General features: G+C 44.6%; 1 protein-coding gene across 1 annotated transcript; it reads right to left on the reverse strand.

Annotated features, from left to right (window-relative positions):
* Nucleotides 1-10,405: 10,405 nt before the first annotated feature.
* Nucleotides 10,406-116,724, reverse strand: LOC147608763 (SNARE associated Golgi protein family). The gene is made up of 8 exons (XM_086788136.1): nt 116,312-116,724; nt 115,503-115,961; nt 85,790-85,842; nt 84,375-84,467; nt 31,076-31,299; nt 11,459-11,525; nt 10,963-11,073; nt 10,406-10,843 (listed from the first exon to the last, which is right to left on the reverse strand). The coding sequence occupies exons 1-8, from the start codon at nt 116,430-116,432 to the stop codon at nt 10,817-10,819; spliced, it is 1,155 nt and encodes a 384-aa protein (XP_086644262.1). The 5' UTR covers nt 116,433-116,724; the 3' UTR covers nt 10,406-10,816.
* Between the last annotated feature and the right edge of the window lie 27,455 nt (nt 116,725-144,179).

A 144,179-nucleotide genomic window follows, 5' to 3' on the forward strand; every position in this document is an offset into this window, starting at 1 on the left:
TTATGATATTACCACTTTTATATCACCTCATGGCATTTTGTTATTACAAAGGCAATATGGCTTGTTGTCAAGTATGGTATGACAAGATATAAGCCTATTCCAATGCCATTGGAGAAAAACACAAAGCTTTTCATAGATACATGTGAGCTTTTGGAGGGCTCCACTATGTATGACAGACGCATAGTGGGTAGCTTGATCTATATAATCATTACTAGACCAAACTTGAGCTATGATGTTGGACTTATGAGTGCAAGCCCCCAGGAAGCCACACTTAGATGTAGCTAGCTGGATTCTTAGAGATACATAAAGACCACTATTAATTATGAGATTTTCTATGAGAGAAGCACAAAGATACAACTACATGGATATACATATGCTAATTAGATTGGTAGTGTCACAGATAGGAGATCTACTATCAGTTTTATGTTTTCTTTTGATAGTGCTTCTATGAGTTGGAGTAGCAAGAAACAACCATGATAGTTGCCTTGTCAAGTACAAAGGTAGAGAACAAGGGTGCTATTATATCAACTCGTAAGGTAGTTTGGTTTCAGAAGCTACTTGTTGGTAATATGGATGAGGTTGATAGGGTCGTTGTCATCTATTGTGACATGAGTAGAATCAGTTACCTTATCGATTACAGAGATAGAGTACATGGGTGCTCTTATGGCAACTTGTGAGGTAGTTTGGTTTCAAAAACTACTTGGTGATATGGGTGAGCCCATGGATAGAGCCATTGTCATTTATTGTGACAACATGAGTAGCATATAATGGCTATGTCTAGTAATCCATTCTATCATGCTAGGATGAAGAACATTGAGGTGCATTATCACTTTGTGAGAGAGAAGGTTCTAGTAAGGTGATGTCGATTTGGTACATATCAACATAGAGGATCAAGTGGCTAACATCTTCATAAAGGCTTTGGATATAAAGAAGCTCTGCAGGTTTAGGAGTTTACTTGCAGTGTAGTGTGTGGAGTTGAGTTCGAGAGGGAGTGTTGAGATATCAAGCTCGAGCTCACTAGTGTTACAGATATTGATGACCTGCTTAGGTGATAGCTTTCGCACTTCTGCTACTACTAGCACGGTTAGTGAGATTATAGTTGATACGTCACTAATGGTCGATAGAAGGATAAATGCCAATCACATTTGGATTACTTGATTATGGCATGGTTATAGTTCCAGCTCATATAGTTAGGCTTACACTATGGACCGACCTTGTATTTCCCTTATAGTATACACTCTTATCTTTATGATGAGAGAGAAAGATTGCAAGCAAGAACTGAGCGTTATTAGCTTGAGGTTGCAGAGTACAAGAGGGAACGCCAAGAGCGTGAAAAGGAGAGGGAGAGGGGGGGTGGCATGGGGTCTCCATGAAGAGGGGAATCGGCTCGAGCAAGATGGCCTGCTGGTGGGGGGTGGGGAGGGGGGGTAGGCGGGGGTAGCAAAAAGGGGGTTGGAAGAGGACACTGAGAAAGAGGGAGGAGATGCAAGAGGTGGGGCGAACAGAGCGAGGTCAGGCAGGCAGAGAGGGGGGCGGGGTGACAGAGCGAGGTGAGGATGGGGGTGCAGGCGGAGTCGGGGGGGGGGGGGGGGGGGGGGCCAGGGGAGGGGGAGCGCATCTGGTCAGAACGCTAAGGTTTTTGTCCAAAAATCAAAGATTAAATATCATGATGAATGTATTGGGAGAATGTATTGGTAAGGTCCAAGATAGACGGAGAGAATGTGTGGCATTGAGTTTGCCTCTTGGTCGTCTTCCCTTTGGTCTTCTTGTAAGCCACTGCATAGCAAACCAAGCACAATCATCACTAATGTCATCAAACATGAGGTTTAAGACCACGTACTCAACTTCTAGGCATTGATGAATGCAATAGAGGAAGACACATGGCCATTCAAGATGTCATTGAGAGGGTTGGTGTTATTCAATATATTTGTGTTGAAGAGGAGAGTGTAAAGAACCAATTTACAAGGGGCTAATATAACCAAAAGTTGGGCTTTATTCCAAGTTCAACTTTTGGGCAAGTTCCCTTTGGAATCATTAGTGCAACCAAAAGGAGAAGGACCAATAGTGTCATGGCTAGCCATTGGAAAAAGGACCAGCTGATGCACCACTTCATAGCCATGACCAATCAATCAAGGTTAGTGAGCACCCACCAATATAGAGGAAGGGGGGGAATGTGCCCATTAAAAGCCAAGCTTATTGCTGAGCTTGGTATATAGGCATATTCTCCTTGGACTCATGGTGGAAACCACATGTTTTCTCTAGACCCATGTTCCCTTTGAACTCGTGGGGGAGGACTACCCCCAATGCACTATTTTAGATCATGCCTAGCAAATAGGACAAGTTGTCGCCACAATTGAGATGCATCACTAGACATTCTAGATGAATTTAAAGGCTTGCTAAATATGTTGACCTCAATCCACACTTCTCCCTTTAGGTTTAGAAGTGATTGCCATTAGAGTCAACGCATGTTTGCTCTGATGAGTGCTCACATCTACTTAGGTTTAGCATGTTGACTTCGGTATCACGAATAGCCAATATGTTGGAATGGTAATCATAATTTGATGCATTCAAAAAATGCAATCAAGGAGCATCTAGCTTTAACAAGCCTATGCATTTGCAAGTTTGTGCAAACTTAATTGATCTAATATCTGAGTGAGCCAACTCTCATTAAAGTAAGCAATCCTTTCTATCTTTATGTCTTCTAAGTTTTCTGAATATTTTTTAGTACTTTTTTTAGAGACAGTAGCCAGATGTATGCAAGATATATGGAATTCATGAGCTTAAGACTATGGAGCATGCCATTCTTCAATGCCCGAAATACTACAAAATCAAGAGTCGTTTCCATTGTCCATTAGATTTGCAGTCTTGGAGTACGAGGACCAGTGTGTGTGGCACTTTTCGTCATGAAATACACACACACACACACAACTTGTTAAGGGGAAAAGGGGTGAGAGGACCATGGCCAAACACTCATCACATCTATTTTTTGGAATTTCAGGCACAACACCAAGCCAGAGAGCTAGATGATGAGGAGAAGACACAAGGACACCCAACCAACTTACACCATGAGAGACACCCCACCCTAGGGTGTTCTCATCACAACCTCTAGGCAATTACCTACATCTAGACACCCGTGGATTTATCTCAAGGCATCTCAAAGACCAACATCATCTTATATACCGAGGATGTGAAACCACATCCCATGTTCCATAGATGAAATGTATGATTTACCACATACCATCAAAGGACGAGGTCCTCGCCTACCTCTGCAACTCCAGGGCATATACACAAACGTGAGCTTTTAGCTTGGGTAGTTTCACACTTACACAAGAGTTGAACCACACCCATTACACAGTGGTCATGAACATGTTCCACATACATCTACAGTTTACTACAGTCCCTCCAAGGACAAGGTCCTTACCTAGTTCTGCAACTCCCAGGTCTCTACAAAGCTTGAATATCAGCCCTAGCAATGGTATACTTGCACAGGAGTCACTAACTCAACATGCAGTAGTTCATTTTTCATTCTGTAAAGAAAGTCCCTGCAGATCCTTTGATAGATTGTGTACACAGTATTGTCCTATTGTGGCCTCATAGGCCACTATGACCTTCAGCAGACGTTACTAAATGTTTTTCTTTTCCTTCATGTAGTAAACAAACAAATAAAAAGGCAATAGATGTCATCCAACTGCCTCCAGTGGTGATTGTAAGGTAGTAAGATGTCTCCAGTGACTGCCTGAAATTACTGTGAGCTTGAGGGTTTGCATTTATCTACCATCATGAAATTGAGAATCACATGTGGAAAATTGAGTGCAATGTCATCTTGTAGTTTAGATTTGCTGTAACTCCACATGCTCTCTCTGGTTTGCCAGAACCTTCTGCTACCATCAACATCCTCTGCAGGCAAACCTACCATGTGATCCCATACATACTTGGCTTCTTGTCAAAGTCCAGTCCTGAGGCATCCATTATGTTTTGACCTGGTACTCCACAACCACGCCTTTCTCCAGTATCTGCAATGGATCTGTCAGTTCCATCCATCATAAAGAGAACAATGAGAACAAGGCCACCAGCCATGAGGGCAGTGATTGCGGGCAGGTAAGGAAGCTCAACCTCCAATCAAGGTGAGGGTGATGGAGGGGAGTCTCCAATTTCGGCGGCACCATTCACACCGTTGAAGGTTCAGATTTATCTTCGAAACTCATGCCAACCTCCTCCTTACACTACTAAGACTGAAGAGTTAATTAAGAGGGGAAAAGAAAACCATTTGCTGAGTTTGCCACAGCAAAATTTAGATGCCAAATCTGCCCATCAGCATTTTTCATGCTTCTAAAATGGTCTACTACTGCGAATGTCCTAAATAGGAAAAAATGAAAATGAATGCTATAAATCCCAAAAATGCTTAGAGGCTAAAGAGTGTGCCACTAGCATGACACCATTTGGAGATGACACCTATCCAACACCTCCTCTTCAGGTCCAGATGGGAGGACCAACGCCAACGCATTGAAGAAGATAATCCAAGGTAGGTCGAGGAAGAGGCTTAGTAAACAAATCAGCAACATTATCTTTGGTAGGACAATACTCAAGCTGAATGCGACCTTCAGAAATCCAATCACGAACAAAATGAAAATGAACATCAATGTGTTTGGATCGTTCTCGAATAACTGGATTTTTGGCTAAAGCAATAGCACTCTGTGAATCTGAGTAGATGAGTGTCGGAGTAGATGAACATCCAAGGTGATTCAGAATTTACTGAAGCCAAAGTGCTTCAGAAGTGGCATCAAGATATGACTTGTACTCTGCTTCTGTCGATGAAGAAGAAGTAATTTGGTGCTTTTGACATTTCCAGGAAACAAGTCCTTTACCAAGCATAAAACAATAGCCTGACATGGAACTCCTAGTATCAATACACCTGCCCAATTAGAATCTGAGTAACCAATAAGTGTCTCTCTACCTGCATAAGAAATGCCATACTCAAGAGTTCCATGAAGATATCGAAGAACCCTCAAAGCTGCCTGCTAATGAGATCGACGAGGCTGTGAAGAGAATTGGCTGAGAATACTCATAGCATAGGAGAGATCTGGCCGAGTGTTAACCAAATAAAGTAGAGAACCAATAAGTTGGCGATACTCTGTAGAATCAACCTCAGGGGAATCATCATCTTTGGATAATTTTGAATTAGGATCCATGGGACAAGTGAGTGATGCACAATCATGCATGCCATATTTCTCAAGCAACCTTAAAGTATACTTCTTTTGACAAAGAAAGATGCCAAAAGCAAATTGCCACACTTCTAAACCAAGAAAATAGTGGAGTAGTCCAAGATCAGTCATGGCAAATGATGTTGTGAGTTGAGTTTGAACCCATTTGAGTAGGTCCAAATTAGAGCCAGTGAGTGTCAAATCATCCACATAAAGCACAAGAATGCATATATCATCATACACAATAAGCACATAAAGATTAGGATCTGGCATGAGTCCTCTCAAAATATAGAGAAAGGAGAAAACTGTCAATCTTCTGATACCAAGCTCGAGGAGCTTGCTTAAGACCATAAGAGCTTTCTGTAATAAATACACATCATGTTCATGACCCTGTGCAATAAAACCTTCAGGTTGTGCCACATAAACTTCCTGCTCTAAATCTCCATTCAAGAAGGCAGATTTAACATCCATTTGATATATAGGCCAGGCATAGTGTGAAGCAAGAGCAAAAACAATACGAATAGTAGAATATCTGGCAGTAGGAGCAAAAGTTTCATCAAAGTCTTCACCTTCTTTTTGAGCATAACCTTTAGCAACAAGTCGTGCCTTCTTGTACTTATCAAGAGTACCATCAGAATGAAACTTGACTTTGAAAATCCACTTAACACCAATGACCTTTTTATGTGAAGGTCGTGGAACTAACTGCCATGTGTTATTAGATTCAATAGAAGAAATCTCTGCTTGCATTGCTTCACACCAATGTGGTAAGGAAAGAGCTTCCTTAACCGTTTCAGGCTCAAACACATCACCAATATGAGACATCAAGGCAATATTTACTGAAGGGCGTGTACGTAAGACACGTGTAGTAGATTGTTGAGCATCTGAAAGTGATATACCTGAATCCTGAAGTAGAGAGCGAATCCATTTTGGAGGACCAGAAGTCCGTGTAGAATCCAATGAAGTAGTAGGTGTCGCAATCGAAATGGATGAAGGGGATGAAGTAGGAACTGATGGTGTAGATGAGGATGAGATTGTAGGGAATGAGAGAGGCTCAAGCTCAAGAGATGGAAATGGATCTGAGAGAGATGTAGAAGGTGGTAACTCATCAAGACCAAAAACATGCTCATCAAAGATGGCATCACGTGAAAGAACAATATCCTCACGAGAAAGATCCCAAAAACGGAACCCTTTGGAGCGAGAAGCATATCCTGTGAATATCATAGGTTTGGACGTAGCATCAAGAGTCCTCCTCTTAGAAGAAGGCACATGCACATGAGCAACACAACCAAAGACATGAAAATGAGAAACAATAGGCTTGTGGCCTGTGAAAGCCTCCTCTGGAGTCATGCCGTCCACTGCTTTCGTAAGAGAGCGATTGAGAAGATAAACTGAAGTAGCTATAGCCTCACCCCAAAAAGAGGAAGGTAGCTTCGCATGATGTAAGAGGGAGCGGGCCATTTCCTTCACCGTTCTATTCTTTCTTTCAACCACACCATTCTGCTGAGGAGTGTAGGGTATGGTGGTTTGTCGTTGTATGCCTTTTGAAGCTAGAAAATCCTCAAATGCTGTAAACTCACTTCCATTGTCAGTCCTGAGAAAAGATACCTTTTGACTTGCTTGATTCTCCATTTGGGCAAGCCAAACCTTGAAATGAGAAAGAGCATCAGACTTCTTAGGTAAGAAATAAACCCATGATTTGTGAGAGAAGTCATCCACAAGAAGCATGTAATACTTGGATCCACCAAGCGATTGTACTTCCATAGGTCCTGCAAGATCAGCATGAATAAGCTCAAGTATGCGTGTGGCCCTATGAGTAGCCTCCTCTGGAAAAGAAGCCCGATGTTGCTTTCCTTGAGCACAAGAAGAACAAATGTGATAGCGAGGTTTCTGAAGCTTTGGTAGACCTGTAACCATGTCATGTGAGACAAGATGTTGCAAAGTAGCAAGAGGAACATGGCCAAAGCGGAAATGCCATAGATCACTATCTTCATTAGAAACAAGTGCTTTAGGAGAAGCAAATAATTGATGAAGATGAGACTCATGTGGTGGCAACTGTGCTGTAAAAGAGCTTATATGATAAAGCCCAGCATTTTGATAACCATGTGCCACACAAGAAAGTGATTGTCTATCAATGATTTCAATCACTTCATCATTAAAGTAAACCCCAAGACCTTTGGAAGTAGCCTTAGAGATAGAAAATAAGTTGGCAGACATCTTAGGCACATGCAAAACATCATGTAAGATAGCATCTCCAAAAGAAACATCACCAATACCAATCACAGGGAGAGACGAAGCATCACCAATGTGTACTGATGAAGAGATAGACTTATGGTTTTCCAATAAGGAAGAACTATTCGTCATGTGAGAGGTAGCACCACTATCGGCAATCCACTCATCCACAGTATGCGTATCAAGATCTTTGATTACCACAAGTGATGTGTCACATGAAGAAGTAGAAGACATAGCAACATATACAACCTTGGCGTTACCGTCTTCCTTCTTTTCTTTGTCTTTGTCGTCGTGAGAAGATGTTGATGTAGAAGAACCCTTAGATTTGGATTCAAGTTCAGCTTTTACCTTCTTGGATGCCGCCTTCTTAGCAAAACAACGATCCTCCGTATGGCCACTACGACCACAGAAAGTGCACTCCTTGAAAGAATCCGATTTGTTCTTGTGGCCTTTGGTTGAAGAATCTTTAGCATTGGAATTAGAGCCTTTGCGTTAATCATTCCCCTTGCCTTTGCCTTTGCCCTTGCCTTTGCTTACAAAAGCCGAGTCCTTTTTGTTTTGCTTGCGAGTAAGGCACTTATCATGAAGAAGACCCATAGTCTCTTCAAAGGAGGGGAAAGGAACTCAAAGAAAGATGTTATCTTTGAACGATTCAAAAGAAGAAGGCAATTTACCAAGTTAGCTTGTGGACTGGATTGCTTACCAATGTACCAAACTCTTCAAGTTGCCACTTAATTCGATTGAATTCTCCAAGCTTCTCCACTATGTTGTCGGATTCAGAGATAGAAAGCTTATCCAAATCTTCTTTTCCAACTTAGCCATCTTAACCGTTGAAAGTCTTCCATATTGTATTTGTATAGCGTGCCATAATTGTTGAGCCGTACTCCTTGTAGAAAGAAATCGAGACACAACCGATGTAGACATGCCATGCACAAGTAAAGCTTTGGCCCGTGCATCATAGTTTCCAGAAACGGCGTTTCTGGACCACCGAAACGTGGAAACGTTTCGGAAACGTTTCCAGAAACGGAAACGGCGTTTCCAAGATTTTTTTTTCCAAGGTTTAGAAACCCGCGTGCTCTCTTTCGCCGGCATTTTGCGCCTTCTTTCCGCCGCTTTCCGCCGCCTGTTTGGAGCTGCTCTACCCATCTACCTTGCCCTCTACTCCTCTACCTCCACATCAGCCCTCTACCACGCCCTCTACCTCTCTACTTGGGGCCTCCACCTTTGCCATCTAAGCTCTACCAAGCAAGGAGGAGTCACACCTTGCTCGCAACCTGCAGGACCAGAAAAACAGCCTTTGTAATGTTTTTATTAATTATATATGTATGTATTAAACCCTAAAACCGAAACTCCGTTTCCCCGTTTCTTCCCGAAGGTCGAAACTCCGAAACTCCGTTTCCCGCCGTGCTCCGCACCCCCGTTTCCGAAACTCGTGGAAACTATGCCGTGCATCCATATAGGTTTGATATTGAGAAGGCACCATATGAGGAGAAGTGATTATAGACCACACCCCAACGCTTTCCAAAAGAAGTTGCATAAACAAGGACCAAGTGTGGTAGTTGTTTGGGATAAGCTTTTGTGAATCGGAAAGACTTGGAAGGCTCAAAGATTGAGTGAATGGGTTAAAGGACTGATATGATTGAGTGGAGAGTGGAGTAGTAGTGGAAGTAGTAGAAGGAGGAATCATAGTAGATGAAGTTACCATAAAAGGCATAGATGATGTAGGGGGATATACCATAGAGAGCATAGAAGTATGTGGATAGGAAGGCATAAAGGACAAAGAAGAAAGAGAGAAAGGATCCGTAGAAGGTAATGGATATGACGGAAAAGAGAAAGTAGAAGCACCTACCGAAGAAGGAATTACACCAACTTCCGTTGTAGTAGTTGCCGGTCCAACCGTCATAGGAGATGTAGGATCCATAGTATCTTCAAGTTTGCCTTTGTTTTGGAGTAGAGGACTTCCGAGATCCCATAGGGAGAGGAGGGTGGGAAAACACAAGGGAAGAAGTGTCGTACCTCCAAAAACGCAGCCAATAGATGGGCTGTCTACCAAGGAAGTATCTCCAAAATATGCACAAAGATAGTGCAAAAACACAGCCACAAAACGCAGCCGATATATGAACCAATAGACTCCGTAGAAACCACCAAAAGAGGGCTGAAAATGTAGCCTTAGGTAGGAGTATGGAGGAGTTGATTGTCCACAAAAACGCAAACACAAAGTGTGTAGCAAAGTGGAATTTTCAGCCGGTAGAAAGGTGTAGAAAAGAGGATGAATATGTACCTCAAAACACCATGAAGAGAGCTGAAGTTGATGATGAAAACGCAGCCAAGAAATGGCTACACATCTCTCCACAAGAAGCCTCCAAAAAACGCTACCGCATGTAGGGAAAACTAGTTGGCAATGTTTTCACCGCAAGTAGAGTTGTAGGACTCGGATTGAAGTGCTTTAAAAACACACTTGTAGAAGATGGCAAGGGACTGGTTTGAAGCCTTTTGCATCATTAAATGAGTGCAAGGATGATGAGTAAGGGCTTCTGCAAAAAATGCAAGCAAAAATTCTGCATGCAGGCAGTCTGCGAAGAATAACTCAAAAACGGTGAGGGATTTGCGAAAACTTTCTGCTATAAATCCCAAAAATGCCAAGAGGCTAAAGAGTGTGCCACTAGCATGACACCATCTGGAGATGAAACCTATCCAACATACTTGTGGGCGGCATAATTTTCCTTTCTCATCACCTCCCTTACACATCATCATCCCTAGAACTACAGAGTGGCTAGGGATAGGGCTTGGATGGGGGAGATTCTATAGGAGAGCTATCTTGATAGGCCCCCTCCTCGAGCCGAACTTATGTGCAAAGCCCCCTTGATATCCTGAACATATGAGGTATTTGACAAACACAAAGAAATTGATTAAAATAGGAAATATCACATTAAAGGACAATGCTCCAAGCGTCTGACCTGGAAGGGCCAGAGGACTGACTCCAATAAATATTTAGAATAAAAACAAATCTCAAGTAAAATATCAACCAATTTTTCTTACACATTCAGCAGCAATTTGGAATATCAATGTACAAAGCGTTTGCTCCAGAATTGAAATGTTCCTTTATACACCAGCATAATGAGAATTCATTATGCATTGGTGCTCTCCCCCTTGATTTTGATCTCATGTTGCACATAGTACACTACCATGCAAGGTTAAATGGCAACTCTTTGATGGACTCTTCATCCAACAACAACCAATCCTCTCTTCAGCACACTCCATCTGTATCACAATTTTACTAGTATTCAGCTGTGCTGAATAAATTAGCATTCTTTCCATTCTAGAGAAATGAACCAAGGTAAAATCTGGTGGTAGCCATGCACATCAGCTAGTGCCTGCACCGCTACTCAATCATCAATGCCCTTTATAGCATCCTACCACCCCCAGGAAAACAAAACAAATCAATACATATTGTACTGCATATATCAAACCACAGGCATCCATTAGCATGAAAAAGAGACCGCATCAGCAGGGAAGAGCCAGCCACACTTACTTTAGCTAGACGAGTGACATATGTTGCAGCAACTACTGTTACCAGAAGTCCAATACCTAAAGTCCAGAGCTGCTCGGGTCCTCCGCTTAAACCATTCTCTGCCTCTTGTTGCTGCAAAATGCCAAGCAAGTCAATTTCACAGCGACTTCATCATGTATCATACACCTAGTGTGTGAATCTAAACCTGCAAGGAAAGATAAAGAACACAGCACTAGCATTCCTGCCTTATCCAAACAAATTGTTCCTTGTTTTAATGATATGCTACATTTATTCAATAAGATGAAATTGAGCAGAGCCTTTGCTTGTGCATGGACATGTGGCCGAGCAGTAAGGGATGAGTCCCATGGCAGGGACTCAAGTTCAAAAGCCTCCCAGCCAACATCCACACTATAATTACAGATCATAACTACCATACATGTGTGGGTGTATGTTGTTACAACAACAGAGATGAAATTTCCACAATGCAAACAATACAGAAGTTAAGAATGGGGAGTACAATGATAGCTCTTCCAACGGCACCAGCACTCACGTATGCCCATGTTCCAGGAAGCATACCCAGCCAGCTGCACAAAAAGAAGAACAGCATCAATGGTGAGCTTTTTACTCCACACAATGGAGAGTTCATGTTCTGAAAATACAGTGCAGTTAAAGCTCAGCCCTTCAAGAAGTATTTGTCACTCATATCATTATTGTGTGAATACATGTGCAAGTATTTCTCCCTCTCTCTCATTCGATTTGCTTTGTGTGTGTGTGTGTGAGAGAGAGAGAGAGAGAGAGAGAGAGAGCTTCCATTGCCCCATAAATTCCTATGTGCCTACATTTAGTATCAGAGCAAAGGATTCTTGTTGTTTTTAGGGTTTTTGCTATTTTAGGATTTTTGCTCATTTTAGGGTTTCTGGTCAAAATCTGCCCAAACCTTTCATACAAGGCACATAACAACACACCCCAAATCTGCCTGTGAAGCCAAAATCAATAGACCCTAATTTCAGAACTGTACGATCTGCTTGTACAGCTGTATGACCAAACCCTAATTGAGTTTCGTCTTCACAAGTTTGTTTGCTTTACTCTTTACATCACCTCTGCAAAATCTGAACCTCTTTGGAGGTGGTCTATAGTGCTAGTGCTGACATGGCATTTTGTAACTGCACACACAAAATTCATGCTGCAAAAATTACCAAAATTTGGGGCTTTTTTTTATTTTGGGGAAAATCAAGGCTGTTTCCCATACTTTCCTTCAGCTTCTTGCAACAGGTTTGCGCAGGCAGCTGCATTTGGTGGCAATCTGTGCTGATTGTGCCTAGTAGTGCACATAAGTGCATATTTGGGTTGCATACAAGATATTTGTGTCTCTTGTCAATTCTTGTTAGTCGTGCATTTTGCAAAATGGTATAGAATGCAGCAGATGTATTTGCTATTTTGTCCCAGGAGGAAAAACTTGATGGGAGCAATTACTCCTTCTGGAGTTTTATGGTCAAGAACTTGCTAATTGCCAAGGGTCTATGGGGGTACGTCAATGGTGATGAGCCCCATCCTACAAACATTGCACCTGCCACTCTTGGCAGAGGTGCTCATCACACTCTAGCACCTACTCCTGACACTCAACAAGAACAGAGAAAATGGGATGCACGTGATGCTCATGCCATAGCTTTGATCTGTCTGTCTGTCTGTCAAGAGATCAATTATTCTACACATCTGGTCATGATCATGCATGGGATGTTCTTGAAACTATGTATCAAGAAAAGAATAAGGCCAAAGTTGCATACTTCAAGAAAGAACTTGAGAACCTGGAGATTCATGAAGGTGAAGGTATGGTCATTCATCTTATTAAGATCTAGGATCTTTGGGAGCAGTTGCTTAATATTGATGAGGTGATTACTGAAAAGGAACTTCTATCCAGGACATTGCAATTGCTGCCACAGTCTTACTTGAGTTTCCACACTTCTCTTACTTTGTCTTTGAGGGTAACCCAAAGCCTCTACAATTTGAGGAGTTGGTCCGTTTGTTATTACAGGAGGAGAAAACTAGGAAGAATAAATTTTCCATCATGCGTGGTAGTGACCAGGCCTTTGCTGCCAATGACAAAGGCAAGGGCAAGGCAAAGGGTGGCTACTATCAGTCTAAGGCTGATTCTAGACAACCATCACGCAAAGCAAAGAGTCCAAGAAGAAGGGCAAGTGTCATTATTGCAAAAATCCATGACACTACATCACAAAGTGCAGGAAGAGACAGGCCAAGGAGGAGAAGAAAGAATCTCTTTTGGCACTTCACTCTTCTAATGCTCCTACAGGCAAAACTGATGATTCAACAAACTTTGTGCCAATATGATTGGGCTTTTTTGGTTTGAAGTTATGATGCATCACAAGAGCACTTATCTCTCAATGTTAGTGAGAAACAAGTTATATGGTATTTTGCCATAAAGCCTCCAAACATATCACCTCCAAGAGGGATTTGCTTCATTCATTAAGGGCTGCCCCAGAAGGGAAGAAAGTCACATGTACAAATAGCTCTTCTTATCCTATCAAAGGCATTGATGAGATTATACTCATAGCTGCAAATCATTCAGACCTATCCATTGTAGATGGTTCACACCTATGCATTTCAGATGCACTTTATGTGCAAGGGATAAAGAAGAATCTGTTGTAAGTCTCCTCTTTTGCCGAAAGAGGTTACGTGGTTAACTTTGAGGATGCCAGGGGCACATTGAGAGATAGAGAGAAAGACTATGTGATAGTCACTTTGCACCAAGGCACAGAATGCTTGTTTGGCTACTACTTCTACTCCTTCCATGCGAGAGGCAGAGTTATGGCATGCTAGATTTGGACATGTGAATTATGATAGCTTGTTGTTGCTACAAAGGCATCAAATGGTGCAAGATATGCCTCATGTGGAGTGAAACTGGCCTCTAGTAAAAACCAAAGTGCGGTAGACTAGCAGTCACCCTTCCACTTGTAGTCCAGATATAAAAACAAATTTGATTGGAGCTAGAGTGCCCCAAATCTGAAATAAAACCGACACCTGTTGGCCCCAAAGCTTGGCGCCCCTTTTGGTATTTCTTTATTCAAATTCAAAATGACGTAAAGCTGAGTACAACAAGACCAACCAGGAGAATACACCTATATGTCCAATCTGGCAGCCCACAAGACCTCTTAGCACAGAGGATTCTCACACAGATCTGTGTCCCACAAAAGCCACACTCTGTGCTTCCCTCTGATCAGCCAAGACCATTCAGCAGGACAGCCTTGAGCACACATCTGGCATATCTCATGTACATGGTTTCTCAACTCAGCACAAACATACATCCACTGCCCAATCTCTGTTTCCACTCTTTCAATCTGCCATATCCCTCCTTTCACAAGGGGCCAGATGGCACAACTCTGCAGCAGACATAAGCCAATGGAAAGAAAGATAGATGGACTAGTTCAGAGCTTACCAAGTCAATGCGTGATTATGCACCGTGGAACAATTCGTACCAGTCTGCACTTAACAACGATTGTCTGTACTCTTTCCCTTGCTACCACTTGACTATTGCACCAACCAAGCTCTGGAAAAGCTCTGCTTGCAACTGGAGATGCTGTACCTGTCCGTACAGGTCAGTAATTCTCCACTGTACCTGTCCGTACAGCCTCTGCACACCTCACTGAATCTGTCCGTACAGAACTGTACGGACCGTGCTGCTCTCGCCTGAGTCCACCTATGCGCCTGTTGTACCCGACTGTACTAGTGCCTGCAGTCAGCCGCCTGTGTCAGCAATCGTACAGTCACATGTACCTGCTGTACAGTTCTCTGATGGCTTCACCTGCACCAGCCAGCAACAGAGCAGCAACTGCCTGACCTGCGCCGCTTGTACCTGCAGAAGCCGGCTGTACCTGCAGCAGTAGTTCTGTACGGGCAAACTCCACCTAGGCTGTACGGCCTGCAACAAGTGGACTGTACGGCCAGTTTAGCAGTCAAAAACAGCAGCCAGCAGTCGACGTTGCTTCTCCTCTTCTCCACGCTTGCAAACTTGCACATAGGTTACATACCTCCCAAAAAGCTAGAGAGAGAGAGAGAGAGAGAGATGAGAGAGGCATGCAACTCCAAAAGTGGAGTGGCCTCTCTCCAAAAATGTCCTAGGGCCCCAACTTTAATAAACATTAAAGTTCCCTAGGGGCCACTAAGGCCTAAGGGCAACCATAAATAAAACATTAAAATATTAATGTTCTAGTTTCCCCCTTCACACCTGTAGATGTCCATACATCATTCTCTCTGTCCGGGCACCCCAAATGTGAATCATTTAATATTTGTTGCTCAGCAACCACCATGCCCACACTTGTGCTGTTCCATTTTCACAGGGCCATGACATACCCCCCTCTTGAAAAATGGCAAGCGTCCTCGATTGCATTCTGGTGATACAGCAAAATATCCAAAGTGAAATATACAATATGGCAAGGTCAGTGTCCCAATCTCTCTAAGCCATGCACATGTAACATCATTCACTGCAAACCAATGGCGTAGTAGTAGTCCAAGTTGTATACCACACTGTGAACCATACACAACCACAACATCTCATGTGACTAGTACACATATATCATAGAAGTCCCATAAACAGATGTACTGTCAGCCATCAGTACCTTCGGCTGAGATAAAAACTGCACCAAGCGACCTCTAGATGTCATCTGAGCCGTCTGTATCAAGGGAGTGGAGGTGCTACCCCGCTCTTGAGCATCAGGTAATGCTCCAGACCCATGCTCTGCTGAACCTGAATGAGCCACAACAAGAGTCGGCTCTAACTCAAAGGCATCGAGATAAAGCTGCAAAACCTGAGGTGAATCTGTTAAGTCACCTTCCTCCATCCACTTCGCATCCATCAGTGAATAGTTCTTGAACTTCACAAGATAGCGACGGGAAACTTTACCTCGTACCTTTCTTTCCTTATGTGCCAGTATCTGCTCTGGAATAAGAACCTCATCAAGTTCCTCAACTTCCGGTTGAGCCTCATCTGATACATCCTCAGGCACATCCCCACGGAAAGGTCTAAGGAGACTCACGTGAAAAGCATTGTGAATCCTTCAGTGATCTGGTAGCTTCAAACGATAGGCTACCTCACCAATCTTTTCCAATACCTGAAAAGGCCCATAATAAAGCATGCTCAACTTAGGGAATAAGCGCTCTTTACCCTTCATCTTCTTGAGTCTAGCCTTTTCAAAGCGCAAAAGAACCCAATCACCCAATGCAAACTCTAAAGCACGTCTGTGACGGTCTGCGGCTTTCTTTTGCTTCTACTGAGTTTTCTAGAGTGCCAACTTAACTCTCCGATAAGCTTCATCCATATTTTCCACATACTGATCAGCCTCAAAGATCTTATCCTTTGTGTGCAAAATGGGTGGTACCTTCTTCCCTCCTTCCACAATCTCAAAAGGCGCCTTGCCTGTCGAGATATGAACAGTGTTGTTATATGCAAACTCCACCAAAGGAAGATACTTTTCCCATTGTTGCTTGTGCTCTGACACATAACACTTGAGAAGATCTAACACTGTAGAGTTAGCCTCTTCCGACTGACCATTTGTTTGTGGATGAAATGACGATGAAAACTTGAGAGTTGTACCCATGTTGTCAAACAACCCTCTCCAGAACAAACTCGTCATCCGTGGATCACGGTCACGAATGATAGACGTAGGCAAGCCATGATACTTGAAGATGTTCGCCATGAACAACTTCACCATATGATCCACTTTGATCGTCTTACGCACGGGAATGAAATGAGCCTGCTTACTGAACCTGCATATGATAGTCCAAATGCCATCATTGCCCGTTTGTGTCCGTGGAAGATCAAATATAAAATCCATGGCAATGCTCTCCCAAGGTCTATCTGAAATAGGTAAAGGTTGTAGTAACCCTGGTGTCTTTTGACGGTCAAACTTTACCTTCTGACATATGATGCATTGCCTAACAAAAGCATCAACATCTCTTCTCAAGGTTGGCCAATAAAAGAAAGTCTCCACTGCTTTTACCGTGACATCAATACCTCTATGACCTGCATACGGTGGAGCATGACTTTCAATCATAACCTTGAGGCGCAATGGCCTGGTAACACACAGTCTGCCATGCATCAATAAAAACCCACCTCTGAGAGTATAATGCTCATGCCGCTGACCCTCAGACATCTGATCATACAACTTTTCAAAGTCCTCATCATGGGCATACTGCTCTTTCATTTCATCAAGCTCATGATGATAAGCAAGTGAAACTGCTGAGACTTGTGGCTTGCGTGACAAAGCATCTGCCCACTACGTTCTTTTTGCCTTCCACATGCACAATCTGAAAGTGAAACATAGACAAAAAGTTTGCCCATCGCATATGCTTCTCTGAAAGCTTAGTTTGCGTGAGGAAATAACGTAAGGTCTGATGATCTGTCTGCACAGTGAAATTAGCCCCAAGCAAATAATGTTTCCATGTAGAAAGAGAATGAATTACAGCCAATATCTCTTTTTCATAAACTTGTAAATGCTTCTCGGCATCTTGCAATATTCTACTCTCATAGGCTATCACATGTCCTTCCTGCATGAGAACTGCCCCAATGCTACTTCCACATGCATCACACTGGACAACAAAAGCCTTTCGGAGGTCCGGTAACACCAATATTGGATCCGAAATAAGCTTTTCTTTGAGCTTTTTGAAGGCTGTAATTTCCCGATCAGCCCATCTAAAGGGAGTTGCCTTCTTTGTTAAGGCATGAAGGGGCGAAGCAATTTCAGCAAAATACCGTATGTACCGTCTGTAATAGGAACACAATCCTAGAAAGCAGCGTACATCATGCACGGTCCTCAAATTTGGCCAATTAAGAATTGCTTCCACCTTCACTGGATCCATACGGACTCCATGCTTAGACACAATATGCCCCAAGAAATGTATCTCTTGCAAAAAGAACTCACTCTTCTTGCCATTAATAACCAGCCTATGGTTCCTGAGTTCTGCAAACACAATGGCCAAATGCCTTCTATGCTCTTCCTCAGTTTGTGAATGCACAATCATATCATCAAAGAATGTGCCCACAAACGCTCTATGAGGCCTGAAAATCCTGTCCATCATTCTGTTAAATGTGGCAGGTGCATTTGTCAAACCAAAGGGCATAACCAAAAACTCATACAACCCAAACGTGGTTCGAAATGCTGTCTTATGCACATCTTCGGGTCTAATACGTATCTGATGATACCCGCTTTTCAAGTCAATGCGACTAAAGACTGTGGAGCCCTGTAAGCGGTCCAAAATGTCATCGATCCTCGGTATGGGGAATCGATTCTTGATGGTATTCTTGTTCAGCGCCCTGTAATCAATACACATGCGCTATCCTTCTTTTGCACTAAGAGTACAGGTGAGCAAAAGGGTGATGAGCTAGGTTGTATCAACCCTTTATTCAACAGCTCCTGTACCTGACTCATAATTTCTTCCTGTTGGGCTGTACTAACACGGTACGGCGGTCTATTTGGTGGAGTACTACCAGGAATTAGATCAATAGCATGATCTTCTGGTCTCTCCGGAGAAAGTTCCCCTGGCAATAACTCGGAAAAACAATCTTGGAACCCACATAAGAAATCAGTCCTGTCCTTATCTAACATAGACAAATTAGACTTAGACTCATCATCTTGTGCATCCTTTACATAAATCAAGTACGCAGAAAGATGCTTTTTCATTACTGATGAAATTGCCGAAGCTGATACAATAGGAACAGATTCCCCTTTAAGTTTTACATCCAAAACATGTTCTTTCTCTCTATGAGTCAGAGTGATTTTCCTATTGTATGTATCCACCACCGCATGTACTCTGTGGCACCATGGCATACCCAACAAAACATCACAGCCATCAAGTGGCATGATGAAAAACTCTTCGCTGTCCACATAACCCTGCAAATGAAGCCTGAGCTTCCCAATGATAGGAGTAACGGGTTCTGCATACCCTGGACAAGCCATGTTAGCCTCATATAACGGCCCCATCTCCTCTATACGAATCCCCAATCGGCCAGCCAAATCCGGTGAAATAAAGTTGGCTCTAGCACCTGTATCAAAGAATATCAAGGCATTCTGATCTCTCACTTTGCCCCATGCCCTGCACAACTCTCTCTCTTCACCACCTGGCTGTTCCCCCACAAGATCAGGAACTAACCCTGTAGAAGGTTTTGGTTTCTTTGACTTGGGCTCTCCTTTATTGTCAGAGTCCTTTTGGGACTTTCTCTTGGGACAATTAAATGACATATGTCCCTCTTCAGTACAGTAAAAACATTTCCGAGCATCTCTCAAAGCCTGTCTCTCCTTTATTGTCAGAGTCCTTTTGGGACTTTCTTTTGGGACAATTAAATGACATATACCCCTCTTCAGTACAGTAAAAACATTTCTAAGCATCTCTCAAAGCCTGTCTTTCCTCAGAAGTTCTCTTGGGCATTGGCAACTTCTTATACCGCATCTCTGAAGACCCTTTAGCATCACGTGAAGCATGCCCAGATTTTTCAGCTTTCTTGCTCGAGTTCTTACTGCCTTTAAAACCAGATGAGACTCCAGTGAGTAACGCATTAGCTGTCATAGCATTCTCTATCATCTGTGACATATTCGTTACTCGAGTCTTGATACAATAGTCACGCACCTCTTTAGGCAGCCCACAACAATACTTCTCTACCTGCTCAGACAAAGGCACTGCACGGTAAGAAGTCACTGGGAGTAAAGCTTCCCAAAACTTCTTGTTATAATCTTCCAAATTTTCACACTTTGAAGCATCCAACTTGTGCCATGCAATCCACCTCAAATGTAGATGTGAGCCATACGGAAGAGAACACCTGTTTAAATTGTACCCAAGTAGTTGGTGCTATGCCCTGCAGAAGAAGAGTAGACCACCACTGCAATGCATTGCCTTTGAGAAAAGTCGCAGCTTTTCTCACCTTTGAGGACTCCGTGTAATTACCCCCAGAAAAAGCAGCATCAAACTGCTGTAAAAAGGTAAGTGCTTTTAATTTATCTTTGGCTCCACTGAATGTATCAAATTTCACAGCAGCTCCCCCTTCCTTATAATCCTTCGCCTTCCCCATAGGCGTTAGATTATCATATGGAAGTGGCTTCGCAAGATTGCTGCCCCCAACATTCATGCCCATCATAGGGTCAACATTACCCATTCCCACACCTGGCATGCCATACATTCCAGCCATGTTTCCAAACATTCCATTATGCATACCGGGCTGCATGCCACCATACATATTTGCTTGCATTCCAGGTTGCATGCTCCCAAACATATTTCCTTGCATTCCGGACTGCATACCACCATACATATTCCCTTGCATACCAGGCTGAAAATTAGCTCCAAAATAAAAGTACTCATCTTCTGTATCAGACATGTTGCTGAATTTTTCAGCGATGACTTTCCTCAAGTCAACCACGAGCTCACCCCCTTAAGAAAGTTGATGATGGGTCTCGGCAACGGAACCTTGAAACCGGCCTCTGGTAAAAACCAAAGTGCGGTAGACTAGCAGTCACCCTTCCACTTGTAGTCCAGATATAAAAACAAACTTGATTGGAGCTAGAGTGCCCCAAATCTGAAATAAAACCGACACTTGTTGGCCCCAAAGCTTGGCGCCCCTTTCGGTATTTCTTTATTCAAATTCGAAATGATGTAAAGCTGAGTACAACAAGACCAACCAGGAGAATACACCTGAATGTCCAATCTGGCAGCCACAAGACCTCTTAGCACATAGGATTCTCACACAGATCTGTGTCCCACAAAAGCAACACTCTGTGCTTCCCTCTGATCAGCCAAGACCATTCAGCAGGACAGCCTTGAGCACACATCTGGCATATCTCATGTACATGGTTCCTCAACTCAGCACAAACATACATCCACTGCCCAATCTCTGTTTCCACTCTTTCAATCTGCCATATCCCTCCTCTCACAAGGGGCTAGATAGCACAACTCTGCAGACATAAGCCAATGGAAAGAAAGATAGATGGACTAGTTCAGAGCTTACCAAGTCAGTGCGTGATTCTGCACCGTGGAACAATTCATACCAGTCTGCACTTGACAACGACTGTCTGTACTCTTTCCCCTGCTACCACTTGACTATTGCACCAACCAAGCTCTGGAAAAGCTCTGCTTGCAACTGGAGATGCTGTACCTATCCGTACAGGTCAGTAATTCTCCACTGTACCTATCCGTACAGCCTCTGCACACCTCACTGAATCTGTCCGTACAGAACTGTACGGACCGTGCTGCTGTCGCCTGGGTCCACCTATGCGTCTGCTGTACCCGACTGTACCAGCGCCTGCAGTCAGCCGCCTGTGTCAGCAATCGTACAGCCACTTGTACCTGATGTACAGTTCTCTGATGGCTTCACCTACACCAGCCAGCAACAGAGCAGCAACTGCCTGACCTGCGCCGCTTGTACCTGCAGAAGCCGGCTGTACCTGCTGCAACAGTTCTGTACGGGCAAACTCCACCTGGGCTGTACGGCCTGCAACAAGTGGACTGTATGGCCAGTTTAGCAGTCAAAAACAGCAGCCAGTAGTCGACGTTGCTTCTCCTCTTCTCCACGCTTGCAAACTTGCACGTAGGTTACACGCCTCCCAAAAAGCTAGAGAGAGAGAGAGATGAGAGAGGCATGCAATTCCAAAAGTGGAGTGGCCTCTCTCCAAAAATGTCCTAGGGCCCCAACTTTAATAAACATTAAAGTTCCCTAGGGGCCACTAAGGCCTAGGGGCAACCATAAATAAAACATTAAAATATTAATGTTCTAGTTTCCCCCTTCACACTTGGAGATGTCCATACATCATTCTCTCTGTCCGGACACCCCAAATGTGAATCATTTAATATTTTTTGCTCAGCAACCACCATGCCCACACTTGTGCTGTTCCATTTTCACAGGGCCATGACACGGAGCTACCACTAGACATGAAAGTGAAGGCTGCATTTTAGGTAAAATGCATAGGAATGCCTTCCCAAAAGATGGATCTATAAGGGCTCTCCAAAATTACAGCTCATACACAGTGATGTGTGTGGTCCCATGAGAACACCATCACTTGGGAAGCATCTTTATTTGTGACCTTCATTGATGATTACTCTAGATTTGCTTAGGTGTACCCTTTACAAGCAAAATCTGAGGTGTTCGTGTGTTTTCAGCATTACATAGCAACAAGAGCTGAAAATGAAACAGGCTACAGAGTGTTCGTGTGTTTTCAGCATTATATAGCAACAAGAGCTGAAAATGAAACAGGCTAGAGAGTGCAAACCCTCAAGGAGAATACATGTCAGACGCATTCAAAGCATATTTGGTAGACAAAGGCATTAAACATCAAGGCACAATGCCATACACACCGCAACAAAATAGTGTGGTTGAAAGAAAGGACCTACCTCACAAGTTTTGGATGGAGGCTATTATGTGCGCAACACATGTTTTGAACAGGTGCCCTACCAAAGCTTTAAAGACCATTTGAGGCCTAGTATGACAAAAAGCCTAAAGTTAACTACCTCAGGACCTTTGGTTGCCTTGCTTATGCTCATGTGCCTCCACAGCTAAAAGGGGAAGGAACGGAAGGCTTAGGCACAGTTATGGGATCGTGTCAATGCCCGCGTCTGTTCTTTCATCTTCCTAAATTGCACAGTACAGGTGATCAACCATATAAAGCATCTAACGCTCGCCAGAGGAATTTGGCAACATTTGGCTTCTCTATACAAGGTATCACCCATGAAAGGATCTCCTTGGAAGTTCAGATGCGGGTGATGAATCCTGCAAAGTCGTCGACGATGCGGGAGCACATCAACAAGTTGCAAGCTCTTCAAGCAAGGAGAGTGATATCTTCAGAGGACATGGCCATTACGTTGTTGTCCCATTTGCCCTCTCAGTACTTAGCATTTTACTCCTCCTTGATCACCAATGGTAGGCTCAGCACCATCACTTGGGAGGAGCTTGTGCCAAGGCCCAATGGTCTTGGACAGAGAAGAGCGTTTTATGAACCCTCCATAGGGCAGAGGTTTTGAGGCCTTGACTGGCTAACGATCGAAAGGCCGTAACAACAACGAGGGCAAAGGGAAGTCTTTGTCCCAGAAGTCTTCTGAAAAGAAGCCTAATTCAAGCCATGAGAAACTGAAGGCCGAGTGGACCTGTGACGATTGTGGCGAGAAAGGCCACTATTGGAGGAAGTGTCCCAAGCAGAATACCGGGAAGAGTGCCGATTCTTCAGCTTCAACAGCAAAGACTCCAACTTTTGTGCACTTGGAGATTTTGGACAAAGATGCTTCATCTTCGTCGAGCGAGGAGGCAATTGGCTTCACCGCCAGAGATACTCGGGAGTGGATTCTTGATAGTGGTGCTTCCAAGCACATGACTCCTTCCGGTGAGTTCTTCCAGGATCTTAAATGGCAGTCAGGTCGCATTTTCAATGGCGGACAATTCCACTATACCGATTCATAGTGAGGGCAGGATGGAGATCATTCCCGATGGCAGAGGAGGGAAGCATTCCTCTCATGTTCTTTACGTCCCAACACTTGGTTTTTATCTAAGAGGTTTGCAAGACTGGCTTCCGGGTGGAGTTTGAGGAGCATTCAGTTGCTCTACAAGACAGAGAAACACGCCAGGTTGTTTGGGAAGGTGGAGTGGAGAACGGTGTCTACAAACTCTCAGCACTCTCCTCTCTTATAGGCACTTAGATCGGTGACTTGTGGCATTTTCAGTTTCGCCACTTGAATGTGGATGCACAGCACGACTTTCCGAGACCAGATGGTGGTTGGCTTGCCAGATGTTGGCAACAAGCAGGGACATTGTAGTTCTTGCATTAGTAGCAAGCAACACAAGGAATTTTTTCCGAAGTAGGCTTCCAGGCAGGCTTCAAAACCTTTCGAGTTAGTACACACAGACTTGTGTGGACCTATGCAGACCCGATCCTTCGGAGGTTCTTTGTGTTTTATGCTACTTGTTGATGATTGTAGCAGATTCACATGGGTTTATTTCCTTTCCCAGTAGGACCAAGCTTTTGCTCGGTTCAAGGAGTGGCATGTGATGGTGGAGAAAGAGTCTGGCTTGCAGATAAAGACTCTTTGGGCTGAGAAAGGAGAATAGTTTTCTTCCAATACATTTGTGCGCTTTTGTGCGGAACCTGGCATCAAGCGGGAGCTGGCCAATACAGGTTCGCCTTTAGAGAATGGAGTGGTTGAGCATAAGAACCGGATTGTGGTGGAGATGGCGAGGACGATGTTGGAGCATCGTGATCTTCCTCATCCACTTTGGGGAGAGGTTGTGGCTACGGCTGCCCATATCCTCAGCCGATCTCCGACAACTTCAGTACCAAACATGACTCCCTTTGAGGCTTATTTTGGCAGGAAAAACCAGATGTCTCCCATTTCCGTGTGTTTGGGAGTGATGCCTATGTTCACATTCCAAAGAAGCATAGGGGGAAGCTTTGACTCGAAGTCCCAGAAGCTTGTCTTTGTGGGATATAACTCTCTTTCCAAAGGATACAGGTTGTATGACCTAGAGCGGAACAAGGTTGTCGTTAGCAGAGATGATGTTTTTGATGAGCATGTTCCAGCTTCCACCACTGATGATGTGCTGCCACTTCTTGGAAACCTAGATGAGTCTGATGATGATTCCTAGTCGATTGTTCCAACTGGACAGCCTCAATCAGTTGAGGAGGTTGAGCCCACGGCTAGAGATGAGTCCCCGCAGTAGCAGGAGGCTCCGCGTTCTGTTCAAGTACCCAAGTGGTTGTTAGACACCCTTCGGGAATTAGGTGTTACGGATCTTCCCTCCAAGTGCACCACAGAGGACGGACCTTGAAGATCGCAGAGTTTGTGACAAAAGTCATTCAACGGAGCTCTTACAGGTAAACTATGCTTTGATGTCTCGTCTCATGTGAGACAAAAAGCCCTCTTCCGTCAAGGAATCCCATAGAGAAGAATAAAACTTGGGAGTTAGTTCCGAGGCCGTCAAAAAGGTCAATCATTGGTGTCAAGTGGGTCTTTAAGACCAAGTATACGTCACATGGGTCGATCGACAAACACAAAGCCAGACTTGTGGCCAAGGGTTATGCTCAACGGTCTGGCATCGACTATGAGGATACCTTTGCACCGACAATGAGGATGACCACGATTTGGACCGTTCTTACCCTTGCCTCTTCTTAGCGATGGCCCGTATATCAGATGGATGTGAAATCCGTGTTCCTTAATGGTGACTTGCAGGAGGAGGTGTATGTTGAGCAGCCTCCAGGCTCTGAGGTTCCAGGATCAAAGGGAATGGTTTATAGGTTGCGGAAGGCCTTGTATGGTCTTAAGGAGGCTCCCAGGGCTTGGAATCAAAAGATTGATTCCTTCTTTCTACGGACTGGATTTCAGAGAGCATTTGCAGATCCTAACTTATATCTCGTTCAGGACCATGGTTTGGTCACATTGATCATCCTTTATGTGGATGACCTCATTCTCACTAGCGGTCATGTGGAGCACATTGTAGTGATGAAGGCTGCCTTGTCAAAGGAATTTGAAATGACCGACTTAGGCTTACTCCACTTCTTCTTGGGATTGGAGATCTGGCAGACCCAGAGGAGGTTCTTTCTCTCAGCAACAGTATGTCCATGAGTTGCTTGAGGCCTTTGGGATGGAGAACTGCAAACCTATCACGTCACCAATGGACCCGAACGCGAAGCTTACAATGAATGATCCTTGTGAGCCGGTTGATGCCTCTCTGTACCGAAAGCTGGTTGGTTGATTGATCTAGTCGCTGAACACCAGATTGGACTTGAGCTTTCCTATGGGGTTGTTGAGCTCGTTCATGCACACGCCTTTGAAGTCTCATTCGGACGCAGGATTGCGGATCTTGCGGTATCTGCAGGGCACGAAAGATTTTGGACTCTTCTACAACACTGGAAGGGAAATGGAGGACCGAGTCCGATTCCAAGGCTAGAGTGACGCAGATTGGGAAGGAGATCCAGACACGAGGAGATCTACATTAGGCTACAGTTTTACCCTCAGCTCAGGAGCTGTTTCATGGTGCAGCAAGAGGCAGAGTATCGGGCTGCTTGTGGTGCTGCTTGCGAGGTTGTGTTTGGCTACGGAGGTTGCTTGGCGAGATTGGGTTTCCATAGAAGAAGTCCACGGTCATCCAATGCGATAACCAGAGCTATATCGCTATTGCTCAGAACCCGGTCTTCCATGCCCGGACCAAGCACATGGAGATACAATATCACTTTGTTCGAGAGAGAATCTTGACTAGTGACATCTTGCTTCTTTATTGTTCGACGGAGGACAATGTGGCGAACCTCTTCACAAAGTCTCTACCTCAGGCTATGCTCCTGCAGCACTCCAGCTCACTAGGGTTGGTTCCACATCCAAGAGCTGAGAGGGGGTGTTAGCAGTCATCTCCCGTATGTACATTACAACAGGGCCTCTGTTGTGGGTGTGGCCGCCCAGTTTTGGTGTTTTCCCATTTTTCCTCACTCTCCATGTATTTTTCCCATTTTTCCTGGGTGTGGTTATCAACTGTCTCCTTTTGCTAGCCAACTGGGTGATGCTACCCGACTTGTCATCTACAAACCTGGTCGACCACGGTTTTGCTGGTCATGAGCATCCCTATGCTGGTCGTGAGTATATGGCTGTTGTTGGCCTGTTCTGGACTGGCCAACCAACAGCCTGGGGCCATATAAAATGGCCCCTTGCCCCCCACACTCTCCGTTGTAAAATTCGGGATCACACGTTTGCACAGGACAGTGGATTGTCTGTTAACCTTGGTAAAACCAAGGTGATGGTGTTTAACACCACAGCACAGTGGGTTAGGAGGTCAGCACCCACCTTTACATATGGTTAGGAGACAGTGGATTATACAGATGCATATACTTACCTTGGTGTGGTTTTTAGTGGCCCACTATTTTCCTTGAGGAGATTTTATCCCTTTCCATAGTTGTTGTAGATATTTGATGAGTGGTGCTAGGTACACATTGATGTCTTTGACTTGTCCAGCGGAGACCAGATTGACCAAAGCTTATGCAGCATTGGGGAGACTAGAGAGGATGTGTTCGCAGGTTCAGTTTCAGGAACCTCGAACAAAGCTCTGGCACTTTGACACTTTGGTCACTTCAGCCATGCTATATGGAGTGGAGATATGGGGACCCTCAGTGGATCACCACAGCCGAGTTGGTAGCACTGATGGATGGAGATGTATGGAGAGGCCCTTGGTTTCTATGATTTCCCGGATGATTAGGGCCAAGGCCTCCGTACCACATGATATTATCCGTGCAGAGATGGCTGCCCCCCCATTGGTAGTAGAGGCACTCACTCGATCAGTCTCCTTTATACATAGCACTTGGGCTCTCCCAAGAGACAGATATGCTCGCTTAACCCTGGAGTCTTCACGACAGTTGGCATCACAGGGAGATGGATCATGTTGGTATGCACAGATGACAGCTTGGTTCCAGCTACATGGCTTTAGTATGGACAGGCTACCTCCATTTCAGTACTCCCTGGATGCACCCTCCCTCTCTCTCAGACGGGCAGAGATTACCAGACTTATCAAGCAGGACTTGACTCAGTTGGACACTTGGAGGACATGGATACAGACGACACACGAGCTTGGTACGAAGATGGCTTTCTATAGAGATCATCTTCTCCAGCTCACAGAGGATGGGTTTGTGATTAGACCCAGCTACATGGATACTCATCTTTCTCATGGGGTACGGTGTGCTATTGGTTAGATGCGCACATCCTCACACCAGCTAGAGACTGAGACTGGCAGATTCAAAGGAGTAGCAGCTGAGGCCAGGATTTGTCAGTTATGCCAGATGGAGCCAGAGACAAAGTTACATTACATATGTCACTGTCCAGTATATTATGAGATACGAGGCCGTTTTCATTGCCTGTTCAGAGAGGGTTTCGGACCACTTTCCAGAGTCATGAGATACGAGGATCAGAGATGCCTCGGATTATACTTGCTGGAGCTGCGTAGACATAGAGAGGGTCTCTTGAGAGGGAGGAGATCAGAGAGGGAGAGACACCTACAGAGGCAGATTACAGACTTCTTTCGACCAGAGATTGAGCACTTAGGCCAACAAGAATTGCAGCTAGCCCCAGAGTATAGCCGCACCAAAGGTACACTGATTGATCGGGCTATAGAGCTGGGGCGGTCCAGGCGCCCCAAGATGAGAGGCCCATCGCGACACTGGCGGAGACTACAACAGATGATCAAGACCATACTAGCACGGCATGGGAGACGTCCAGTCAAAGTACTCACCATGGAGGACATTGAGGATATCCGCCATTGACCGATGAGAGACATCTTTGGATAGTGATGTATATGATGCTTACCTTTGTTGCTGGAGTTTTCCTTCCCAGATGTTATCCATTAGGAGCTCCTAGTACCTTACTTTTCCCCATAGTTGTTGTTTCAGTTTCAGTTAGTTGTTTAGTTGTTTTAGCTTTTGTTACACAGACATTGTATCAGATCCACCAATTGTTGTAACCTTTTTGGTCTCATAGGTCATTTTGGCCTTTTGAAGATGTTAATATATGATTTCATTTCATTTCTCTCTCTCTCTCTCTCTCTCTCTCTCTCTCTCTCTCTCTCTCTCTCTCTCACATCTGCGTTTTGCTATCTACAGCAGTTGTCTTCATTTCCGCTGTGCATTCTAACAGTTGATAGGGCATAATGCACCACTAAAGATAGAAAGAATTAACACAATATCAACTGGCTGCAACTTGGACGAAAACTTCACAATGTGCATGTCCGCTAATACAACATAAAGATATACCTAGATGAATCCAAGAACATGCCCAAATTCACCTTATAAGAAAGTGCAATTTATAACCTCATGGTAGACATCCACAAGACAATAAACCATCAACTCCATCATGCACTCAAAGGATCTTTGAGAGTAGAGATGTTGTATTTGCTGAAAATTCAGCACAACCACTGGCTGAATTCAATAGACATTCCCAACATGGCTCTCAGAGGATACGTTTGGACTACTCCCATTGGGCATAGGTGTCAAAACAGACCAGCCACTAGAAATGCCTAACGGACAACATGTAGGTGCTGAAAATCAGCCCATTGCTGACCATGACATAGAAGCAGTTCATGAAGAGTGGACAGCTTTGGAAGAGGCTAAAACAGTGCCTCGTTGGCTGGTCTGTACTTTGCAGCAGGAGAGTAAACTCTCAGCTCCTCTTCATAGTGAGACACGGGCTGGTTCCATAAATGCTAGAGAATATGCAGATGTGACCTACATGCATAGTCTTTATGACACAATTGAGCCACGCTATTATGAGGAGGCTCAAGATGATGAGCACTCGCAAGACGTCATGCAACAGGAAATCAATGCTCTCCAGAAGATAATGCCACACCACTTGGCAGTACACTCAGCTTGGGAAAAAAATGGAAGCTTGAGAGCTGGGCAGTTTTGGAAGGCTAGGTGTACAAAGGCTGTAGCAACTCTCACACAAATCATGTACATACTCCTTCCTCCATCTGGTCCCATGTCTTATCCTCTATTAGGAGCCACATGTCCAGATTAGCAAAGGTCCAACAGACTGCTTCATCCACAGATTGAATGCATTCCCCAAACTCGGACTAAAAGTTTGGAGGAATAGCATTAGAAACATCTTACCATATTGCATTCATGAAATGGGGTAAGTTGCATGAAAGTGTGGATGATTTAAGGCTCACCTAGCAGGAACCACAGCATCTTCCAAGAGCTCTCCTTTCTATCTCTTTATGGGCAATCTGAAAGAATGGGTACTATGCTGAGATACCCACTCAGAAATGCTGCAAGAACTGTACAACACTATATATGGACAGCAAGCATAAAGGAGAAAAGAAGATCACTACTGAATATCACCAGAAAAGGTAGTGCATCATGTGGAGCAGCATGAGGGAGGTCCTGTAGATGCTGCCTATCATTGCAAAAGCTGAAAAATGAGATGATAATGATGCTAAGCCAAGCCACCTATATATATGTGGGAGAGGAGCTGGTCGGCCGGCTGTAGCAGGCCGACAGCTTGGCTGTAGCAAAGAAATGCTAAAAATGCCTAAAAAATACCAGAAAAATGGTTTTAAAAATGCTCAATAATCTCTGCTAAGATATGCTAATGCAGGGCTTCATATGGAGCCAGATTAAAGCATGAATATACATGGGAAAGTCCATCTGGGGATGAAATACACAACCATTACTCATGCAGGCTGCTCCATCACCTTTCTTCACGAAACAGATCAAACAACTTGGCTACCTCTTCTTACTACCTAAACTAACACTTTACATACATTGACTACATCAAGAGTAAAAAGAAGAATATTTTATGAATGTCCCTTTCCAGAGCACACCCTCCCAGTTCCTATGCAAAACAAGGTCATTGTGTAGAGAGTAGTCATGTCATCTGCACACATGGACATGGTTGGTCTCCAGGCTAATCCCTGAGTTAGGCAGCCGATAAACAGTAGATTTAGGGCACCGGAAGGCATTCTTTTGGACAAGGGCCAGGTCGGCCAGGCTTATGAGGTGTAGGCAGCATTTATCCATTTTATTTGTCCAATGGAACAGGCCGACCAGCAGTCGGCCAGTAGGAATAGCTTGCAAGAGCCTATAAATGGCATGTCATTGTTCATTTGTAGGGCATCTGACCCTCTCTGGGGCAGGTCAAGAGTTATGACTTTTTAGGTCTTAGATTGCCCTTTTGGAAGGCCAAAGGCCACAGATTTTGTAGAGTCATATCGACAGCTTTTGTACTATATAATATACTGAAAACAGCTCTCTCTCTCTCTGTCTTTGTTGGTGATTTGCATCAAGGTTCCTATTCAGTTACTTAGGGCTGAAAGAAGACACACAAAGCTTCGTGCATGTGACAAGTCAACAATTCCACAACCATGTCCAAGGGCACATCAGTTCTACAAATGCAGAAATGCCTTACAACAGATCTTTCTGAAGGTGTAAAAGGGATCACAATGAAATATAGGTCGAACAGGACGAATTTAATTTTCAAGGAAAGCATGCTTGAGATATACCAGAAAGACAAACAAAAACAGAGTGCATAAGCAACAAAGCATGCTGTGTGTTCTGGATATGAAACTTGGGAACCAACAAAACAAACACCAGAATCGGTAGAGAGAGAGAGAGAGAGAGAGAGATTTTACCTGCCCAAAACATAGGGCACAAGCTTTACTGATGTCAACCCATATAGATAGTTACCCACAGAGAAGGGCAGTAAAGGGCTCAAGCGCAACAGGGCCACAACTCGAAAACCATTTTCCCCAATTGCTTTATCGATGGCCAAAAACTTCTTATTCCCCTCTGCTAGCTTTAGAATCCGATCACGAGCTAAGTACCGTGCAATTAAAAATGCAGCAGTTGCAGCAATCTGTACACATCAAACCAAGTGAAGGATATATGCCTGTGATTAAATTCTTCAATAGTGGAATCAAATTCAGACATTTAAATCTGGATAAAACAAAAGACAACCCACATCCTTGAAAAAGGGAACCACAACTTCTGGAGGCTTAAAGGATCAAACGGCACCATTGTTTCCAACCCGCCCTAGGTTCGAGCCATAGCCACTGTTATCTTTCCCTACTCACTGCAGAGCCTCACTCCCCACAAGTACACAATGCCAGAGAGAGCCCTCCAGAGTTTCTTGATGACACACTTCTCTTCCAAGGAGATTGCAGAGAGGCTTTGCAGGCGCTCCCTAGGGGCAAGTTCCCAAGTGAGGATGGGCTTCCAATTCCCCTGTCTCTTTGTCATTGGGTGCTCATGGAGGGTGGCTTCCAAGCAGCCTTCAATGAGATCATGATTTCCAGATCTATGCTAGAGAGATTGGCAGAGGGCTTATTCACTTGATCCCCAAGAAGAGACAACAGAAAAGAGATTCACGAGTGGAGACCTATGACCCTCTTGGGGACAGCCTACGAAATCCCAGCCAAAACCATCAGCCATCGACTGCTGCCCCACCTCACAGATCTGATCCATGGCATGTAGACAGGTTTCATCCAAGATAGGAGCATCTTGGATAACATCTTCGCCTTTTGGGAGGCAACCACCACAGCCCGTTTCCGTCAGCAGGACCTTGTAGATTTCGAGAAAGCCTACAACAGGGTGGATTGGGGCTTTCTCTAGGGGACTATGTGCAGGATGGACTTCCCTGCCACTTGGGTCCGAGGTGTCTCCACTCTCTACTCGGCCTCTCACAGTTAGGTCCTTATCCAGGGTGCTCGGGGTGACACCTTTCCACTTTCTCGTTCAATACCCCAAGGATGTCTCTTGCACCCTTCCTCTTCCTCTTTGTGGCGGAGGCGATGAGCAGCTTTATAGCTTCCCAAGAGACTGGACTACAGGGCCTCACGCTTCCTATCAAATCTCAGGAGGAGCTTCTCGATTTAGAGTTCACATATGACACAGTAGCCTACCTCTACGGAGATGTGGAGAATCTCCAGAGGTTTGTGGATCCAGTGGAGACCTTTTGCCAGGCCTCAAGCGCCACGCAAATCAACTCGCACAAGTCGTGTGGATTTTGGGTTAGCTCATCCCCTACCTCGGCTTGGCAACTAGTTTAGTCCTTCCAGTGGATTTTGAGAGGCGCCACAATTTGTTATCATAGCTACTACCAGATTGGGATTGACATCACCTCAAAGCAACAGCTTGCCCCCCTTCTTTTGAGCATTCAGAAGAAGCTTCTTTGTTGAAGCACAACCAAGCTCTCACTCGCTTGTCGAGTAGTGGTGGCCAACGAGGTCCTTCCCGCCACCATGTGGTACATCACCTCTTGTTGGGCCTTCTCTGGGGTACAACGATTGATCTGCAACTTCCTTTGGGCAAGCAATGATGACAAGCTAGCATGGGCCAAGGTGGCATGGAGAGTCATCATTAAGCCTCGCCAACAGAGGCGGCCTAGGCATTATTGATCCTTTTATGCAAAGCAAAGCCCTTGTAGCATGCAATAGGTTGATCATCGTAACATGCAACAAAGCCTTCTTTAAACCTGTGAGTTTATGCAATTCCACTTTATTTTGAGAGAGAGAGAGAGAGAGAGAGAGAGAATAGAGAGTTGACACCAGAGTGGGTCCCAATTACCCAGGGCCTCACGCTTCCTATCAAATCTCAGTAGGAGCTTCTCGATTCAGAGTTCACATATGACACAATAGCCTACCTCTCCAAAGATGTGGAGAATCTCCAAAGGTTTGTGGATGCAACAGGGACCTTTTGCCGGGCCTCAAGCGCCACGCAAATCCACTCGCACAAATTGTGTGGATTTTGGGTTAGCTCATCCCCTACCCCGGCTTGGAAGCCAGTTTAGTCCTTCCGGTGGATTCGGAGAGGCGCCGCAATTTGTTATCATAACTACCAGATTGGGATTGGCATCACCTCAAAGCAACAGTTTACCCCCCTTCTTTTGAGCATTCAGAAGAAGCTTCTTTGTTGGAGCACAACTAAGGTCTCAGTCGCTCAACAAGTAGTGGTGGCCAACGAGGTCCTTCCCGCCACCATGTGGTACATCACCTCCTATTGGGCCTTCTCGAGAACAACGATTGATCTACAACTTTCTTTGGGCAAGCAATGATGACAAGCTGGCATGGGCCAAGGTGGCATGGAGAGTCATCATTAAGCCTTGCCAACAGAGGCGGCCTAGGCATTATTGATCCTTTTATGCAGAGCAAAGCCCTTGTAGCATGCAATAGGTTGATCGTCGTAACACGCAACAAAGCCTTCTTTAAACCTGTGAGTTTATGCAAATCCACTTTATTTTGAGAGAGAGAGAGAGAGAGAGAGAGAGAGAGAGAGAGAGAGAGTTGACACCAGATTGGGTCCCAATTACCCACTGAACACCCCCCCCCCCGCGCGGCTGCAAGTAGGAGTATTTGCTTGTATTTCTTTGGAGAACTTTGTGCAATGAGTATGAAAGATGACTGAGGAGACTGTTGGCAATGAAGGAGTGGTTTATTTGGGTGATAACCATGCATGCAAGATTCTTGGCAGAGGTGATGTGAGGCTTGTGTTTTCAGATGGCTCACAGCTTATGCTCCATGATGTCAGGCATGTGCCTGAGATCAAGAAGAATCTGCTTTCTACTGGACAGCTTGATGATGCTGATTATGTTACCACATTTGGTCGTGGAAAGTGGAAGATTAGTAAGGGCTCACTGGTTGTTGCCAGAGGCTCTAAGGTGGACACTCTTTACTTTATGCATGCAGGTGTTTGTCACCATGCTAATGTAAATGCAACCGAGCTGCCGGAAATCTCTATGTGGCATAGCCGGTTGGGACACATGAGTGTCAAAGGAATGGAGCAATTGTCTCGTTTGGGTTACTTGCCTTCTCTAAAGTTTTCAAGTTTTCAGTTTTGTGAGCATTGTATATATGGTAGGCAACTACAGTGCCCCCACAAGAAAGCTCTTGGACAGAAAGATGCTCAGTTAGAGCTTGTGCATACAGATGTATGTGAGATGCCTCAGCTTTCTTTGGGAGGGGCAAAATACTTTGTGTCTTTTATAGATGATGCCACACGCAAGGTGTGGGTTTATCCTCTTCGTTTGAAGAGTGATACATTCTCAGTGTTTGAGAAGTTTGTTGCTCTTGTTGAGAATCAAACTGGCAAAACACTGAAAGCTTTGCGTTCCGACAATGTTGGAGAGTACATGTCCAAACAGTTTCAAGACTTTTGTGATGCTAAAGGCATCAAGAGGGAGCTCTCTACTCCTTATGATCCTCCATAAAACGGGACAGCAGAGAGGATGAACAGGACCATTCAGGAGAAGGTCCGTTCTATGTTGTCACATGCTGCATTACCTCATGGTTTTTGGGCTGAAGCTGTTATGACAGCCGTTCACCTTATAAATAGGTCACCTAACACGAGGCTTGGTGGGAAAGTGCCAGAGGAAGTATGGACAGGGAAGCCTCCATCATACAAGCACTTGAGAGTGTTTGGTTGCGTTGCGTACGTGCACATACGCAGGAAAATGCGCACCAAACTTGATCCTAAGTCTCACAAATGCATATTCCTAGGATATGGTGACAGAGGTGAAATGGGGTATAGACTTTGGGATCCCGTGAATAGAAAGATCATACGCAGCAATGATGTCATTTTTTATGAAACATGCATGTATAAGGAGCCTGCAAGGCAACAGGAGCCTGGCAGAGTCATCTTTGATGATGATGGACATCATGGACAACAACCAAGGGCTGTAAATCAGCCATTACAGCAGGAAAACCAGCCCTTAAATGGTGCTGAAAATGGTCCAAATGGACAGCCAGACATGGTAGAAGATATCCCTATGGATATACCACAGTTAGAGGAGATACCAGGCATGATTTTTCAGCCTTATGGCATGGAACAGGAGCCACCAATGGGTGATATGCAGGCTGGACAGCAACCTGCAAATGATGGTCATTGGGTACGGAAGTCCACAAGACCCTCCAGAGCCCCTGACAGGTTTGTTCCAGGGGTTGACTACTTGATGCTCACTGACTGTGGGGAGCCCTCGTGTTATAAGGAGGCTTTACAGAGGGCAGACAAGGCTCTTTGGGAGCGTGCCATGAAGTCAGAGATGGATTCTCTGCACAAAAATGGAACATGGAAGTTGGTGCATTTGCCTGCAGGCAAGAAGGTTTTGCCATGCAAGTGGGTATACAGGCTCAAAGTTGCACCAGATGCTAAGCCAAGATACAAAGCCAGGTTAGTGGCTAAGGGCTTCAAGCAGGAATATGGTGTGGACTTTGATGAAATCTTCTCTCCAGTGGTCAAAATGACCACACTTAGAGCTGTGTTAGCTTTGGTTGCACATGATGATCTGGACTTGATTCAGATGGATGTAAAGACTGCTTTTCTTCACGGTGATCTCCATGAGGAGATATATATGCAGCAGCCAGAGGGTTATGCAGTGAGTGGAAAGGAAAAGCTTGTATGCAAGCTGAAAAAGAGTCTTTATGGGCTCAAACAGGCACCAAGGGAATGGTATCATAAATTTGATACGTTCATGAAATCCCAGAAATTCAGAAGTGACATAGATCACTGCTTGTACACCAAGAAAGCTTTGGATGGCAGTCTATTGATCCTCATCTTGTATGTTGATGATATGTTGATTGCCAGGAAATCTCGTAAAGAGATGGATGCCTTGAAAAAGAGGCTGCATGAAACCTTTGATATGAAGGATTTGGGTGATGCAAATCACATTTTGGGTATGCGGATACTTCGGGACAGAAATCAGCATGTGTTGTATTTGTCTCAGAAGGAATATATTGGCAAAGTTTTGCAGAGGTTCAATATGGACGGGGGGAAGAAGACTAGTACTCCTTTGCCTCCATATGTGAAACTCAGTGCTATGGACAGCCCACAGTCAGATAGAGACAGGGCTGATATGGCCAAGATTCCGTATGCTTCAGCTTGTGGCAGTCTCATGTATGCCATGGTTGCTACTAGGCCGGACATTGCATTTGCAGTGGGAGTGGTTTCTAGATACATGGCCAACCCTGGCAAGAAGCATTGGGAAGTAGTGAAAGGTGTCATGAGATACCTGAAGGGCACATAGGATATGTGCATTTGTTTTGGCAAACAGGATGCATTAGTGCATGGTTACACGGATTCGGATTATGCCGGTCATCCAGATAACCGGAAGTCTACTACCGGTTATGTGTTTACATTCACAGGAGGTGCTGTGTCATGGATATCTAGGATGCAGAAGTGCACAGCCTTATCTACTACAGAGGCCGAGTATATTGCAGCCACAGAGGCTTGCAAGGAGGCATTATGGCTATCTTGGTTAGTGGTTGATTTGGGTTATACAGGGGATATTCCATTGTTGCATTGTGACAGTCAGAGTGCCATCCAATTGGCAAAGAACCCTGTCTTTCATGCAAAGACGAAGCATGTGGATGTGAAGTATCACTTCATCAGAGAGGTGATAGAGAACAAGCAAATTCAGCTTGTTAAAATTCATACAAATGACAACCCGGCTGATCTGTTGACAAAGAGTTTGCCTCCGGAGCGGTTTGCTCATTGCAGACACTTGATGGGCATTGGATGAGGCCAGTTTCAGCCTTGATATGGCCTTGTATATTATCATGTACATGCTGATTTTTCTTTTCCTTTACTTAAGGGCACTTTGCCTTTAAGTGGGAGGTTGTTGGGGTAAAGGCACTATGCCCACCCTTATAGTGTGTACAAGCCCATAAGTACTAAGTGCACTATGTGTACTAGTGAAATATACATGTGTGATAGGGGAGTCAAACACTCACTTGGTGAGTTGACTTATCCCCACAACTCTCTCTCTCTCACTCTCCCTTGTTCTCTCTGTGTATGTCTCCCACATGAATCTCTAACCCTAATTCTCCCATTCACTCGGCCTATGAGACAAAATCAGTGTACCTGTGTGGGGTATCCTCTGTCATCCCAACAAAATGAAAAAGTACTGAACTAAAACAACTGAACCTGGGTGTGCAACAAGTACAATGAGTGGGGGAGGTGATGGAGCTCTACTACTAGGAGAATGCAAAGCTATATGCATGGAGTATACAATCATGATATGCAACCTAGCTAGCTCCATCATGTACCATACTCGGGGTATAGAATGGTATACATCAATGAAGGGGGTGTCCACAGCTCCCTGAAGAACATGCCTGGGTCTGCTCTGAAGCGAGCCAGTCGCTTTGCACCCCCTCTGTGAAACTGAGCTCTGATCTCTGTCATCTCTCTCTGGTATAGGCGTGGTGTCCGAAAGCCAGGTGTCCTCTGTCTCCTGCGGGCTCTAAGTGTCTCTGCTCTCTGGAGAGTAATTCCCTGCTGTGTAGGGGCTGGGAGTGGGGTGGATCTCTGAAAAAATGTAGTAATCTGTGTCTGTCGTCCCCCCTCTATAGCTGTCTGAGCTTGTAATGATGTCTCTCCTTGATGCTGTATGTCTAGAATGAATCTCCCCAGTATGCGCTGGTCTGCTGCCTCAAAGATCTGGCATAGGGAATGTGGCTCTCTGAATAAAATGGGATATCTCTCTCTGATGGCTATATTTGCTCTGCATCTGCATACATAATGCTCCTCACTCTCCACCTCCTCTCTGCACAATCTCCATACCCTCTCCTCTCGGGGGATCCATGCTGCTCTGCCAGTCTCGATCTCCAGTCGATGTGATGAGAGAGAGAGAGAGAGAGAGAGAGAGAGAGAGAGAGAGAGGACACAGTATTGGGTCCCAAACACCCTCTGTAGGGCCCCCACCACGGATGGTGTATTTGCTTTATTAGAATAATGTGAATCTGAAAGAAAATACAGAAATCCTTGACCTTTCTTGGCTGGGAATTCCCTGCCCTTGACCTGCAGTCCTTCACCCCTTTGCTTAGCACCTTCTTGGCTTGTCTAGCCCCTTTATGCTTGAGCTCTTGGTGAGAAAAGAGATGATCAAATGGGATTATGGGCTCTCCTATTTATACTACTCGATCTAGAGCAGTCAGCTAGTTCTAAACCAAGCGGCCAGCATAAAATGTCCCACGACTGAGTTTTTCAGCATTTAATGCAGAAAAAAACACATAAATTGCTGCGTTTTTTTCCCTAATTGGTTGGGCATCATGCGCCTGATTCTGGAAGGCTGGACAATGCTTTTGCAAACATCTTGAGGGTTGGGCAGCCTGTATGGGCTGCCCCATACCTGCCCTACAGCCATACAAAGGCTGCATCTCCTGAATGTATACCTTTAGCCTGCCCCTAGGGCTGTCCTACAGCCCCTCCATGGCTGGTGGGTTCAGACAGGGCCTTCCTGGCCCTCATGGGAGTGGTTCCACACTATCCCCATGCCCACACAAAGACCCGGGGTAGCCCTATGGGCTGGCCCCTTGTTCTAAACACAAACCCTGACTAACTACTCAGTGATCTGGCATCTGGTACCATACCAGATACACAGAATCACTGACATCATTCCAGAGGAAGACTTACAGCGCAGGCTGGCAGTGTTTCATGTGCAGGACAATGCACACCTGACACCTAGGACTCCTGTGCAGGACAATGCACACCTAACCTCGGACGACTGAGATAGATCCCTGGTTGACTCATTCCGGACTGGGCTCACATGGGACCAGTTCACCATCCTAGGTCCTGCACCTTCTGTACAAATATGTCTACGTGGCATCCAAGTGCGGGATGCACGTGACGTCCCCTTCTGCTTAACTTGATAGAAGCTGCATAGCCTCCAAATAATCCGTCAATAACGCCGGATAGTCTTCGAAAAACTCTTTGTCAAGCCATACCACTTCATGGGTCCCTCGGTCCTGAAACTTCGTGAGGAACTGTCTTAGTCTTCGGCCCGAGCCATGCTTGAAACGGTGTAGAAGGATCTGTTCTCGAACCATAACTTCTGCTTCATCAACAATGTCTAGTTCCGCTTCGTCTTCTACTTCTGAAGGGATAGGACCTGCATATGGTTTTAACCAACTGACGTGAAACACATCGTGCATAGTCCAACTCGGAGGTATCTTTAACTGCATAGACACCTCATTAATCTTTTTCCTGATGGGAAAAGGTCCGAAGCTCCTGAAAGACAACTTTGGGCATCTGTTGCCCACCTGTCTCAATCTTTGCTTCATAATCCGAAGATAAACCCAATCCCCTTCCGAAAGCTTCATATCCCTTCGGTCTTTATTGGCCTGTCGAGTGTAGACCTCTTGCGCTTTAGCCAATCTGTCCTTTACGGACTCTAAAATCTCCTGGTAAGACTCCGTCACTCTGTTTGCTTCAGGTATTGAAGACGAGGTCCTGGTCAATAATGACTGGAAAGGTCTTCCAAATGCTGCCTCATATGGAGTCCTGCCAATAGCTGAAGAAAAGAATCATTCAAAACAGCTTGAACTAAAGGCAAATATGATTCCCACTTACCTTGCTGATCGTGGACATAACACTTCAGTACATCAAAGGCCAACTGGTTGTAAATCTCTGTCTGGCCATCCGTCTATGGGTGGAATGCACTGGAAAAATTCAATTTAGTATCAAAGTTATCAAACAATGCCCTCCAAAAATGACTGGTAAACTTGGCATCTTGGTCTGACACTATGGTCCTAGAAATCCCGCCAATCGGGTACCAATGCCGAATGAACAACTGGGCAACATCCTCGGCTGTCACATTGGCCCGGCAAGGAATAAGCATAACAAATTTACTAAATCTATCAACAATAGTTAAGCACTGCGTATTACGTTTACTCGAAATGTCTTGGAAAGGACCCTCAGGAATTGGCAAGGGCTGTAACAACCCTATCTTCTTTCCACGAGGAGCTTTCACCTTTTGACAAATATCACAGCGTTGTACATATGTAAACATGTCTCGCCTCATCTTTGGCCAATAATATTGCCGTTCCAATTTCTCCAGAGTCGAATTCATGCCCCTACGACCACCTGTAATGGCGTCATAGGCATCATGGAGAAGAGCTGCCTTGAACGACTTCATGACACACAGTCGGCCTTTGTAGAAAAGCCAACCATCGCGTATCACAAAGTGGCATGGTCCTGTGGCATCCAATGCTTGTTCCCACTGTGTACCGAATTCCTCGGAATCCGCGTACGTGTGCTTCATGTCATTGAGTCCTGTACCAACAAGATCGAGTCTAGTGGTTTGAATCGTAGTCACTTGTCCCTTCCTGCTCAAAGCATCAGCCCACTGGATTGGCCTTTCTTAAAAGGTACTCAATCACACCACCGAACTGCTGGAATATCTGACTCCATCGGTGTTGTCGATCACTCCACTGTGCACTTGGCATTGTTTGAATCCAGCGTAGTGCCTGAGTGCGAACCTCAAAGTCACAGCCATACAGAAAATGTTTCCAATGTTTCAAGGCCTGTATAACTGCTAGGAGTTCACGATCATAAACTGAGTAGTTTCTCTCTGCGGGCAGTAACTTACGAGACATGTAACCTACTGGATGACCATTCTGTTGCGCAATACACTTCCAATTGCGATGTTACTCGCATCGGTGATCACCTGAAATGGCTCGTCCCACAAGGCAAGTGCTAAACAAGGTGCTTCTGATAAAGCCACCTTGAGGTTCTTGAATGCCTCCAACGCTCGTGGAGTCATTCGAATCTTTTGCCTTCTTGTCCTCGCTCCCTTTAGCAGACCGATGAGATCTGCCGAGAGGTCAGAAAACTTGTCGATGTGGGTGGAGTATGCCTGGCATATACCCACAAATGATCTGATGTCATAGGCTGTCTGAGGTACTCCCCAGTTGACAATCTATGCCACTTTAGCTGGATCAAGTCGAATGCCTTTGGCACTAATTATGTATCCCAAGTAATGCACCTGGAACAGATAAAATTCCGACTTCTTTTCATTGACGTAGAGCTCGTTGCTTTTTAGCAACTTAAGCACTTTCTCCACATCAATGTCATGCTGGTCAACCGTAGCTAAAAATACCAGTATGTCGTCCAGAAATATGAACACACTTTCCAATCAAATCCCGAAAAACACGCATCATCATGCGGTTAAATGTAGCTGGGGCGTTCGTCAAGCCAAATGGCATGACCACAAATTCATGGTGGGCCCATTCCGTACAAAAGGCTGTCTTGGAGATGTCCCCCTCCACAATCCGCACCTGGTGGTACCAACTTGCTCGGGGGTTCCGAGCCTGGGAGGAGGTCAATCTTGTGGTCCTCCGGTCTAGACGGGGGGGGGGCTAGGGAGGGAGGCTGTACCGAAGAAAAATCTTCTGGAACTTTTCATAGAGAGCCAAGTACTTCTCCGAAGCACTGGCCACCATCTGGGCTGTCTCGATGTAAATCATCGCACACTGTACGCCTTTCCTGACTGCTCGCTTAGCCTGTAAGTGGCTTATGAGCGGAAACTTCTGAATTCTTGCTCACTAAATGGTCACCGGGGCGTTTGACACATTCCGATTGATCTGGAACGTGTGCTTGTCCCACCTGACATTAGGAAGAAACTTGTGAAACCACTGAATATCCAAAATTATGCCTGCTCCTACAAGAGCGGCAACCATAAAATCACGCACAAATTCTATGCCCTGAATAACTAACTTAGCACCTAGCGCTTCATACTTGACGCTCGTTGTCATGCATGTGCTAAAACCCTCAACCTGTTTGTCCACCTAAGTCAGGTCGAAACGGACACGCCTAGCGGCCTGTTCCGTGACCACATCCTCCGTGCTGCAGTCAAACAAGACAACGACTCTCTGGCCACCTATATAGCCAAAGGACTTGAGCAATTCGTTGCGCTCATACTCCTGGTCATGGGCGCCCTTCTACTTATCTTCGAGCTCTCGGCTCATAATTGCTCCAACTGAAGCACCGGGGTTTGAAGAACTAGGGGTAGCCGCTAGGGTCTGTGTGGGAGCTGAGCTTTCTGCACTCTGCGCAAGCGAGAGTGCGTCTTCAAAGGTGGCTGGCCTAAACATACGCACCTCCCATTGGATTTGCGTGTCAAGGCCATACAAAAACTGCCCTTTCTTGTCCGAATCAGATAAGCTTAATTGCAGACATAAAGTCGAAATTCTATTGGCAAACTGAAGGACTAGTTGCGCGTTCTGACGCAATCCCCTGAACTCGTCTTCGAGTTGCTCAAGGTAGTGGGGCAGTAGAAACCGTTGCTTAAGGTCACAGACAAACTCGTCCCACTCATAAGCTGCCATACCTAATCTGGTGTGGGCATGAGCCCACTGAGTCCACCAAGGAATGGCCTCACCTTCCAAGTACCAACTGGCTAAGATCACTCTGTCATTATCTGTTTTTCTAACTACGGCAAGTAAACTTCAAATTGATGCAACCATGAATAAAGAATTGTGGGGTCGAGTTTACCATTATACTTACTGAAGTTCATTTTCTCGGAAAAATGATTCGAGGGCGCTACTGGTGTCAATCTGGCAACCAAAGCTTTGAGGTAACGCTCATGTTCCACGCGTCGCATGGCTTTGTCTTCTCATTGTCGTATCTCCAATGCACGCATCTGCAACTCAAGCAAAGAGCTCTGCTGCAGCTGTGACCCTGCGAGACGGTCCCTGTATCAAGGATCTGGAATCTGGGATAGGGAAGGAGACAGATGAGGAGATGGAAAACGCGACGCTGGAGAACGGGTACGCTCTTCCAAATTGGTTGTCTGTTCTGCGATTGCTCGCATCATCAGCTGGAACATGTCTGTAACACTCAAGCGTGGTGCCCTAGTTGGGCTGCCTGGTGCACTCTGGTCCCATGGTTCTTGGTCTCTCTCGTCGTCGAAGCTCACCATAGCAAGAAAATGCACTTCCTTTCCAAAACGCAATCTGACCATCCACTATCTGTGTGGGAGACGTCCGGAGGCTTCTAGAAGCTGAAAACCAACCGTCCTTCGAGGGACAGGAGTCACTCTGAAAGGGGTAGTCCACCTGCGTCTGAAAACCAACCACACGAGCGAGAAAAAATTCTGGTTTCTTTGCTGAATCTTTGCACTTGAAGTAGGCTCTAATACCACTGTAACACGCGGACGCTTCGGAGAAGAATCGGTAACTTCAATGCTCAGAAATCAGCACTCTTTTCGCGACGGAATTAACGCACAAACTGAATGAAGATGTGCAAAAAATAGAGAGAGAGAGAGAGAGAGAGAGAGAGAGAGAGAGAGAGAGAGAGAAGAAAGAAAGAAAGAAAGATATATTAACGTCTACGAGAGGCCAAAGTCGGCCTATAAGACAAAAAATAATACAACTATGTTCTTCCGGTCATCGGAAGAAAAGAAAAAGAAAGAAAAGGAAAATAAAGAAAAGAAAGAAAATAAAAAGTGTGCATGTGTCTGGATACAACTGTGAATCATCATGGATTGGTGGAGCCCATATACAAACAATATAAAGGGGGGTGGGGATGTGGATGGAGTGCTAAGGCAAGATACATCTCTATATGCTGAACGGGTAGTACAAGCATGCTATGCAGATCTATGTCTAACTCCATCAAGTGCCATAAGAGGGATATAAGATATCATACATCGCCGATGCTAGGCTGCGAGTGGCGTAAACATGTACCCTGAGTTTGAATGAAAGCGAGCTAGCCTCTCCTGTGTCTCCATCTGGTGGCTCATCCGGATAGCTGCTATCTCTCGGTGATGGAGTCGGGGTGCTCTGTGTCCAGTTTGTCTAGGTCTCCTCCTGGCTCTCAATTCCTTTGCTCTCTGCGCGGTCACCCCACGAGGTACATCAGTTGGCACTGGCATAGCTCTCTGGAAGAAATCTGTGAGCTGGGACTGTCTCCCACCCCTAGTGGGAGCGGGTATCTGGAGGAGTCTCTCTCGAGAACTATGAAGCTCTAGTAGTAGTCTGCCAAGCTGTCGCTGGTCCGAGGCCTCCATCAACTTATGTAGTGAAGAGTGCTCCTCAAACAATCCTGCATATTTGTCTCTGACCCCCTGGTGGGCTTTACATCTATATACAAAGTGATCCTCAGTCTCCACCTCCTCGCGGCACAATCTGCATATCCGCTCAGCTCTGGGAGCTCGTGCCGCTCTCCGAGCCTCTATCTCTAGCTGATGTGATGAGACTCGTAGCTGTCCAATAGCAACGCGAGAGCTGTGTGGCATGTATACATCCATATACCGTGGTCGCTGTATAAACCCATCCCCTGAGATGCTCATAAAGTGGTCTCTGTAATACAGCATCTTTGGTGGTAGTGGGCTCTCTGGTGCTGTCCATGTCTCCTGTATGTAGCGCTACCATATGTCCTGTCTCATCACTCTGTTCCTCTCATTGAGAGAGAGGTAACCCCGTGGAGCAGACTGATCATACTGAAAAGGTGGCAACAGCTCAATGTCTATCCCATGATGTGAGAACCACTGTAGCATCTCTGCATACCAAGATCCAGTGTGTCCAGCCTCGGCCACCTGTCTGGATGCCTCAAAAGCTCGGCGAGATAATCTCTCCGTGGGCATCTCCCTCATCCTGTATATAAAGGAGATCGTCTGGAACAGTGCCTCCACTGCCATAGGTGGTGCAGCAAACTCAGCTCGATCAATGTCGTGCGGGATGGATGGTTTGCTGCGTATCATCCTCGAGAGCATCAAGATCTGTGGTCTCTCCAGCTGTACCCACGTGGAGGCTGCAAGCCCTGGTGCCCAAACCGCTGCTGCATACATCAAGGCTGGTGTCACTAATGTATCAAAGAGCCACCCCTTCGTGCGGGGTTCGTGAAAATGTGCCTGATGACACTGACGCTCAAGGCCACAAGAGCTGCATACCCCCGGGTCACTCTGTCTCGGATTGCCTGAGCCATGGAGAAGCGTCCAGCTGAGCTAGTAAATGTGATGCCAAGGTAAACATAAGAGCTCACCACCTCGACCCGCCCTCCTGCTAATGTGAGAGTAGTGTGGCTCCTGACTGCGAGTGAGGTGTGGAAGATCATAACCTTGGTTTTCCCAAGGTTCACTGTGAGACCCTGCTGTGCGCAAAAGTCATCAAGAGCCACAAGGTGTCTTTGAAGCCCAACCTGCGTGTCGGATACCAAGTCTCGTTTGGGTTACTTGCCTTCTCTAAAGTTTTCAAGTTTTCAGTTTTGTGAGCATTGTATATATGGTAGGCAACTACAGTGCCCCCACAAGAAAGCTTTTGGACAGAAAGATGCTCAGTTAGAGCTTGTGCATACAGATGTATGTGAGATGCCTCAGCTTTCTTTGGCAGGGGCAAAATATTTTGTGTCTTTTATTGATGATGCCACACGCAAGGTGTGGGTCTATCCTCTTCGTTTGAAGAGTGATACATTCTCAGTGTTTCAGAAGTTTGTTGCTCATGTTGAGAATCAAACTGGCAAAACACTGAAAGCTTTGCGTTCCGACAATGGTGGAGAGTATATGTCCAAACAGTTTCAGGACTTTTGTGATGCTAAAGGCATCAAGAGGGAGCTCTCTACTCCTTATGATCCTCCCCAAAACGGGACAGCAGAGAGGATGAACAAGACCATATAGGAGAAGGTCCGTTCTATGTTGTCACATGCTGCATTACCTCATGGTTTTTGGGCTGAAGCTGTTATGACAGCCGTTCACCTTATAAACAGGTCACCTAACACGAGGCTTGGTGGGAAAGTGCCAGAGGAAGTATGGACAGGGAAGCCTCCGTCATACAAGCACTTCAGAGTGTTTGGTTGCGTCGCGTACGTGCACATACGCAGGGAAATGCGCACCAAACTTGATCCTAAGTCTCACAAATGCATATTCCTAGGATATGGTGACAGAGGTGAAATGGGGTATAGACTTTGGGATCCCATGAATAGAAAGATCATACGCAGCAATGATGTCATTTTTGATGAAACATGCATGTATAAGGAGCCTGCAAGGCAACAGGAGCCTGGCAGAGTCATCTTTGATGATGATGGACATCATGGACAACAACCAAGGGCTGTAAATCAGCCATTACAGCAGGAAAACCAGCCCTTAAATGGTGCTGAAAATGGACCAAATGGACAGCCAGATATGGCAGAAGATATCCCTATGGATATACCACAGTTAGAGGAGATACCAGGCATGATTTTTCAGCCTTATGGCATGGAACAGGAGCCACCAATGGGTGATATGCAGGCTGGACAGCAACCTGCAAATGATGGTTATTGGGTACGGAGGTCCACAAGACCCTCCAAAGCCCCTGACAGGTTTGTTCCAGGGGTTGACTACTTGATGCTCACTGACTGTGGGGAGCCCTCATGTTACAAGGAGGCTTTACAGAGGGCAGACAAGGCTCTTTGGGAGCGTGCCATGAAGTTAGAGATGGATTCTCTGCATAAAAATGGAACTTGGAAGTTGGTGCCTTTGCCTGCAAGCACGAAGGTTTTGCCATGCAAGTGGGTATACAGGCTCAAAGTTGCACCAGATGCAAAGCCAAGATACAAAGCCAGGTTAGTGGCTAAGGACTTCAAGCAGGAATATGGTGTGGACTTTGATGAGATCTTCTCTCCAGTGGTCAAAATGACCACACTTAGAGCTGTGTTGGCTTTGGTTGCGCATAATGATCTGGACTTGATCCAGATGGATGTGAAGACTGCTTTTCTTCACGGTGATCTCCATGAGGAGATATATATGCAGCAGCCAGAGGGTTATGCAGTAAGTGGAAAGGAGAAGCTTGTATGCAAGCTGAAAAAGAGTCTTTATGGGCTCAAACAGGCACCAAGAGAATGGTATCATAAATTTGATACATTCATGAAATCACAGAAATTCAGGAGAAGTGACATAGATCACTGCTTGTACACCAAGAAAGCTTTGGATGGCAGTCTATTGATCCTCATCTTGTATGTTGATGATATGTTGATTGCCGGGAAATCTCGTAAGGAGATGGATGCCTTGAAGCAGAGGCTGCATCAAACCTTTGATATGAAGGATTTGGGTGATGCAAATCACATTTTGGGTATGCGGATACTTCGGGACAGAAATCAGCATGTGTTGTATTTGTCTCAGAAGGAATACATTGGCAAAGTCTTGCAGAGGTTCAATATGGACGGGGGGAAGAAGACTAGTACTCCTTTGCCTCCATATGTGAAACTCAGTGCTATGGACAACCCACAGTCAGATAGAGACAGGGCTGATATGGCCAAGATTCCGTATGCTTCAGCTTGTGGCAGTCTCATGTATGCCATGGTTGCTACTAGGCCGGACATTGCATTTGCAGTGGGAGTGGTTTCTAGATACATGGCCAACCCTGGCAAGAAGCATTGGGAAGCAGTGAAAGGTGTCATGAGATACCTGAAGGGCACACAGGATATGTGCATTTGTTTTGGCAAACAGGATGCATTAGTGCATGGTTACACGGATTCGGATTATGCCGGTCATCCAGATAACCGGAAGTCTACTACCGGTTATGTATTTACATTCACAGGAGGTGCTGTGTCATGGATATCCAGGATGCAGAAGTGCACAGCCTTATCTACTACAGAGGCCAAGTATATTGCAGCCACAGAGGCTTGCAAGGAGGCATTATGGCTATCTCGGTTAGTGGTTGATTTGGGTTATACAGGGGATATTCCATTGTTGCATTGTGACAGTCAGAGTGCCATCCAGTTGGCAAAGAACCCTGTTTTTCATGCAAAGACGAAGCATGTGGATGTGAAGTATCACTTCATCAGAGAGGTGATAGAGAACAAGCAAATTCAGCTTGTTAAGGTTCATACGGATGACAACCCGGCTGATCTGTTGACGAAGAGTTTGCCTCCGGAGCGGTTTGCTCATTGCAGACACTTGATGGGCATTGGATGAGGCCAGTTTCAGCCTTGATATGGCCTTGTATATTATCATGTACATGCTGATTTTTTCTTTTCCTTTACTTAAGGGCACTTTGCCTTTAAGTGGGAGGTTGTTGGGGTAAAGGCGTAATGCCCACCCTTATAGTGTGTACAAGCCCATAAGTTATAGTACATAGTACACTTAGTACTTTTAATGTACTAAGTGCACTATGTGTACTAGTGCAATATACATGGGTGATAGGGGAGTCACACACTCATGCCTCATGAGTTGACTTATCCCCACAACTCTCTCTCTCTCTCTCTCTCTTGTTCTTCTCTGTGTATGTCTCCCACATGACCTAACCCTAATTTCTGTTTCTCCCATCACTTCGTGCCTGACGAAGACAGATACGAGGAGATCCATGCCTTGTGTCTAGGAAGGTGGAATTCCTACTACTATCCATTGCATGCAGCAGCTTATGTGGTGGACCCAGAATTCCAAGGCAACAAGCAGGAGAGCGACCGGGAGGTGAGCGCTGGATGATCATCTTGGATCGTCTTGTGCCTGATGCATCGGTTAGGCGCAAGATCAGGGACCAGCTTTCGATGTACAGGTCATTTCATGGCTCCTATGACTGTCATAATGCACAGGTTGACCGCTCCAAAGTTGGTGCTGCTCTATGGTGGGAGGACTTTGGTTCAGATGGACCGGAGCAGCAGCTTGCCATCCGCATACTTAGCCAGGCCATCAGCTCCTCTTGCTTGGAGCAACTTTGGAGTACCTACAGCCACATTGCCTCTAGGAAGAGGAACCGACTCGGGGTAGAGCGTGCCAATGACCTTGTCTTCGTCAGCGCGAACTTGCGAATGCTTTGCAAGAGCGTGACCAAGAAGGCAGATTCCTTCACCGAGTGGGAGATGAGTCAACAAGAAGAGCAACAAGAGGATGAGGTGCAGGAGCAGCATGCCAGTGAGGATGAGACTGAGGATGAGCTTGATGCTTCTTTGGCACAAGCTACCCATGACCATGAGGCGAGCACTTCACGTGGATGATCATTCATGGATCATGATTCATGGGCCTTACTACTTAGCTCTAGCCTCTAGCCTCTAGTCTTCAGCACTTTTTTGTCATTGACTCATTTGAGTCCGTCCATGTATTCTGCCTCCTTAAGGCTTAGTCCTGACTCCTGACTCTTGAGTCATGAGTCATGACTCATTTTGTATCTACTTAATTATTAATATGACTCAAAAGCTTACCATTTTAGTGTAAATTTGTGCTCATTTTGATGTACTTCCAAAGTAGAATAAGTGTAGAGTAGAAAAATTTAAAAAAAAAGTATTTTTTGAGTGCCGTTCCCTCCCCCGTCCCCATTCCCTACTTATGGCCGTCCCCCGTCCCCGTCCCCGTCCCCCATCACCGTCCCCCGTCCCTTGTGACTATGCATGGGATCTCCTGACTTGAAGATAGGCCCAATCGTGGACATATTCCAAGTCTCAGGAAAACCCTCACACATGGCTCGGTTAAACATCATAGCAATAAGCTCTGCAAGCATATCTCTAGCATGAATAAAGTGCTCTGCTACCAAACCATCATGATCATATGCTCTCCCAGTCCTCATCTTGTCAATAGCTTTCCTTACCATCTCAGTAGTAAAGAAAGCACATGTTTCTGGGCATGGCTCCGATGGCTCTGGCAGGGGCGGTTGTCTTGGTGCTCTGTACAGGGATGCTGCATACTCACCCCAAATCTCTGTGGAGGTAATGGCTGGTGATGGTGAATGCTCATGGAATAGTCTCCATGCCTCGCCTGAGTCCTGACTCATAAATAACTGATACAAATCCCTCTCTAACTAAGCAAGATAAGCCTTCTTCTTCCGTCGCACTAGGCGCCGGAAGTCTGTGAGTGGTAACACACATGAGCACCTCTCTCTCTAATCTGATCCTCATCTCTCTGCACTCCTCATCATACGAGCTGTTCTAGGGCATGTTCCCAGATCGTCTCCGTGTAGGCTGACTATGGGGATATGTCTCTGATGCTGCAGCATGAAGCGTCTCTATCAATATCTGAGTGAGCTCATCTAATGGCTGTCCTGGCTCCTCGGCACATAAGCGTCTGTATATCTCATCCGTGTACACGGTGTCAGCCTCCCTCGTAAAGGTATAACGAGTGTGTGTGGAGACTTGTCCCAATGGAGCTGTGCTGAACTCAAATGTGAGAGTTAGCATGATCCACTGCTACTCCAACCGGCCTAGTGCCTACCATAAAATCCTGAAAAGAGGGAATGAGACTGGGCTGAGCCATAACATAGTCCACCATGCCGATGTGGAAAGCTAGTGAAACCACCCGCTGTCGGGAATCTCTGTAGGCCATTCAGGATGGCCAACCCATGTGCAGTCCCCATGTCTATCAAATACCGCCCATACACAGTATGTTCCTCATCCTGAGGGAGTCTAGATAGGCAAGATCCCTCAACATCTCCTCTGAGGTATCATAAAATACTGTCTGGTTATGGGCGGTCCTGGCATTGAAGTCCCCCAGGAAAATGATGTCACCATCCTTGCCCAAATGTCATCATCCAAAATAGAAAAGGGAGACTGCCCGCTAAGTGATGCATACATTGATGTACTAGGAGCAAAATAGCATATAGCAATGTAGAGATATACGCCCGTCTCTGCCCTCAATCTAACCCACATGTACCTAGACTGCTCATCTCTACGGACTATATGTATCAGTGGCTGCAGCTCCTCTCTAAACAATACTGCCACTCCTCCTGAGCCCCGTCCTCTATGCTCTGAACGAGTCTCCTGTCTACAAGCTCTCCCATCGGTATCCACTAACATGTGGCATGGACTGTCCAAGAGCCTGATGCGTCTTAGAGTAGAAGATGATGTCCCTCCCAGTGAAACTATCCTCAAAAGCCCCTACATCAAGGCGTAGAGATCCATTACAATTCCAAGTAGTTACTTTGTGTGTAGTCCCATAGGTCTCGCGCCGTCATGAAGAGCGCCTCTCCATAATCACCACTCTACCATCTCTATAGAAGGCCACATTCCCTTTCTCTCGGGTTGCCCTTATCTCGGACATAACTTATCTATAGAGAGAAAGAAAAATATATTAACGTCTACGAGAGGCCAAAGCCGGCCTATGAGACAAAAATTAATACAACTGTGTTCTTCCGGTCATCGGAAGAAACGAAAGAAAAAAAAATGTACATGTGTCTGGATACAACTGTGAATCATCATGGATTGGTGGAGCCCATATACAAACAATATAAAGGGGGGTGGGGATGTGGACGGAATGCTAAGGCAAGATGCATCTCTATATGCTGAAGGGGTAGTACAAGCATGCTATGCAGATCTCTGTCTAACTCCATCCAATGCCATAAGAGGGATATAAGATATCATACATTGCCGATGCTGAGGCTATGAATGGCGTGAACATGTACCCTGAGTATGAATGAAAGCGAGCTAGCCTCTCCTGTGTCTCCATCTGGTGTCTCATTCGGATAGCTGCTATCTCTCGGTGACGGAGTCGGGGTGCTCTATATCTAGTCTGTCTAGGTCTCCTCCTGGCTCTCAATTCCTCTGCTCTCTGTGCGATCACCCCACGTGGTACATCAGCTGGCACTGGCATAGCTCTCTGGAAGAAATCTGTGAGCTGGGACTATCTCCCACCCCTAGTGGGAGTAGGTGTCTAGAGGAGTCTCTCTCGAGAACTATGAAGCTCTAGTAGTGGTCTGCCAAGCTGTCGCTCGTCCGATGCCTCCGTCAACTGATGTAGTGAAGAGTGCTCCTCAAAGAATCCTGCATATCTATCTCTGACCCCCTAGTGGGCTCTACATCTACATACAAAGTGATCCTCAGTCTCCACCTCCTCGCGGCACAATCTGCATATCCGCTCAGCTATGGAAACCCGTGCCGCTCTCCCAGCCTCTATCTCTAGCTAATGTGATGAGACTCGTAGCTGTCCAATAGCAACGCGAGAGCTGTGTGCAATGTATACATCCATGTATCGCGGTCGCTGTATAAACCCATCCCCTGAGATGCTCATAAAGTAGTCTCTGTAATACAGCATCTTCGGTGGTAGTGGGCTCTCTAGTGCTGTCCATGTCTCCTATATGTAGTGCTGCCATATGTCCTGTCTCATCACTCTGTTCCTCTCATTGAGAGAGAGGTAACCCCGTGGAGCAGACTGATCGTACTGAAAAGGTGGCAACCGCTCAATGTCTATCCCATGATGTGAGAACCAGTGTAGCATCTGTGCATACCAAGATCCAGTGTGTCCAGCCCCGGCCAGCTGTCTGGATGCCTCAAAAGCTCGGCGGGATAATCTCTCCGTGGGCATCTCCCTCATCCTGTATATGAAGGAGATCGTCTGGAACAATGCCTCCACTGCCATAGGTGGTGCAACAAACTCAGCTCGAACAATGTCGTGCGGGACAGATGGTTTGCTGCGTATCATCCTCGAGAGCATCAAGATCCGTGGTCTCTCCAGCGGTACCTGTCACCATTTGGCCACCCGAATGGTTCACTCTTGCTTTCACACTATGTACATATTGGATTGGTGTCCATGGCTTATGGAATATGCCTATGCAGGTGATTGACACGTGTCATGCTGTATAGTTGGATATGATATTCTGCTGGGACTTGATGTTATCATGCCCGAAATATCTGGAGGACTTGGCTTTCCGCTGGGACTTGTGCCTTTGTGTACATGCCCGGAAACGCCTGGAGGACTTGGCTTTCCGCTGGGACTTGTGCCTTTGTGTACATGCTCGGAAACGCCTGGAGGATTGGTTTCCACTGGGTCTGGTATTGCGTATACTTGCCTGGAAACGCCTGGTCTTATATGGTTTCATGAACGGAAATTGCTCATGCCAATGCTACATTGCATAGCATCTTTATGTGCTTGCCTGCAAATGAAATTGCATGCTGTTTTCATGCCTGCATGACCTATGTGTAGTTCCGGGTAAGGGGACGCCCGCCCGTGAACCGTGCGTGTGAAACTGTCTGCTGGCATGGTTGTGTGGCATGTGAACAGGTGGTAAGTATTTCCCGATCTAGGCTCAAATAGCCCTTAGGACTTAGCCAATATTTATAAGTGAGTGCGTTCCCATTTCATTAAAGTTTGGGCGCCCAAAAGTCACTTATAAATTATGACCTCTTCCAAGTTCACACTCACTGAAGTCCCGAGGCCGACAAAACTCAATGTCCAGGACCGGATCCTCCCTTTTTACTCATAAATGGGCATCTCCCCATGTCCCTTCACCTGATTGGACCCCAATTCACTTACTTATTAAGAGAAATTCGTGTTTTCTCTTCATGAGGATTTTGGGAGGCTGAAAACTCTGTTTTTCCACCATTTCTCTCCCTTTCCAAGCTCTCCATAGCCATACCCAACTTGCTAGGGTGTTTTCCAAGCTTCCAAGAGTGTTTCCAAGTGCTAATCACTCTCCTACTCACTCCCAATGACTGAAATTCAGCAAAACGGCTCTCATTTTTGCTGTAATTTCTGGTTTTTTTGCTGAAAACCCTAATTTCAGCCTTCCTTTCTCAAGTTGAACCATAGGGGAAGCTTTCCCAAGGTTCCCTTCATCCTCTTGAAGACTTTTGTCGCGAAGGATTGCGGCAAATCGAAGATATCAACACTTCTAAAGCTTCCAACGCGAAGACTTCCGCTTGCAACAACTTCTATGAAGACTGGTAAGGTAATTGGACAATGTATTGTCATTACTTACTCAGTAGAAGGGCAGGACTCCTTGTTTAGCCGCCCTGTGTAGTATTTCTCTTGTCCTATGTGCTCTTGAAGATGTTGCTACCTTGCTTGGTAGAACATAGAGCCAATGGTAGAGAATATGGACACTGAAGTCGGGCCGGGCATCAAGGCAGCTCCTTGGTGATCTACATCGACATATCATTGTTTTCTAAATGCTGAATTTCATATGCATTGGCATGGAGGATTTGGCAATGGATGCCCATGAAGCTATGTATTGAATTTCTCCAATAGTAATACAATTTACTCAAGGGAGGGGTCGGCCGTTCCGGCTCATTGTGTGCCTCTTGTCAATTCAGCAATTTACTTCTTGTATTTGAGCAAGTGTCCTTCAAATCTTAGTGTATTTAAGTGTATTGATTAGCATTGTGTTCAACCAAGTTACATTGGTATCAGAGCATACGGTTCTCTTTAACTTCTATCGTGAGAGATGATCACCGTGAACACTAGCTATCTCTACACTTAGAACATTAGGACAGCCATACAATGAATGTTGGAGATGCTAATACAAGAGGCAGGGACAATGAAATGCATGCCTCCAATGCTTTACAGTATGAGCAAACTCATGTGGTGCACAATAGGGAACATGAATATGTGGGACAGCCGTCCCGTGGCAAAGAGAAGATGCAAGAAGAAGAGTCCATAGTCTTGAGGGCTGAACTTACTCGTATGCAGGCTCTTCTCCATGCACAACAAGAAGAATTGAATCTCTATCGCCGCGAGGATCCATTGGTACATGATTGTTTGAAGGCCAAGAAAGCTGAATCTTATATGGATCATGCAATGGCAATGATTGCTCAAGAGTTGCACATGCAACCGAGGGATGCAGCACGTGCATACTTGGCTCGTACCGAGGATGCCTATGCAGAAAAGGCAACCATCCCACGTGTCTTGGAATCCCCACAAGTGCCCAAACAAGAACTTATGTCTAAGAGGATAAATCTCCATGCGATGGGAGAGGAACAATCAGTGACTTCACGCCATGCAGGAATACCTCATGTAGCCCGTGAAGGATACAATGTTTATGGCAGTGGTCAAAATGTATGTCAAATGCCATTGCCGGCTGAAAATGTACAAGCACAACACATGCAACATGGGCTGCAATTTTCTGTTGGTGCAAGTATTCCACGTATCTCTCATGCCACTCATGCCTTCGAGTGTGCTCGTGAGAGAGAAGTTATGGCTGAAAATGTATCAATGCATGTTGAGGGGCCAGCCATGCCTCATGCTTATAGGGCACATGTATCTATGCCTTATGCATCACCTTTTGGTCCAAAAATGATGCCAGTCATCACAGGAGCTGTCCCAATGGACAAACATGGGGGAAAACATGTTGAGATGCACACACATGCATCAAAGTCTCGTGACTTCAAAGCCGGAGACAAATCTGTGAAGTTTGACACATATCATGGGGAATACGATGCATCAAAGGCACTTGCTTTTATTGCCCAGTTTGATATTGCTTTCAGTCATGAGGATTTCACTCAGAAATCCATGATCCGGCATGTAAGCATGTTCATGAAAGGCATTGCTGCCCATTGGTGGCTCACGGAGAAGCTCTCACCGAATCCCATTAGATCATGGGAAGAGTTCAAGGAGAGGTTCTATGCTCAATTCTTGCCTCCCAATGAATTGAATGAGATAACAATGAAGTGGGATTGGGTAAAGCAAAATGAGGGGGAATCGGTAAATGCATATGTACAAAAGTTTTGGAAAGTGCTTTTGGAGGTGTCTCCATTTATGCATGTCACCGAGGCAGTAAGGAAGAGAAGGTTTCAATCGGGATTGCAACCCGTGTACAAAGCGGGATTACAAATGTATCCTGGTCATACCTTACATCAATTAATCGCAGCCGCCACCGAGTAATTGGAACTCAAATTGAGTCGATCCAATAAGGCTAAATCCTCATTTCAAGGCAAAGAGAGGGCTGTCCAAAACCTGCAAAATGATGGACAGCCACCTAAAAGGGACCAAAACCAAGCCAAATCAGATCCAAAAGCTGAAAATAAGTTTGCTAAAAAGCGCTCTTATAAGCCGGCAAACTTTGGTCTTAGTGCTGAGAAGGAGGAGCAATATATGCGTGAAGGCAAATGCTTTACTTGTGGCAGCACTGAGCACATGGCAAGAGCATGCCCAAATAAGAAGAACAAAGCTGAAAATGCTAATGTACCGAAGCCTAATGTGCATATGGTTCCGGATGTGCAGGGCAACACTTCACATGATAGCAAAGATAGGGTTGTATGTAAAGCTTGGGGACAGCTCAAAGATCAACCCGCTTTGTTCATGTTTGATGATTGTGCATCGGAGAATTTCATATCCACTCACATGGCAGCTGCTTTGGGTATTGAAGTGGAGGACATGGGTCCTCAAATTGAAGCAGGGGCTGCCTTTGTTGGTAGAGAAGTGCAGGTCATGCCTATTTTTGGCAAGTTGCGCATACACATTCAAGGCTATGTGGATCATGAGGATTTTCTTGTGGTGCCTTTGAATGGCTGTGATGTATTGCTTGGAAAGCCTTGGCATACACGTATTGATCCGTGCAAGGCTTACAAGACTAACAGGATCACCTTCATGCATAAAGGCCGAGAACATGTAATTGATGCTCGTGAAGAGGGTGATACCATTCCCCTTGTATCTCATGTACAAATTAAGAAAGTAATGAAAAAGAGTATTTTTGCGTACTTGATTTTTGTACGAGATCCTATTGAGAAAACTAATGTACATGTAAACACTCTTTGTAATGATAGGCTGAAATTTTTGCAAGAGCACAATGATTGTTTTGCTGATGAGTTACCAAATGAGTTACCACATGTACGACCGGAAGATCATCGCATTGATCTTGTGCCGGGTAGCTCACCGCCTAATAGGCCAGCCTATCGTGTAAGTGCATCCCAAAAAGAGGAGATCATGAAGCAAGTGAATGAGCTTCTTGAGAAGGGTTTGGTTCAGCCAAGCTCTTCCCCATATTGTTCACCCGTCCTCTTAGTTCAAAAGAAGGATGGATCCTTTCGTATGTGTGTGGATTATAGAGCTTTGAATAAGCTTACCATCAAGAACAGGTTTCCAATTCCACGCATAGACGACATCCTTGACAAGTTGGATGGATCGGCATGCTTTAGCCGAATTGATCTCAAGAGTGGATATCATCAAGTGCGTGTAGTGCCTGAGGATGTACACAAAACTGCTTTCAGGACAGCATTTGGGCTTTATGAGTATCTTGTTATGCCTTTTGGTCTTACAAATGCCCCAGCTACATTCAATAGAATGATGGATCGCATATTCCGTGGGTACAGGAAGTTTACAGGTGTCTTCTTTGATGACATACTAGTCTTCTCGAAGACCGAAGAAGAGCATAAAGCTCATTTGGCTATTGTTTTTGAAGAGCTCCATAAGCATAAACTCTTCATAAATGCAAAGAAGAGAGAGTTCTTCTTGTCAGAGATACATTATCTTGGGCATATTATGTCCAAAGATGGAGTGCGGATGGATCCTGCAAAGATTGATGCAATTCGGAATTGGCCCAAATTGAGTTCAGTGCATGAGATCCGTAGTTTTCTTGAATTATGCTCTTACTACCGCAGGTTCATTCGGCACTTTGCATGGATTGCTTCTCCTTTGCATGATTTGACAAAGAAGAAGAAGGCCGTGTTCAAATGGACTAATGTAGAGAGAGATGCATTCCTCAAATTGAAAGATGCAACTACTCATGGTCCAGTGTTGATCGTTCCGGATTTGCAAAAGCCTTTTTGTGTGGAATGTGATGCATCTGGAAATTGCATAGGGGCTGTTCTTAATCAAGAGGGACATGCCGTGGCTTATGAGAGTCGTAGATTGCATGATGCAGAGCTATCTCTTGGCATTTATGAGAAAGAGCTCTTGGCTGTAATTCATGCACTTACTATATGGAAACATTACCTTCTTGGGGCTGATTTCACTGTGAAGACAGATCACCAGAGTTTGAGGTATTTTCTTACTCAAACTAACTTGTCAGAGAAGCATATGAGGATGGCCAATTTCCTCTCTATGTTTCATTTTCAGATCTTGCACACCCCAGGAAAGAAGAATGTAGTGGCCGATGCATTGTCACGAAAGCCGTATGTAGCAGCTATCTCGGTTGTCTCTCATGGGGACTTGTCTACCATGCGTAATTTGTATCATACGGATGCTGATTTGGCCACTATTTGGGCTGATTTGATGGCTGGTCATGCAGGAATGTCACCATTTGGCCACCCGAATGGTTCACTCTTGCTTTCACGCTATGTACATATTGGATTGGTGTCCATGGCTTATGGAATATGCCTATGCAGGTGATTGACACGTGTCATGCTGTATAGTTGGATATGATATTCCGCTGGGACTTGATGTTATCATGCCCGGAATATCTGCAGAACTTGACTTTCCGCTGGGACTTGTGCCTTTGTGTACATGCCCGGAAACACCTGGAGGACTTGGCTTTCCGCTGGGACTTGTGCCTTTGTGTACATGCTCGGAAACGCCTAGAGGATTGGCTTTCCACTGGGTCTGGTATTGCGTATACTTGTCTGGAAACGCCTGGTCTTATATGGTTTCATGAACGGAAATTGCTCATGCCAATGCTACATTGCATAGCATCTTTATGTGCTTGCCTGCAAATGAAATTGCATGCTGTTTTCATGCCTGCGTGACCTATGTGTAGTTCCGGGTAAGGGGACGTCCGCCCGTGAACCGTGCGTGTGAAACTGTCTGCTGATATGGTTGTGTGGCATGTGAACAAGTGGTAAGTATTTCCCGATCTAGGCTCAAATAGCCCTTAGGACTTAGCCAATATTTATAAGTGAGTGCGTTCCCATTTCATTAAAGTTTGGGCGCCCAAAAGTCACTTATAAATTATGACCTCTTCCAAGTTCACACTCACTGAAGTCCCGAGGCCGACAAGACTCAATGTCCAGGACCTGATCCTCCCTTTTTACTCATAAATGGGCATCTCCCCATGTCCCTTCACCTGATTGGACCCCAATTCACTTACTTATTAAGAGAAATTCGTGTTTTCTCTTCATGAGGATTTTGGGAGGCTGAAAACTCTGTTTTTCCACCATTTCTCTCCCTTTCCAAGCTCTCCATAGCCATACCCAACTTGCTAGGGTGTTTTCCAAGCTTCCAAGAGTGTTTCCAAGTGCTAATCACTCTCCTACTCACTCCCAATGACTGAAATTCAGCAAAACAGCTCTCATTTTTGCTGTAATTTCTGGTCTTTTTGCTGAAAACCCTAATTTCAGCCTTCCTTTCTCAAGTTGAACCATAGGGGAAGCTTTCCCAAGGTTCCCTTCATCCTCTTGAAGACTTTTGTCGCGAAGGATTGCGGCAAATCAAAGATATCAACACTTCTAAAGCTTCCAACGCGAAGGCTTCCGCTTGCAACAACTTCTATGAAGACTGGTAAGGTAATTGGACAATGTATTATCATTACTTACTCAGTAGAAGGGCAGGACTCCTTGTTTAGCCGCCCTGTGTAGTATTTCTCTTGTCCTATGTGCTCTTGAAGATGTTGCTACCTTGCTTGGTAGAACATAGAGCCAATGGTAGAGAATATGGGCACTGAAGTCGGGCCGGGCATCAAGGCAGCTCCTTGGTGATCTACATCGACATATCATTGTTTTCTAAATGCTGAATTTCATATGCATTGGCATGGAGGATTTGGCAATGGATGCCCGTGAAGCTATGTATTGAATTTCTCCAGTAGTAATACAATTTACTCAAGGGAGGGGTCGGCCGTTCCGGCTCATTGTGTGCCTCTTGTCAATTCAACAATTTACTTCTTGTATTTGAGCAAGTGTCCTTCAAATCTTAGTGTATTTAAGTGTATTGATTAGCATTGTGTTCAACCAAGTTACAGTACCCATGTGGAGGCTGCAAGCCCTGGTGCCCAAACCGTTGTTGCATACATCAAGACCGGTGTCACTAATGTATCAAAGAGCCACCCCTTCATGTGGGGTTCCTGAAAATGTGTCTGATGACACTGACGCTCAAGGCCAACAAGAGCTGCATACCCCCGGGTCACTCTGTCTCGGACAGCCTAGTCTGAGCCAAGGACAAGTGTCCAGCTGAGCTAGTAAATGTGATGCCAAGGTAAACCTAAGATCTCACCACCTCGGCCCGCCCTCCTGCTAATGTGAGAGTAGTGTGGCTCCTGACTGCGGGTGAGGTGTAGAAGATCATAACCTTGGTTTTCCCAAGGTTCACTGTGAGACCTTGTTGTGCGCAGAAGTCATCAAGAGCCACAAGGTGTCTTTGAAGCCCAACCTGCGTGTCGGATACCAACACGATGTCATCAGCATAAAGCATAACATGATGGGGAGAAAACAGAATTAGGGTTAGAGTTCATTCATGGGAGACATACACAGAGAAGCAAGGGAGAGAGAGAGAGAGAGAGTTGTGGGGATAAGTCAACTCATGAGGCATGAGTGTGTGACTCCCCTATCACACATGTATATTGCACTAGTACACATAGTGCACTTAGTACATTAAAAGTACTAAGTGTACTATGTACTATAACTTATGGGCTTGTACACACTATAAGGGTGGGCATAACGCCTTTACCCCAACAACCTCCCACTTAAAGGCAAAGTGCCCTTAAGTAAAGGAAAAGAAAAAATCAGCATGTACATGATAATATACAAGGCCATATCAAGGCTGAAACTGGCCTCATCCAATGCCCATCAAGTGTTTGCAATGAGCAAACCGCTCCGGAGGCAAACTCTTCGTCAACAGATCAGCCGGGTTGTCATCCGTATGAATCTTAACAAGCTGAATTTGCTTGTTCTCTATCACCTCTCTGATGAAGTGATACTTCACATCCACATGCTTCGTCTTTGCATGAAAGACAGGGTTCTTTGCCAACTGAATGGCACTCTGACTGTCACAATGCAACAATGGAATATCCCCTGTATAGCCCAAATCAACCACTAACCGAGATAGCCATAATGCCTCCTTGCAAGCCTCTGTGGCTGCAATATACTCGGCCTCTGTAGTAGATAAGGCTGTGCACTTCTGCATCCTGGATATCCATGACACAGCACCTCCTGTGAATGTAAATACATAACCGGTAGTAGACTTCCGGTTATCTGGATGACCGGCATAATCCGAATCCGTGTAACCATGCACTAATGCATCCTGTTTGCCAAAGCAAATGCACAAATCCTGTGTGCCCTTCAGGTATCTCATGACACCTTTCACTGCTTCCCAATGCTTCTTGCCAGGGTTGGCCATGTATCCAGAAACCACTCCCACTGCAAATGCAATGTCCGGCCTAGTAGCAACCATGGCGTACATGAGACTGCCACAAGCTGAAGCATACGGAATCTTGGCCATATCAGCCCTGTCTCTATCTGACTGTGGGCTGTCCATAGCACTGAGTTTCACATATGGAGGCAAAGGAGTACTAGTCTTCTTCCCCCCGTCCATATTGAACCTCTTCAAGACTTTGCCAATGTATTCCTTCTGAGACAAATACAACACATGCTGATTTCTGTCCCGAAGTATCCGCATACCCAAGATGTGATTTGCATCACCCAAATCCTTCATATCAAAGGTTTGATGCAGCCTCTGCTTCAAAGCATCCATCTCTTTACGAGATTTCCCGGCAATCAACATATCATCAACATACAAAATGAGAATCAATAGACTGCCATCCAAAGCTTTCTTGGTGTACAAGCAGTGATCTATGTCACTTCTCCTGAATTTCTGAGATTTCATGAATGTATCAAATTTATGATACCATTCTCTTGGTGCCTGTTTGAGCCCATAAAGACTCTTTTTCAGCTTGCATACAAGCTTCTCCTTTCCACTCACTGCATAACCCTCCGGCTGCTGCATATATATCTCCTCATGGAGATCACCGTGAAGAAAAGCAGTCTTCACATCCATCTGAATCAAGTCCAGATCATCATGTGCAACCAAAGCTAATACAGCTCTAAGTGTGGTCATTTTGACCACTGGAGAGAAGATCTCCTCAAAGTCCACACCATATTCCTGCTTAAAGCCCTTAGCCACTAACCTGGCTTTGTATCTTGGCTTTGCATCTGGTGCAACTTTGAGCCTGTAAACCCACTTGCATGGCAAAACCTTCTTGCCTGCAGGCAAATGCACCAACTTCCAAGTTCCATTTTTATGCAGAGAATCCATCTCTGACTTCATGGCACGCTCCCAAAGAGCCTTGTCTGCCCTCTGTAAAGCCTCTTTATAACATGAGGGCTCCCCACAGTCAGTGAGCATCAAGTAGTCAACCCCTGGAACAAACCTGTCAGGGGCTCTGGAGGGTCTAGTGGACCTCCGTACCCAATGACCATCATTTGCAGGTTGCTGTCCAGCCTGCATATCACCCATTGGTGGCTCCTGTTCCATGCCATAAGGCTGAAATATAATGCCCGGTATCTCCTCTAACTGTGGTATATCCATAGGGATATCTTCTGCCATCTCTGGCTGTCCATTTGGACCATTTTCAGCACCATTTAAGGGCTGGTTTTCCTGCTGTAATGGCTGATTTACAGCCCTTTGTTGTTGTCCATGATGTCCATCATCATCAAAGATGACTCTGCCAGGCTCCTGTTGCCTTGCAGGCTCCTTATACATGCATGTTTCATCAAAAATGACATCATTGCTGCGTATGATCTTTCTATTCATGGGATCCCAAAGTCTATACCCCATTTCACCTCTGTCACCATATCCTAGGAATATGCATTTGTGAGACTTAGGATCAAGTTTGGTGCGCATTTCCCTGCGTATGTGCACGTACGCAACGCAACCAAACACTCTCAAGTGCTTGTATGACGGAGGCTTCCCTGTCCATACTTCTTCTGGCACTTTCCCACCAAGCCTCGTGTTAGGTGACCTGTTTATAAGGTGAACGGCTGTCATAATAGCTTTAGCCCAAAAACCATGAGGTAATGCAGCATGTGACAACATAGAACGGACCTTCTCTTGAATGGTCCTGTTCATCCTCTCTGCTGTCCCGTTTTGTGGAGGATCATAAGGAGTAGAGAGCTCCCTCTTGATGCCTTTAGCATCACAAAAGTCCTGAAACTGTTTGGACATGTACTCTCCACCATTGTCGGAACGCAAAGCTTTCAGTGTTTTGCCAGTTTGATTCTCAACAAGAGCAACAAACTTCTGAAACACTGAGAATGTATCACTCTTCAAACGAAGAGGATAGACCCACACCTTGCGTGTGGCATCATCAATAAAAGACACAAAATATTTTGCTCCTCCCAAAGAAAGCTGAGGCATCTCACATACATCTGTATGCACAAGCTCTAACTGAGCATCTTTCTGTCCAAGAGCTTTCTTGTGGGGGCACTGTAGTTGCCTACCATATATACAATGCTCACAAAACTGAAAACTTGAAAACTTTAGAGAAGGCAAGTAACCCAAACGAGACAATTGCTCCATTCCTTTGACACTCATGTGTCCCAACCGGCTATGCCACATAGAGATTTCCGGCAGCTCGGTTGCATTTACATTAGCATGGTGACAAACACCTGCATGCATGAAGTAAAGAGTGTCCACCTTAGAGCCTCTGGCAACAACCAGTGAGCCCTTACTAATCTTCCACTTTCCACTACCAAATGTGGTAACATAATCAGCATCATCAAGCTGTCCAGTAGAAAGCAGATTCTTCTTGATCTCAGGCACATGCCTGACATCATGGAGCATAAGCTGTGAGCCATCTGAAAATACAAGCCTCACATCACCTCTGCCAAGTATCTTGCATGCATGGTTATCACCCAAATAAACCACTCCTTCATTGCCAGCAGTATACCTGATGTCACCAATTGGCCGACCATTTGGTCCATTCCTAGTTTTTGCGTCTCGTTCACTTGAGGCCAGGCCGGTGTCTCATGTGAAGAGGCCAGTATTTTGCTGACATGGACGGGAGCCAGACTGGTGCCACCCGTGTGTTAGCAGGATGGTGTCGTATGGACGGGAGCCAGACCAGTGCCACCCGTGTATGACATGGACTGTGTTCGATCCATGGGACTGTCACGCCATGGAAGAACCAGTATTCGTGCCGTGTTTTGCCTATGGGACTGTCACACCATAGGGAAACTCGTGCCTGGAACTGTGTCTTACCTATGGGACTGTCACTCCATAGGAAGACCAGGTTTTTATGTTTTTATGTCGTGCCAGTTTTGTGCCGACAGATATTTTGTACATGTTCCATGAACGGGAGATATGTCCATGTTACTTTTTGCACATGCACACATATTTTGCATGTTTGAAACTGTTTTCGCATGACATGTATTTGTGTGTTTGCCTGCTTGACGTGTGACTTACTGAGCGGGGACGCCTGCCAGTGAGTCGTGAAGTCTGCTCTGTATTCTGACGAGTTTCAGTGCATGTGAACAGGTGGTAAGTATATGGTACATGTTGTTTTAATATTTTATCTCTAACCCCTTTGTTTTATAAGGTGAAGTGTTCACATTCATTTAAATGTGGGCACCACTTTGGGCACCCACTTTGGGGCCAAGGTGGGGAGCCCCATTTAAGTGAGTGTGGGGGTGGGCAAGGGCACCTACCCAAACTCCCCCACCCTCATGCAAGCGTGGAGTTAAACTCCACATTAATTTTATTAAAAGAAAGGGCCCCCTTCAAGCGTAGAAGAAATCGCTTCCACCTTACGTGAGACAACCGGCGACTCTTCCTCTGTCTGGCGCACGTTTTCATGAAGGCGACTGCTCCTGTTTTCTCTGCTGCTGGCTGCGCCTCCTCTTCTACAGGCGGCTAGTGCTCACTGCAGGTGGTTGCCTTCACCTCCCATACAGGCGCGTGTATGCTCTTTCTCTTCATAGCAGGCTCCGCTTGTTTTCCCAGGCGGCTGGCTGCTCTACAACTGCACATGTTACAGGCTGCCCACCACCTATTGTTGGCAACCTCACCTGTATGCTGTCCAGGCTGCGCTTCTGGACCAATTGTGGCGGCTGTGCACCTCTACAGCCGGTCGCTTCCTTTCTACACAGGCTGCGTTACATCCCCAGGAGGCTGCCTCCATATGGTGCTGCTCTTGTAGGCGCCTGTGTGTTCACATGCTGTGGTAAGGCTTCGCACCATCTATAAGTGGACTGCCCACTCTCAACAGGCGGCTACCTCTTCAAATCAACCGGTTCCTTCATGCTGTAGCCAGGCCTCTCCTTCCTTGCTAGTGGGTGCTCCTCCTCTCACAGCAGGCGGCTGTGCTTTTTGCGGTTGTACTTATCTTGGTGGCTTCCCTAAGTTCACCACGAGGCGACTGTGCCATCTCAACAAGGTGGCTGTTTCTTCTTCATACTTTGAGGATTGGTTTTCATATCAACCATCTACAAGTAAGTGATTTACAGATTTGAGTAAAGTATTATATGTTTAAATCTGATAAAAGATTCGTCCCACTCGGCCAACACCCGTTCGGTGCCGGGTTGTCCAAGCTGTGTTGGCGAACCTCGGTCCAAAGGTGCTGAGATCGGGAGAGCCAGGCGTTAGTACGAGAGCGCCTGTTTGTGCGTGGTCTCGGAACACCAGTGAGGTGCTCTCCGCGGAGTCCAGTGAAAGCACAGGACCGTAGTGATTGGACCACACTAGTGGTCGTTCTGCTTCGAGTTCTCTTCATCGAAATCCGAGCCTATTTGTTTGGTACTGTTTTCATATGTACATGGACATTATCTGGTTCTCAGAACCCATGGAGCATTGTATTCATTAAAATACTCCCAATAAATATATCATATATTGAGGGGGGGGTCGGCCCGTTCCGGCCCCAGTGCTGGTGTCCATCTTTCCATTTCTGTTCATTTAATTTCAAGTTGTTTTAAGTTGTCCATTTCATATTTGTGGTTTTAAAGTTGTGCTATTAAGCGTGTGGGTGTCCAACGGAGTCTTTCCCACTTGACGGGATCGGTTTCACCTGACAAACAAGTCTCTACAACCTGTGACATGAAAGGAGGCACCTGAATCAATGATCCATGAGTGCATACCATGACCACCTGTAAGAAGTGAATGGGCATCAAGTGAAGACGTAAAGAGGACCTCATCCTCACTGCCACCTGCATGTGACACATTGATTTCTTCAATCTTGACTCCACTTTTGCCCTTTGGCTTTACATCTTTGGCTTCATCTTTCTCTTTGTCTTTGCCTTTTCCCTTTTCTTTTTGATCATTTTTCCATTTGTAGCATTGCTTTTTAATGTGTCCCTTTTTGCCACAATAATGGCATTCCAAATCCTTTTTGGAGCGAGACTTGCTCCTTCCCCTTTCTTGGCTTTTTCCCCTTTGCTGGGATCTCCCACGTGCATTCATTGCATTGGACTTTCCAACAGAGTTGTTTTTCCTGTTCATCTCTTCTTGAAGAAGAGCACCCTCAACATCTGCATATGACAGCATAGCATTCGAATTGCTAGTGGCTGTCCTGAATGTGTCCCAACTCTCTGGCAAAGTGCATAACAAAAAAGTGGCTTTGAACTCATCGTCCATCGCCAACTTTTGATTAATGACCTGGCTGACAATACCATTAAACTCATTTAGATGGGCTGTCATAGACGCCCCTTCCTTCATCTGAAGGCCTATGAGTTTCTTCAACCAATACACTTTGCTTGAGGCACTTTGTTGGGCATACAAGTCCTGCAATCTCTGCCACATTCCCCAAGCTGTCTTCTCTTCACGAATGCTGAAAAGTAATGAGTCTGACACAGACAACATGATAGTAGATCTTGCCAGCTCATCCATATCTTCCCACTCTTCAGCAGTAAGAGAAGCGGGCATCACACCCCTTTCTTTGATAGGCTTGTGCTGCTTTTTCTGGAGCAACACATTGTAGCATTGGGTTTGCCAAATATCATAATTATGCGAGCCTTCAAGCTTCTTGATGTGAAGCAATGAAGAGCTCTCACCTGTGGTTGCCATAGCAAAATGCAACCTGTCAATGCCTGACTCCCTGCAAAATGTGCAAACACTGTACCAAAAGCACACAAAGTGCTCACAGTTTTTCTCCCAAGCTTTATCTCCCACTGCGGAAGCAAGAATGCAACTTTTCTCCCACTGTATGTGATGAAAACACCAAAATCTGGTTGCTGCAGATTTTGGACAGCACCTCAAATGTGCTCTTTTGCCCTTCCAAAGTACTGTACAGCAGTACCAAGTGCTCACCAATGATGTACCAAACCTGTCCCGGCAAGTACAGCAGCTGAAATTGAACCTTTTGGTCACTCAAAACAGTGTACAGCCATGCCAAAACATGCACAAAGCTGTGCCAAATCTGTACCAGCAGGTACAATAGCAATAAATGCTCTCCCCGCTGTCCAAATGAGTGAAAATCAGACTTTTACAGTCCTGTACACTGCATACAACAGTTCCGAACAGAAATTGGGCAAAAGCCCCTTGACTGCAAGCTGATTTCTGAGGATTCAAGGCATAAATGTCTTGCCTGCTGCTTTGCCAAGCTCAACAAGCATACGAACTTGAAAAGCCCCTTGATTTAAGATCAATTTCTGATCATACATGGTACATTGACGCACATGAAGGCATCCAGAGTGTTCACGATGCTTCCCCCTGGCCACATATACATCAAATACATGAAAGCCCCTTGATTTACAGGCACATTGAGTGCTTGTAAGGCATCAACACATTATCCACAGCATCAAATGCGATTTCCTGCATGCAAATCAACCAAAACGGCACAAAAGCCCCTTGATTTGCACTGCAATTTGCTGCAATTTTGCCCAAATGTGCGATTTTTCAAATCATACAGCATGTATGAGTGCTTAATTGCACAATTACATCAAAAGCCCCAAATTTCGACATCCAATTTCCTGCAAATTGATCCTGATTTGACCAATTTCCTGCAAATTTATCCTGATTGTGACCAATGTCACCCAATTTTGCCAATTTTGCTCAAAAATTGAGCAATTGGGCACCTGTACCTGCTCAATTGTTGATTGTACTTGCTCAATTGCAAGTCCCAAAAAAAAATTGAAGCAAAATACCTTGTAATTTTTTGATTTTTCTCTGATTTGCAGGCGAATTTGGTGCTGATGCTTGATGCTGATGCTCCTGCAGCTGTGCAGGTAGGGACGGCTGGGTGACAAACTCCTGGTTTACCCTCTGCTGAAGAGCTTCAAGAGATTCCAAAAAACCCCAGCTTCGCTACTGTTAAAAGCGAGCAAAAGAGGCAAAGGAGTAAGGAGATGAAACCCACTCGTGCTGTTGACGTCCGCCAGCTACGCTCCTACCAGTGAACGAAACAAGCTGCCATGAAAGGGTTTGGATGTGTGAGGTCTGCGAGCAGGCTACGGCGGTAGTAACCTGCAAAGCCGATGCCGCTTCTCTATGCTTCGCCTGTGACGCAGACATCCACTGTGCTAACCCTCTGGCCAGCAGACATGAAAGAGTCCCTGTCCTGCCCTTCTACGAGTCCCCTGGCCTCATCAAGCTCAACGCTATCGCTTGCGTATATTACTCGCTCACGTCGTGTTCGCCTGGCTGCTTAGCCTCTACACGCGACTTGGACTGGCTTTCACTTTGCTTCGCCGTGCGCCTTCTACACGCCTGAAGTCGATCGCTTGTTTATCTTACTCACTCACGTGGTGTTCGCCTGGCTGCTTAGCCTCCTCGCTATGCTGCCTTCGCCTAGTAGCACTGAGTGTGGTTTCGCCTAGCGCCAGTGAGTGTGGTTTCGCCTAGCGCCTTGCTGTAGCACCTGGTGTGAAGGTTGAAGCAGAGAGCTCGCCTTGCCTGGCGTTCAACACAAGCAGCTCACTTGATTTGCTACCTAAGCCAGGAGAGAAATCAACGCCTGCACCTTCTTCTCATCTACAGCAAATTCAACACAACCATGTTGGAAGTTCAAGCTCTGATACCAGTTGATGGGGAGAAAACAGAATTAGGGTTAGAGTTCATTCATGGGAGACATACACAGAGAAGCAAGGGGGAGAGAGAGAGAGAGAGTTGTGGGGATAAGTCAACTCATGAGGCATGAGTGTGTGACTCCCCTATCACACATGTATATTGCACTAGTACACATAGTGCACTTAGTACATTAAAAGTACTAAGTGTACTATGTACTATAACTTATGGGCTTGTACACACTATAAGGGTGGGCATAACGCCTTTACCCCAACATAACATGGACAGTAATACTTGATAGCTCAACCCCAGAGCCTCCTCCCTGTGTGATGTAATCGACCACCTCATCAATATAGAGCCCAAAGAGCGTTGGGGAGAGCGGGCACCCCTGCTTCACACCAATGGTGCTAGCAACTGTGTCGGACAAGCCTCCTGGGCATCGGACTCTCCCAAAGACCTGCTCATATAGCCTGTATAGAGCACAGTATCAAATGCCTTGCGGAAATCTACAAAGCAACAGTAGAGCCGTTGCCTCCGTGCCTTGGCCTGATCTATGAGGCACCACAATGTAAAAATGTGGTCGATGGTCGAGAAGGCTCGTCGGAAGCCTTCTCTCAGTCCCCCAACCTCTGCATGAGTGCTCAGCTCTGCCTCCCCATATAGTTTGGCCAATATATGGCCAATCATGATGGTCCTGTAGTTCGCGGGGTCTAGTACATCTCCCGCTTTATGGATCGGCACAATAGTGTGCATCGTCCACTCAGCCGGAAACCCCTCTGACAAAGCTCTGTTGAAGTGATGAGCAAGAAATGGTGCCAATGTATAAATAGCATAGATGAGATGCTCTCCCTGTAATCCTGTATGATCTGTCGCCCGTCCATGTTGTAGTCGGCGTATGGCCCTCCTAACCATAGGTGGGGTCAAGAAGGTGGAGACTGTGGAGCATGGCTCTATGGGCTGTGGTATAGGGGGTTGTGCAGGCACATCATAAAGTCTCTCTGCATATGTCTACCATGTCTGAGGATCGGTAATAGGTGTGGGGGGACGGGGCTCTCTGAGTCTCCTCCAAGTAGCAGCAGCATCTCTGCTCATGAGCATGTGATATGTGTCCCAATACTGAGCCTCCTCATAAGCTCGCCGCTTACGGCGGGTGAGAGTATGCATCCTCCTGCCTGCCTGCCTCTGGGTGATCTCCCCACAAGCCCTCTGCACTCGGAGACTACGGTAAAGGTTTCTGCACTCATCATCATACCATCGGTTCTGGGGCATGCTCCCAGATGTAGGTAGCTGTCCTGTCTGTATGTGGTATGGGAAACTCCTCGCGGCTGCGGAGTGCAGTACATGTGAGAGCTGGGAGGCGAGCATAGCCATGGGTGCCGATGGGTCTAAGGCAAATAGCTGATCATGAACATGAGTCGTACACATCGGCTAGGTCCTGAGTGAAGTGGAAAATAGTGCGTGGTGGCTGTATGATGGGTGGGTGGGTCTCCACTAAGCTCCTGAAAGTGAGGGATAGGTATGTATGATCCGCCCCAATGGGGCATGGTGGTACGGTGAAGTGAGACAACATATCTGCTGCCTCCCGAGATCCCATCACATAGTCCACTGTACTGCTGCCACCCCCCCAGTGGAAAACAAGTCAACCCACCTGAATCTGGCCACTGAGTCATCCCGTTATAAATAATGAGGTGGTGTCGGGTCCCAAGCTCCAGCAAATGTTGCCTATATCCAGTGCTGTCAGCTCCTCCGTCAGCGGAGATCCGAGTGGTCCCTGTATCCTCTGTAGCTAGCAGCTCTAGTCTCAAGGGATCCTCAGAGTCATAGATCTCGCACTGTCTGCTCTGAGTCCGTGCATTGAAGTCCCCCATCAAGAAGACTTCTCCCAGTGTCGAATAGTGTAAGATCTCCTCAGATAAGACAGAGTATGGAGACTCACTAGCCTCTCCTCCACCCGGCTCCTCGGTGATGGCAAACCGCGACCCCTTCGGAGGAAAGTAGCAAAGGACGATATAAATCCATCTGGTCTCCGAGAGGCGTACGCTAATCCACATGTATCTCGCCTCCGAGTCTCGTGCTACGACTCGAACATGCTCATGTAACCCATGTCTGAAAAGCACTGCAATACCTCCTGAACCTCGGGAGGTGGCCTGTCTCATCCCCTGTCGGTGAGCTGACTCCCACTGATAACCCTCAACCCGTGGTAAGCCCCTCTCCGGGCTCTCATGTGTCTCTATCATCAAGATGATATCCCGGCTCTCGATCAGCTCCTCAAGTCTCCCTGGATGTGTCCATAGGACTCCATTACAGTTCCAGATTGCTATGTGTATCTCTTTGTCTTCATGTTGTTTCCTCCGTGTCTCATAGGCCAGATGGCGCTATTCGACTCTGTTACCATCAATGTAGATGTGACCATCCCTATAATGTGCCTTCTTCCCTTCTTTGCATGCCGACTTGATCTTCGGCATGCATAATCTTCTGTGCTCCAGCTCCATCCATGTGAGGTCATCATCGAAGTAGATGGGGTCCCTTGGCAAGCTCCTCAAGACAGCCCGTCTTCTCATAAAGCTGATCCTACTCTCCTCGTCCAAAAACTGTAGCACTAAGGCCTTGCCTTTGGTGGAGTCCTTTGGGGTTGTCCTCCATACTCTAGTGAATGGGAGCGGCTCATCCTCCTTTAGTCCCAGCTTGGTACATAGGTTCCGCCCGTCAATCTCGGGGATCCGTCGCATCTTCTCTTTATCAAGAGTAGACTGCATCATGTGTACATCTTCTTGTACCTCCTTCTTGATGTTCTTCTTCATCACTTGTACATCTTCTTGCACCTCCTTTTTGATGTTCTTCTTCATCACTTGTACCCATCCTTCGCGGGCCGCCTCCATTTTCCCCTCGATTGTGTGGGTGAGGGTTTTGGTGATCTCTTCTTTGATTGCCTCTTTGTCCACCTCAAGAGTCTCTCCTTCCTCCTCTGGACGATCATGTAAGGATACCACTTCGCCCTTCAAAAGGTTGATTTCCTCCTGCATGGCGAGCTTTTCCTTCTCCCACTCCTCTTGCATGGTAAGCTTCTCTTCCTTCCATATTTCCACTTCGGCCTCCAGCTTCCCCATGCGCGTCAATAAGTCCTTGATAAGATCCCTAAGGATATGATCAAGCTGGCTGATTTTGTCATCTATAGACCCTCCCATTGTAGAGGGAGGGAATGTTTGAAAGGAGCAGGTAAATATGTGGGAGAGAAAGAGAAGAAATGGATGAAATAGGGTGGGGGGTTCTTCAAGTCCCCATTAGGGCCCAGGGATGGTGATCGGGGTTCACAGGCAGGGAAAGAGGGAGGATGAAGGAAGGGAGAGAGGGAAAGAAGGAGAGAGAGAGAGAGAGAGAGAGAGAGAGAGAGAAAGAAAGATTTTATTAACGTCTTCCAAAAGACCGAACTCGGCCTATGAGACAAATCCGAGTACCTGTATGGGGTATCCTCTGTCATCCCAACAAAATGAAAAAGTACTGAATAAAAAAGCTGAATCTGGGTGTGCAGGGGATGGAGCTCTATTACTAGGAGAATGCAAAGCTATATGCATGGAGTATACAATCATGACATGCAACCTAGCTAGCTCCATCCTGTACCATACTGGGGGTATAAAATGGTATACATCAGTGAAGGGGGTGTCCACAGCTCCCTGAAGAACATGCCTGGGTGTGCTCTGAAGCGAGCCAGTCGCTCCGCACCCTCTCTGTGAAACTGAGCTCTGATCTCTGTCATCTCTCTCTGGTATAGGCGTGGTGTCCGAAAGCCTGAAAACGGGCATGGAAAACCGGGTTCCGAGCAATAGCTATACAGCTCTGGTTATCACACTGGATGACTGTGGGCTCCCTCTATGGAAACCCCATCTCGCCAAGCAGCCTCCGCAGCCATACAACCTCACAAGCAGCACCACAAGCAGCCCGATACTCTGCCTCTGTCGAAGAAAGAGCAATAGTCGGCTGCTTCTTGCTGCTCCAAGAAACCGCTCCTGAGCCGAGGGTAAAAGTGTATCCTGAAGTAGATCTCCTCGTGTCTGGATCTCCTCCCCAATCTGAGTCACTCCAACCTTGGAGCTTGACTCCATTCCCTTCTATGTAAAAGAGTCCCAGATCCTTCGTACTCTGCAGATACCGCAAGATCCGCAATCCTGCGTCCCAATGAGTCTTCAATGGCGTCTGCATAAAAGAGCTCAACAGCCCCACGGAGAAGCTCAAGTCCAATCTGGTGTTCAGCAACCAGATCAATGAACCAACCAACTTCCGGTACTGCGAGGCATCAACTGGCTCACAAGGATCTGTAACGGTTAACTTTGTGTTCGGGTCCATCGGCGAAGTAATAGGCTTGCAGTTCTCCATCCCAAAGGCCTCAAGCAACTCATGAACATACCGCTGCTGAGAGACGAAAAAACCCCTCTGGGTCTGCCAGATCTCCAATCCCAAGAAGAAGTGGAGTAAGCCTAAGTCGGTCATCTCAAACTCCTTTGACAAGGCAGCCTTCGTCACTCCAATGTGATCCACATGACCGCCGGTGAGAATGAGATCATCCACATAAAGGATGATGAGTGTGACCATGCCGCGTTCCCGAAAGAGATACAGGTTCGGATCTGCAACCGATCTCTGGAATCCAGTCCGAATAAAGAAGGAATCAATCTTCTGATTCCAAGCCCGCGGAGCCTGCTTAAGACCATACAAGGCCTTACGTAACCTGTAAACCATCCCTTCCGATCCTGGAATAATGAAGCCTGGAGGCTGCTCTACGTACACCTCCTCCTGCAGGTCACCATTAAGGAACGCCGATTTTACATCCATCTGGTACACGGGCCACCTCTGAGAAGAAGCAAGGGCTAGAACGGTCCGAATCGTGGTCATCCGCGCTGTCGGTGCAAAGGTATCCTCGTAGTCGATGCCTGGCCGCTGAGCATAACCCTTAGCCACGAGCCTGGCTTTGTGTTTGTCCACCGACCCATCAGCCGCGTACTTGGTCTTAAAGACCCATTTGACACCAATGACTGACCGCTTTGACGGCCTCGGTACCAACTCCCAAGTGTTGTTCTTCTCGATGGCGTCAAGTTCCACCTGCATGGCTTCCCTCCAAGTATCCTGTGAAAGGGCTTCCTTTACGGAAGTGGGCTCTTTATCCCGCATGATACGAGACATAAGAGCATAGTTCACCTGAAGAAGCTCCGCCGTGTTGCTTTTATCTCGAACTCGATGTGATCTTCGAGGGCTGTCCTCTGTGGTCCACTCGGAGGGTAGCTCCGTGACACCTGACTCCCGAAGGGTGTCCATCAACCACCTAGGTACTCGAACAGATCGTGGAGCCTCCTGTGGTCGCGGGGGCTCAACTCCAGCTGCGGGCTCAACCTCCTGTGATGACTGAGGTGGATCAACTGGAGTGGTAGACTGGGAATCATCATCAGACTCTGGATCTCCAAGAAGTGGCGGCTCCTCGACAGTGGATGCTGGAACATGCTCGTCAAAGACCACATCCCGGCTGACAACAATCTCGTTCCTCTCTGGATCATACAACCTGTATCCCTTGGAAAGAGAGTTATACCCCACAAATACCAGCTTGCGGTACTTGGAGTCAAGCTTCCCCCTCTGCTTCTTCGGAATATGTACATACGCGTCACTCCCAAAGACACGGAAGTGCGAGACATCGGGTTTCCTGCCAAAATATGCCTCAAATGGAGTCATATGGGGTACAGAAGTCGTCGGAGAGCGGTTAATGGTATGGACAGCTGTCGCCACAGCCTCACCCCAAAGTGGACGAGGAAGATCTCGATGCTCCAGCATGGTCCTCGCCATCTCCACCACTGTCCTGTTCTTACGTTCAACAACTCCATTCTCCGAAGGCGATCCGGTATTGGCCAATTCCCTCTTGATGCCATGGTCTGCACAAAACCGAAAGAATACAGTCGAGGAGAATTCCCCTCCTTTGTCAGCCCTGAGAGTCTTGACCTGAAATCCAGACTCTTTCTCCACCATCACGTGCCAATCCTTGAACCGAGCAAAAGCCTGGTCCTTCTGTGAAAGAAAGTAGACCCACGTGAATCTGGTACAATCATCAACAAGCAGCATGAAGTAGAGAGATCCTCCCAAGGATGGTATCTGCTGTGGTCCACACAAGTCAGTGTGAATCAACTCCAAAGGTTTCGAAGCCCGCCTGGAAGCCTGCTTCAGAAAGGATTCCCTGTGCTGCTTACCACGTATGCAAGAACTGCAGCGTCCTTGCCTACTACCAACATCTGGCAAGCCAACCACCATCTGGTCCCGGAAGGCGCGCCGCAAAGCATCCACATTTAAGTGGCCAAAACGAAAGTGCCACAAGTCTCCGACCTGAGAGCCTGTCAGTGAGGAGAGTGCAGAGAGTTTGTAGATACCGTTCTCCACACCGCCTTTCCAAACAACTTTGCCTGTCTCACGGTCCCTTAGAGCAACTGAATGCTCCTCAAATTCCACCCGAAAGCAGGTCTTGCATACCTCATGCACTGACAAAAGATGAAAGCCCAGAGCAGGGACGTAAAGAACAGGGGAAGCATGCTTGCCCCCCTTGCCGTCGGGAATGATCTCCATCCGGCCCTCACTATGAATCGGAATAGTGGAGTTATCACCAATAAAGATACGACCTGACTGCCGCTTCAGATCCAGGAAGAAGTCACGGGATGGAGTCATGTGCCTGGAAGCACCACTGTCGAGAATCCATTCCCGAGTATCCTTTGCGGTGAAGCCAGCTGCCTCCTCGCTCAAGACGATGAATCATCGGAGTCCACCATCTCCAAGTGCACAAATGCCGGAGTCTTCGCAGCTGAGGCTGAGGACTCAGCACTCTTCCCTGTCCGCTTAGGGCACTTCCTCCAGTAGTGGCCTTTCTCGCCACAATCATTACAAGATCTTTCGGCCTTCAGCTTCTCTCGTTCTGGATCAGGCTTCTTCTCGGAAGACTTATCTGGTGAAGCCTTCCCTTTGCCCTTGTTGGTATTACGGCCTTTCGACCGTTGGCCAGTTAAGGCCTCCGAACCTCCGCCGTGAGGAGGGTTCGTGAAACGTTCCTCCTAGTCCAAGACCATTGGCACAAGCTCCTCCCAAGTAATGGTGCTGAGCCTGCCACTCGTGATCAACGAAGAATAGAAAGCGGAATACTGACCAGGCAAGTGGGAAAGTAACGTGATGGCCATATCTTCGGACGATATCTCTTTCCCAGCTTGAAGGACTTCCTGCTGAAGGGCCTGCAGCTTGTTAATGTGTTCCCGCATCGTCGAAGACTTTGCAGGGTTCATAACCCGCATCTGCACTTCCAAGGATATCCGCTTCATGGGTGACACCCTGTTGTACAAAGAAGCCAAGTGCTCCCATATGCCTCTCGCCAGCGTCATGTGCTTCACATGGTTGATCACCTGTGGTGTGCAATTGAGGAATATAAATGACCGGACCCTGGCGTTGACACGGTCCCACATTTGTGCCTGTGCCTCTCGGTCCTTCCTCGCTGATAAAACCTCCCCTTCCTCAGCTTCCGGCCTTGGCACCCCTTTGATAATAAAATCAGCAAGATCATATGACTCCAGAACTGACTCCATCATGACCTTCCAGATGCCATAATTGGACCCGTCCAACTGCCGATCCACTGGGAACGTGGGAAGAGTCGGAATCTTCACGTGCTTCTCTGCCATCTCGAGTAAATCCGCCATCTCGGAGAGTAACCTGAAAGGGTGGGTGGGTGGGAAAAATCTGAAAATCAGAATATATGCAAGTGGCTGTCCAGCCCCTCTGCCCGCCTTCCTCTTGCACCTTCACTTCCCGTTCAGCCCGAAACAGTCCACCGATCAGCAACCTGTTGCTCCCCCTCTTGCTCAGAAAAACGCCCAAGATCTGCTAGAGCCTAGGGCTCTGATACCATGTCAGAATATGCAGCGGAAATGATATCCACACTTGGGTAGACAAGAGCAAGTAGACTGCAGAAAATAATCAGCACAAGAAACACAGAGAGATGTGTGTAAACTCTTCTCTATACACAAGATCCCGGAGATAACTGAATGAGAAAGTGGAGGAGGATGGGGGGGAATATATACAAGCCCATGAGGGCAGTCGGCCACCTCTGGAAGAGGCCCACGACTGACTAAATGTCCACGACTGCTGAAAAACAGCAGTCGGCCAGCATCTGGTGCCCCACGTCTGCACAGAACAAGTCGGCCAGCACTCAGATAGCCCACGACTGCTACAGATGCAGTCGGCCAGCCTCAGAGTGGTCCTGGCATCACCTGGCAGCCCTCCAGCCACTAGGAAAAAACGGGAAAAATAGGGAAAAAAGATACGGGGAGTGTGGAAAAATGATATACGGGCGGGCACACCCACAACAGAGGCCCTGGTGTATACAAATAGACAGGAGATGACTTCTAACAGCCTCGTATCTCATAATATACTGGACAGTGACGTATGTAATGTAACTCTGTCTCTGGCTCCATCTGGCATAGCTGACAAATCCTGGCCTCAGCTAGTACTCCTCTGAATCTGCCAGTCTCAATCTCTAGCTGGTGTGAGGATGTGCGCATCTGACCAATAGCACACCGTACCCCATGAGAAAGATGAGTATCCATGTAGCTGGGTCTAATCACAAACCCATCCTGCGTGAGCTGGAGAAGATGATCTCTATAGAAAGCCATCTTCGTACCAAGCTCCTGTGTCGGCTGTACCCATGTCCTCCTAGTGTCCAGCTGAATCAAGTCCTGCCTGATAAGTCTGGTAATCTCTGCCCGTGTGAGAGAGAGGGAGGGTGCATCCAGGGAGTACTGAAATGGAGGTAGCCTTTCCATACTAAAGCCATGCAACTGGAACCAAGCTGTCATCTGTGCATACCAACATGATCCGTCTCCCTGTGATGCCAACTGTCGTGAAGACTCCAGGGCTAAGCGAGCATATCTGTCTCTAGGGAGAGCCCAAGTGCTATGTATAAAGGAGACTGATCGAGTGAGTGCCTCTACTACCAATGGGGGAGCAGCCATCTCTGCACGGATAATATCATGTGGTACTGAGGCCTTGGCCCTAATCATCCGGGAAATCATAGAACCAAGGGCCTCTCCATATGTCTCCATCCATCAGTGCTACCAGCTCGGCTGTGGTGATCTACTGAGGGTCCCCATATCTCCACTCCATACAGCATGGCTGAAGTGACCAAAGTGTCAAAGAGCCAGAGCTTTGTTCGAGGTTCCTGAAACTGAACCTGCGAACACATCCTCTCTAGTCTCCCCAATGCTGCATAAGCTCTGGTCAATCTGGTCTCCGCTGCTCTCCTCAAGGAAAATAGTGGGCCACTGAAAACCACACCAAGGTAAGTATATGCATCTGTATACTCCACTGTCTCCTGACCATATGTAAAGGTGGGTACTGACCTCCTAACCCACTGTGCTGTGGTGTTAAACACCATCACCTTGGTTTTACCAAGGTTAACAAACAATCCACTGTCCTGTGCAAAGGTGTGCAATGCATCCAAATGACGCTGCATCCCCTCTCGAGAATCTGAGATCAGCACAATATCATCAGCATACAATAACAGCGGAATCCATGTCCCTGCTAGCTGTGCTCCTCTGTCACCCTCTCGCTCTACATAGTCTGAAACCTCATCCACATACATCCCAAATAAGGTGGGAGAAAGGGGGCAGCCCTGTTTCACCCCAATAGTGGAGTGAACCATCTCAGATAGTCTGAAACCTCATCCACGTACATCCCAAATAAGGTGGGAGGAAGGGAGCAGCCCTATTTCACCCCAATAGTGGAGTGAACCATCTCAGATATACCCTGAGTAGTACGTACCTGTCCCACAACTGTCCTGTATATAGCCATGATTCCCCAAATCAGCTCTGTGGGCACTCCCATCTCCTGTAGTCTGCGCATCAGTCTGGCTCTCGGTACTGTGTCAAAAGCTTTGCGGAAATCCACAAAGCAACAATAAATCCTCCTGCCATATAATCTGCCCTCCTCAATAATAGCTCTGAGTGTCAAGATATGGTCAAGAGTGGAGAAACCTCTCCTGAACCCTGCCTGCCCTGATGCACGTATGCCCTCTCTCTTTGCCCATCTACTCAACTCCTGCTCAAGAATAGATGCATATAATCTAGCCAATGTGTGACCAATCATGATGGTACAATAATTCCCAGGAAGCATGGGATCCCCTGACTTGAAGATAGGCACAATCGTGGACATATTCCAAGTCTCGGGAAAACCCTCACACATGGCTCGGTTAAACATCATAGCAATAAGCTCTGCAAGCATATCTCTGGCATGAATAAAGTGCTTTGCTACCAAACCATCATGATCATATGCTCTCCCAGTCCTCATCCTGTCAATAGCTTTCCTTACCATCTCAGCAGTAAAGAAGCACATGTCTCTGGGCATGGCTCCGATGGGTCTGGCAGGGGCGGCTGGCCTGCTGCTGCTGTGTACAGGGATGCTGCATACTCACCCCAAATCTCTGTGGAGGTAATGGCTGGTGATGGTGAATGCTCATGGAATAGTCTCCATGCCTCGCCTAAGTCTTGACTCATAAATAACTAATACAAATCCCTCTCTAACTGAGCAAGATAAGCCCTCTTCTTCCGTCGCACTAGGTGCCGGAAGGTAATCCGTGACTGTCTGTGAGTGGTAACACCCATGAGCACCTCTCTCTGTAATCTGATCCTCATCTCTCTGCACTCCTCATCATACCAACTGTTCTGGGGCATGTTCCCAGATCGTCTCCGTGTAGGCTGACTATGGGGATATGCCTCTGATGCTGCAGCATGAAGCGTATCTATCAATATCTGAGTGAGCTCATCTAATGGCCGTCCTGGCTCCTCGGCACATAAGCATCTGTATATCTCATCCGTGTACACGGTGTCAGTCTCCCTCGTAAAGGTATAACGAGTGTGTGTGGAGACCTGTCCCAATGGAGCGGTGCTGCACTGAAATGTAAGAGTGAAGGACAAGATAGCATGATCCACTGCTATTCCAACCGGCCTAGTGCCTACCATAAAATCCTGAAAAGAGGGAATGAGACTGGGCTGAGCCATAACATAGTCCACTGTACTAGCACCATGCCTATGTGGAAAGCAAGTGAAACCGCCCGATGTCGGGAATCTCTATAGGCCATTCAGGATGGCCAATCCATGTGCAGTCCCCATGTCTATCAAATACCGCCCATACACTGTATGCTCCTCATCCTGTGAGAGTCTAGATAGGCCCATATCCCTAACATCAAGCTCCCTCAACATCTCCTCTGAGGTATCATAAAATACTGTCTGGTTATGGGCGGTCATGGCATTGAAGTCCCCCAGGAGAATGATGTCACCATCCCTGGAGAACTCCCAAATGTCATCATCCAAAATAGAAAAGGGAGACTACCCGCTAGGTGATGCATACACTGATGTACTAGGAGCAAAATAGCATATAGCAATGTAGAGATATCTGCCCGTCTCTGCCCTCAGTCTAATCCACATGTACCTAGCCTGCTCATCTCTGCAGACTATATGTATCAGTGGTTGTAGCTCCTCTCTAAACAATACTGCCACTCCTCCTGAGCCCCGTCCTCTATGCTCTGAACGAGTCACCTGTCTACAAGCTGTCTCCCATCGGTATCCACTAACATGTGGCATGGACTGTCCAGGAGCCTGATGCGTCTCACAGTAGAAGATGATGTCCCTCCCAGTGAAACTATCCTCAAAAGCCCCTACATCAAGACGTAGAGATCCATTACAATTCCAAGTAGCAACTTTGAGTGTAGTCCCATAGGTCTCGCGCCGTCATGAAGAGCGCCTCTCCATAATCACCACTCTACATCTCTATAGAAGGCCACTTTCCCTTTCTCTCGGGCTGCCCTTATCTCTGGCATAACTTCTTTCATGTGGGCAAGTTGCGAGAGTGTGAGGTCATCTCCAAGAAATATTCCCGTCTTCTTGAGTGTAGGACGTCTCTTCAGGAAGTCCTTCTTCACTTCCATGGAGGGGAAACGAATGATAAGTGCTCTCTCCTTAGAAGATTCGCCACCACTACCTTCTCTCCTCTTTCCCACTCTCCATGCCTTTGTGTGCGTGGAGAGAGAGAGAGATGGAGGCGACAAAAGGCGGGGTGCAAGCAGGCAAGAGGGCACACAGGCGGGGAGGAGGGGAGGGAGAGTTGTGCAGGAGAGAGAAACGCGGGGGAGGGCAGAGAGAGAGCGAAGGGCAGGCAACGTGAGGGGGGGGGGGGCGCAGGCAGGCAGCAGGAGGGAGGGGCGAAGGGTAGGCAGCGGGAGGGAGAGCGAAGGGTAGGCAGCGGGAGGGAGAGCGAAGGGGGGCGCAGGCGGGCAGCGGGAGGGGGGGGCGCAGGCAGGCAGCGGGAGGGGGGGGGGCGTAGCGGGAGAGGAGAGCGAAGGGGGGCGCAGGCAGCAGGAGGGGGGGGCGCAGCGGAAGAGGAGAGCGAAGGGGGGGGCGCAGTGGGAGGGGACACAGTATTGGGTCCCAAATACCCTCTGTAGGGCCCCCACCACGGATGGTGTATTTGCTTTATTAGAATGATGTGAATCTGAAAGAAAATACAGAAATCCTTGACCTTTCTTGGCTGGGAATTCCCTGCCCTTGACCTGCAGTCCTTCACCCCTTTGCTTAGCACCTTCTTGGCTTGTCTAGCCCCTTTATGCTTGAGCTCTTGGTGAGAAAAGAGATGATCAAATGGGATTATGGGCTCTCCTATTTATACTACTCCATCTAGAACATTCGGCCAGTTCTAAACCAGGCGGCCAGCATAAAATCTCCCACAATTGAGTTTTTCAGCATTTAATGTTGAAAAAAATCACATAAAATGCTGCGTTTTTTTCCCTAATTGGCTAGGCATCATGCGCCTGATTCTAGAAGACTGGACAATGCTTTTGCAAACATCTTGAGGGCTGGGTAGCCTGTATGGGCTGCCCCATACCTACCCTACAGCCATACAAAGGCTGCATCTCCTGAATGTCTGCCTTTAGCCTACCCCTAGGGCTGTCCTACAGCCCCTCCATGGCTGGTAGGTTCAGCCAGGGCCTTCCTGGCCCTCATGGGGGTGGTTCCACACTATCCCCATGCCCACACAAAGACCCGGGGTAGCCCTATGGGCTGGCCCCTTGTTCTAAACGCAAACCCTAACTAACTACTCAGTGATCTGGCATCCGGTACCATACCAAATACACAGAATCACTGACATCATTCTAGAGAGAGACTTACAGCGCGGACTGGCACTGTTTCATGTGCAGGACAATGCACACCTGACCTTGGACTCCTGTGCAGAACAATGCACACCTGACCTGGGACGACTGAGATGGATCCCTGGCTGACTCGTCCCGGACTGGGCTCACATGGGACCAATTCACCATCCCAGGTCCTACACCTTCTGTACAGATATGTCTACGTGGCATCCAAGTGCGGGATGCACGTGACACTTAACAAATTCTCCGAGTGGGTAAGAGGACTGAGACATGCAGACTCTCTGTGGCTTTGGAGACGAACCTACATAGTTCATGCCCTGACATGTTCCAGACTGGGGCTCACAATGGGGACAACAAAATGTCCTAAAAAGTAATCCTACTGTAGAAATGTTGCACTGATGTGAAGCCAGTGAGTCACATAGCACTTTAGTGCAGGGTGCATGTGATATTCCCTCCTTCTGAGCTTGGTGGGTTCATGGCTTCTAAGTAGTCCGCCAAGAGTTGGGGGTACTCTAGAAAAAACTCTTCGTCGAGCTATACGGCTTCATGGGTACCGTGGTCCTTGAACTTCGTGTAGAACTGTCTTTGTCTTCACCCGGATCCATGCTTCCATCTGTGGAGGAGAATCTGTTCAAGCTCAATAACTTTGGCTTCATCTACCACATCCGGTTATTGCTTATCTGCAATATCTTGCAAAGCTGGACCAATGTAGGGCTTTAACCAAGAAACATGGAAAACAACGTGTATAGTCCAACTATCTGAAAGCTTAAGCTTCATGGAGACATCACTGATCTTTTAGATGATAGGGAATGGGTCCAAAGCTGCAACAGGAGGTGTATGCTTCGTGTACTTTCGCAAGGCGCTCCTTGATAGACTCAATGATCTCTGAAAAATTTTGGTGGTCGTTTTGGCCTCCAAGGACAGTGATACCATTCTCTTGAGAAGTGACAAGAAACAATGCCCAAATGCTAAATGCTGCCTCATATGAAGTCCAACCAATGCTAGATGAATGAGTGCCATTTAGAATGGGCTAAACTAAAGGAAGATAATGCTCCCACTTTGACTGCCGATCATGGCAATACGACTTGAGAACATAAAAAGCCAACTGATTATAGATTTCTGTTTGGCTGTCCGTCTACCGATAGAATGCACTGGATAGATGTAACTCAGTTCCAAAGTTGTCGAATAATGCTCTCCAAAAATTTGAAGTAAAGTTGGGATCCGGTCTGACATTATCAACCTTGGCAATCCACCTATGGGGTACCAATGGCAAATGCACAAGCAAGCAATGTCCTTGGTTGTGGCCGTGTGCTTGCATGGAATCAACATGCAAAACTTACTAAATCGGTCCACAATGGTCATGCACCATGTGTTCCGAGATCCAAATGCAGTGGGAAGAGGTCCAACAAAGTCCATACTAATGTCTTGGAAAGGGCCTTCGGGAACTCGCAAAGGTTGAGGTAACCTTGCATGTTTTGTATAAGGAACTTTCACCTTCTTGCGTATCTGGCATGCTTGGACATGTTGATGATAGACATCCCTTCTCATCTTAGGCCAATACTCCCCGTCTTCCAACTCCGGCCATGCAACACCAACTACAATGAAATCAGCCAAGTCATAAGACTCTAAAACGGACTCCATCATTACCTTCCATATGCCGTAGTTGTTCTCGTCCAATTGTCGGTCCACTGAGAACGTGGGGAGTGTTGGGATCTTCACGTGCTTCTTAGCCATCTCAAGCAAGTCTGCCATCTCAAGGGTTCACAAGGTCTTGTGAAGGGAGGGTGCGTGGGAAAAAAGAAGCAGCAGCAGCTGCAAATAATATGCAAGGTGTCTGTCCAACAGAGATGACCGCCTTCTACCCGATCTCCAAGTCCCGAACAGCCCAAGCAATCTCCAATCAGCACCTCAAATTAGCAAACCCTTGACGTCCCACTGTCTCCAAGCTTCAAGCCACCTGGGGCTCTGGTACCATGTCAGAATGCACAATGGAAATGAAGACAGCTGCTGTAGAGATGAGAGAGAGAGAGAGAGAGAGAGAGAGAGAGAGAGAGAAGCTGTGTAGCTCTGCTATATACGCATAAGAAAATCCCGAATACTACAATGGAGAGTGTGGGGGGCAAGGGGCCATATAGGCTGCTGGTCGGCCAGTCCAGAACAGGCCGACAACAATCATATACTCATGACCAGCAAAACCCTGGTCGGTTAAGTCCGAGCAGTCGGCCAGGTCTGCAGATGACAAGTTGGGTAGCATCACCCAGTCGGCCAGCAAAAGGAGACAGGCGACAGCCCAACCACACCCAGAAAAATGGGAAAAATACATTGAGAGTGAGGAAAAATGGGAAAACACCAAAACTGGGCAAGCACACCCACAACAGAGGCCTTGGTGTAATGTACAGACAGGAGATGATTGCTAACATCAACTATCTTTTTGTTGTAATTATTCTTTCTATTTGTTAAATTCTACACATGATCATGTAAGGAAAAGTAAAAAGCATACCGTTCCTGAAACAGAGACAATGATGGTGCCCGTCAATGTACCAAAAAGCAAGCCTGCTGACATAGTTAATGGGATGGCCGGTATTGCGAGAATCTGCACACCAAAAAAGCTACCCATATTTCATTTCTATAAAACTAATAGACTTTTGAAGGTTTATCTAATCTTTTCTATTCATTCAAACTCAGACAAATAGGTGTGAGCACCATAAAATACAAGGTTTATCTAATCTATTTCTCTTCATTAAATCCACAGAGAACACCACACCTCACGAACACAACAACGTACCCATGGCTAACCAGGAGACTTATCTGCCTTTCCAACACCATACCAGACATCAGATCATTGTTTGGTGTTTTTAACATGTTATCTAACCAACCCAAGGCGAAATTCATAAAGAGGCACCCATGTCAGTGCTTACATACATCACAAGGACTTGGACTATGGCATCAACTACACTTCATGAAAACTGTTGGTTCACATTCATGACTTTGACCGAGGCATCAAAATAGGCACCCAGCGCTCTGTAATAATGAGGAGCCATTTGCATTGGGTTCCAACAGTGTGACACTCCTTGCCCCAAATAGTTTTCAAATGACAGATTTTGGGCATCTGGGCAAGAGCAACCACTGTCAGAGACAGGCTGCCAAGGACCAAGGAGGCACGAAAACTGCAAACAAATGATGTTTGCTGCAGCAGATCACCGGGAGACTGCAAAATGATGCTGAATGCTGCATTTTATCTTTGAATGTGAAAAAGTATTGGATAGTCTTAACCGCTGCTTTTTTTCGAGTTTACCATGCAAATCAGGTGCCCGTTCAGCCTGATAATTTTTTGGGTAAACTAGCTTAGATAACGGAATATGAAGTAAAGTAAGACTCACACGAAACCACTTTAAAGATCCTAGATAGATTACACAGGGTGTGGGGCTTAACATGAGTCTGACGCAGGAGAAGCAGACATGAGATACGGTACTGGTCCTCATGACCTGCTTGCACTCCCTCCCCACCCTTCCCCCCAACTCCCAAGGCTGAAAGGTTTTTCTTGGCTTGCTAAGCACTCAATCTCAGACTGGAGACTGGGGACTCATCTACAGGTACTGCTTCCACAGTATAGCTGACACATGATTTGTTTAACTACAAAGTGAGCCAAGGGCTGCAAACTGCTCAGGGATATGATATTATGATGCCCTAATTGATGAAAGCAAACCCCTCAAATAGGATGGGCCAGGAATTTCATCTCTTTGTAAAACTGCCTCAATTGTTTAACAGGAGGAAAAGTTCATAGGAAAACTTGTGAAAATATGCATGTAATTACCCAGGATCAAGATGACAAAATTTAAAAACCATGTGTACAATACCACAGAAGCCTTTGCACATCCAACCATGAGAATAGTCATACGAGAAAGAAGATCCTACCTCAAGACCAGCATATACCGCTACAAATAGTGCATATCCAGCCGCACCATAACCTGTCCAGCAAAGGTAAAAAATAAGAATGCTTTCTACAGCGCCTGCCCACTCCAGAGACTAGAAACTTGAGTCTCGTTAGTAAAAGCATAGTTACAAGGAATGGAACAAAAACAGCTAATCATGGAAACGGCCTGAATCTAGTGTTTTAACATTATATAGCATAAATGAAGTAGCATCTCAATCACTATAACAATCAGTCATACCAAATCAATCACAATCTCAAATCTCAATATCAATTGGAAAACCAAAAGGGGAAATTAGGGGAAAAGTATGAAGAAATAGAGGAGAACCTTGGGGTAGATCAGGATAAATGGGGAAATTTGAGGGAAATCAGTCGGAGATACATTAAGAAGAGAGTACGAGTGGATTTGGTTAGGAAACGGCCATTTCCGTGCATGTCTTTGACAGTATTCTTATGAAGGCAAAGTCTTCATATGATTAAAAACGTCTGATGAAACAAACCATCACATATGCACATTAAGTACTCACAAACGATGATATGATCTAAATGACTGATTCCTGCGTAACAGAAATGTTGGCATCACAGCTTGCATAGAAGAGTGCCACTAGAATCGAGAACATTGATCAAGATTTAAGCGAGGAACTGAGCAGCAAACAACTCCAATTCAGCAGGTACTCTTTGCTGAATTGCAGACCCTGAAGATCTTCAATAAGCACTGGAAGGCTGCAGACATCTGCAGTCCAAGAGGGCTGAGACCTGAAGTGAAGAGGAATAACAAATAAAGGGTAGGGGGGGTCTATTTGTAAGGAACTTGGTAGGGGGGGTCTATTTGTAAGGAACTTCCCCCGTCCCCCCCTTCATCCCCTTTTTCGAGCTGGTCAACCTGCTTCCCTGCTGCGGATTGGGGGATGCGCAGGGCCGCGCAGGGGGGGGGGGGGGGGGGGGGGGGGGGGAAGTTGGGTTGGGGGGGGCGCGTGCTCTTCAAGTTGCCCTCTAAGAGCCCTTCCACTTAGGGTGCCTTGTCCGAGCTGCTTTAGGGCTGTCCAAAGCCCTCCAAACAAACCCTAACATGTACCTTAATGTCAGATCCTTAAATTTGCTGCAGCATTAATGCCAAGAGCCTGTTCCATCTTTTCCCTGCACCAGCTGTTCCTATGACCCAGCCGGAGGCAAATACCTCCAGTGAAACAAGACCTCACTAATTGTCTAGCTCATCAGCCATCAAAAGCTCTATTCGAAGCACCCCCGATCCTGAGGCTAAACTTGAACCCACCACAGCAGTACCTCAAAACTCCAGTGTCCCACAACACTCAAGCCCGACATTAATTGTTGGGTGGGCTAGCACTCCACCTAAGCTTGACAAAGTGCTGATCTCCTCAGAATCCCCTCAATTGAAGACCCCTGATTATGAGCACTCCACACATTTGTATAAGCATAGAGCCCCAATAAAAGCACCCCTCTTATTGTAATAGGTCTTTCAAACACTAGGAGCTCATCCAAGGCACGTCCGGCCTAACCTCAATAATAATTATAGCATTTTAGACTCATAACATACTCCCTTATCTATACTAGACTTCCCCCATCAAGCATTGAGGTATTTTGTTTTGTTTTCCAAGCCGCGGTCAACTTGCCACAGATGTGCCCCAATAAACTCGAAAGGCCAAGTACCCTCGGTAGGGGTCCATGTACTGTGGGACTTGCCGGCGGGCTCACCCACTAAAAAGCCTTCATACCCGGCAGGCTTCCGAGCAGAAAATGCCATACCCCTTTGGGTGTCGGTTCATGAAGGAAAGGAAATTGCAGTACCACTTGAGAACCTGCCCAAACTTCTAACCTCAAAACATCCATATATTCTTCTCTCTAATATACATATATATATATATGTATATTAGAGAGAAGAATATATGGATGAAGGATTAGAAACGATTATGAATTTTATATATATATATATATATATATATAAAATTCATAATCGTTTCTAATCCTTCATCGCTTTTCAATACTTGAGCTTCCAAAGTTATAAGACAAAATATACCGTCACACATGTTCATCAGCCAAACAAGTTTGTATCATAAACTCACATCTATGGATCATTCCAATCCGAGTGAGAACTTACACAAGGCATCTGCTTGGAACTCAAGTCTATTTACAACTGAATAGAGACTCCCTTGAAAAGCTAAGCAACTAATTAGTTGCCCTTACAAGAGATCTTTCACAAATTTCCAACTTGAAGTGCAATTGATCAAATAGAATGGGAAATGGAATCAACTTTGCTGCAAGCTTTACAAAGTATGTATGCAACTCTCAGCAAATAGAAGACAATCTTCCTAACCATAATATTCCCCAGAAACATAAGCACTTACATCCATACAAGCATTTGATTTTCCCACTCGATTGAATCTCCGGATTCTAGGTGATCGACCCACTTCATGTTCAATTCAGTATCCAAATCCATGGAAATTTCATGCCATGGGAATCCAACTCAAACTATCTATCGCTAACCCAATTAGCTAGCAAGTTTCAACTTCTCCTCAAACTAATGAACTATCAAGGGAGACTTTGCCAAATCCTTCCATCTAGGTCAATTGATTCACAGCCAAGTAGATATCAACAAGACCATAACAAGCTTAGAATAATATAACCACACCTTCCCACTTCCATTCGGGAATAGAGATACAATGTCCCACACCCTCTCACACATTTCTCTTTATTGACTTGGCATTACTGGCCATTTTGAACGTATTGTGGATACTTAGATGCATTGCACAAGGGTTGTCATGACACTAAGAGAAAACGTCTTCCTTGTGTCCAATCATCAAGCATGTAAATAGGAGATTAACTCAATTCCCAAACTATCTTATCTTTCCTATGCGTAGAATAGAAACTTCTAAATTACTCATCCATTCAGTACTTTCAATATGTACCGTACCAGTACCATGCTTTCCATACCCATACTATTTTAAAAATTAGTTGTTAATTGATTGATTTTCACTTTGTGTCCTATCTATGTGCCATCTTTACTCGATACCGACTCTTCAAACCCCTATTCATGTTTTTCGTACCCTTGTTCCTAGCCCTCAACTTCTCCCAATTGCCTTGCTCCTTCAATTTTCCTTTTCAATGGACTCATAATGCACAAGGATCTATTAATATTTCAACTTGTACTCCGTCTTGACAGTGATAGCTTCCTTATTTTCATACTTATTTGTGTGTGTTGTCAATGAATTCAAATTTAAACTAGTGTCTCTGGTCTATTTGTGTGCCTTAGCGCATTTGACATTTCATATACCATCATAAGGCCAAATGAATCTGAACTTATGAATAATTTTAAAAGAAATAAGAGAATCACTAAAAACAACAAATCAAAAACAGGAAAGCTTCATATAGAACACCCGAGAAGAAATAACAATGACTTGCAAAACTAGACAAATACATAACTAAATCACACATACACACAACTCTTTATTGAACCACAACAAAAGAATTTCTAATAAACAAGCTAAACAAATTTTCAATGACTAATTAGCAACGACAAAACAAACTTTAAATGTCTAAAAGAGTATAGTCGATGGATATTTCAATTCTACATGTCCATTTCATGTTAGTTGTGACTGATGAGTGCTTGATCGTTCATTCTTATATAATGTTTTTAACCAAGTTCTATACGTTTTAACTCTCTACATAACTAAAGTATGTGTCCTCATCTCATACCGCACCTACATATATCCGACCACATTGTAGGTGAATTATAAACTCGTAAGTAATTTATTATATATATATATTATTTATATATGCTAATTGAAAAAGTGAACATACTCAAAGTACTTATCCCGATGCATGCTTTGCGTACTCGTACCATACACGTATCGTACCACACTGTACCTAAATTACTGAACCACTATGCCTGCAAAGAATGATAGGAGACCAAACTCAATCTCCATGAACAAATCAAGTTCACAAAACCAATCCTGTTTTAAGGCACCCACCTCTTATGATTGTAGAACCCATTCTCAAGGCAAGATCTTATATCCACTATGACCAACACACTTTTGGACCTTTGAGATTACATATGTAATGAATATCTCAACCAATGAGTTTACTACTCCCACCACACAATGCCACACTTGTGCATCCACTTCAACATTTACTTGCAAAAATTCACAAGTTTTGTGGTCACACTAAGCCCATAAAGCAAGCACACACTTCCTTTATCCACCAAAGTGTACAAATGTCTGAGAGACCAAGGCAATAAAGCCTCCATTCATGATAATCCAAAGCACTCCAACTCAAAGAACTCATTCTAGCTCCATCCTCACGTGAATCCAGACTATCAGAAATTGGTGGCAAATGCTCAACTAGCTTACCTTTATGTATCTCTAAAAGAGTTTGCACACTGAGATTCCCATATCTCTCATGCCAAAGTTTGCTGCTACTCAAGTCGATCTAGACTGTGAACGCTGAAGCTCATTACAAGTTGTTCCTCCGAATGCCCTTTGCAATGACCTTATTCCATCAAGAATGACTTCACCATCCTTATGAACAACTTCCATCATTCATAAATTGAGAAAAAGTACTTCATGTCAAGGCCTAATCCTTGTCAAACAACAACTACAGAATATCCACCACCCTAGATCCTCTCAATGGAATCATGAACAAAGATCAACCTCGGACAAATACTTTTATAATGATTAATTGAGTTAACCACCATGGGCAAAGCTTCATTTATATTGATTAATTTGGTCAACCATCATGGACAAAGCTTCATTTAGAATGATTAATTTAGTCAACCATCGTGGGCAAAGGAAAAACATGTCCTTGACACAATATATACCTAGATGAATCCAGGAACATGCCCAAATTCACCTTTTAGGAACGTGCATGTTATATACTCAGGGTAGCCAACCCACAAGACTATATAACTATCAACTCCATTATGCATAGTATGGACTAGATACTACGACATCCCCACTAACGTCATCAGTCCCCAATAGTGGGTGTAGAACTCTATATCAAGATATGCTCTCACACATGCACTCCACACACATACACACACACACACACATATTCACACAAAGCCCTTCATACTAAGTTTCTGTCAAACCTCCGGAGATGCAGGGCAGACTCAACCATAATGAAGCCTAGCACTAAGGGAAATAGCAAATAGAAAGAATTAGTGCAGCAAATAAGTAGTTGATAGGGCAAATGCACCGCTAAAGATAGAAAGAATAAGCACAATATCAACTGGCCGCAACTCGAACGAAAACAACACAATGTGAAATCTCCATGTCCGCTTATACGGCTGAATTATATACCTAGATGAATCTAGGAACATGCCCAAATTCACCTTTTAGAAACATGCATGTTATATACTCATTGGTAGTCAACCCCCAAGACTATATAACTATCAACTCCATTATGCATAGTATGGACTAGATACTATGACATCCCCACTAACGTCATCAGCGCCCAATAGTGGGTGTAGAACTCTGTGTCAAGATATGCTCTCACACACGCACTCCACACACACACTTTTTTTTTTTTGTAATGATTATTTCGATTACTAGTGGGAAACCTCAGAATGAGGAAAACCCACAAAAAGCATCATATACAAGAAATGCCAGAGTTCATAGTGAACAGGGGCATGATCAAAATATATCCGTGAAAAGGCTATACAATGATGGGTCAATCTCATGTAGAGAGAGACAATCATAAAGGGATTGATGTAAAGATTCTTTGAAATAGTGAAAGGCTTGAATGGGCGGCTCACCAAAAACAGCCCGATTCCTGGAGTACCAAATCGTCCACATGGCCCAGTAACGAAGCCAATCAAAAAAGGCCCTATACTATCTGAGAGCAGGAGAAAAAATACCAAACAACCAAAAATGTTTCCCAAAAGAAGCAGAAGGGAAACGAGCTCGAAGAAGAGCCGTTATATGATCCAGCAAAAGTTTAGTTGCATTACAATTCCACATCAGATGGAGAATTGTTTCATCATGCGCTCCACAAACACAACAATCTGAAGATGTCACATGGTGCCTTGCCAGGAAAGAGCCAACTGGCAGAACAGCCAATAGACATCGCCATAGAAAAAGCCGACATTTTAACGGCATCTTACTGCTCCATATCATCCTGAGCCTTTTCTTCCACCAAGCCAAAGGCTTATGCATTCTCCAAGCATCATTTGCATAATCATGAACCCAAATTTCAGGAAGGAGAAAGCCATAGACTGTATGCACCGAGAGCTGTAGCAGAGACAAAGGACCACGAGTAAGTATGGGCCTATGCAAGCTCCAATCGTGCAACCTATCCGACTCTTCAAGAGCGGGAAGAGGCTCAAAAGGGGCCAACAAACTCTCAATCTTTTCCCATAGGGGACGGTAATGATGACTTAGGCCAAATTTAGGACAAGCATCTATAAAAGACAGAACATGGCCACTATCATCTAGCACATCTGCAATGAAATAGACACCCTTTTTGGCAAGGAAATAAGCTTTTCTAGGCTCTTGCACAGCCAAAGGTCGCTCAAAAACTCTACTCCAATGAATGCTTTCCAAACGCAGTGAATTACAGTTAGTATTCACTCGAGGAGTCCAGCTGAGAAACTGTGTAAGCTTTTTCCATGCCAAAATTAACTTTGTGGAGAAAGGACAACCAGCAATCTTGCCTTCAAAATGGCCAAACACAGCATCCCAATGCGTGATGGTCCAGTTGCCAAACGATTTAGTGGACATCTCAACACACATATCTGCCAACATAATCGCCCAAGGCTGCCTCTGAGATACAAATTCCAACAGCAAGGTGGACTTTCGTGCCAATGCATGAAAGTGTATATTAAGGATATTCAAGCCTCCATGCTGTTTGGGACTACATAGCTTCTTGAGCGAGAGAAGGTTAAGGCCCCTCTTAGCATGTTTGGTTTTCCAAAAAATGCTCATGGCTGAAGACATAAAACGATCAATGTCCACTTTTCTCCACATTATTAGTGGCAAAAAGAATTGAATATATGCCATGACAATAGCCTGTACAATCCTTAAACGAACATGCAATGGCCATGTAGAAAGCTTCCAGTAATTAAGTTTCTGATTCAACCGTTGCATCACCCATTGAGTCATTTGCTGATTAGAAATATGCCATCCCAATGGGTAGCCCAAGTGTCTGACTACATGCATTTGTGAAGGAATTTCACCTGGCCAAATTAAACTATGCCAAGACCGAGCATCAAGAGCCAAAAGTTTAGATTTTTGAAAGTTAACATAAAGGCCAGCAGCTTGCCCAAACAGCTCTAGTGCCTCCATTAATCTTTGCACATCCGATTGCGTATTGCGGGGCATACAAAAAGAATCATCAGCATACGCCTGTGCTAAAAATTGTTTGCCATTGGGCAATTGCAATCCATGAAGCACATCGGAAGCTGTCAAATGATCTAGATATGTAAGCAAAGGATGAGTAGCCACAGCATATAGCAACGCACTCAGAGGGCAACCCTGTCTTACAGATCTTTCTAATTTCCAAGGGTCGGTAATCCGAGAGCCAAGTATCAAAGAAGCATCACTATCACTGTAGAGGAAGTACACAACACGTTGCAACTTTAAACCAAAGCCCAACTGGGCCATAGTCATGGCAACAAAGTCCCAGGAAACTGTATCAAAGGCTTTTTCAATATCAATCTGAAGCACAAGTACATCCTGTTTAGTATACTTGGCATATTCCATACCAATATATGCATTAGCCAGATTGTCATTAATCTGCCTACGAGGAATGAAACCATATTGAGCAGGATGTAATCCATCATGCAGAAAACCTTTAATTCTGTTCGCCAGCATTTTAGTAACCAATTTATAAATAACTGGCATAAGAGTGATAGGACGCCAATGCAAAAAGGATTCACAAAGATGTCTTTTAGGAAAAAGCTTGACTAATCCTTGCTTCCAAGACATTGGCAAACAGTCATCTTGCCATGCTTTATTGATCATGAATAAGATCACCTCTTCCAGAAAAGGCCAGAAGGCAATAAAAAATTCCAAAGTCAAACCATCCCAGCCAGGTGATTTGCATTTACCCATCGAACGCAAGGCTTCCTTTAATTCCTCTTCTGAAAAAGGTTCCTCTAATACCATTGCATCGGCGGGCGAGATAATAGGTTGCACATATTGCAAAAGTTTACAACGGGCCTCTAAAACCTCTGGAGAAACTTCCGAGTTCGAGGCAAAAAGAGAAGAGAAATAGCATTTAGCCAAGTCAGCCAACTCTTGCATAGAATCAGACCATTGGCCATCTGATTTTTTAACTCTGCGAATATTCTCTTTCTCCCTGGACTGATGCAAACTTTTGAAAAATTGTTTAGAAGAGCAACCTTTATCCAGCAATGCCCTTTGACGAGAGCGAACCATCCACTTTTGTAATTTACGCTGCTCGTTTAGCATAATAACATTCTTTGCCTGCAATAAATTATCTTGCTCACATTGTAGGAGAAGCCTTTGTTGAGCAGTAGCAGTGAGGCATTCACATGTTTGTTTTGCCTGCAAGACTGCTTCACGAATATCATGCATATAAGACCGCCCATAGTCAATAATCACAGCTTGCATGCGATGAACAAAATGGAACCACGCAATATCAATGTCCTCATAAATCTGATGGTAAAGTGGTACCAAAGCATGGAGAACCATTTCTTTAAAATGATCATGTTGCAAATAGTTATGATTTAAGATGAGCAGTCGAGCCCGGGAAGCCAAAAATTCATCACATGGCATATCAAAATATAGTCCCAGCCATAAGGGGGCATGATCTGAAAGACAAAGTGTCCGATCTATCCACATTTTACAGATATAATCATCAAATTGATCCGCATGGAGTAAATACCATCTATCCAATCGGGTCCAAATATGTTTAAAAGCATTATGATTAAAAGTGAACCCTGCATCATGTGGACATACATGGCACCATAAATCCAAAAGACTATGATTAGATATAAGATCCTCCCATGCTGATCTTTCTGTCCCAAGCATATGTATGCGGCCAGTGGAACTATACTCTGGAGAAGGAACATTATTAAAGTCACCACATATAAAAGCATTATGTAACCAAGGATAATCATCAATCTCTTTCCAAATTTGAGCACGATGTAAAGAGCGCTGAGGAGCATAAACTGTGGCAAATTCAAAAATTTGGCCATATAGACAACATTGAACCACCATCCATCGTCCATTCATATCATTATGTACCACTATAGGCTGTAGCTCATGCCGAATTAGCATTGCAGTCCCTGAGAAGTTTCGAGAACCGGCATAAAAAATGTCATATCCAGCAAAATGACCATCCTGACCGGTCATTGCATGCTGATTATGCTCTTGCAAGCAAACTATATGTGGATGCATCTTATATACATAATGCCAAAACTGCCTCCATTTATTATGATCACAGAGGCCTCTAGTATTGTAAGAAAAACATTTTATTGGAGCATTAAACATGATATATATACAGATTATGTACAATGCAGAAAAAACATAAGATCAAGTGTCTGACATGTCTTCTGTGGGATCAGACCCCGAAGGCTGACCCTCATGCATTAAAATATCCGCATATTTAGGGGCCGAGTCCATGCCCGATGGACCACCTCTGACAATGTCCGACCACAACTTTGAGACCGAAGAAGAAAGAAACGGTGAATTTGAAGTACTAGCATGATTAGTGACTGTCCAGTTTCTTGTTAAAAGAGACTGACGACGAGGTACGACAGTCTTTTTTAAAGTTTGCAAATCATGCTGCTCTTTTCCTTTTTCCTTCTGAGAAGAAGAGGAAACCCCTATAACACTTGTAGAAGCAACCATTTTGGCCTTTCCCTTGTCTTTACCTGCCTGCCCATTGCGAGGAGCCTGTCTAGTAACCTCCTTGTTTTGAGTCACGTCATCCTTTACTATAGTAGGCATTACAGCCGCAGGCGGAGGAGGATGCAAAACTGTGGGGCATTCAGAGGCCATATGACCAAATTTATGGCATGCAAAGCAGGCACCTGCAAAAACTCCCCATTTCAGTTTAAAATAACGTGCCCCCATTCCTTTAACATCCTCTACCTCAATAGCCAAAGCAGACGGACGATCCTTATCAGTGTTCCACAGAATACAAAATCTGTTCTTGTTCCCTGTAGGTCGAGGTGGGCATACCACTTTCCCCAAAGCAGCCGCAATTTCTGGCAGTTGTTCCCTAAGATATTCTGGGAAATCAACCACCTCAACCCAAACTGGACATCGATGCTTTATCAAAGATTGATAATCCTTGGTCGGGGACCAAGGAAGCACATGTACCAATTGCGGACCAAACATCAAGGGGGAAGCTTCCAGCATAAGTTGCTTATATTTAGCATCTGCAAGCAACACATCATAAAATCCACGAGCAGCAAAGTGCACCCCATCCACAAAAGAACCGCCCACAATGGATTGAATCCATTGGGCTACATCTTGAGCCGACGGCATACGTCCCGGAAAAAAGATTATAATGCCCCTTTCAGAATATTTCTTAAGAGGGGACACAATCGAGGGAAGCTTAATTTTGAAATTAAACACAGGAGGGGGATCCGACCATTTTTGCCTGCTTTCCACAAAATCATCATATAATGCATCAAAGACAAATTGTGCATCCTGTGATTCTTGCTGCACATCAGAAATATCTTTTGCAAGATGTCTCCTCTTGTTAATATCAACCGAATTATCCCTTCGTGAATATGTCAACTGCTCCGTAGCCATTTAATGCACACAAAATAGTCACAGAACTGAAAGTAGATTATGCAAGGACCCTGTAAATCTTGAAAGCCTGAACTGCGAACTAAATTGAACTTGAAAAAAGCTTTGAAAACCTGTACTGTAAACTGGATTGAGAAGCCTGTGGGAAACTTGAAGATGCAGGAGAAAGAAACAGCGACTGTATACACAAAACCACCAACTGTATACAGAAAAGAAGGGCAACGGGATGGCAACACACCTGGACACACACACACACACACACACCCACTCACACACACACACACACACAGCAAAGCTTGAAAAATACTGAGCGCGTCAGATTGTGTCAGCGCGTCAGAGTGCGTCAGAACGCGTCAGAGTGTGTCAGAGCGCATCAGAGCGCGTCAGATTGCGTCAGAATTCAGAGCCGAGCAGATACTCCTCCTCTCTCCCACGGCGACACCTCCCACACACACACACACTTCACACGCACACACACACACACACACACACACATAACAGCATATATTCACACAAAGCCCTTCGTACTCAGTTTCTGTCAAACCTCCGAAGATACAGGGCAGACTCAGCCATAATGAAGCCTAGCACTAAGGGAAGTAGCAAATAGAAAGAATTAGTACAGCAAATAAGTAGTTGATAGGGCAAATGCACCACTAAAGATAGAAAGAATAAGCACAATATCAACTGGCCGATCCTCGGACGAAAACAACACAATGTGAAATCTGCATGTCCGCTAATACGGCTGAATTATATACCTAGATGAATCCAGGAACGAGCCCAAATTCACCTTTTAGGAACGTGCATGTTATATACTCATGGTAGTCAAACCACAAGACTATATAACTATCAACTCCATTATGCATAGTATGGACTAGATACTACGACATCCCCACTAACCTTGACATTACTTCATCAAGGTTCTAAATCAAGCATAGCTACCAAACCTATCCTTTTAACACCCACCAAAATACATTAGTGCACCTGCCACATTGGGATTCGTTCGGTCGAAACTTTTCCCTTGCAAATAAGCTTAAGCAAACATTATGCAGCCACATCCACTTTCTCTCATAACAAAGGCAAACCACAGGTCAAAAACCCTGTTGGAACACAAATGCATCAACAAGCTCCACAAAAATCTCATTAAATGGGCCTCCACCTTCTATACATGTCTCAAATCATGGTCAAAAGACTGAAGTTAGATTAAAGTGGATGAGCAAGAGGAGGATATATACAGAATTAAGACTGTAAGACCATACACTAGAGCAAGTGTACAAATAAGAATAAAGCTGGCTTGTATTACGGTCCATAAATTAAGGAGTGGAGTACAAAGTGTAGGAGTTTTGTGAAGACTCAAATTCCCAAATGATGGCCTTCTATAGGTTTTAAGGCTGCCAGCCGTCCTTTGGATTACTCAGGTGATAGTTCTACAAAATGCTGTAACATGCTATTAAAAAGGATGACATGATATACCACCTAGCTTGACAAGGTGCCATACCTAGCGTTCAAACACACTGGCCACTCAACACAAGCTGAACATCATGGGCAACATATCATAGGCATTGAAACTCAACATCAATGAGTACCATCATCTCATGCTGAACTATATGAACCAATAAATGGCTTACCACTATCACACGAACATCAAAAGCATAGATGTCAATAAATCAAACATCAAGAAGAATATCTGGACTTGGAAATACAGCCATTATATTCCAGCCGAGCTCCGATCCCCCAATAGCAGCATCCACCATCTTGCAATCATCATCACACTCAGGGAAAGAAGCTCAGAATAGCAAGGATACAAAGAAAGATTCCCAAAGCACGTCAGGAGGCAAGGAAGAAACGGAATACAAGCCTCTAAGAAGACACCTGAGGAAAAGGCCAAGGAGGGCATTACTAGTGGACATCTCCGACCACACACGAGCAAACGTAGTACAAGGCGGAAAATCGATGTTTCTTCTACCACACCATGGGGCACAGTGAGAAAGATTGTACCAGGTGGCAAGCTACACAGGCCTCCAAGACATTTGCCTCCACGGTAGCCACCCACTATAGCTTCATCCACACCTCCAGCATCGGCCACTAATGCCATACAACTCTTACCCGCTTTAAACTTGAAGCCCAACATGGTATTTGGCAATATGCAAGAGGGTGAGGTTGAGGGGCAAAAGAAAGCCCTTATCCGTAGGAGATATGCACATTAGTAAAGGGAATATGTATAGGTGCTAGGGGTTAATAAGTCCTAGGCACACTAGAGTTTTTTTGAGTCACTTATAGGTTGTTTATAACCTTAGACTCACTCACGCATTTATAGGAACACTTGGCAATCTTTGGTTTGACCCCATTTGGGACTTCGTATTTAGAAGGTTCTTTAATCTTTTGCTAATTGATCTCACTCATGACTTCTTTGTGAGATATTCCACCACCAACTTCTCCTTGCAAGCAATCGACCATGTGTACTCTTCTTGTGTTTGTAGAAGCTTTCCGTTTGCTCTTGTTGTCTTGCCCTACACCAACATTTGGTATCAGAGCAGCTTATAGAGTAGGTTGACGAGCTGGTTGGTGACCTTACAATTATATCACCTTCTTTGTCCTTTCAACCTGTAGTGCTGCGTTGATTCTGTGTGGACCAGGCCGTGTTGCGACCGAACTAGTCGCAGCTCTGCTGTGTAGGGTGGCTAGGAAGAAGCACAAGCAACAAACGGACCTGAGTCATGTGGCAGGCGGCACTGAGCTGTGCAACAAGAGCGCAAGTGGGCGACACATGCGCACAAGCGAAGCAAGCGGCCAGTGCTGCGACGGCATCAGCAGCAGCAACTACACAACAGCTACGGACTGAAGGCGGCGAAACAACTGTGGTGTTGGGTGCTGCACAGGTGACGTGACATGTAGCAAGCGCTGCAAAGCAGATGCAGAAGCGGCTGCAGCTTGATGGGGAGAAAACTGAATTAGGGTTAGAGTTCATTCATGGGAGACATACACAGAGAAAACAAGGGAGAGAGAGAGAGAGAGAGAGAGTTGTGGGGATAAGTCAACTCATCAAGTGAGTGTGTGACTCCCCTATCACACATGTATATTGCACTAGTACACATAGTGCACTTAGTACATTAAAAGTACTAAGTGTACTATGTACTATAACTTATGGGCTTGTACACACTATAAGGGTGGGCTGGTGCCTTTACCCCAACAACCTCCCACTTAAAGGCAAAGTGCCCTTAAGTAAAGGAAAAGAAAAATCAGCATGTACATGATAATATACAAGGCCATATCAAGGCTGAAACTGGCCTCATCCAATGCCCATCAAGTGTCTGCAATGAGCAAACCGCTCCGGAGGCAAACTCTTTGTCAACAGATCAGCCGGGTTGTCATCCGTATGAATCTTAACAAGCTGAATTTGCTTGTTCTCTATCACCTCTCTGATGAAGTGATACTTCACATCCACATGCTTCGTCTTTGCATGAAAGACAGGGTTCTTTGCCAATTGGATGGCACTCTGACTATCACAATGCAACAATGGAATATCCCCTGTATAGCCCAAATCAACCACTAACCGAGATAGCCATAATGCCTCCTTGCAAGCCTCTGTGGCTGCAATATACTCGGCCTCTGTAGTAGATAAGGCTGTGCACTTCTGCATCCTGGATATCCATGACACAGCACCTCCTGTGAATGTAAATACATAACCGGTAGTAGACTTCCGGTTATCTGGATGACCGGCATAATCCGAATCCGTGTAACCATGCACTAATGCATCCTGTTTGCCAAAGCAAATGCACAAATCCTGTGTGCCCTTCAGGTATCTCATGACACCTTTCACTGCTTCCCAATGCTTCTTGCCAGGGTTGGCCATGTATCTAGAAACCACTCCCACTGCAAATGCAATGTCCGGCCTAGTAGCAACCATGGCATACATGAGACTGCCACAAGCTGAAGCATACGGAATCTTGGCCATATCAGCCCTGTCTCTATCTGACTGTGGGCTGTCCATAGCACTGAGTTTCACATATGGAGGCAAAGGAGTACTAGCCTTCTTCCCCCCGTCCATATTGAACCTCTGCAAGACTTTGCCAATGTATTCCTTCTGAGACAAATACAACACATGCTGATTTCTGTCCCGAAGTATCCGCATACCCAAGATGTGATTTGCATCACCCAAATCCTTCATATCAAAGGTTTCATGCAGCCTCTTCTTCAAAGCATCCATCTCTTTACGAGATTTCCCGGCAATCAACATATCATCAACATACAAAATGAGAATCAATAGACTGCCATCCAAAGCTTTCTTGGTGTACAAGCAGTGATCTATGTCACTTCTCCTGAATTTCTGAGATTTCATGAATGTATCAAATTTATGATACCATTCTCCTGGTGCCTGTTTGAGTCCATAAAGACTCTTTTTCAGCTTGCATACAAGCTTCTCCTTTCCACTTACTGCATAACCCTCTGGTTGCTGCATATATATCTCCTCATGGAGATCACCGTGAAGAAAAGCAGTCTTCACATCCATCTGAATCAAGTCCAGATCATCATGCGCAACCAAAGCCAACACAGCTCTAAGTGTGGTCATTTTGACCACTGGAGAGAAGATCTCCTCAAAGTCCACACCATATTCCTGCTTGAAGCCCTTAGCCACTAACCTGGCTTTGTATCTTGGCTTTGCATCTGGTGCAACTTTGAGCCTGTATACCCACTTGCATGGCAAAACTTTCTTGCCTGCAGGCAAATGCACCAACTTCCATGTTTCATTTTTATGCAGAGAATCCATCTCTGACTTCATGGCACGCTCCCATAGAGCTTTGTCTGCCCTCTGTAAAGCCTCTTTATAACATGAGGGCTCCCCACAGTCAGTGAGCATCAAGTAGTCAACCCCTGGAACAAACCTGTCAGGGGCTCTGGAGGGTCTAGTGGACCTCCGTACCCAATGACCATCATTTGCAGGTTGCTGTCCAGCCTGCATATCACCCATTGGTGGCTCCTGTTCCATGCCATAAGGCTGAAAAATCATGCCCGGTATCTCCTCCAACTGTGGTATATCCATAGGGATATCTTCTGCCATATCTGGCTGTCCATTTGGACCATTTTCAGCACCATTTAAGGGCTGGTTTTCCTGCTGTAATGGCTGATTTACAGCCCTTTGTTGTTGTCCATGATGTCCATCATCATCAAAGATGACTCTGCCAGGCTCCTGTTGCCTTGCAGGCTCCTTATACATGCATGTTTCATCAAAAATGACATCATTGCTGCGTATGATCTTTGTATTCATGGGATCCCAAAGTCTATACCCCATTTCACCTCTGTCACCATATCCTAGGAATATGCATTTGTGAGACTTAGGATCAAGTTTGGTGCGTATTTCCCTGCGTATGTGCACGTACGCAACGCAACCAAACACTCTCAAGTGCTTGTATGACGGAGGCTTCCCTGTCCATACTTCTTCTGGCACTTTCCCACCAAGCCTCGTGTTAGGTGACCTGTTTATAAGGTGAACGGCTGTCATAACAGCTTCAGCCCAAAAACCATGAGGTAATGCAGCATGTGACAACATAGAACGGACCTTCTCCTGAATGGTCCTGTTCATCCTCTCTGCTGTCCCGTTTTGTGGAGGATCATAAGGAGTAGAGAGCTCCCTCTTGATGCCTTTAGCATCACAAAAGTCCTGAAACTGTTTGGACGTATACTCTCCACCATTGTCGGAACGCAAAGCCTTCAGTGTTTTGCCAGTTTGATTCTCAACAAGAGCAACAAACTTCTGAAACACTGAGAATGTATCACTCTTCAAACGAAGAGGATAAACCCACACCTTACGTGTGGCATCATCTATAAAAGACACAAAATATTTTGCCCCTCCCAAAGAAAGCTGAGGCATCTCACATACATCTGTATGCACAAGCTCTAACTGAGCATCTTTCTGTCCAAGAGCTTTCTTGTGGGGGCACTGTAGTTGCCTACCATATATACAATGCTCACAAAACTGAAAACTTGAAAACTTTAGAGAAGGCAAGTAACCCAAACGAGACAATTGCTCCATTCCCTTGACACTCATGTGTCCCAACCGGCTATGCCACATAGAAATTTCCGGCAGCTCGGTTGCATTTACATTAGCATGGTGACAAACACCTGCATGCATAAAGTAAAGAGTGTCCACCTTAGAGCCTCTGGCAACAACCAGTGAGCCCTTACTAATTTTCCACTTTCCACTACCAAATGTGGTAACATAATCAGCATCATCAAGCTGTCCAGTAGAAAGCAGATTCTTCTTGATCTCAGGCACATGCCTGACATCATGGAGCATAAGCTGTGAGCCATCTGAAAATACAAGCCTCACATCACCTCTGCCAAGAATTTTGCATGCATGGTTATCACCCAAATAAACCACTCCTTCATTGCCAGCAGTGTACCTGACAAACAAGTCTCTGCAACCTGTGACATGAAAGGAGGCACCTGAATCAATGATCCATGAGTGCATACCATGACCACCTGTAAGAAGTGAATGGGCATCAAGTGAAGACGTAAATAGGACCTCATCCTCACTGCCACCTGCATGTGACACATTGATTTCTTCAATCTTGACTCCACTTTTGCCCTTCGGCTTTACATCTTTGGCTTCATCCTTGTCTTTGTCTTTGCCTTTTCCCTTTTCCTTTTAAACATTTTTCCATTTGTAGCATTGCTTTTTTATGTGTCCCTTCTTGCCACAATAATGGCATTCCAAATCCTTTTTGGAGCGAGACTTGCTCCTTCCCCTTTCTTGGCTTTTCCCCCTTTGCTGGGATCTCCCACGTGCATTCATTGCATTGGACTTGCCAACAGAGTTGTTTTTCCTGTTCATCTCTTCTTGAAGAAGAGCACCCTCAACATCTGCATATGACAGCATAGCATTCGAATTGCTAGTGGCTGTCCTGAATGTGTCCCAACTCTCTGGCAAAGTGCATAACAAAAAAGTGGCTTTGAACTCATCGTCCATTGCCAACTTTTGATTGATGACCTAGCTGACAATACCATTAAACTCATTTAGATGGGCTGTCATAGAAGCCCCTTCCTTCATCTGAAGGCCTATGAGTTTCTTCAACCAATACACTTTGCTTGAGGCACTTTGTTGGACATACAAGTCCTGCAATCTCTGCCACATTCCCCAAGCTGTCTTCTCTTCACGAATGCTGAAAAGTAATGAGTCTGACACAGACAACATGATAGTAGATCTTGCCAGCTCATCCATATCTTCCCACTCTTCAGCAATAAGAGAAGCGGGCATCACACCCCTTTCTTTGATAGGCTTGTGCTGCTTTTTCTGGAGCAACACATTGTAGCACTGGGTTTGCCAAATATCATAATTATGCGAGCCTTCAAGCTTCTTGATATGAAGCAATGAAGAGCTCTCACCTGTGGTTGCCATAACAAAATGCAACCTGTCAATGCCTGACTCCCTGCAAATGTGCAAACACTGCACCCAAGATGTGCAAACACTGCACCCAAAGCACACAAAGTGCTCACAAATGTTCTCCCAAGCTTTATCTCCCACTGCGGAAGCAAGAATGCAACTTTTCTCCCACTTTATGTGATGAAAACACCAAAATCTGGTTGCTGCAGATTTTGGACAGCACCTTAAATGTGCTCTTTTGCACTTCCAAAGTACTGTACAGCAGTACTAAGTGCTCACCTGTAATGTACCAAACCTGTCCCGGCAAGTGCAGCAGCTGAAATTGAACCTTTTAGTCACTCAAAACAGTGTACAGCCATGCCAAAACTTGCACAAAGCTGTGCCAAATCTGTACCAGCAGGTACAGTAGCAATAAATGCTCTCCTGGCTGTCCAAATGAGTAAAAATCAGACTTTTACAGTCCCGAACACTGCATAAAACAATCCCGAACAGAAATTGGGAAAAAACCCCTTGACTGCAAGCTGATTTTTGAGGATTCAAGGCATAAATGTCTTGCCTGCTGCTTTGCCAAGCTCAACAAGCATACAAACTTGAAAAGCCCCTTGATTTGAGATCAATTTCTGATCATACATGGTACATTGACGCACATGAAGGCATCCTGTGTGTTCACGATGCTTCCCCCAGGCCACATATACATCAAATACATGAAAGCCCCTTGATTTACAGGCACATTGAGTGCTTGTAAGGCATCAACACATTATCCACAGCATCAAATGCGATTGCCTGCATGCAAATCAACCAAATCGGCACAAAAGCCCCTTGATTTGCACTGCAATTTGCTGCAATTTTGCCCAAATGTGCGATTTTTCACATCATACAGCATGTATGAGTGCTTAATTGCACAATTACATCAAAAGCCCCAAATTTCGACATCCAATTTCCTGCAAATTGATCCTGATTTGACCAATTTCCTGCAAATTGATCCTGATTGTGACCAATGTCACCCAATTTTGCCAATTTTGCTCAAAATTGAGCAATTGGGCACCTGTACCTGCTCAATTGTTGATTGTACTTGCTCAATTGCAAATCCCAAAAAAAAATTGAGGCAAATACCTTGTAATTTCTGATTTTTGTTGCAAGAAAGGAGGGCGTCGATTTTGCTGTTGATGCTGCTGCTCGTCAGGCTTCTGTGCAAGTGGACACAAGGGAGTCTTGCCAAGCCTTGTGCAGAAGGCTGTGGCTTCTTTGACAACCGAGTCAGAGGCTTGTTCTAGTTTCATCATCTGCCGGTTGTGCAGCACTACGATTCAGCAACGGCACGTGAGCCTGTGCGGAGGAAAAGCTACAATCTTTTGATGCCCTTCTGGAAAAGCCACCAGCCTGTGTATTCGCTCGCTGCTCACGCTGAAGGGCCACCCGCTTCGCCTGGCTTACTCGCTACTGAGCGCCAACTTTGCTTCGCCTAGTAGTGCTGAACTGCAGATGACGTGATAGCCTTCGCTTCACGTTCGCCTGACGTATTCGCCTAGCGCTAGAACTCCACGTCGTTCGCCAACGCCTGGTAGCGCTTGCAGCTCGATTGTGTATCCGCTCGACTGCTCACACTCGACCTCCGCCTTCGCCTGTGTTGCTTTCGCCTAGCGCATCTACGCCCAGCGCTCGCTCACGCTTCGCCTGGCTGCTGATGTCTTCGCTTAGCGCCAGTCTGGACTATACCAGGTATGCGCCTTGTGGAATGCTACACGTAGCTCGCTCCAAGGGGGTTTCAGCAGGCGACCAGTGTGACCCTCACAATCTCAGCCTCACACTTCACATTCAACTTCTGCACGCATTCTATAGACTGCAGAGCCGAGCTATGAAGGGCTGCCATGCGAGGAAGCAAGGAAAGAAACCCCCCTTGTCAACAGCGAAGCAGAGAAGGACACAATGAATAAACCTGCGGCTCGCCTTCGCAAGATGCTATCCCCAGCTTCATCAATGGAGAGAAGGGAGGGAGGGATCACTAAGGGCTCTGATACCAGTTGATGGGGAGAAAACTGAATTAGGGTTAGAGTTCATTCATGGGAGACATACACAGAGAAAACAAGGGAGAGAGAGAGAGAGAGAGTTGTGGGGATAAGTCAACTCATCAAGTGAGTGTGTGACTCCCCTATCACACATGTATATTGCACTAGTACACATAGTGCACTTAGTACATTAAAAGTACTAAGTGTACTATGTACTATAACTTATGGGCTTGTACACACTATAAGGGTGGGCTGGTGCCTTTACCCCAACAACGTTGATGGGGAGAAAACTGAATTAGGGTTAGAGTTCATTCATGGGAGACATACACAGAGAAAACAAGGGAGAGAGAGAGAGAGAGAGTTGTGGGGATAAGTCAACTCATCAAGTGAGTGTGTGACTCCCCTATCACACATGTATATTGCACTAGTACACATAGTGCACTTAGTACATTAAAAGTACTAAGTGTACTATGTACTATAACTTATGGGCTTGTACACACTATAAGGGTGGGCTGGTGCCTTTACCCCAACACAGCTGGCAGCGGCAGCGCTGTACCACAGGAAGCTTCACTTGGCGGCAACATTGCACAGGTAACTCTAGCAGCAGGCGGCAATAGCAACTGCAGTTGGTGGTGCTGCACAAACAGTACTGGGCTGAACTCGGCCCTACTGTGGCAGCAGAGGGCAGCACAACCAGCAACAGGTGGTTGAACTGGGCGCTGCTGTGGCAGCAGAGGGTGGCACAACCGGGGGCAGGTGGCTGAACTGGGGCGCTACACGGGCAACACTAGGCGGCACAACCAGAGGGTTAGGGCTCTACACAAGTGGTGGAGACGGGAAGCTACAGGCAAGACATATCTTTGCATATGTGGCTCCGACACTGAAAGGATCTACTCGGCAAGTCTCCTACTTTATGGATAGGGACTATGGCATGGCTGGTCTCTGAAAGGGAAAGTGTAACATGCGGAAGCTTCGGAGAAGAATCGGTAACTTCAATACTCAGAATTCAGCACTCTTTTCACGACGGAAATTAACGCACAAACTGAAAGGAGATGCGCAGAAAAGAGAGAGAGAGAGAGAGAGAGAGAGAGGGGGAGAGATGGAGAGGACACAATATTGGGTCCCAATTACCCTCTATAGGGCCCCCACCACGGATGGTGTATTTGATTTTTTAGAATGATGTAAATCTGAAAAGAAAATACAGAATTCTTGACCTTTCTTGGCTGGAAAATCCCTGCCCTTGACCTTCAGTTCTCCACCCCTTTGCTTAGCAAGTCCCTTGGCTTGTCTAGCCCTTGATTTGCTTGAGCTCTTGGTGACTAATGAGATGAATGAATGGGATTATGGACACTTCTATTTATACTACCCACACAGGAGCAGTCGGCCAGCATAGAACCAGGCGGCCAGCTTTTAATGTCCCACGACTATGAAAATTCAGCAATAAATGCTGAATTAAATCCCATAAAATGCTGCGTTTTTCCCTTCATGGGGGTGGTTCCGCACCATTCCCATGCCCACACTAAGATCCGGGGTAGCCCTATGGGCTGGCCCCTAGTCCTAAACACTAACTATTCAATGATCTGGCATCCGGTACCATACCCGATACACAGAATCATTGACATCACTCTAGAGGGAGACTCACAGCGCGGACTGGCACTGTTTCATGTGCAGGACAGTGCACACCTGACCTTAGACTCCCGCACAGGACAATGCACACCTGACCTCAGACATCTGAGATGGATCCCTGGCTGACTCGTCCCGGACTGGGCTCACATGGGACCAATTCACCATCCCAGGTCCTGCACCTTCTGTACAGAAATGTCTACATGGCATCCAAGTGCAGGATGCACGTGATAGAAAGACCTTCACAAAGAGCCCTATTAAAGAAATTAGCTAGGATAGGAGTCAAGGCTTTCCATCCATGTGCCAAGAGCTCTGTGTCGAGTTCCTCATGGTCTCTAGCTCGACCTTTGTGAAACTTTAATAGGACTTATGTGACATCCGATGTGGTCAAGAGAGTGGATAACAAGGAGTGCGCGATATGTGATATGTCAGAAGAGGGCTTGTTAGGGACATCATGCAAGTTTGCAACCCTTGTGCATAGGCTTCCCATCTAGCAGGGTCAGGGATGGGTATGTTAAGCTAAGGTGATGGAAGGGCCTCTGAATCTCAAGTGTGGAGACCAATCCATCCACCCTTTGGCCAAGAAGGCGAAGCCACGTGGCATTGCACTCATCATCCTACCACCCATTCTGAGGTTGTGAGCCAACCGATGATTTAACCCAGGAACAACCAATGGATGGGTAGCACATCTGTGCCGCCAACTCAGAGAGCATAGATGTGAGCTGAGAGTGTAAGAGTGACAAGGAGTGTTCAAAGGTCTCTCACATGCACACCCGTGCCATGGCATAATCTCAGCCAACTTATAGACCGTAGATGTGAGCTGAGAGTCATAGTGACAAGGAGTGTTCAAAGGTCTGTCACGTGCACACCCGTGCCATGGCATATTCAATACATTCCCTGGTTTAGGACAGCATCTTAGAGTAGTGTAACATGTTGTAACATGCTTCGTATTGGAGGATCCTGTCACACAAATGCTCACACCGTCTTCTGTATCATGAGTTTCGCTAGTTTAGCAATCCACTTTAATACTTCAAACTTTAGAGAGATATGAGAGAGAGAGAGAGAGAGAGATAAGAACTGTACACCGTATGGGGTCCCGAATTACCCACTAAAGGGTCCCCTATCCCGTTACCGAGATAGTATTTGCTTTATTATCTTTAAAGAGACTGACGGTGTGACTGACGATAAGCCAAACGACCTCTGAAGACCAAGTGTTGGGCTGAATTGTGCACTGCTGTAGAAGCACCAAAGATGTCCAATCTCGAGCCTATGCACTCTTCCCAATGGTAGAGGGAGGGATGCAAAGCTAGGGCGGAGAGAGGGGCTGTTTGGGACTGTTCTAGACTGTATATGAATGCTGTAAATGAATGAGAATGTTGCGTTTTACCTTCACCAAGAAGCTGGAGCAAAACGATGATATAATGAATGTTGAAAACTGTGTGGATGCAGAAAACGCAAGGCTGAATGTTGAACTGATGCATTTGAGGCGCCTAGGGCTGTAGGAGACAAACGCTGAAGAGAGAGGGCTGAAATTGTAATCGCTTATGCTCCTGAGGATGAGGATGACAAGCGCTTGATGGCTCTCTTGCTGAATATGATGAATGAATGAATGATTATGCAAAGGCTCTATTTATATGGACCATATGAGCTAGTCGGCTGGCTATTGAGCTCGCCGACTGCTCATGTCCAATAATAAATGCTTAAATGTGTATAAAGTGCTGAAAATGCGAGGAAAAATACCAGATAAATCCTGGATGCTATCTGAGGTTCCTGCAATGGTCTAGATTTTATGCATGAATGATGTGCAATATGCATGATGCTTTCTGATGCAAACCCTAAGGTTTCTACCGATTGTATATGCATGAATGCGTCTCTTTAAGTGGGTTAAGGGACTTAGACTGGCTGACTGACTATGGTTGAGAATGACCTACGTAGCTCGTGCCTTACTTATCCTCGACTGAGGATTATAATGGGGTCACGGCATACGACAAATATCATCCTACTCAGTTCTAATAATGTACAGATGTTACACTGCTGACGATGAGCCAGTTTGTCACCATGCACTACAATGCAGAGTGCATGTGACACATGCAGCGGAAGTATTCGTATTGCAGTATCCTGTCACACAAATGCTCACACCGTCTTCTCTATCCTAAGTTTCGCGAGTTTAGCAATCCACTTTAAGACTTCAAACTTTAAAGAGATGTAGAGAGAGAGATGAGAACTGTACACCGTATGGGGTCCCGAATTACCCACTGAAGGGCCCCCTATCCCGTTACCGAGATAGTATTTGCTTTATTATCTCTAAAGAGACTGACGGTGTGACTGACGATAAGCCAAACACAAGACCTCTAAAGACCAAGTGTTGGGCTGAACTGTACACTGTTGTAGAAGCACCAAAGATGTCCAATCTCGAGCCTATGCACTCTTCCCAATGGAATGAGAAGGGGATGCAAAGCTGAGGTTGAGAGAGGGGCTGTTCGGGACTGTTCTAGACTGAGTATGAATGCTGTAAATGCTTATGAATGCTACGTTTTACCTTCACCAAGTGGCTGGAGCAAAACGATGATATGATGAATGCTGAAAACTGTATGGATGCAGAAAACGCAAGGTTTACTGATGGCTGAATGCTGAGACTGCTGCGTTTTGCTGATGCACGGGCTGAGTGCTTATGCGTTGATGCACGTAGGGCTATAGGAGGAAAACGCGGGGGTATGAGGGCTGGAAACTGCAATCGCTTTATGCTCCTTGTGCTGAAGGCTCCAAGCATTAAATGCTCTATGCTGAATATGATGAATGAATGAATGATTATGCAAGAACTCTATTTATATGGACACAAGGAGCCAGTCGGCTGGCTACTGAGCTGGCCGACTACTCATGTCCAACATAAATGCATAAATGATGTGAAAAATGCTGAAAATGATGGGAAAAATACCCAAAAAAATCCTAGTAAATATCTTGATAAATACTGGATAATATCTAGGGTTCCTGCAATGGTCTAAACACTATGCATGAATGATGTGCAATATGCAAGATGCTTTCTAATGCAAACCCTATGGTTTCTACTTACTGTATATGCATGAATGCGTCTCTTTAAGTGGGTTAAGGGACTTAGACTGACTGACTTACTTACTATTGCTGAGAATGACCTACATAGCTCGTGCCTGACTTATCCTGGACTGAGGATTGCAATGGGGTCACGGAGTACGACAAATATTATCCTGAATGGAACTAATACTGTACAATGTTGCACAGGTGATGATGAGCCAGTTTGCCACCATGCACTACAGTGCAGAGTGCATGTGACAAGTAGTCTAGGGCATTAGCAAGGCTTGTATATGGTCTTATGAGCAGTCTCGACAACATCATGGGCACTGTCGGCAACATGAACAGCATCAAGGCCACACGTGTGAACATGAGACAACATTTAATGCTGATTTCCATCAAGTCATGGACATATAAACAGGCCGACAGCCCCTTCATCTAACCGACCAGCTATACCAAGGCCTATATAAGCATTAGACATCATTTGTAGAAAGCATCTCTTCCCTCTTTGGGATTAGGTCATCATGTAGTTAGTACAAGTGCATCAACCACCTTTTGGGCAAGCCAAAGGCCTCATGAAGCTGTAAAGTCATACGTCTTTTCATAACATAGTAATATCCTTAATACCAACAGCCATCTCTCTCTCTCAGTCTTCTCTCTCTAATCATTTCATTAAGCATCTACAGGTGTTTCATAATCAAGCTTAGGACTGGATCACAGAAGAAGGCTTCCACGCATGCAACATTGGTATCAGAGCATTCTGGCTCAGCCACAAAGCACAGTGTCCCAAGGTGTACAAATCAATGAGTATGTACTCAGAACCAGCACATCAATTAGCTATCAGATCAGCTCCAAAAGGCCTAGCAACATGCATGATCAGCTACGGCAGGTGACCCGCTGCTGTACTCAAAACTAGTACATCAGTTAGCTCTCATATCAGTTCCAAAGGCCTCACAACACGCATGATCAATTCTGGTTGGTGACCTGCCCGCTGTGTTAAGGGAAAGGGATAGCAGGCATGGGGACAACAGTGGAATAGATGCTGAGTTCTTCATCAAGACTTGAAGTGGAGTTCAGAAGTGGACGTTGTTCAGTCAGAGTGTCAAAGTCTAGCAATCGAAGCGGTAAACTGTAAGTCATAGTCAGTAGTCCAAGGAGGATGGAAGGATGACAGAGTATCCACCCCGTCATCAAGTTTAGCAGGAGGGAATGTCACGTGCACACCATGCCATGGCATAATCTCAACATATTCATATATTCCCTGGTTTAGGACAACATCTTAGAGTAGTCTAGGACACTAGCAAGGCTTGTATATGGTCTTATGAACAATCGGTAGCACCATGGGCTCTGTCGGCAGCATGAATAGCATGAACGTGTGGCAGCATTTAATGCTGATTTCCATCAAGTCGTGGACATATAAATAGGCCGACAACCCGTTCATCTAGCCAACCAACTCTACCAAGGCCTATATAAGCATTAGACATCATTTGTAGAAAGAATCTCTTCCCTCTTTGGGATTAGGTCATCATGTAGTTAGTAGAAGACTAGAAGTTCATCAGCCACCTTTTGGGCAGGCCAAAGGCCTCATAAAATTGTAGTGTCATACATCTTTTTGTAATATAGTAATATACTGAAAACCAATAGCCATCTCTCTCTCTCTCTCTCTCCCTTCTCTGTCTAATCATTTCATTAAGCATCTACAGGTGTTTCATAATCACGCTTAGGGCTGGATCACAGAAGAAGGATTCCGCGTATGCAACAAGGTCCCACATGGAAAAAGGCTAGTCCAGGTGAGCCTTGTAAATGCGGTCAAGGTCATGATGAAAGTGGACTTGAGTGATTGTGGTGATGAAAGGTGCCGAGGATGGTAGCAGAAAAGAATTAGAAACAGTGAAAGCCAAGTATGTATGGTCAGCCTCAATCAATGGCGGTGGAACATGATGTCCTGTAAATGATGTACAAAAGCAAAAGAGCCCATCAGTTAGTCCACTACGCTTGACCCTCCTCCATGACAAAAACTTGTGAGGCCCCTAGACTAAGGCCACCAAGACATGCCGTTGGATGGATACATCCCCATCTCCCCATCTTCAAAAGATACCTACCATATATAGTGATGTATCCACTATCCTCCTAATTCCATTCGTTACCACATCCCTTGGGTTGATCTCAAAGAGGAGAATGTGGTCCACTGCATCCAGATCCCTCAGGTCATTTTCAAAGAGGACAATGGGATCTTCCTGAAAGACTTGCATCTGTACTTGTGCACTAGCTGTTCAAGTGTTGAAGTCTCCCAGGAGAAGAATGCATCCTCAGGTCATTTTCAAAGAGGACAATGGGATCTTCCTGAAAGTCTTGCATCTGTACTTGTGCACTAGCTGTTCAAGCGTTGAAGTCTCCCAGGAAAAGAATGCATCCTACTTTTAAAAACTCCACAATGTCTTGGATAAGTGGTGCATAAGAAGATTGCTCATCCTGCAAGATATCGATGGCAAAGACAGACGTCTCTAGAGCAAAGTAGCACACTTCAGGTGGACCATTTCGGCTCCTGGCAAGGTGAGACAGACCCACATGAAACGATCCTCCTCATCTCATCTGAACAATAATATCCGGTGTAGGTGAGGTTTGAATAACATTGCCACACCACATGATCCTAGTATTCCCTCCCAAGGTAGGAGTTTGACTCCTGTATGTAGACTTCCCATGCATACACAGTTATCTCGGGTAGCTCTCTCTCAGGGCTCTCTCATGATATTTCATGTGTCTCCATGTAGAAGACAACATCCAAACCTGTGAATCTGAACAATAAGTATCTGGCATAGGTGAAGATTGAATAACATCACCACATCGCCACACCACTTGATCCTAGTATTCCCCCAAAGGTAGGAGTTTGACTCCTGTATGTAGACTCCCATGCATACCTAGTTATCTCGGATAGCTTGTTCTCAGGTCTCTCTCTCGAGGCTTTGGTGCGTCTCCCTGAAGAAGACAACATCCAGATCTGTGAATGTCTGTGTGCTGGTCCTCTTAGGTCTTGAGAGAGAGAGAGAGAGAGAGAGAGAGAGATTAACGTCTTCAAAAGACTCAATATACCCTAGATCTCCCATAGTTATAAGAATTTCACCTTCGAGAGAATAGGTATAGGAATTTCGGCCCTTGATAATTATGGGCATTTCAGCCATAGATTAAAAATTATTTCAAGACATAAATAATAATGCCATAGATGAAACCTTGAGCAAAGAGTGCTAACACCGGCCATAAACCTTGGATAATTCCCAATATTTCAAAGATGCATCCTTTTCTCTAGAATGGGGAGCCATAAACTTTAAATATTTCCTAAAACAATTGTAATCTTCTCCTTACACGATCTACAAGGGTTAGGTTTGTGAGACACTTATTCAAGAGTGTAACAATACCCAAAGCAATTACCAATCAAAATTCCATCACTCTTGGTGGTACTTTGTGGATCTTCTTCTTGGTCATTACAAAGAAGACTTGTGGCTGTAGTGGAAGGGGCCTCTTTATCCTTGATGGTCTATTGGTGACATTCTACATCAACTTTGTGTCATTCATAGCCTTTGTGGCATTACACCTTTGTGCTAGTACTTCATGATATAGCATGTGTTGCTACCTTATTATCCTTTGTTGATACCTTTATTTTGGAATCCTCAATAGATATCTTTTTAGCCAGTGGACATTTTTTATTTTACAGTGTGTGTGTGTTGTCGAATCTACACATCCTGCAAGATATGTATGTAGATCAAGAGAGGGCATTAGCTTAGGTGAGCTATATTCATACCTTATGGTGTGAGGTCACATTAATCCTTAGTGGATAACTAGATAAAGGTCTTGTTCTAAGATTCTAGCATTAGGCTAGAATGGTGACACATCAAGGGCTAGGTGGCACTCCTAGGTGGCATGAATCTCCATTTATCAAGGCACCTCCCTGTTGTGTAGGAGAAGTGGATAAGAGGTGGTGCAGATTTAAAAAAGGTGGAGAGAAAAGTGGATCTAGGCGCCTAGCTCATGGAGGCCTATAAATTCACTTAGTGTGTGTGTGATCCTTAGTGGAAACTATACTCTCCTCTTTATGAGTTAATCATTGTGTTAGGTCTCATTCATTATGGTTAATCTCATTATGCTTAGTGCTGATTAACACACTGTCTCTGCTACTCTCTGTGAGTGTTGATCCAAGCTTAGTGCTTAATCTATTTGCCCACCACTAAGCAACTCTCTCATTTCCAACAATTGGTTTCACACTACTAGTCAACAGTCCACACTCCAAGTTAGCAGTCCATACTGCTAGTTAGCAATTCACACTGCAAGTTATTGCTGAGACATATAACTTTTCGAGGGATGAGGCCAGCCCCTAGGATCGGCTGGCTCATAGGTGGAGGCTGGACTTGAAGGGGCAGGTTGGATTCCTTTAAGTCCGTGCCTAGATCCATATGGATTGCAAGGGGCATATTGGAGTCGGTGCCCAAATCCAAGGATTTGACTCGTGTTGCCATAGAAAAGGGGCTTTTCGGGGCCCACCAAGATTTATGATGACCTAGAATAAGCATTGAAAAGGTTTATACCTATGCCTGTTTAATATCTTCGCACCAAAAGGGTTAATACCTGTGCCGGGATTCTTTTTATATTAGTGCCAAGATTATCAATACCAAGAAGGTTTAGAGTCAAGTATTCTAAAATAGTTCTCTAACGGAATATTTCAATCTTGTCTTTGCTCCTCAATCATTCTAAGAACTTCCAATGACTTCTTTGGTTCACATCCCAACCCTTGTTCTAGACATATAGTAACTATCCTTTTTGTTTGCAAGAAAGAAACACAAAAAGGCTATTTATACTGTTTGTTCTCAATCTCTTCATTTAGGTTGCTTTCCAACAAACAATTTTGGAGAAGTAATACCTTCTATGAAATCTGAAAACTCCAGTAGAAAGCCATTGATCTGTTCCCTGTATATGTAGCTAGCAGCTCCAAACCCACCCACTGCTCCAACTAAAAGTATCCCTGCAACTATGCTTCCTTTCAGAGCCGTATCCCCCGAAATAAAATTGCCCTCTCCTTCGCTATTTTCTGCAGAACATCCATCTTCGTCATTTTCCGGCTGGGCGGAGTCAGCATTACTTTCCGCTACTCTTCCCTCTGCTTTCTGATCAACATGTCTGAGTACATCTGAGCCATCATTTCTTTCTCCACCAATTAGTGGTTGCTGATCATCAGTGTTGTGCGCACTTATCAAGGGTTTTGTTTGCCCTGTATGTTCTGCATTCTGATCTACTTCCCTTGTGTTTCCCTTGAGAGGGGAGGCCCTTGCCAATTGGAGCCACGCCATCCGATGCCTAATTACACCGGGCTCTCTAGAATCTGAAATGAAAGAATTGGAGGGCACAAATTCCAGGAGATTAGAATAAACCCTTTTTTTGGTGAAAGGTTAGACTGATTTTAAGCACTGATACAATCCAGTTCATAAAAGCCCATCCACTTCATAAACCCTGATGTTGCATAAGAGTAAGAACCAAGGCTGCTCACAAGAAGACCAGGGTTCGAGTCCTGGCTGCAGGAGCGGCAGAAAAGGCCAAGCTTGTAATCGGCCTTTACAATTTTCAAAGAGATTAAAACGTAAGTACGTGTGTGTGTGTGTGTGTGTGTGTGTGTGTGTGTGTGTGTGAGAGAGAGAGAGAGAGAGAGAGAGAAGGCAAAGAGTTAAAAAGGACCTGAGAACGAGGGAATTGCTGATTTGGGCGTTGCAGACACGAGGGGGCATTGAGGTGGGCGCCCATCCCAGCTCTTGGAGCTTGTGTTGGAATGCAAGAGAGAGGTTGCAATGGCCACCATGCTTTCTGCACAAAAATGAGCTTCCCAAAGCTCAGAAGCAAAATAGAAACTGAGGCGCCCCCTCCTCACGTCCTGCTCTCCTGTAATCAGCAACAGCAATCATCACAGAACACTTCTTCAAGAGGGTACATTCTCCTCTCTAAGGTTCAATAAAACAGGGTAAAAGCACAGCTGATGCAGAGCAGTTTATGTACTCGGATGACTCTGTGTGTGTGTGTGTGTGTGTGTGTGTGTGTGTGTGTGTGTATTAACCAGGCCAGAAGCTTGTTGATACACAGAGACGACGATGAATGAGGACGGAACGCCACATTTTGATGGGTAAAATGTCTCTACCCTTGTGAGCTATACCACGTGTAGGCATATGGACAAGGACACTAGTGACTAGAGAGCACAATATAAATGGTCAGGATAAGGTTTTGCCCATTGAAACTCTCATTAAAGTTCAAATGCCAGGTGTTCACATATCTTGTGTTTCGCTAGAATCCATGAAAGGAGGCACAAGATAATAGCCTAGGTGGTTGCAAAATTATGGGAGGGAGTTGGATGGGCTATCTTATTAGAACACAGAAGCCATTTGTATACAATGGTGTAGACACACCATTGAATATCATTATATTCAATGGTGTACGACACACAATGAGCCAATTATATTCAATGTTGTAGACACACCTACATTACAAAAGCATGGGATGTTGTTTACTTCCTAGGTCAACTTGGTCTTTGGTATGATATTGATGAGGTTGCATCCGTAAAAACAAGTACACACGCACACTTGGTCTTTGGCCTACCCTAGCTGACTCTAAGGGATAGTGTTTTCTGGCACATTTCCAAGAACCTAATACTCGAGGATGGCTATTGGACATGTTAATGTGACTTTGTGATGTATGGTGCCCCCTTTGGAGACCAAATATTTGGGAGGATGGCTGGACCAGGATGGAGAGACTATATGTGATGATGTTTTTTGCTGCATGATCTTAAGTAAGCCCTCAGTACCCCAAGCCATCAATGCCCCACCCCATCGTTTTTGCAGAGTTTGGAGTAGCACTTGGTTGATGCACTTTTCCACACATGTGACATACCTATATTGCAGCTACACCTTGGATAGACATTGTCTCCCCATGATTACATTGGGAGATGTCTAGGCTACTGGGAGAGGACATGACAAGAGGTGACATACCTATATTGCAGCTACACCTTGGATAGACATTGTCTCCCCATGATTACATTGGGAGATGTCTAGGCTACTAGGAGAGGACATGACAAGAGGTGGATGGTTCCTCTCACACAAATTTCATATGGATCCTCTACCATTGTTTCATTATACTTTGGATGACCTTACCAAGCAAAACATTAATTGCCTCATCTGCTTTAACCTCCTCCAAAACTCATGTCACATGGTTGGACCCACCACAAGTCACATGAAGATGTGATTTTCTTACAATTACAGATGATAGCATGTCTACTTTTGCATACGCATGTCACATAACATGCAAAAGGTGACTGGATATAGATTTGAATCTCATCACGTTGGTAGAGACTAGGAAGTCTACTAGGAGAGTAGAGTGAATGTAATCTCATCACGTTGGTAGAGACTTGGAAGTCTACTAGGAGAGTAGAGTGAATGTAATCTCATCACGTTGGTAGAGTCTACTAGGAGAGTAGAGTGAATGTAATCTCGACGTGCAACCTCTCCATCTGACACTCAACAAAGGAAAAAAAACTAGCCATTCACACAAACTAAAGGCAGATTTTCTTTTCCATTAGCACACATAATTGAGTGCCACAAGCAGCAAACACTACATCACTACCCTTCACCTTGTTACTTTTGTCCCTTCCTAAAGTCATTGTTTGTGCTTAAACCAACGCACTTCTCATTAAGCACTTCACATAAAACACATGAGCATTGAACTCAAACTAAGGACATAACCCCCACACAAGGAATGCAGGGGTACCATAGATGTCAGCCACCTCTCAGGGCCAAACACACTTTAATGAAGAAACTCATGGTTCTCCTCGATCAAATAGCAATCAAACAGCCAACTCGTGAGACCAACCAAAGCACATAGCAGCTCGCTCGAAGCTAAAGTACTACAAAGTGTGCATGTACCAAGCCTCATCGATAACCATCCACGTACATATATCAATGGGAGGACCATGGAACCCACTTCTTACTTAGCACTTCACATAAAACACATGAGCATTGAACTCAAACCAAGGACATAATCCCCGCACAAGGAACACAGGGGTACCACAGATGTTAGCAGCCTCTCAGGGCCAAACACACTTCAATAAAGAAACACATGGTTCTCCTCGATCAAATAGCCAACTCATGAGACCAACCAAAGCACATAGCAGCTCGCTCTAAGCCAAAGTACTACAAAGTGTGCATGCACCAAGCCTCATCGATAACCATCCATGTACATCTATCGATGGGAGGTCCATGGTATAACCCATCACATCAATCCTCTTTAATTATGTAGGAACCTCCAAAGCTCTTCAAATAAAACAACTCAATGTGGGATCCCATTTGGACCATTTGACTCTTCTTTGACTATCTTGACCATCACAACAGAAATCTCACCAAAGGTGCAACACACAATGAAGTAACTATGCAGGAACCTCCAAAGCTCTTCAAACAACTCAATGTGGGATTTCGATTGGACCATTTAACATTTCTTTGACTATCTTGACCATCACAACAAAAACCCCACCAAAGGTGCAACATACAATGAAGTAACATCATCTCTAGTACCAACATGAGATCATACCTTGTCATGCCAAACAATTTGCGACCACCATGAGTTACCATTTTTGGACCACTATCGGTCATCAATTTTAGACCACTATCAGTTATTAAATAACTCCACAAAGTAAGCTACAGGGACCTCTTCCTTTGTACGATCCCAAACCCTAGAGATGAGGCCTCACATCAAGCATTTTTATGTCCACATTACACAATATGTAGCCTTGGCATGCTTCCTAACTCAAGGGCTAACCACACTCTATCTCCAACAAGCCTTGAAGCATCTTCATTAACTATATCTATGACCATCCATGCCTCTATGAATCTGCACCATCTTCATTGGTGATGCAAGGATGTAGTCACCATTAGGAAGAGGGGTATGTCACCAAGATTTTACCCACCCATTCTACTGTAAGGCTACCATAAGGCACATTACCATCTTACTTGCATGTAATAGAAGGCCATTCCTTGTAAGATTACACTCGAATCTATAAAGCAGCCTTACCTTGAGCTTAATGCAAAATAGGAAAGTCAGAAGATTTGTGTACATACTTGCTTAAGACTAGAACTAGTGGCCATGGACCTTTTTTATCAAAGCTAGTGTGAAAGGTGGTCATTTGAAAGCTAGTCATTTGTATACAAGTCGTTTTTTAGAAGAGCTTTTCCTCCTCTACTCTCTTTCTTACTTGTTTTCTCATGGATCTATGCATAACTCGATGGTTTGCTTGCTTAGATAGGATTGTGTATAGGTCTCTCCTTGCTTGAGCTTCTCTACCACCTTTTGTGAGAGAGAACCATTGTGAAGGCCATCTTCTCTTTACTTCCATGTAGGTAAAGAAAGCTCTACCTATCACTCCCATGGCCATGGAAGCGTTCTGGTATAATTCTAGTGTAACAACAGCATAAGGATGTGATGGATAGGGGCTAGCACACCCACATCGGGAAGTTGCATTTGCACTCCATCCATACTCAACAAATAAAAAAACTTGCTATACACAAACTAAAGGAAAATTTTATTTTCCATCAGCACACATAATTAAGCCACAAGAGTGTTACTCTTCACCTTGTTACTTCTATCATTTCATAGAGTCAATGTTTATTCTTAAAAGTCATTTGCAACTCTACGGTAGAAGACCTAAACGACACTTATTTCGGCAGAGACCAAGGTAACCTATTATTTTTAACTTTTTGTAAAACCTTATAAACATACATCCCCCATCATTTTTTTATTTTCCACCTTATAAGAATAGCCCCAACCCCCTCCCCCCCTCCCAAAACAACCCCCCCTTCCTCTCCTTCGCATGTAGTTTCAACATACAGTTTCTTTGTCCACACTCAACAAAGAAAAAATATTGTCGTAGATAAACTAAATACAATATTTATTTTCCATTAGCACACATAATTGAGCCACAAGCAATAAATACTATAATGTTACTCTTCACCTTGTTACTTCTATCCTTTCATAGAGTCATTGTTTGTGCTCAAGTCACCCTATTTCTCAATTGGGCACTTCTCATAAAACACATGAGCACTGATATAATCCCCATAAAGGAACACAAGAACACCATGCACATGATGTCAGCAATATCCTAGGCTTAGATACACTTTAATGTAGAAGCTCATGGTTCGCCTTGATCAAATATCTAATCCCTAAGACCAACATAAGAACACAATTGCTAACTTGAAGCCAAAGTACTATAAAGTGTGCATGCACCAAGCCTCATCATCGATAACCATCGAGGTATATCTCTCGATGGGGGACTACGGTGGACAAAATCCTTATCCATGGTATAACCCATCGCCTAGATCCTCATCTCTCGATGGGGGCACCATGGTGGCCAAAGGCCTCATCCACGGTATAACCCATTGCCTAGATCCTCTTTCATTATATAGGAACCTCTAAAAGTATTCAAATAAAACTCCTTGTGTAATCCTCATTGGACCATTTGCCTCTTCTTCGAATATCTTCATTATCACAATAGAAACCTCACCACCAAAGGTGCAACACATAATGAAGTATCAGCCCAATCTCTGAACTTTGCAATGTCAAACAATTTCTTATCACCATTGATCACCATGATCTTTAGGAATCATAAGTTGCCATGTAGACAATTTTTTTGGACAACCATTGGTCATTTCCAATCCAATAAAGGTGGTCTTGGCACATGATGAATATAAAACAAAGCTACATGTCCCTCTTCCTTTGTATGGGCCCAAACAACTCATATACCCAGAGATGAGGCCTCACATCAAGCATTTTTTAGCCCAAATTGCACCACATGCAGCCTCAACATGCTTCCTAACTTAAGGGGGCTAACTGTACTTTATCTCTATAGCAAGCCCTAAAGCATGTGGATGAATCTCTTCACCGACTACATCTTTGACCAACCATGCCTCTCTAGGATTGATGGCATCTTCACCACTTGAGCTTTATGTAGCAAGGACATGATCACCATTAGGAAGAGAGGTACGTTACCATCGTTTTGCCCACCTTTATAACCTATAAACGTGCATGTACTTCATTGAAGAAATCAAGAAAACTATCACATCATTCAGTTGTGTACTCCTCTAAGAGCTTTGTTCTCTTTATTCTCTCTCTATCTTTTTGAACACACACTTCTATGTCATGAAGATCTTTCAACCTCCATAGCTTAGGACTTCTAACGAAAGGTATTAGAGCTCCAAGTTAATATGCCTCGAGCATTAGCACCCTATGTAGTAGGCCGGATTTTTTATGACTGTATGCACAGTGCACTACCTCAACATCTGCCAAAACTAGGCACTCAGTGCAACGCTACTTCTTTTGCTTTCCTACCATAATTGTTGCCCATATTCACTACTTCTATAACTTAGTATGGTACCTTCTAGCTATTTAATAGTTGCTCCTATACCTTGATTGTGGCAACTATAAAGCCACATAATTGTTGCCCATATTCACTACTTCTATAACTTAGTATGGTACCTTCTAGCTATTTAATAGTTGCTCCTATACCTTGATTGTGGCAACTATAAAGCCACATAAATGTTACGTGGCAACTCTAAAGCCACACAAATGTTGTGTTGCTAACCCATCTGATTGTCTTTTAATGGATCTGAGCCCATGCCTAACAACAAACTAGACAAGTCAGCTCTATGTGCCCAACTTGAAGAAAGTACTTTCTCCATCGCGCCCACTTGCATCAAATCGTCAAAAACAACAGTAGCAGTAGCAAGCACTTGTGCCAAAATCCAAACAAAGAAGGTATTTATCAAAGAAAATTTGGAGCTTTTCAAAATTTCTACAAATCTTGCTTAGTTAAAGCATTAATCTTAAATCTCCCATCATTTCTCGAAATTGAGGGCATATATGAAGCATTATAGCTCACCACATCATCAGTTCTAAAAACCCCCATGTTAAGAAACCCTAAAAATTATTTATCTTCCCTGCAACTATGGGCTCTCACATGTTCATAGAGAAGTTTAATGACCAAGGTTTCCACACCTCGCAAACGAAGATAAAGTTTCATTTGATGAAAGAAAACCTGTGGGGTTTAGTGTGAAGAGCACTACCAATGCAACCCCCATGTTTAGAAACCCTAAAAATTATTTATCTTCCCTGCAACTATGAGCTCTCACATGTTCATAGAGAAGTTTAATGACCAAGGTTTCCACACCTCGCAAACGAAGATAAATTTTCATTTGATGAAAGAAAACCTGTGGGGTTTAGGGTGAAGAGCACTACCAATGCAACCCCTTCCCTTGTTGTTGATGTCGATGCTGATACAACCAATGAAGAAGATCCCAGAACACAATAGCGGATCTATTTAGAGCAGAGAGGGCATATGCCATCGTTGCTCTTGGCTTGGGTGATGATTATTTGCATCACATTTCTGATCTAAAATCATGAGCTAAAGCTTCGGCAAAACTTGATTTGCTTTTTGGTGAAGTGCTAAAAACTCAAAGCTATCTTTGAAAATCACTTTCTTTAATTTGCACAACTGAAGACATGAGAACCTCTTACCACACATGTCAATAAAATGAGAAGTCTCATGACTTAAGTAACTATAATTTAGTCTCCAATAACTAAAGATAATGCCATGGTAATGATTCTCAAAAAGCATGCTTTTGAGAAGGATGACAACCTGGTGACCACCTTGAAGAACATTCCTAATACTACCTTGGAGGGAATCATTAGTTCTTTACAAGAAAAAGAGAGAAGAAACAAAGGTCAATAGAAGCTATTAGAGAACAAGGTTTTGCTGTAAAGACCAAAGCCAAAGGTAAAGCTTGCAGAGTATATGGGAAAAGTAATCACTTGGAAAAGGATTTTTAAAGCCTAAATCCTTGTGTTATATGTGGGAAAAGCAATCATCTTGAAAAAGATTGCTACTCAAAGAAAAACACTGCTAATATTGTTGAATAGCCTTCTATACAAGAGGCCAACTATTGTATTGATGATTAGGCTTTTTAAGTCCATTGTGTATGTTGTTTTCTTTTATGTGGCATGATCTCTTGTATGTCCTTACCCTTGGGAACCCATAACTAGCATGTGAAATCAGAGCCATGTGATTTATCATTGACCAATAAAACTAGCATGAGAAATCAGAGCCATGTGATTTATCATTGACCAATAAAACTAGCATGAGAAACCATGAGCCTAGAGTCATCCTTTATCCTTGATAATCATCGACATCCATCTACGTACATCTTCATAGAAAATTTGGGGCTTTTTAAAAAAATTTATAAATCTTGCTTAATTAAAGCATTAATCTTAAATCTCCCATCATTCTCAAAATTAAGGGCATATAATGTTAAGATTCTAGAAATGGGATTGATCATGGTGAAGGACATAGATTAAGCATAAGATAGTTAAGGTGGATTAAACCACACTAAGAACTCCATGAGAGAGACAGAGATTGCACACTCAACACTATTCCCTTGTATTGCATATCACAATGAACCATACAATGATATAGGCTCTCAAGCCTTATCCCAATTTACACATCATCATCCATGTGGCAACTCCTTTTCCACTTTTTTGGTCAACACTCACACACCATACAATATTACATGTGGCATTCCTATCTCACCACAATATCTTGCACCTCTAGGGTGCTTTCCCACATACACACAACACCACGATTACATCTCTCAACACCCCCTCTTAATCGAGGTGTTCTACAACTCACCCATCATCCATCATCCATATCAATGTAGCATTGTACAACCGCAATTACTACCTCTCAACACTCCCCCTCAATGATACATTGGAGTGTCCATCAACCAATCATGTGTGCGCGTGTCTACCATCTTAGACACCTAGTCCATTTTGAGCCGACTCGCTCACAGCGAAACCACTGAGTCCGATTTGAACATGAAAGTTCGGGTGGGAACCAACCCATGCGCATGCACCTCACACGTGCATCGCTCATGCACACATCACGCAACAACCATTTCGAGCTTCTAGGTGAGCTCGGGCAAGGCAACCCTCATACCAGGGTGATTACAAATTTTTTGTTTTGAGCACGGAGGCTCGTTGGTGGACGATTGTCCATCATCATATTTGGGTGAAAATTAAAATTACAAATCCCTTGGTCGCAACCGGGAAGGGGACCCTCATAAAATCTAGGTGAGATTGTACAATCCTTTTTATGCATCAAGGCAAGGGCAGGGCACCCATCCGCTATGGTTTAAAAAATAAACACCATGGCTTTTGGAAAGCCAATGCTTACCCTAATATCCATAGGGTTTTTTTTTTAAAAAATAGCCACAAAAAAACTATCCTTTTGACTATCTCCTCCTCTCTACGTTGAATGCACTGTGGAGCCGATTCGGCTGCACGCGTCAGATTCCCTGACACACACAGGGTCGGCTATTTGCGCCTTCCTCTCCGGCTCCAACTTGTTCTCCGCTTCAATGCTGCTCTCTAAAAACCTCATCTGCTCCATCGTCAGCCTCCTCTTCTTCTAGATCTGCTTCTGCACAGCAGCTATGGCGGTCTCCTTCCGCTCCTGTTTTGCTGCGCTCCTGCTTAGCTTCCTCTCCTTCTTCATGTCTTCAGTAGAGCTGACGCATACGATGCATTCACTTTTGCTAAACTGTCTTCAGTGGCCTCTTTCTTGCCCTTGATAATCTCCATTTCTGCCTGTAACACCTTTCTCTGTGCCTTCAAATCCCTACACTGAACTTCTTGTTCACTTTTCTGAGCTTGAAGGCTTTCAATGCTCTCACTCATTATCATAGTTTCATTACGGACCGCTAGTGCTGCTGTTGTTATTTGGCTTCGACAAAGATGACCAGTTCAAGCTCTTGCAGAGCTGGCCAAACTCTCACGTACGCAGCTACAGTGCTACTCACTGCGGGAGTGCCTGTCTCTTTTCTTGCTCTGATTGTGCTTCATTGTTGATCGGTTGTTGCAGTGAAATGACCCACTATGCGCACTTCTGTCACTATGACTTGTAGCCTTCATTTCCTTTGCTGACACGACCGTGACTCTCCTTGAGGCCTGCATGAGTTGGGATCTCCTCCTCTGCTACAGCAATCATTAGCTGCTTTTACTGTCGCCTCTTCTTATTTCTGCTTGCCCACACGTCTCTTTCACACTGAATCTTTCTTTGTAGTGATGTAGCTACTGTTGCCTCCTCCGCAGCAATTGAGATATTAAAGTGAGACTGCCAGTCTACTCTTTATAAGGAGCTCTATCAACATCACATCCAAGCTATAGTGAGCTCCCCATTGATCTCTCAGTGTGCATGCTCTTCTTCACATGCAACTTGATTCCTTGCCTCATCAATTACCTCTTCTTTGCCTCAACCAACAAATCTCCTCCTTGAGATTTTCATTTCCATGGCCTTTATGGCCTCCAAATCAGCATGCTAATGCATGCATCCATTCAAGGGTGCTTCTCCATTTTGGTTTCTCTCAAGACACCAAGGTGTAAACCAATGTGAAAACTCCAAAAGCTTCCACCAAACATTGCCCATCTTCTATGAGCAAAACCATGAGCATCACTCTTTCCAATGTGCTCAACCATGGACTTCTTCCAAGCCCATAACCGCTTGTCCCTTCTTAGACAAGCATTGCACCTCTTACACTCTTTTGCCCAAATGCAAAGAACCATGGGATCCTCTCATACCATAAATCAACAACCCTTCTCATGTGAGCAATTCCATGCTCAACCAAAATTGAAATGAGGCAAAACAAATCACCAAAAATACCTTCACAAATCTCCTTGGCAGCTTCTCCTTGATGAAATCGAAGGCTCCATAGTCTTCACACTTGCTGAAATCTCCATTTTCAGCTTCCTTGATGATGAGCAAGCTCTCCATGTTGCAAAACTCCATTTGCAACTCTCTTGAGCAACTTCTATGCAACCTCCTTGTTGCAAATCTTCTCTCAAATCTTCACAAATGCAAATCTCCTCTCAAATCCTCACAAATGCAAATCCAAATCATATTATGAGTGTGCATAATTTTTTTTCATAATAAGCTGAAAATAATGCTTAATCAAAGAAACACACAACCAAGCTAATATACATAATAAACACCATGACCAAGAGCCCATTTGGCTCTGATACCATGTTAAGATTCTAGAAATGGGATTGATCATGGTGGTGAAGGACATAGATTAAGCATAAGATAGTTAAGGTGGATTAAACTACACTAAGAACTCCATGACTAGAGAGAGAGAGATTGCACACTCAACACTATTCCCTTGTATTGCATATCACAATGAACCATACAATGATATAGGCTCTCAAGCCTTATCCCACTTTACACATCATCATCCATGTGGCAACTCCTTTTCCACTCTTTTGGTCAACCCTCACACACCATACAATATTACATGTGGCATTCCTATCTCACCACAATATCTTGCACCTCTAGGGTGCTTTCCCACATACACACAACACCACGATTACATCTCTCAACACCCCCTCTTAATCGAGGTGTTCTACAACTCACCCATCATCCATCACCCATATCAATGTAGCATTGCACAACCGCAATCACTACCTCTCAACATATATAAAGCATTATAGCTCGCTACATCATTTCTAAAAACCCCCATGTTTAGAAATCCTAAAAAGTCTTTATCTTCTCAGCACAACTATGAGCTCTCACATGTTCATAGAGAAGTCTAATAACCAAGGTTTCCACATCTGGCAAAAGAAGATTTTCATTTGATGAAAGAAAACTTGTGGCATTTAGTGTGAAGAGCACTATCAGTGCAACCCTTCCCTTGTTGCTGTTGATGCTGATACAACCAATGAAGAAGATCCCATAACACAATAGGGGATCTATTTAGAGCAGAGAGGGCGTATGCCATCATTGCTCTTGGCTTGGGTGATGATTATTTGCATCACATTTTTTTAATCTAGAATCAAGAGCAAAAGCTTCGGCAAAACTTGACTTTTTTTTTGGTGTAGTGCTAAAAACTCAAAGCTATCTTTGAAAACCACTTTCTTTAGGTTGCAAAAACTGAAGACATGAGAATCTCTTGCAAACAACTGAAGACATGAGAATCTCTTGCAACTGAAGACATGAGAATCTCTTGCTACACAGGTCAGTAAAATGAGAAGTCTCATGACTCAAATAACTACAATTTAGCCATGGCAATGCTTCTCAAAAGCATGCTTAAGGAGTATGACAACCTAGTGACCACCTTAAAGAACACTCCTAATCTTACCTTGGAGGGAATGATTAGTTCTTTACAAGAAAAATACAGAACCTCAATAGAAGCTATCATCATAGAACAAGGTTTTGTTGTAAAGACCAAAGGCTCATGCAAAGGAAAAGCCAAAGGTAACGCTTACAAATTATGTGGAAAAATCAATCATTTGGAAAAGGATTGTTTTAGCCTAGATGTTGAAATATACAAGTGAATAGGGTGTGTGCGGGAACAAGCCCTTGGTTAGAGGCTGTAAAAGAGAATCTATAAATGTGAGAGAACCTGTGAAAAGGTGAGAAGAATCTACTGGGAGAGAATAAAGGGTAGCATGAGAAGATTTAGGAAGTGTGGAGATATTCTGGGAAAAGTGAAGAGGTAGAGAGAATCAAGCAAAAGAGGTGGAGATATTCTGGGAGAGGTGGAGTGAATCAAGGAGAAATCAATGGGATTAGATGCTTGGATGTAAACTCTATAAATTGAGGCATTGGCCTAATGAGAATTTGCTGGTTTTTGATTATCCATGCCTACATTAAGCTATTTGCTAATTACATCTTAATTATTTACTAATCACTTTGTTGATGATGTTGATTCTAGTATTTGATCCACCACCATAGCTCATCACATTACTCTAATTTTAACATGGTATCAGAGCCCATCAGGTTTATGAGCCCACTATCTAATTAATTAAGATTAGTAGATAATTAGAAATTAATCAAATTTTTAGTTAGTTTTCAACTAGCCTCTGTATCCCCAGCTGGTGGAGGAGCTCTAGCTCCTTGCACACTTAACATTAGCCCAAGCCCTTTTAGGCACTCATAATAGACTCAAGGGGCTACACACACCTCAAGGGATTTGAGCCAATTCAGCGCAGAACGCCGGCGGCGGCAGCCCGATTTGCAGGTGTATTTTTTTTTGAGAAAATTTGACATTGCAGCTACTCCAAAACAAATTGGTCTAATTCCTCATAGCTCCAGGGGTTTTCAAGCATGCTCTTCAAAATGGTGAAGTCACAATTCAATTTGGTCAAGTCTACAGTGAGATCCAAGCTCTTCATCAAATCTGCAGGGTGACTTTGGTAAAACAAAGATTAAGCATTCAATGTTTGGTCAAATCTTGTGTTTCTTGGCTTAATCCTCTACTAGGCTCATTACTATTGATGGCCTTGAAAGAATTTGAGCTCATTTGAAGTCTAAGGCACCAGATCTGGACTCCCCGCATACTCTGTTTTTTGTACACAAAATAGTGGATTAATTTGCTAATCAATGATTAATCAATGCTAATCACTATATTTTGGTACAATTGAGGGTTCAATTTAACCATTAGGTATCTAATACAGATCCCTGTAACTTCATATTACAATTCGGAGTTGGTTTGATACTCCAACCATTCCGTACAAATTGGTTACCCTTGATTTAATGTAATTTCTGGTAAAATTGTGGTGATAAATTTGTGATAATCATCATTTTGCATTTAACCCTTGGTTAATGCCTGTAAATCTCACTCAAATTCAAGATTATTCACAGTCATAGTTACATTTGGGAATGTGCGTAATAATGAATGCTATATGCATTATGTATTGGGCACATTACATCAGTGTAAAAATGGGATCAGACACTGCCCTTGTCCAGAATAAGGCAAGAGGTAAGACCTCCTGAATAAATTTGGGTTTGCATTGCATAATGATACAAGATAAACATCAAAAGCCCAAAAGAACTGTCAACAAAATGTTTAAACATGTTGCTCACATGGAGCAAGAAGACCTGACGGACAAGCTCATGGCCCCAGCCCATGAAAGAAGAAGAACATCTCTTTCCAAGAAGAAGATTCACACCAAGAAGATCTAGAGGAAGCATTGAAGGAAGACATGGACACGAGAAGAGAAGCGGCCCCAAGAAGACTGAAAGAAGAGACGGACGTGTGAAGAGAAGCTGCCACGAGAAGAAGACTAAAGATAAGAAAAGATGTGAGGCTCCAAAGAGTGAGGAGCCATGTGAAAATCTCAGAGAGAGAGAGAGAGAGAGAGACCCCACAACCCAATGTAACTTGCCCCAACAAAGTAAAACCACCTCTAAGCCACCGATGATGTAGGCCACGTGGTAGATAGATGTATGTGTGAGCACTTTAGTCAAGGTGGCAGGCACTTATAGTAAGCCTTGGACACATAGAGAGAGAGAGAGAGTGTCAAGGACTATGAGTTTAGGGACTTGAGGCACTGGTCGCGGGCTATCAAGTAAGAGATAAACTTGGTACAGGGTCCAGGTGTGCTAAGTTAACTTGAGGGGAGGTGTGCTAGACACTGGTTCGCGGACTATCAAGTAAGAGGGAAACTTGGTATAAGGTCCAGGTGTACTAGGAGTATTCACTTGAGGGGAGGTGTTGAAATATACAAGTGAATAGGGTGTGTGCAGGAACAAGCCCTTGGTTAGAGGCTGTAAAAGAGAATCTGTAAATGTGAGAGAATCTATGAAAAGGTGAGAAGAATCTACTGGGAGAGAATAAAGGGTAGCATGAGAAGATTTAGGAAGTGTGGAGATATTTTGGGAAAAGTGAAGAGGTGGAGAGAATCAAGCAAAAGAGGTGGAGATATTCTGGGAGAGGTGGAGTGAATCAAGGAGAAATCAGTGGGATTAGATGCTTGGATGTAAACTCTATAAATTGAGGCATTGGCCTAATGAGAATTTGTTGGTTTTTTATTATCCATGCCTACATTAAGCTATTTGCTAATTACTTACTAATTACATCTTCATTAATTTCTAATCACTTTGTTAATGATGTTGATTCTAGTATTTGATCCACCATAGCTCATCACATTGCTCTAATTTCAACACTAGATCCTTGTGGTATATGCGGGAAAAGTAATCATCTTGAAAAAGATTGCTATTTAAAGAAAAACACTGCTAATATTGTCAAAGAGCCTTCTATACAAGAGGCCAACTATTGTACTGATGATTAGGCTTTTTAAGTCCATTGTGTATGCTGTTTTCTTTTATGTGGCGTGATCTCTTCTATGTCCTTACCCTTGGGACCCCATAACTAGCATGTGAAATTAGAGCCATGTGATTTATCCTTGACCAATAAAACTAGCATGAGAAACCATGAGCCTAGATTTATCATTGATAATCATCGATAGCCATCCACATACATCTTTGGTTGGGGGGACCGTGTGTGGGAAAAAGCCTAGTCCATGGTACAACAACAAGAATATGATGAACTTAAGAAGGCCCCATCAAGTGCACCGATATTAGGACCTTTAGATATTCTAATTGGGACATAATCTTCCATGTGCATCAAACTTTACCATTGGGTGTATGCTAGCACAACCAAGGGAGCACAAATCGGAGCACATTGGACAACACTACTCCATGTGTGGCAACTTCTTCAAGCCCTATTTTTGTAATGTACAATGTGCTTCATGTAAAAGATTATAGGAAATCTCCAAGCTTACAACTTGTGTAATGCTAGAAGATAGTCAAACACCTAGCTTGCGAGTTGTGTAATATCGATGATGTATATTCAGGCTAGGGAATTAGCCTAAACTAGCTTATTAGGTCCCCGGACATTGGTTGGGTGGCTAGGCATTGTACAAATGAGAATTATATATATAAGACATTTTGACTAATAAGAAAACACATAATCCCATTCTCACAATTGAAATCGAGTCTTCTTGCTCTTGTGATTGAGTTTTTTGTATGCTTTTGCTCTTCTTCTTTATTGCATGAATGCGTAAGGATTATATGGGTGAGTGATGGTGTTGATGTATGCTTCCTTCTCTCTTTGTCCTTCTCTCATCTACGCTCTTATGCTCTCACTCATCATTGTGGCATAGAAGTAGAGGTTGAACTTTCTGTATCTCTCTCTCTCTCTCTCTCTCTCTCTCTCTCTCTCTCTCTCTCTCTCTCTCTGCTCCCCACCCATTTGCAAAGCTCCTTTATGGTGACAATAAAGGAGAAGGTTGAGGACCCTAGCTCTCCCAAGAGAGAGTAACTCTAACTTAAGTGGCTTGAGGTGCACATCGGTATGACCCTTACATGCTCTTCTCCTTTCTATCTTGCAAGGCTTGAGTGTTCTCTCCCGTGAACATCTTTGGTGCTGCTTCCAGGGAAGTACCTTGGCTTAGGGCTCCCTTGTTATACTTTGTAGTTGTAATATTAACATAGCCCGGTTGGAGTGCAAATCTAGCGATTTTTACCCTTGTTGTTTGTTGATGTTTTTGGTTTACTTTGCTAAGTTTGATGTAATGGAGCGATCCCTCGAGCTTAGTTGCATGGCTACAAGTAAGTTTCTAACTCTATTTCCTTTGATTTTGGCCGATTCCTTCTTGTGTTAGCAATTTTTTATATTTGTATACAAATTGAGTAATCCCTCGAGCTCAAGTTGCATGGCTACAAGTAAGTTTCCAATTCTATTTCCTTTGATTTTGGTTGATTCCTTCTTGTGTTAACAATTTTTTATGTTTTTATTCATTTTAAAACTTAATCACACCATTAATCTTTGTAGTATAAACATCATTAGGATGCATTGTGCACATCATTAGGAAGGTTAGGAAAAGCTAAAGCATGTTATCAAATTAAAAACCCAAAAATATGCACCATTAAGCAAAAGCTAGATTTTTAGGCCAAAACACAAAAAATACTCTCTAGTTTATCGTGTACGTACTCTTAGCTGGGTCTAGGTACACATGTTTGCAAGTCAGAATGCATGTTCACAAGTTTGACATAGAAAATATGCACAATATTCTCATTCAGGAAGGGGTCAGAAAATATTCTTCACATAAATGCTCATAATGATAAAAACAGTTGAAAACTGACCCACATGACCCTGATTTCCACCACTGCATGTGGCAGACTTGTTAGACCTCCATACAAAGTAGGATTCCCACATACGAATGCACGTTCACAAATCCCTTGCCATACACGTTCCTAATTTTCTTGGCCATGCATGTTCCCAACTTGGAACTCACGTTCACAGCTCCATTAATTTCACTTGGCCATGCACATTCTTGATTCCCCACGCACGTTCCAAACATTGTGAATGCACATTCATAGCTCCAACTAGGACCTAGACATGCACGTTCCAAACTCACCTAGCTAACTCACTCAGCCACACAGGTGCCCACTCGCAACGCACGTACTCAACTTGTGAATACATGTTGACAAGTCTATCAAAGACAAAAAAATTAGATGAATCTAGAATATCTAGAACCAATGTTGGACTTATGTGTGCTCTTAGCTGATCACCCTTAGATGAACACGCGATCATGTATGATTTTTGGAACTCAATTCCACCCTTGAGGGGAGTGCCTCAAACTATGCCATATAAACAACACCCTCTCCTCAAGAGGAATCTCTACGTGCTTCACGATTCCTAGAACCCCACAAGAGCCAAGCAAGCCTAGAAAAATCAGCACAAACGATAGCAAGGATGCTAGATTGAGTGAGGCCTATTCCTGAAAACCTATTCCATCAGATATGCATATGGACCAAGAAACTGGAGTGCTTGACTCCCCTACAACTACTCAAAGGAGTTTTATAGACATCATTAGAAATATCATCATAGGTGGTCCAATTGAGGAGTGGGACTTTCAAAGACTCATCAAACTAACTAGCAAGTGAGAGACTACCCACAAGAAAGATCAAGCATGGAGGCATCCACTCCCGATATGGATGCTAACCAATCTAGCTCAAGAATTAGAATCATCAATCTTATAGAGAAAGGAGTAATCCTTCCTAGAATCAACATGAATGGTTGTTGAGATAACAACTAGTTTGGTAGCTTTTAGATTGGCTAGCTCATCATGGAACAACACGAACCTTGATGTGTTTGCTCAAAATAGCTTGGAGATCTACTATCCCCTCCAGATTCACTACATTTGACCTCGGTACAAGTAGTGCAGAGAGATTTAGGTTTAACATGACTACAGAGACCACAGCAACCGCTCAGCCCACTAGGGCAGAAGAGTCCATCCAAGCTATCGATTGTGCAACCATGAGAGCCATATGGCACAGAGCAGGGAACAGGGAGCTTAGGGCTAGATCCAATCTTAAGAGAAGCCTACATGCCACAATAAGAACCAATCTTGCACGATTGTCCTCCATAGTATCCAAACTTGCCTCGAGAACAAGGGCAACATCTAGCATATACCATGCCTCCTTTGACCTACCCATACCCATACTACGACCCATAGCCCATAGCCCACTACCAACCACCACCACCTACTTCACTACCCTCTACTCTAACCATGAAAGATATCTTGATAGTAGGGAGGAGGTGACAATAGGGCTCGCAGTGATACCTCCATAGGTTGCACAACTACAACAAGGCTGAACCCTAGGCACCAAAACACTATCAAACCCATGCAAATCACGAAGTTGATATCCAAGTTCAATGGGACTAGAGACATTATTGCACACTTGGAAGTGTTTATAGTGTGTGCCACATGTGGATTACCTAATAATCTTGTAAAGGTAAGTGTCTTCAACCTTACCTTGGAAGGGAAGGCAGGATAGTGGTTTTGATCACAAAAACTAGAAGACAAGTGCCGGCTTCAACTCCCTAACGACTTCTTTCACAATTGGGTACTCTTGCCAGGGAACCAGATGGAACATATGGACCCTTACTTTGAGGGGAAGGAAGAGGAAATAGTAGGGGACACTAACTACCTAGAACCACTAGAGGCTCAAAGTCCTTAAGGGGGAGGAAGAGGGAATAATAGGGGACACTAACTACATAGAACCACTAGAGGCTCAAAGTCCATAAGGGGGAGGAAGAGGGAATAATAGGGGACACTAATTATCTAGAACCACTATAGGCTCAAAGTCCCACAAGTCAGATCCTAAGCCACTATGTTCAAGATGGGGATAGTGTCTACCCTATATATATTGCCACAATATAGTCAAATAGAAGAAGGGACATCAATGCCCTAGGATCTCATATGCCATTACAGTGCTATGATTAATCTCCCAGGATCTCGCATGCCATTAGAGTACTGTCATTGTAAGGGACCCCACCAAGTGGGCAAAGTGTCCTATCAAATGGCATCCACACCAGCCACCCCACAACCATTAGTACCACTATACATATAAGATATGGCATTGATCACATGTACAAGGATTGCCCATTAAGAGCATCCAGTCCAAGTTCATCCCATGAGCATAAACCAAGTATGAGCCTTAATTTGCTAAGCATCAAGGATAGGCTATCACAAATGGTTCCTCTTAATGAACAGAATGGTGAAAAGAATAAGAGCCATTGCTTATGAAGCTAGACAAGCTCTAGATCCTAGTACTCAAAGGGCACGTAAGCTAGACTGAGTCTTGCCTATCAACAAAGTTTTGAAACATGCTAGAGTTTCCCGTAAGACCAAAAGACATAGAATCAAGAAGCTAGGATAGGGAGAAGACCGCGTGATAGTTCAAGAGGGATCAAGTGAGGCCAGTTTCCAACATATGTTCATCCTCTTCGTGGAGGAAGAAGTAAATCCCTAGCCTGTCAGAGACCTGGAGAAACAAGTCATAGACCCTAGCAACCTGCCTAAGTTACCAGAGTATCCCAATCCCATTAAGGAAAAAAGCAGACTCAATGAAGCCTAAGAACTGGTAAGAGCATGCCAAGCTCAAAATGGAGGCTAAATCTCTAGTGGTCCTCCCCACCATCAGTAGAGAGGATGCCAATGCAAAAACTAGTTTCACCTTGATCAAGAGAAGACCAAGGGAAGAACCAATCCATCCCATGACCAAAGAAAACTTCAAATAGGAGATAGGGGATGAGGAAAAAATCTTCAAGGCCATGGCCTCCAAACCTTGGGATAGTGATCGAAGAGTACCACACTCCACAAGGCTCATACACATCCCATACACCATTACCGAACTCGAAAGCTATGTAAGTGACAATGGACAAACACCTAGAGACATAATTGGACTCTCCACCTTCCGTTCCTCCCAAGTGAAAATTTATATTGGCTCCTTACTCCAAGGAAGTCCAAGCCTATGAAAGGACTCAAAGGATTGGATAGATGTAATGTTGAAGGTGAGAATTAAAGAACAGTGGATTCTAGACTCCTTATTAGAGGAGTCAAAAAATGATGAACCCACTAGGAAAGTGGTTGTTCCACCAAGTTGTTCCAAAGGTACCGATGAATAAGTTGGGCCACTACTTCAAAAAAAGTAACAACAAGAATGTCGTCCTTCCTATGAAATACAAGGATAGCCAAGTCACCACCATCTTAGATGGAGGGGTTGGAGTTAGCATCATTACCAAGCAATGCTGGGAGAAGTGGATGGCAACCATCCCTAGATACTAGAAGCGTGATAGTCAAGCTTGCCGAAGGGGCCACAATAAAACCCATGGAGTTATTGTGCAAAACTTGAGAATTAAAAATTTTGGCCTAAGTTTTCACCACTCTTTTGTGGTGATGAACTTTTCTCAATAGCCTAACTCCTATGACTACATCCTAGGCCGACCTTTTATGAGAGAAACCTGAATGGTCATGATTTGGACAACACAAACCACATCTATGTTTAGTAGAGAAATGCGACCCTCAAAGTAAACTTATGAGCATGGGAAACTCATCCAGTGAGTGGGGCGGTGGACCTTTTGTCGAAGACTCAATAGCCACCCATAACACTGTAGAATGCATATCTTCCATGACATATCTGCCATGACATCCTCCCAATTAGAATAGGCATAAGATACGCCAAGGAAAATGTTAAGGGGTGAAGGACCGTTACCCACTACCATTCACTAAGTATGTGCTGGAACAAGAAAGATGCAAGGAGGCCTATAGCTTCCTTAATGGGTTCTCAGGCTATAATAATCAAGTGGAAATAGACCCGAATGATCAACATAAAATTGCATTTACCACAAAATGGAGCACTTATATGTATAGGGTTATGCCATTTGGCCTATCACTCCTGGCACTTTCCAAAGGCTTATATGCACAACATACAAGGAATACCTTAGGGAATTCCTTGAAGTTTTCATGGATAACCTTTGTGTCAATTCCAAATAGAAAGCACACCTTTGGTGCCTTACAAAGGTAGTGAAAAAATGCATATTATATAGAATATCTCTCAACCCGCTCAAATACCGGGTTTGGGTGAGGCATGGAGTGATACTAGGCTACATTATTTCCGAACACAACATCTCCATTGATGCCAGCAAGGTGAAGCTAATTCTTGAGCTTCCCCGCACCCACTAACTTCAAGGGTGTCTAGCATTTCATGAAACATGTCAGATACTATAGACGATTTAACATCCTATATGCCAATATATGAGACCCTTGTATAGGATACTTATCATCCATTATTTGGCTAATGGCCTTCTCAAGGAGCAACTAGGATATCATTTTCCATGTGCAAATAGACACCTTAGCTTTTACAATTGGCTATTTTTTGGCACAAGCAGGAGAGCATTACATGGATTTACTTGTTAGCTTTGTGAGCTGAATGATGTTGAATAAAACTACACTAGCATAAAACAAGAAGGGCTTTCAATGGTTGATGCCATGAAGAAGTATCGCCATTGTTGGTCTGGCCACCAAGAAATTTGCATTCTTCGAAGACCATAAGACACTTCTCTACATGGTAAATAAGCCTTGTGCCATGGGAAGGGTAACCTGATAGCCCTTAATCCTTCTAGAGTTTTATTTCATGGTGTGGACCATGCAAAAAGACTCATAGCATGTGCATACCGATCACTTGTCACACATCCCCAATGGAGAACTGCCCATCATAGTCCCCAAGCTCCTAAGCAACCTCTGGGCTTATAGGCCACCGAGCATGCCCCTTTTTACAATCACATCTCATCCAGGCCCCAAGTTGTCCTTTGTTTACCAACTTTTTGGTAGCCACCCTTCATGTAGAGTCCTTCATGCAGAGTCACCAACTATAATCACCCTCCATCCACACACTTCAAGCAATGGATTTATAAGGTTTTTATCTTAAGCTTTTCTAGTTTGATATATTTAGCCAAATAACTTTATTGCTTGGTCTCCCATAGGAGTTGTTCACATTGGCCTTTGCATTCCACGCCTCATATAAGATCATCATCTTGCCATGCCATGCCTTCTTGCCATCCAAGCTGAGCATAATGTCCACACACTGATGCCGGGTTCAGACCATTGCCTCCTTCTTGGCCATCTAGTTCTTTGATGATGATGCAACTTTCATCTGCCCATATGATACTTAAGTAGGGCTGGCCTTGGTCACTTTCCAACATTGTTTTGCCATCGCTATCCATCCTTCATCTAGTTTCTAGTCAAGAAATGATAGGAATTTCAGCTTCTTTTTTGATGGTATCAAAGCATAAGAAGCAAAGCTTAGATTTAAGATGATCCAATGCTGAAAGGAGGGATGTAGAAAGTCTACAATCTATAGTAACTTTGGGGTTTTAATTTAACCCCACAATTCCTAGGGATGTAGAAATTCTATGATCCCTAGGAACTGTGGGGTTTTAGTTTGACCCCAAGATGGAAACAACATCATGAGCCCAAAGGCTGTTACTCTTTCTGGAAGAAGGAAGCCAGCATTGGAAACATTTCAAGAGGGATTAAGGGAGGGTTGGACTTGGCTACTTAGACATATGTTATAGAGCCCCATCCTAACGAGCCAAAGGAACTGATAAAATAATTTTATACCAAAGTACACACTTTGAGTGACTCTGAATTCCTAGTGCACATGTACACCATGTTATTGTTGCAAAATCAAGCAGGGACTCCAAGAGCATGAGCTCATAACATTAGGGGTGTTGGTGTCACACCCCTATTGTGTACAAAATTATGGGCCTACATCATCATTACCTAGCCATGGAGAAAGACGAAGAGAAAAAGGTATATTGTCCCCATCGGTAAGATTGATACAGGGACCAAGTCGCGAAAAAGAGCTGCCCCACAACTAGTTAACCCGAGCTAATTTATTGAGGATGGCTGTAGGCGACGGGTTGTTGAGGAGTTAGGGACAAACACCAAAGATTAAACCCTTTAACATTGCTAAAACTCATGTAAAATTTATTAAGTGGTGGAGATCCACTCTAGCATCGATGGAAAGGAAACCAATGGTATTGAACCCTCCAGCGAGAGGAGAAAATCAATTTTATTAGGCTTAATAAGGTTTGTATGAAGTGGTGACAAACAAGTTTAGTAGCACAACTCCATATCATTAAGAAACATGATCATGTGCCCATGAGAGAGATTATGCTTCTCGATGAAAACATACAAACTCACAGTGTAAACTTTGGGGGAGAGGTTGACCAACTCCCAACTCCATAACATCAAATGAGCATGTGTCTATGAGAGATTATGCTTTTCAATTAAAACATTTGAACTCATGGTGTAAACTTTGGGAGAGGTTGACCCAATGACCAGCTATTACCATGCTTTGTAGGGGAGTGTGTGACTAAAAAATGCATGATTATGTGCACATCTCTAGGCCAAGCCAATGATCTATACAATGATGTTGGCCATAGAGTTCAAAGACAACATATTGGAATTACCATAGCTCAATGATACCAAATCTTTATCTTTGGCTGCATCATCTGCCAACATAGGACCTTTTATACTTCTTGAAGAGATAATAAAAAAAGTCACAAATACATCAAAGATTAAAGTAAACACTTGAATAAAATTGATATGAAAGAGCATAGCATATCATAAAACAAGAGAAATAGAATAACATCACCATCAAGACAAGATTGGGTGCAATCTCTCCCCTCACGCGCATAGCTCCAGCTCCACGACATGAGTATTTCGAGAATTGTATTCAATAAATAGTCCAAGGAGCTATTAATAGTTTTGTATATAAAATTGGGCTTGCTTTTCCACTTTTTACAAGAATAGCTCAAACACTAGAGCTTGTTCACACACTAAGTGTAAATAATCAAAACTCTTATAGCATATGTGCTAGGAATATACCAACGCCATGCATAAGTGTGCATAAATAATTTGTGCAAACATTTGGCATGTGGCCAACAAAAATAACTCATAAAATAACCTTGTGCTCATTTATTTTTTTAATATATTTTTAATTAAGGTTTTGAACCTTAATAAATTTTTGTTTTTTTTAAAAAAAATGTTGGGGAAGTTCCCACGGAAAGAAACCTCCTCGCACGCTTTAAAAGTGTGTGTTGGGCAGCTTGGGAAACGGGGGGTTGCGGGATGTGGCTGCGAGTTCATTTTTCAGCCCTCCAAAGCCAAGGATCCCACAAAGAGAACGCGGTTTGCAACACAGCAACAGCGTGAGGTTTGCACTCTCCACATTGTACATTGTATGCCCGTAGGCGTGCCCATGGACATCCAAAAGGATACAAGCGAGTCCATAGGTGATTATTCATGTGTGCGGAGCTACACACACGAAGGAGGGCAGTTGATAGGGTCATTGACATACATGTCGTGAGTGCATAGCCACCCGCAACACCGTTATTGCCATAGATACCGTGTGTGTGTGTGGCTACACAACACAACATCGACATCGAGTTATCTTTGGATCGCGGGTGCGTAGCCACACGCAGTAGCAATTATGTTGTAGCGTAGCCCGTTTTGAGGCTTAGTGATATAGTCTGACACTACTTGTATGGTCCTAGAATTATGAGATGATCTCTTGGATCAGGACGTACTAAACAACCGCAGTGTTGTGTTGTGCTTAACAACCAAAGTGTATTATGTTAGGTCCGTAGAGATGCAAGCACTTGTGCATGGTCCTAGAGGTCTATTATTCTAAGATTTGTAGTAATCTTAGAGTGAGGTCCGTAGTGATCTTTCAATTCGGAGTTCATCGAAACCCATCGTGCCGTGTGGCCATAGTGCCCGTTTTCCACGAACGAGACCCACCACACACGGCCGTAGCGCCGCGTGCTAAGAGAGAGACAAATCCCACGGACGTAGTGCCGAATCCTTCGAAAGAGAGCCGTTCTATGGCCGTTGTGCCTAGTGAACACGTCTATGACCGTAGCACCTCGACAGTAGCACATGTGGTGATCACACATTTGGTTCAGAGAACTAAATTTAAGCTGAGCATAGACTTAGTGTTGACCATCAAAGTCACGTAGTTTGACTAGTGTAAATCAAAAACTGAGGTGTGTTTTACTTGGGCTAAGAAAACCGGCAATGGCGTCAGTTGTGCCCAAATTAGACGAAGTGCTTATCACGAGAAATCAAGGTAAGCCTAATTGAGCCGTAGTGCTCATAACCCTTCACAATCTTTTCACAGATGCTAGAAGATTGTGATAAACTTTGGCAAATGAGAACCATGTACAAGCGTAGTCTTGATGTGGTTATGCCTCGTGTCCAAACAAGTTGCTTACTGTTTGTAGCAACAAAAGGCCTTGGCCCGTAGAGGCAAGCTGGCCCTTGTTAAAAGTAACAAAATAGTGTCACTACTTGGGACTCGAGATTAGTGACTAGTTTGATTTAGTCACATACATTGCCTGGTAAAAGTAATCCCTAAGGTGTGTATTACTTGGGATAAAGGGGCTAGCAGTGTTGCTAGCAGTACTCAATTTGGTTTATCTACGAGTACTAATCTGAGTGATTAGTACACGCCTAGATATAATAGCAGATTTAAGATTAATTTGTAGAAATCAAAGGTAAATCTGAAGTGGTATAGTCTTGAGATGTAATGCTCAATACCCTTATACAATTTGATCAAAGAGAACTGTTCTTAAACTTACAAGCATGGTTTTCTCTTCTTTTTATTGCCATGCGTCGACATCCCACTGCTCGAGAGTTTGTGGTGATCTTTCGAGGGGGGAAAGAGCCTTTTTATATGTCACATCAATTGGTTTGGTGGTAATTTGATGGTATGGGACATCAATTCTCACGGAATCAATTGTAGTCTGGGTGGAATGGGACGCCAAGGCTTGTGCATGTAACTTGACTCTTTGGCAGGTTGTATGTACACTTGTCTGTAGTGATAAAGTGTGCAAGATAAAATTTGAACTTTGACAATTACAAATATAGCCATGAGTTGGGATAAAACCCAGTTACAGAGTTCGGAGAAGCTCTAGGTAGCAAGACCATGATGGTGTACTAGTGCTAACAGAGTGATTTAGTTTCGAAGTGATCTAAATCTAGAGGTTAGCAGTAAGACTAGTTGGTTGGACAATTTCATGCATGGGGGACGCCCTATAAAATTTTGCAAGTGTAGTCTTGCCTATGTTCAACACAAGTGTGCGATTGTGAGCACATTTTAGTTGCTACCATATGAATTTGGGAAATATATTACTTTCCTACATAAGCAATTGTAATATTGCATGACAGGCTATTTTGCTTACAAAGTTCATGTGCGTGTAAACCTTATAAGTCGTATGATCCCTAAGGAATGAGTGGAGCATTTCTAGGATTTAATAAGGTTTTACATGGCAATAGTGAGTAGTATCTCACTCCAGATGAGCCTGGTTGTTGTTAGTATCGGATCCGACATATGTAGTGTACATAAACTTGGGCTGAGTTAGGATAGAAAGCTAAGCCGGAGAGCTTAGTGGTAAATCCTACTGTATCTGGTGAGTTTTGACTTAACCGGAGTGTTAAGAAGTAAACTCAAAGTCTGGGGCTGAACTGGAGTGTTCGGAGGCAGACATATCTTTTGTTAAATCGGAGAATTTAGCAACAGATGAGCTTGGGGTGAACCATGGTACCCAGGAAAAAAGCTCTTCACACTAAAATAGTGCACAATAATTTTAGGGTGATAAAAATCCATCGCAGGAATGTTTTACAACTTTCCATAGATGATAGATGAAGACCATGTACTTTACGGAGTTAAAGTACATAGGTGGTGACTTCGGCGCCACATTTTTTGTAGGAAGTCACCAGTGGTGTGGTTAGGTCAGCCGAGACTCCACAAGACCTATGCGCTAATTTTTAAGTTGACCTCTATGATAAGGACGTCCAAAAATTCGTGTTGTAATACCAAAGATTGTACTGCAATGTGCAATGGAGGGGTCAATTTGTGTAGTCACTTCTTAGCAGCAAGTGACTTAAGCATCTTGTTATAGATGGCTGTATATGGTACTCCCACTCGGGGGAGGTACACCATTGGGTACGGAGTTACTCACAGACTAGTATGGAGCTACTAGTGTGATGATAGTGGGTACGTAGTTACTCACTACTAATACATAACTGCTAATAAAATTAAGATCCTCGAGTGAAAGATACTCTAGATCAACATTTTAAATTACCGAACCACAATCCATGAGTATCGAGGTACTCATAAATATGTTGACGTTGCTCAAATCGAGGGACCGATTTGTTCGATGGTATGGAATAAGCAAGGAGAGTGGAGTAACTTAAAGTTACACATCACTAGTCCTAGTGAGTTGTCGAGGTCATCCGTAGTTTGATGATCCCCTCTACCTATCAGATAACATTCAATTTTGCAAGCCCTGGCATTTAATCCGTAGTGATTATGAGTTGGGTGTGAGATATGGTTATGAAGTTCTTACAAGAGTACTCGTTTATTTGCTTGTCATTGGTTATAGCTTGGTAGAGATTGCCACCTGTGATGGGTAGGTAGCTTTGCCGCTATAATGAGGAGGCAGCAAATAATGTTCTCATAGTTATACTTCATACCAACACCAAACAGGGATAGGATGAAATTCCTAAGTTCATCATCACGAAGTACTGTGATGTTTGCATTTATATTGAATGTATGATGTAATGAGACATTGGGCTTGTGTAATTACCATCAATTATCTAGCAACCTATGGCTTCGCAGCAAGCTCAGTCATTATCTGTGGATTGATAATGTGGTTATTAGTAGTTTGCAATTTTCTTGATAGATGGTACAACCCACCCAAATGTTCATAAGTGTGTAACCACTTATGAAGGGTAATAATATGCAACAATGAAGCACTTTGTTACAAGTGTGAAACCACTGATCTGTTGCAAAGCATTTTATCAATAGTACCACCATATGTGCGTAGACACTATACCACATCTTCGTTGCAAGATGTTTAAAAGTTTCTTGGAAGGACTCAAGAATATAACATATGATATTAAACACGGTCTAGATTTGTTCTTGGACCTATGACACTAGCGCGTAGTCCGCTTGAGAGTACAGTTTTCGAGGACAAAAACCTTTCTTGAGGGAAAGGAGGGATATCCTCAAATATCACATAAACTCGAATAGTTGTGTGAGTCCAGACAATACTTGAAGGGATATGTCTGGTAATAGCAACAAAGAGTTGTAAGTGAATGGATGTAATTCCAGACACCCGTAGTGGTGCAAGAATCTTTATCAAACATCTCCACATACTATATGGTCCCCGCATATATAGTATGGCATAAGGGATAGGAAGTTTGATTGTTATATTTGAATGGAAATTTTCAAAAGTTACATTTACTATGATTTGAGTTGAGTTTAACCATC

The sequence above is a fragment of the Cibotium barometz genome, chromosome 52 (genome assembly GCF_041138505.1).
Source record: "Cibotium barometz isolate CiBa-2024 chromosome 52, ASM4113850v1, whole genome shotgun sequence".
Classification (NCBI taxonomy): Eukaryota; Viridiplantae; Streptophyta; class Polypodiopsida; order Cyatheales; family Cibotiaceae; genus Cibotium; species Cibotium barometz.

Excerpts from the sequence above, each read along its gene's own strand:
- LOC147608763 (XM_086788136.1), bottom strand. The coding sequence starts at position 116,432 with ATGGTGGCCATTGCAACCTCTCTCTTGCATTCCAACACAAGCTCCAAG. Across the intron at positions 11,074-11,458 it reads CCGTTGGAAGAGCTATCATT|CAACAAGAGGCAGAGAATGG; the intron begins GTACTCCCCATT and ends GGCATTTTGCAG. Across the intron at positions 10,844-10,962 it reads ATGTCACTCGTCTAGCTAAA|GATGCTATAAAGGGCATTGA; the intron begins GTAAGTGTGGCT and ends TGGGGGTGGTAG.